The sequence below is a fragment of the Apium graveolens genome, chromosome 7 (assembly GCF_009905375.1).
Source record: "Apium graveolens cultivar Ventura chromosome 7, ASM990537v1, whole genome shotgun sequence".
Lineage (NCBI taxonomy): Eukaryota > Viridiplantae > Streptophyta > Magnoliopsida > Apiales > Apiaceae > Apium > Apium graveolens.
In genome coordinates, this window is record NC_133653.1 from 219,016,590 (window position 1) to 219,160,768 (window position 144,179).

At 35.8% G+C, this 144,179-nt stretch overlaps 1 non-coding gene across 1 annotated transcript; it reads left to right on the plus strand.

Annotated features, from left to right (window-relative positions):
- The first annotated feature begins 100,501 nt into the window (after positions 1-100,501).
- LOC141676407 (small nucleolar RNA R71) lies at positions 100,502-100,608 on the plus strand. The gene has a single exon (XR_012556999.1). It is a non-coding gene; the product is annotated as a small nucleolar RNA R71 (small nucleolar RNA).
- The last annotated feature ends 43,571 nt before the right edge of the window (positions 100,609-144,179 follow it).

The window sequence follows — 144,179 nt, forward strand, 5'->3', positions numbered from 1 at the left end:
AGACATTGAACTCTATCTGGATGAGCTGGAAGAAGTAAGGGGAATAGATGCCTACAGAAAGCTTCCAGAAAGACTAGTGTTCAAATATAAAGGAAGTGGGGAAAGGACTTGGCCTCTCTACAGGATTCTGAATGAAGGCTATTCTACATTGGTTAGAGTCTACTCAGCCATAAAAAGGGATTCTGGCTTTACCAGGACTGCCAAAACTGAGATTCTCAACAAGATTGCCAACATAAGGAAAACTTGGTGGGAGCCCAATGCCTTGCCTAGAACATTACTCATCCAAGAGAGAGGAATTACAATTCATAAATCACCTCATTGGTTGATGGAGTTCAGAGACAATAAAGGAGTCAGAAGATTTTTCAGACTTGAAGATCAGCTCAAGATTGCCAGTAATGAAACTCTCAAGGATATGCAATCTAAGTTGGACATCAATGAAGAAGATGAAGCTGAATTCTACAGACAATTCCAACTCCAAATAGAGGAGAATGACAGGAGGCTAGGGAAGAAAATAAGGGATCAAAGGAAGAGAAAGTAATCTGCTCAGACTAAAGGAGCACCCTTGGAAACAATGTAATTCTTCAATTCTATCTCAGTATACACACTTTTGCAGCACTTTTGCATTTTTACTTTATTTCAGTTTATATGTTTGTTAAGTGTTTTGTTATCATCAAGTTGAACCCAAATTTATGCCTACAGTTCTAGTAGACATAAATAGGGGGAGATTGTTAGGAATATGTGTATCAGTTTGATGATAAGTTAAACAAAATACTTAAGTAGAAATCTAGTGTTTGTAGCCTCAACGGATAAGACCATATTGGCTATCCGTTGAAGGAGTAGCTTTACTTAGAAATAAGTTTAGTATTGTAGCACATTTCATTATTCTCTGTATTTAAGTTGTAATTCTTAGATGTTGTGGGAAATTATCAGTCATGTTGGCTACTAGTGGATATGCAAATAGGAGGGCTAATTATAAATATTTCATGCCTTGTAATTTTGTATAAGTGAAGTAGTATCAACTGATATTAATGGCCTTCAATGGATGAGAAACAAAGCTTCAATGGATGTCTCTAAAGCTTCAATGGATAACATCCATCAACGGATGAGTGCTTCAACGGATAAAGCTTCAACTGCTAAATACATCAACGGATAAAGCTTCAACGGATAAAGCATCAACGAATGAAAGCTTCAACGGATGCTTAGTTCAATAGCAGTTGATAGTGATAATTCATAAGCTGACAGAGGCACATGGGTTAACAGAGACAAACTGGAATGTGGCAGCCTCTAGGAGGAATCAATAAAATGCAGCATTTCCATTCTGGTGCAAACAAGGAAGTATTCAAAGATTCATAGCTAAACCTAAATTGCATTGGATAGAGAAATGAAGAAGAAACATGTGAAGAATCTTTTAATTGTATTTTACAGTTTTGTCTTCACTTGTAAACTTGGTGTTATATAAACCAAGTAGCAGCTAGTAATTAGATGTGAATTTTCCAAAGCTGTTTAGAAAAATCCAGAGAGAAAATCATCTAGTTTGTACTAGGACGTAGCTGTGATTTAATTCTTTGAATCACAGATTTTCTGAAATAACACATCTCTGGTGGAACAACAAATCCACCAGAAAATTTTTTAAGTCTGTTGTGTTCTTTACATTTGTGTTTGAATATATATCTGTCTGCACTAGCTGAAAGCAATTCACACACACTTGTTCATCAAAACACAATAGCCTAGAAACTGCTCAAAACTTGAAAAAGTTTTGAGATTTACATTTAACCCCCCTTCTATAAATCTCATTGTTAGTTCACTGGGAATAACACAAGTAAAACGATTTAAAGCAAAACAGTTATAGGAACAGAATTCATAACTTGTTAGAAATATGTAAAACAAGTATAACTGGATATCAAAACTAGCATGCTCTGTAAAATAAAATCAACTGTCGTGTGCTGTGCATAAATACCAGAGTTCAATTTTTAGCATGCTATTTTCATTTTCAAACCTTCCGTTCCATTACAGGAACCATAAAACCATTTGTCCCATTACGGGGACCTAAAACCATTTGTTCCGTTACTGGAACCTCAATCACTTATTCCGTTACTGGAACCATAAAATCATATGTTCCGTCACGGGAACCACTAAATCACAATCAGATATGTATTGGATGTTATCTAGGGACGGCTGATCAGGCCTCCACACAAATTATCTAGGATAGTTGGCCGGGCTATCACACAAAATGTCTAGAAAAGCTGCTCGGGCTTTTGCACAAAATCACCGGATCCGCAGAGACTAGCTAGGTGTAACGCCCTAAAATCCGGGGTCAGGAATCTGGGTCGTCACGCCATCCTTCACTCATGTGTAACCTGGTATTGATTCAATAATCCAACAGACCCCAATCTCATACTCACACACACAAGTTATAGTCTTAGAAACGACATACAAAATGTAGTCTTCTTTTATTACACTCAAATGTACTTTACAAGATCTCAAACAATTATTTATAACCTTTACATGAAGTATAATAATTATGACTGATATCTTATATCTATCTGATACTCTTGCACACCTAAGACAAAGCTGCCAGGGATCCTCCCCATGACTGCAAGCGACTAAGTCCCACACCGGTATACTGGTTATCTGTTATGTTGTGTCATTTAAAAGAAAGCAAGAGTGAGCTATAATGCCCAGCATAATAATGTACAGTATGAAAATGACTGTATGATAAACTCACGTAAAACATCATATTTGATAGTTACATTTTATTCAAAAATAGTTTCCCTTGGTGATACACACCTTTTACAAAAATAATCCTTTGGTGGATTTTATTAACCTGCGAATACCTTAATAGTAAACCCATCACCTAGGCTTGGGTTACGGTATTGTATCACAATTCCAATTGGAAGAATAGGACATTTGTTGGAGCCACCGCATACGATGATCAGTCGTACTACGATAAAAGTAATCTTTTCTACTAGTAGAAGGACGACACCTTCATATCCCGGTTATCACCCTTGCCGCATACGGGCTATGTGTCCTCATTTCGGGTATACACACACTTCGCAGGTCCGTAGGTACATATTGTACCGTCTCCTACGGTACAATAGTCTATCCAATATACGAAGTACTTGGATCCTACCCCTCCCTTGTCCTTTAGGAAATCCTATCATATCTCGAGAACTCGAACCACATCGAAGTTCCCCCAAGCATTTTGCTTGTTGATAGGCATAGCTTTACTTTATATATATATGTACTTTCGAAAGTTTTCAGAGGAAGTACTAAGCATGTGAGTTGACCGTTGTCAACAGATAATTAAATAAGGGGGAAAAGTTTCTCCTTGAAACTATATTCAAAATATTAAATAAGTCGGGGTAATATTCTTCGACGATCTGAAATTACTCGAATGATTTTCCCGAAATCAGAATGTATGTTTTAAATCAGGATCTATGATTTTTAAATCAATAATAAACCCTTTAATGAATAATAAATAATTAAACGATATTCGATAAATAATTAGACCTTGAATGAGTTTACTCTTTAAAATAATATTTGAAATAATATTCCTCAACTAATTTATGTCTACGTAATTAATAATCCTTAATGATTAATCATGTTTGAAATAAATAAGCGTTGGAGAATACTTCTCCTATAATAAATGATTAGTAGATAAATAATTCTTGTTCGAACGATAAAGTATAGTTGAGGGAATACGATCTTTGGAAATCGTTTTAATAAAAGTTCGAGGTATTTTAATGTTTCGTAAGTGGACGTTGAGTCCCTTTAAAACGTACTACTATGGACTTATAATCGTCCTATAATATCACCAGAATGATTCCCGGATTTTTATTTTATAAAAACAAAACTGACCGACTCTCGGTCTTACAACTTATACATCACGCTGTATTATAGCGCTAATATTCTTAAATAAAGCACCTCCGGAATACTTCCGGGTTTTCATCAATTTTTACTGACCGATCCTCGGTCTAAAATATACACACACCACGCTACTCGCTAGGATTAACGTTCTCAATTATAAACTCCTCCGGGATACCTCCGGGTTTTTATAAGCTTACACCGACCGACTTTCGGTCTAAATATAACATTTCGAACTCGGTATGAACATATACTAGAAATTATCAACAATTGAGTAATATAATACATCTCAAACTTCGTAAAATAGTTAAAAACAATCTCATGCATATATCACAGTTTTGTAAAATATTCACAACACAACAGTTCTTAAAAGGTAGGGTTTGAAAACTTTCCTGGGTATCTCGAGGTAGAGGATGCTCTAGGTTCTGCTCGGAAATCTATAATCATAAACACAATTCATTTTGTTAGGTCCCGTCCTAATTTACGGCGACTCACACTCAGGTGCTACTTATTATGCACCCTCTCAACTTATACTACCCTTATTATTCTTTTAAGTTCTTATTCACATTACGGTCGCTTCATTTTTCTAAGTATCTTAGGTTCATTTTCATTTCCGCCGTTGGTTCCGCTTATGGATTCTACAGTTTCTAATCGCGCGGTCTCGGCTCCGATATTTTTATAAAACTGAAAAATCATTTTTTTCACTTGATATTTTTATGGAAGTTATAAAACTCAAAATACTACTCTCTGTAAAAATTTCATGATTTATGAACATTCTTAAGTCGATTCTTTATATTTTCAAAGTTTGTAATTCGTAGCAGTTTTTGTCGCGTAAATCACTTTTAGTAAAACAGACATAACTTTTGATCCGTAAATCAGAATCAAGCGATTCAAGCACCTAATCGATCCTTATAACATTCTATATCATAATCAAGGTTATTTTTCAAGAAACTATAGTTTACATGTTCGAGAATTTCTGCAGAAACTTAAAGTTAGGATTTGTTGGTTTTAACGGAGTTACGTTTATGATCGGGGTTTTGTTTACGCCCTAACTCTTAACACAACCACCAAAAATCATCTCACCATTAACACACAAACTACTCTCAAGAACAACATGTTCTTGAGGCAACAACAATCAACCTTAAATCTACTTAACTTAAACATCAAGATTTCAACAATACCACTTCTAAAACTAGGTTTACAACTACATACTAAATGGATCTTAAAATGAATCTTAAATAAAGTTGGGCCAAAGATTTTTACCTTTATTGAAATCTTGATATGTGTTATTGAGGATGGTGGAGTCTTGGAAGTGCTTGGTATGATTTTTGGAACCTAAAACCATAATTGAAATCAAGAAACCAAAGAGGAGTTACTATTCATATTATTCACTAGTGACTTTCTTGATTTTATTTCACCACCTTGATAAAAAGAGATGAAAGAATTTTCTTACCTTAGTTTGATTTTTAGGAAGCTTGAGAATTAATGGGATGATTTTACCATGGCTAGAACTTGAGATTTTGAATTGGATTTCTTGGTTTTGGAGATGAAGGCCGAATGGAAGCAAGTGGGGAGAGAAGGAGGATTTTATGCTTGCTTCCTTGGGTGCGTCTAGGAAAGTATGTTGGTTGCTTCTTGGAAATGAGGTTGTGATAGCTTGTAGTTGATTTTTAGTCCTTAGCATATATCCTAGGATTTGATCTTGGTTGCCAATCTTGGAGACAAAACTAGCTAACCTTTGTAGTTTACAAGCTAAGCTACTTAACTTAGCTCTTCAGCTTACTATTTGCTAGCCCTTGGTTGATCATCCTATACCTTAGCTCACTATTTGATAACGTAACTATGGTTACTTTCTTACCATGGTTAGTTAGTGCGTTATATTTATTTAATCGTCTACGCGTTCGCTCGGTCGCTTAAACTTTTCGAAATACTTTCTCGTAAATGGTTCGCGACGTAATTCCTTTCGTATTTATTCTTTATGTTTTGAATTATCATACTTGGATATAAATCCGTAGGATTTTAAATTCATAATTATATAATGATTCCCGTAATCTTCGATGATTCGTAAATATGGTCGTTTTTTTCAAAGTTCGTTTTCTTCGAAAACTAATAACTTTTACATACACTCATTTGGTACGTATTATCATGTTATCAATTCCGAAACTCATCTTCTCATGCACAACATGGTGTGGGCTAAAAAGTTCTTCCCCGTCTGTCAGGGTTACTATTCATTAAACGTTTTACAAGGTCTCAAAAATTCAAGTTATTATATTACTATTCATAAAGGTCTTTTACCGATGTCAAAAAAATTGGGTTCTTACACTAGGTCTCTGATTAACTATGCTGGACTAATCGGTTATGTAATGCGCGTAACCGAATTAGTCACTTACGCAACGTTATCTAATATCTGATTCATTTTATCCAGTTTCCAAATCACTTTTACCTATCTCTGGTTAAAATCAATTCTGTCACAACACACTATTCAAAACCTCTTTTCCATTTTTAATCACACTTTAGAGATAGGTATTTTCATAAGTTACTTTTCCCCAAAAGCACATATTTAACAACATTTTCAAATAAAGGGGATACGTAACTTAAAATGTTTGTGTTCCATTACGAGAATAAAATATTTAGCTATTCATATGTACCGAACCATAAAAGAATGGTCAGGGGTACTTGCCTTGCAGAGCTTTACAACTAATACCGATTGACCTTGGACTGACTTGGACACTCGGCTTTACCGCCTTACTAACAGACTATCCTGGATCCGACTTCCACGCTTAGGTCCTTCGTTCGGAACCTCATTGCGCTTATCGACTGATCACTGGGTTATCTTTATTTCAATACCAATTCCTGAGTTCTTCGACTAGAACCTGCAGAGTCGAAATACCCTACGTTAGACGTTTAAGTATGCTTGACATATCCTCAATAACATATCTACCCTTCGATAACAATCCCGACTCGTACTTATATACATTATTATAATACACACATCAATTTAGGGTTCACGTTCTCGAAAGTTGGTTCGGTGTTCGTTTCCAGAAAATACGTATACTAGTTATTTTATGAAATTAGGCTTATTGGTTTTGGCAAAACAATTTACCGCTACATACAATCAGGTTTCACACAAAATATATGTATATACTTATTTATACTCGCTCGACGTTCCGATAATTACAGGGTATGTCCCGCATTTTCGAATTTAATTTTCAAAAGTTCGGGCAGCACCTCCTCTGTTTATCGGCCTACCCATCGAACAACTCGACATCAAATCACAAACACAACCAATCAATCACACAATCCAAAATTCCACAAATTCCAACCGCCGACTTATATCAACTAATTATTATTATTCGCGTTTTTATATTTATTTATTTTAAAATATTAGGACTCAGAATAATTTATCACGGTCCACCGTCGGCTCGCCGAGGCTCATCGCCCACGGCGGCGAAATTTTGCGGGTAACCGATTAAATCCTGAGTTTCCAACGCAAAAATTCCACCAATTATTATTACCAATCCCCGCTCGAAATTATTTTATTTCACGAATACTCGATCAATAATTTTCTGCAAAAAGAATTAAAAATTTCAAATTCGTCAGGCTCAAACATACTGTAAACGAACAATAAAGCAACCAAAACAATACCCGCACACGCGCGCAACTCGCGCGTGTGACCCACACACTGCCATACACACACAGAAGTCACACACATACACATGCGTATATACACGAATATGTATACATATATTTGTATCAACAGAAGTAAGATCGAATTTACTCAGGCCAGCCACCGAAATTACAGCCGGAAACTCACCGGAGAAAAAGGGAAATAGCCGAAAAACAGGGGAAATCGGAGAAGAAAAGGGGCTGCGGCGACGGGTCAAAGAAACGGGTAGAGAGAGAGATGAGGTGAGGGAGAGATTAAAATAAAAGAGTAAAAGATTGAGAGAACAGGAGAGTGCGAGAGATTGATATTAAGGGGGGGGCATAAAGAACAGGGACGAGTGGGGGGGAACAGGGGTAAGTCGGTTGTGTGTTTTTCATTTAATTTTTTTTTCCCATAACCAAATTTGCAACACGTAGCAATAGGATTCTGTAAAACTGACATGTAGATGCACGGATAAACACAAACCTTCTAAAGCCCGGTTTGCCCCGCAATTCAATTTTTAACGAGTAAATTTGCAGCGATAGTAACCCTAAAATTCACCAAAATAGTTTTAAAATCATATAAATTTCCTCAAATTAATAAAACACGAGTTTCGTAATTTTTAGATAAATTTTGAAACGCGACTTATACCCGCAATTTACAGTTAACGAACCGAGCTGTACTTAAAATAAATTCAGAAAATCACGGAAACAGTCTTAAAATGTTAAAAAATATCCCGAAGTTTATAAAAACATAAATTCCAAAATTTTAAAACAATTTTTGAAACGAACTTTATACCCGCTTTTAACAGTTAAGCGAATCAACGTGCGGGTGAAATTAATCTCAAAAATTTTCAAAAAATTTTAAAATTCTCGGAATATTCCAAACTTAAATATATATGGGTTTCATAATATTTGAAGAATTCTGGAATTAAATACAGATTTTACAAATAAATGAAATCAGAAAATCATACAGGGTTAAATTATTGGTGAAATATTGATTTCTAAATTTTGTAAAATCCCAAAAATAATTATTATAATTATAACACCATAAAAACAATTCTAGAGACATTCCAAATATTTATGCAAATAAATTTGCATTAAATCCACTTTTAAAAGTGAAAACAATTCAATACAACTCCATAATTAATTACGCGGACAACCCGGTACACCATAAATCATACATAGATAATAATCAAACACATAGCGGTCGAAACCAATACACATATTTTATTTATTTAATAATTTCCATAATTACATATTTAAATAATACAAAAATATGCGAGTCGTTATAAAAGTGGTTCTAAAAGGTTATAGGCATGGTAACATTTATGAAGCCAGACTTTCAACAACTTCTAATGGTTCTGCAATCTGTCTGTTGAGTGGAGCATCAATTGAAGAAAGCTGGAATTGGCACAAAAGACTCTCTCATTTAAACTTGAACAATATAAATGAGCTTGTAAAGAAAGATCTTGTGAGAGGATTGCCAAAATCATTATTTGCTCCTGATGGCCTTTGTGATTCATGTCAAAAGGCAAAACAAAGAAAATCTTCTTTCAAGAGCAAAACTGAGTCATCAATTCTTGAGCCTTATCATCTACTGCATGTTGATCTATTTAGTCCAGTCAACGTCATGTCTATTACAAAGAAGAAATATGCTATGGTTATAGTGGATGAGTTCACAAGGTACATTTGGGTGTACTTCTTGCACAAGAAGAATGAAACTACATTTACTCTAACTGATCATGTCAGACAGCTGGATAAGTTGGTCAAAGATTCTGTTAAAATTATAAGAAGTGACAATGGTACAGAGTTCAAGAATTCAATAATGGAAGAGTTCTGCAAAGAGCATGGAATCAAACAGGAATTTTCTGCACCTGGAACTCCGCATCAAAATGGAGTTGTAGAAAGAAAGAACAAGACTCTCATTGAAGCTGCACGAACTATGCTTGATGAAGCAAAGCTGTCAACCTACTTTTAGGCTGAAGCTATGCAGACTGCTTGTTTTACACAGAATGCAACACTCATAAACAAGCATGGAAAAACACCATATAAGATGGTGAAGAAAAAGAAGCCAAATATGAAATACTTTCATGTATTTGGATGTAAGTGTTTTGTTCTTAAGACTCATCCTGAACAGCTGTCAAAATTTGATCTAAAAGCTGATGAAGGAATTTTTGTTGGATATCCACTTTTCACAAAAGCCTTCAGAGTCTACAATTTAAGAACAGGAAGCTGTTGTGCACAGATTCTTTGGATGAAGAATCAGTTACTGGATTATGGGTTAGAATTTTCTAAAATCCCTATTTATTGTGATAATCAAAGTGCTATTACTATTAAAGGTAATCCAGTTCAACACTCAATAACAAAGCATATCAGCATTAGGTACCATTTCATAAGGGAACATGTGATGGAAGGTACAGTGGAATTGCATTTTGTTCCAATAGATCGACAACTAGCAGATATCTTCACAAAACCATTATGTGAAGCTACTTTTACAAGACTGGTAAATGAACTTGGAATGGTTTCAGGTTCTTTCTCTAAATCTGCTTAGTTTTTGTTCTCATGCATCGAAATTTATGATCAGTGTGAACAGATTGTCTTATCTTCATGAAATCTGTTCTTTAATTGAAATTCATTAAATATTGATTGTTATCTGATGTGGATCTTTAAACTCTGATATTGTTTTGAATGTTCTGTGACTATTCAATCCAATGAGGATAACTGTGCTAGATGCTGACCTAGTAGTCTTTAACATACTAGAAATTCCATGTTTGAATTAGTTGTTTATGTGGAAACTCATTAACACAAGCAAATTCTGATTTTGAGCTTAGTCAAGTTTACTTTGTGTATCTTGTTACTAAGTCACAAACTAGATTCTTGCTTCTTATCTGTCAAATTCTGATGTCAGTAAATCTTAAGAATGAATTAAGTGCTGATAAGCCTCACTTATCAAAAGAAAAGAAAAGAAAAGAAAAGAATAAAAGTCAGGTACTCCTTTGAGATCTAGAGTAAATATGTGGAAGGAAGACCCAAGTGCATTGCTGGTATTAAGTAATATGCATTATAAAAGCAAATAAATTTTCTTGGTGACTTTTCACATTCTCTGATTACTTGAGAAATACTCTGACAACAGCATAAATTCTGATAAGCAGTCGTGACTCACTTACTTTGAGAAGCCACTGTAAAAAGAAATTTTAAAAGATGCATAAAATAAGCACAAACAGTTGAGGTGGACTCTTGCATAAATTTATTCTATAGTAGACTTCATGATTGATGACAGATTTTAAGCACTTTTCTTAGTTATGCCTTATTTCTAAGATGTACTGAAGTTTATCATACTTTAATCTTTATCTGATATTTTGCTGAATGTACACACTTTCACTCCATGTGAATGATGAAAATTACTGTGGTTGTAACGCCCTCCAGACCCGGGGTATAAGTCTGGGGGTTACTCTCTAATCACCAAACCTACACAATCTGATTAACAAATAATAAAGAAATGATTCTAAACCTCTTTAATACTAACCATGATCTTTTTAGGTTGAAGTATGAAAACAAGAACCACTAACTACTTTATTACAAACCAAATTTAAAATCTTATAAACTCTCTTTATTACAAACCATTGTCTAGCCAGTTTTAAACTAAGTTCATTCTTTATTCAAACACATACACTAACTATTTACACTCCACCTGTTCGGGCAACTCGAAGCTTTTTTCCTGGATTGGGATCAACACCTTGGGTATGAGAGGATCCCGAGGCTTGACCCTCTTCTTTACCACTCGAGTCCTGATGAGTTTCATATTCCTTCTTAACTGAAAATAATAAGGTGAATAACAACAAAAAGGGTGAGCCAAAAATTGCTCAACAAGTCCGCAAAATATAAATAGTGTTTAAGCAGTTTAAGTGAAACGATAACCTGGGTATATCTCCAAAGATATAACCCCCGCGAGAGTAGAAATAAGGCCATTACTGGCGAATACAAACGAACTAAACTGGACATAAGTTCACATCTATATCCTGCTGATTAGCCAGGATATAGTGCATATCTATATCCCACTATATAGATCCCGTCGGGCACCCAGGCACTACGATCCATCTCAAGGATCCGGTTATATCCTGGTCCTTAGGATTAAGTAAACTTAATCCCCAAAGTATCATTATCCAGTCCATGGAATAGCAACCGGAACAATCGGTATGCTTTGACATATTCTAATCTCCAGAATACACCAATATTTGTGAGTAAAAATTGGAATATGAACAATGAATTGAAATGAAAAGGAGAAATCAAGAATCGAAATGAAATATGAATAAGAGAATCAAAAGAGTGCAAGCGTGATAAGAATCTGAAGAAATATCACTATTCTGAAAGTAGAATAGGGGAAAAACTTGCCTTCTGCGTGACTCACTGCAAATATGTCACCTTCGTCTATCACCGTCTCAACCTGCCTTGTTGGCTTAGCTTCTGTTAGAGAAATAGACTGGTTTAGTCATTTCGTACTTCAATTGCATCTTGAATTGACTTCACATCGTTCCTATCGTCTACCCATGCGCTTATGACTGACTCGTATATTATATATTAACAAGTAGGACTCGATTACCACATAATACATATAAGCACATAAGCACATAATCATTTTTATAGTTACAAATAATTTTTAGAATCAAAATCGACCCGCTGATCGCTCAACTGATCATTATCTGACTCGTTTCCTATTTTTCGGATTTTTTCGGACTCGTCTCGGCACTCAACTCAACTGATAATCAAACAAATAACAAAGTCAACTAATTTCTAGAAGAAATTAAGCTTTAATATTATTTTTAATGAAATTATTTCATTTTCCTGAGTCAAAGGGCTTTCATTTCGTTTGAATCGAACTAACGGTTTAATTATTATGAATTAAACAAGATTTAATTATTAATAATTAATTATAAATAATTAATTATAATTAAATAATCCTTAATTATATTTTTAAATAATTATTTAATAATTATTGTATTTTAAAATAATTAATCCTTAATTATTAGGATTAATTACACTTTATTACGATTATTTACAAATTATTATCACTTACTCGATTAGATCGATTATTTATAAATAAATAATCGATACAACTAACTGTTACGTTATTTATCGAATAAGTAATTATTATTCGCATCATAATTTAACTCAACGATCAACTACTCGTATAAATACGAGCTACTCGCATTATCTAACTAATTATCGAATCTTTAATCATATTATTCGATTATTTTTAATCCTATTTATTAATTAATTACTTAATTGTTAAATAATAAATAAATAATTAAGTTATTAAATAAATAGTTAAATAATTAAATAAATAATAATTTTCGAATTTCTAAATTAAGGAAATAATTTAGAAATTATTAATAATATTTTTTTCAGAATTTAAAACTGATTTTTATTTGATTTTTAGAATTAATAAAACTAATTTTGATTTTTATAAAATATAAATAATTAATTATAATTCAGAAACACAAAACAGGAAATGGGTTTGGGAATCAGAGGATCAAACCCGGGTCGACCACGGGTCGCCAAGAACAGGCGGCTGCCCAGAACAACGCCGACGCCGGCGGCCCGATTCCGGCGGACAATCTGGTGAGCAACCGACGTGATTCCAAGCCCGTTCTGCTGCGATTTCACCTCGCCAAAGCTCCGGGACCAAACTCCAGCCTATCTCCTCCTTCCTCTATCGCCCCCGTCGCCTGAACCTCCAACAGCAGCGGCGGAGACGCCGCTTTCCGGCGAACCCAAAAACGCAACCAAAAATCACGAAACCAACACGAATCGACTGCAAACACGATGATCTACACTTCTCTAACCACATAATCAACAAACAACAATCCAAACTCAAAAGCCGAATTCAAAAACGGGTTGAAACTCCAAATCGTAAATCACAATTCAGGGAATAGAAAAATCAATTAAAAATACGTAAAATTATCTACACAACCTGGGCAGTCTATTCATATAACTCTCAGCAACCAAAACACAACGATTTGCAAATACCCAAATTAGTTCAAGAACCCTAAAAATCGAATTGAAATTCGAAGTTATAAAATATGAAATTGATTATACGAATAGAAAGTAGAGATCAAGAGGATCGTTTTGAGTACTCGCATGAAATATTTGGTGCACAGAATCACTATGAAATCGCTGCTTGAATCCACGAACTCAAGAACCCTAATTCTGGAAATTTGGGGAAATTTATGAATTTTTCTGATTTTAATTAATTAATAATAATTAGGCTATTTTTAGTAGTAAAATTAATACTCCTAATTAAAACTAAGGCCCTAAATCTACACTTTTTAAAATTAATAAGCCCCTAATTTTATAATTTTTGAATATTTAAATTTAATTTATAAATATTTTATATATGCAATATATATGCCAAAATTTACCAAAAATTAATGCAAAAATACAAAGAAATGGTATAAATAAAAGTCCAATAATTTTATAAAAATAAAAATGTGATTTTTGTGGGGTTTTTAACACCCAATGGGGCCTAGAAAAGTCATTTTTCGCAAAACGAGAAAATTTATAAAATACCTAGATGTTCAGAATAATGCGATGGTAAAAGCCGTTTGATGAAAAATAAGGCCCATTATTTTATTTAAAATACCAGCTTTAAAATCATAGTTCGGGTCGTAATCCCATTTGAAATGAAAGCTATGAAAGCAAAATAAAATATCTGGAAAATATGTTAAAATACCGGAACGACACAGAATGCACGTAACACCTAGCAATTAGGGTTTGACAAATAATTCCACATAAATGACACATTAACACACATAGTTTATTATAAATATGATATAATACAGACGTAAATTTCCTAGACGCTACAGTGGTGATTAAGTTGTTTTTGACAAACAGTTAAGTGTCATTTGCATAAATTCTGAGGACAAGTTCTGATGGAAGTTCTGATGATTAAACTCTGAAGGAAACAAGTCAGTATTTATATGAAGAATCATAGAAAAAGATATTTACTTTTTGAGTTCAGAAGCCATATTCTGATGACTGTTAAAATCTGATATAAGTTAAGTTCTGATATTAAATCCTGATGGAATCCTTGATGCTTACGTGGCATTATTCTTTACTTGACTTATTTGTGATAAAAATTGAAATAGTCATATTTAAATCAGAATATATTTGGGTAAGATAAAAACAGTCATAATCATTATGGGTTAGTGATAAACGTGTTTGTCCTGAAAAACTGCATGTGCACGGTAATTATTGCTTATTTTCCGTGCCCATTAACTCTTGCTTTAACTGTTTACTGACTGTTCACACGTTGCCAGGTCTAAAGTATACCCGATGCTTCAAAAATATAACTGCCGAGTGGAGAGAGTATATATATGAAAGTTAAAATATTTTCTAATCTTTTACTTACTTTTCTATTCTTAATCTCTTTTATTCTCTCTCTCTCTCTCTCTTTAATATTCTCTGAAGCGTTTTCTTTCAGGACTTTTATCAAATGTAATAACCCCAAATTTTTTGAACTTTTAGTAACCCTTATGAATAGTGTTTTGCTGATTATGTTGAATAAGAAAACTTTCCATGCCACACTATGTAGGGGTTCTTTTATTGATCTTCTGAGATATTATTAGTACTCTATGTGGTATATAAGTGTATGTAAAGATCGTCAGAATCCAAATCCGAACACTTTGATTTTTCCTGAAAATCCACCAGATATTGAAAGAATTGAGTATAAGGTAACATGATCAAAGGGATTTAAATTCAAGGATTATAAGAGAGGATCATAATAGGAATATAATGTATTGAGAAAGGTTTAGGGGAACCCAAGTAATAAGATCCCGGGTATGATCCCTCAAACGATAAACGAAAACGAAAGTTAAGCGAATCGTATAACAGATCAGCGGTCATTAGCCAAGTGATTAGGAGTTAATCAAAGGGTTATTGGGGAGTGATGTCATCTCACCAACAAGAAGAGGACAAGTGTGGGAGGATGACATATCATGATGACCTAAGCATGACCAAAAGAGAAGTGTGTTGTTGGTTGATTGTGAACCACACAAAATTCACCATGGTTAAAAGGTAATAAATCAAAACAAAAGCAAAACAACCAAGCCAAGGCAAAACAAATCACAAAAACACAATTTGACTCTCATTTTTCTTCATGTAGCTCTCGGCTCCTTTCTTAAGAAATGGGAAGTCCAAGCTCCTCCACTTGCTAATTTACAAGGTAATTATCCTAGCTTCTCCTAGTTAAGTTACATACTTCCTAGGAATCTTAGCTTCAAAATCCTTTCCTAGCATTTCCTATAAATCATTCAAGAAGATGGTGAATAGTACTTTCTTGAAATTAATTTTTGTGTTCTTGATTTCTTTGAAAGATGAAGCTTGTAGGAGGTTAGATCAAGGCTCCTTAAGGCTTCCTAGCTACTTATCACTCACCAAGGAAGGTAAAACCTCATACCCTAGCTTTACTTTTGAGTATTTAGGAGTGGTTTTGATTGTTATAGTTTATGAGAAGCATGATTCTTGGTTGTTTAAAGTTGGTTGAGTTTGTAGAGATTTTGATGATTGAATCTTGGTTATTAGTTAATGAACTTAAGAATAGTTTTAGTTCATATTTGAGAATAATATTAATTGGAGAACTTGAGGTGTTGGGGCTGTTTTAGTAATGTATGGATGGAGTTTGGTTGTATGGTTGAATTGTGGTTGATTATGGATTGTTTTGGAGTAGGATAAAATTTGGTAATCGCGTAAACATAGCCGTCGTAATGACCGATTTACTTTAGACTGTTTTTGTTCTTAACATCAGGACCCATGAACTCACTGTTAGGTTCTGACCATAACCATGATTAGATAGTTCATGTTACGAGCTTTGTTTTGATATGTGGTTCGTTTGAATACGATGTACGGTTTAGGAGAAACGACCGTTTTAAGTAACGGCGCTTCGCGACAAAACCATTACCCCTCGCCTAACTTTGAAACCTTAATTAAGGACTTTAAATGGCTAATTGGGATATGAAACAATTATTTTAAGTGGATTATGCAGTTGGTAAGGTACTCGCGAAAGAATCGCCTTAAAACTCTTAATTGTTAATTTATTAAAAATGGTGGAGCCGAGGGTACTCGAGCGACTTAAGTGAATCGTTAAGCGCGAAAGCGAACGTTAGGGCTCTAAATGGTTAAAGTCTAGTTTCTTAAGCGATCGTGGTTTAATTCCAGCTTAGTTGTTGTTCATAGGTTACCGGACCCACTCTAAGCTTAAGTCTACCCCGGAACACTCAGGCAAGTTTTCTACACGTTATACTGTTGTTGTGATGTAAATATATGTATATGCATTATCTCGTGATCAGTGCATGATTGTTATTAGCAAATCTTGCGATATATTGGAGCATGTGATATGGTATATATGCATGTCTGTTTCGTAATCTTGATATCTAATTGTTGATTCAATTGCTTATAAGTTGCATAATACCTATGCTAGAGATAAACAGTAGTTGCGTATACCCTTAGTATAGGGGACCCAAAGGTGAATATTTTTCTACACCGGGAGTCGATGTTCCCGAGTATAATATATATATATATATATATATATATATATTGATATAGTTTTCAAAACTATTAATCGAATAAGGTTTATTCGATAACTTTATTTTATTTAATGAATATTATTCTGAATATTCATTCGAGGACTTATGACTCCGCTTACTTTATTTAATGAATATTATTTTGAATATTCATTCGAGGACTTAAGACTCCGTTTATTTTATTTAATGAATATTATTTTGAATATTCATTTGAGGACTTATGACTCCGCTTATTTATTAAATATTATTCTTTATTTTATTAAAGAATAATATTTTGATAATCAAACTTATATTCGATTATTCAAATAAAGATCGTACTTTCGTATAAGTATATCTTTGGTTATTTATTATTAATTTCAAGTATAAGTTTTAAAACTTTTACTTCAATTATTTTTATAAGGATTATCCTTATGGGAATATTATTTAAATAATAATATTCAGATATTTTCTAATATATCGGGACTGATTTATTTCATTAAATCAGCTTTACTCCAAACATTCCTAAAAATGTTTTCGAGTCTTCAAAATGATTTTAAAAGTTAGAGTGGATCCCAAAACTCGTTTTCAGATTTAAGATCTTCCTTTCGAAGGAGACTTGAATATTCACTCAAAAATCTTGGGGATCCGACTCTGTGGTGTATTTTATATTCGCAACGAGGTTGTTGTTTTGAGAAAACAATTTGATTACTTGCCCAACGTTCGGGAAGTAAGTCCATCTAATTGAGTCGGCATAAGCGACAGGCCGGGGTACGGTCTATGAAGGTGTGAGAGGCTGGGTGACAGTCCATCCACGCGTGAGTGGCCGGTAACGGTCTAGCGTGAGGTCCTAATGCGGCCAGGGTGATGACCGGCGAGGAATTCATCCATCTACAGTAGAAAAGGTTACTTATTGGTATCTTTGCCTGATCAACAAGATATCGGGTTTATGCCAAAATTCTTTCTTTCCAAATTCATTGGATATTGCAAATCTGTTCATACTTTACATGACAGAGGTTTTCAGGAAATGTATGAGAGATATATATGATATATATATATATATATCGGGACTTAATGAAGTATCTCGTAACTTCATTTCATTCAATAATATTTCAAAGATTGAATCTATTCAAGTATTATCTTGTAGTCTCATCTGTGTGATGAACTTTTGAAACTAATTATAACTTGAACGGTGGTAGTTCAAGTTGTATTCGGAAAAGATATAAGTATATGGGGGTATCTTGTAACTTCATCTTTTCAACTTATATCTAGTAAATGATTATCTTATGCATGACAAAGATTTTCAGAAAAACGTTGAGACAAGGTTAGATATATGAGATTACCTTGCAACGATATTTTATACAATTATAAACTGGAACTCTGTGTATATTATGTCTGGCAGAGTATTTCAAAGATTTTGAAAAGTATATATGTATATACTGAATATTTTGCGACTTGGTCGCGTTAAGATATCAAACTTGGTTCATTTCTTCTTGACCAAGAATTTCATGAGTACTATGAGAATGCTCATATATTGTTAATTATAATACATATTATTTCGGTGGGCTTGTTGCTCACCCTTGCTTTCTTCTTTCATCACACAACAACAGATAAACAAGATGAACATGATCAAGCTCCCAATTCGCGAGCGGATATGAAACGTTCCGCAGTTTCCTGTAGGCGTTGATGCCGTTGTAGCTGAGGTAGGGTCTACCAATAGGCTAGGCTTTCAACTTTTGATGTACCAGACTTATGTATATTTATGAATTGTAATAATGGCAAAGAATATGTAAATTTATTCAGAAACCCTTTTGAGGTGTAATGACTTATAATTGTGGATTAAAATGACTTGTGTTATTGTTTGGTATTCATCTCTGAGACTATAACTTGTGGTGTGTGTGTATATTGTGGGGTCACAGTACGCAGTAGTTGGTTGATTATTAAGATTAAGTATTATTAAGGGAAATGGAACTCGTGACAACCCGGATCCCCGACCCGGATTTGGGGGTGTTACAGAAATGGTATCAGAGCCAAGCGTTATAAACCTCAGAGATGATGTGGCGTTAAGATAATAAGTTCACTAAGATAATAAGAACTCTTGCCAAAACCCTTATGGGAACCTTTATAAATATCGTGATAGAAGCGTAGTTCATTATCGTATATGGTAGCGGGACTCCGTACTGTGAGGTTGAGGAGCAACAATGCGATGATGTTTTATTACTTATTGGAGATCAGATTGTGGATCCGATAGAGCGTCCTAACAAGGGACCGGATGATGTTCATATTGAGGATGTAGCGGTTAAGGATGTTGTCCTAGAAGGGATTGTTGCTGAGGAGGATCCCGTGGAGGATCATGACAAGAATAAATAAAGGACCATTGAGGAATTGATAACCATGGTTAGGGAAACTACTAGAGGTAGGATTGGTCGGTCAATACCGGAGGTTCGTTCAAGTTTGTAAAGATAGTAGCCCCTTTAACGCGGCTTACTCGTAAGAGTGAGAAGTTCGAATGGACAGAAAAATACGAGATCAGCTTTTAAGAACTAAAGCAAAGATTGGTGACGACCCCTATTTTGGCATTGCCGGATGGAAAAGGAGATTTTGTGATGTGTAGTGACGTTTCACATAAGGAATTAGGGTGCTTCTTATACAGCACAGCAAGGTAATCGCGTACGCCCATCAAGAAAATTAAGGGAATATAAAATTCGATATCCCCACCCATGAGTTTGGGCTCGTGGCAATTGTTTTGCCCTAAAGATTGGAGGTACTACTTGTATGGAGAGAAGTGCGAGATTTACACAAGCCATAAGTGCTCTAGTGCATTTTCACACAGAAAGAGCTCAACATGCGCCAGAGGAGGTGGTTAGAGCTAATCAAGGATTACAATTATGAGATTCTTTATCATCCACGGAAAGCCAAAATGGTGGCTAATGCCCTTAGTATAAAGGAGAGACTCAAGATGAAAATTTCTTTGGGAGAGTTGATAAGAGATTTTGAAAAAAAGGAAAGAGAAGTGAAGGTAACCGGAGCCGGTACCAAAACGTTGTTTGAGATTGCGATACAGCCCGAATTATTGGAGAAGATCATATTGTGCCAAGAAAAAGTGATGAATAGAGGCAGAGAACCCATGACCGGAGAAGAGATTAATACCTAGAAAGATGATGAGGGAATAATGAGGTATCCCTACAGAATTTTGGTTCCAAACATTCAAGAGCTTAAGGACGAGATCTTAGATGAAAGCCATAGTTCGAGGAATAAGATTTAGGGTAAACCCTGAATGTGATAGTCAGGGAGGTCGCCATCAAGAAAGAAGGAACCCATAACATAATGGAAAACAAGGATTTTAACGTATAAGATAACCCTGATTAGGGGAGAAGGATGAAACATTTCATACTAAGGAAACAGAAAGTCGAGTAAGGAAAGGAGACCCGAGACGGTACTCCTATACGACAATTCATGGACCTGTCTAAAGAGAACTTAGACTTTTATTCCCAAACACCACCCTGAGGAAACAATGCGGTGGGAAATTTTTTCAGGACCTTTAAGTCACTAAGCTCTCAGAGTTCCAAGGAACAAGCTGACCTAGCCAAGGCAAGAGCCTGGCCAAAGGAAATAGAGGACTGATTTTATATTCTAAATGATTGATAAAGCGCAAACTACTGTTTTTGTCACTTACCCTCCTAAGAGAGAGGCCACCCGCTGGTGAAAGGCCAAGGAAGGCACGGAGCAAGAGATTATAATAAACTGATTTAAGTTTAGTAAATTGTTTTCAAGAAAGTACTTCCCAAGGTTATGGAGATAGTGTAAAAGCTTTAGAGCCAGAACAAAGGCAAACGAGTATGATGAATTATGAATCTAAGTTGTAAAAGTTGTCAAGATTCGTTCTGAGGACACGAATCCGGAATGACGGGATGTTTGAAATCAATGCTTATGTTGTGCTGGTTCATGAAATAATGATAAGAGAAAGGAAAATAAAAAGAAACTGAAGTGGAAAGGAAAATAAAGGCAATAGAGTTTGAGGAATGATAAGGGAGTTGGGTATGAGGAAACCCTAAAGACTCGTAGCAATAGAAATAGAAAAGTATGTAATCGTCAGGATGAGGATGATTCACCATGAGTTAAAATTAATGGTTGAAGACATAAGAGATACATATATTTTATCCCCTGTAAGTTGGGAGGATTCGAGGAAACCTTGAGATAGTTCGAAGGATAAATAATGAGATGCGGATAGACTGAGGAGACTAGGAAGTAAGAAATTAGGAAAATTGGATGAAGGAAGTGACCTTCAAGAATGTGAAGTGTAAGACCGGGGGCATGATACCCAGAAAGGGAGACACCAGGTATGAAAGATATCCCAACATTGAGATGACTGTTGAGATAAACAACAAAAGTAAATAAGGATTTATTAAGAAGAAGTTCACGTTGAACACGACCAATATCTTCCAGAACATCCATGTGATCATTACCAAATCAGGAAAGAAAAGTGGTAGGCGTTGATGCCGTTGTAGCTGAGGTAGGGTCTATCAATAGGCTAGGCTTTCAATTTTTGATGTACCAGACTTATGTATATTTATGAATTGTAATAATGGCAAAGAATATGTAAATTTATTTAGAAACCCTTTTGAGGTGTAATGACTTATAATTGTGGATTAAAATGACTTGTGTTATTATTTGGTATTCATCTATGAGACTATAACTTGTGGTGTGTGTGTATATTGAGGGGTCACAGTACGCAGTAGTTGGTTGATTATTAAGATTAAGTATTATTAAGGGAAATGGAACTCGTGACAACCCGGATCCCCGACCCCGGATTTGGGGGTGTTACATAAAACACCTTGCAAACACTATCTTTCTCACTTAATTTCTACAGAGATGGCACCAAAAGACTTGATTTTCAATGGATCTAAGTTTGTTCCCAACAACTACTCGTCTATTCTTAGCAAGGCTGAAGCTCTATCAGAACTTCACTTTATTCAGGACTTCCTTGCTAATTCTAATATTGGGTATGCTTTGACCCAACCTGAAGCAAGTGCTGGAGTTTTGGAGAAGTGGAATCTCTGATGATGGTGGTGCTCAAGGGTCCCCAAGTATTATCTTTATAACAAGGGAGGATGAGCATGTCGTGATGTTGGCTACGGTTCGTTAAGCACTGTAGCTGCCTGAGAACTGCGTTTATACAACTGTTGAGGAACCAGTTCTTCAAAATATGATGGCCAGTCTGGGGTATGAAAAGACATTGGCAAAGCTGGGTCAATTGAAGAGATCCAACATAAGGAGGGAATGGAGTTTCTTATTTGACTGTATTACAAAGACCTTTGCCAACAAATGTTCTAATTTCGATGCATTCCCCATACTCAGTCAATAAATCGGGTATGCTCTCATTAATCAAACTGATTTTGATTATGCAAGTGCTGTTTTAGGCTTTATTGGGGATAGGATGATATAAGATAGGAATACTGTCTATTTTGCTAGATTCTGTCAGCTTATCTATAGTATTTGTTGTTCTGATAAGCCCCAATTAGCTTGTGAATCACTTTCACTATTCAGACTAGCTAAAAGAGCTTTTAATGACTTATTATCTACTGATAATAAGAAGGCTGTGTTAAGACCCCTCTGAATTCCTTTATCTGCCAAACAGGCCTTAATAACCTATGATTCAGTTACATACCCTGCACTATATCCTGATATCCAACCATCTGAACCTCAACCATCAGCACCTACCACCACTACCCAAACACCTCAAACTTCTCAGCCACAACCAAAATCTACTATCAGGACATCTGTCAAACCATCAACTCAATCATCTCAACCTAAATCATTAGCACATACTATCAGATCTTCATCTTACAGGTCAAAGAGGACAAAGTCTGTTCCTCAACCTCCACAAAAGAGAAGGAAGATGATTCTCATAGATGAATCTGATAGTGATGAGGAAACAGTTGTATCACGGGTTCATGCATCAGAACCTATGATAATTGGAGCTGAGAATGTTACTTCTCAGAAAGAAACTGCAGCTCAAAGTTATGATACTTTGAAGAAGAAATTTGTAAGTTCTGAAGCTGCTAAAGCAACTCCTTTATTGGCAAGGAGATTGAAGAAAATGAAGGTTATGAGGTATTTGGCTAAGGCTCCATAGAAGATACTGAAGAAGCTGAGGAAGGGGATCAGGAATCTCTGATCTCACAAGAACCGATTATCATTGAAGCCCTTCCAGCTCAAGCCAAAGACACTGCTACTGATACAGTTGTAACCCCTCATGTCTCTCCTATTAAAGCTACAGATGATGCTAAAGAACAAACTAAAAACTCTGAGATAGATATTCACAATTTAAATATACAAAATGTTCTTTATCTGGAAGCTCTATCTACAGAAGCTCAGCAATCTCCAACTTATTTTCCAATTTTAAATACTTAGATACCATCTACATCAACCACACCAGCTCTGGAGATAAATTCTGATGTTCAGAATTTAAATGAAGCTGTTCCTGAATCTGCAGTTGCTTCACATACTGTTGTGCTTTCAGAATATAATGAGTCTTCCTCAAGTTCTGAAGACAATGTTTCCGTTGAGACTCCAGTTCCTATTCTGGGAAAGGAAGAATTGGTGAAGAAATTTGTTGAAAAGGAAGCACCTATTCCTTGGGAGGATACTCAAAGAGGTGTAGAGTGGACCAAGAAGTGGAATGACACTGATTTTATTCCAAGTTCTAATGTTTTGACAAAGCATATTGCTAAAGCTAATGAGTTGCTCACAAATGCTGATTTAAAGACACAACTCAAGATCACTGCTCTATCTACCAAACATCTTCAAGGTCTACATTCTTCTACTCATGAGAAGGTTGATACACTTAAGGAACATGCTGATAAGCTAGATCTACAGCTTAAGCATGACAAGAATAGATATATCAGACCTACTCGTGAGAAAATTGAAGCCATTGAGAAAATTCAAGAGAAGCAACAGGCACAAATTGATGAGGTCCTGGCTAACCAAGTTTCTCAGAAAGCTCAATTGGAAGAAATCCAATCTTTAGTTGAACTTCTTCTTTCTCTCTTACTTCCTGATGATGCCAAAAAGGGGAAGAAGGTAGTTAAGTCCAAATGCTCACCTACTGAAATACTGAAGAAAAAGGATGATAAAGGTGATGACCAGGGAAACTCTGATAAGAGTAGAGGTCAAGGAAAAGTTCAAGGAAAATCTTCTACACAGAACAAGTCAAGTTCTGATGCTGTGAATGCTAAAAGTATGAAGTCAAGTTCTGATAAACAAAGTCTGATGTTAAGTTTTGAAATTTTGATTCAGTCAGGATCTAAAGACTCTCAGAAGTTTTTACAAACTCTGAAGCTAAAGGGGAAGCAGACTACTGTTTATTACAAAAATCCTAAAATCCAGACACTTGATGAGGATATAGCTAGAAGATTATTTCTGAAACAAAATCCAGGAATGGATTTGGAAACTCTCAAGGAGGAAGAAGCTAGATTTGCTGCTGAGAAGACAAATCTTAAGTATAAAGCTTCTGGTGCAAAGAAACCTTCAAGGACTAAGGAAAAAAGGCATTGTGATCAGGGAAAACTCAAATTCTGAGACTTCAAAGTCCAAGACTAGATCACAAAATGAGATTGATCCTAAGTCAAAAGGAAAAGAAAAGGTTGGTGAACCTTTAAAGATTGAGAAAAAGATAAATTCTTCCATTCCAGTCTATCAAACTACAGTGCATGATGATGATTTGATGAAAGATGAAACTGTTCAAATTCGGAAGAGAAGAAAAATAATTGAAGAATCTAAAACAACCTCTCATACTGCTCAAGTTGTTCAGAATAAAGAACAACAAGTTACAGAAGAAACAACAAATTCTGATCAAGTTAATTTGGAAAAGATGACAATTGTTGATAAGAAGAAACTGTTATGGAAGAAAGCTACTCCAGTTGAACCAAAATTCAATCTTATGATGAGTCAACTCACAACATTTGGGTTGAGATCCAAGCAACCGAGAGATAAAGCTGGATTAGGTTCTGATGAAGAGAAGATACAAATAGGAGTAGAAGTTACTCTAAGAGATCCTTTCATGTTGACAGACAAACCATATGAACAAATCAAACAAAAGCACCTTGACAAAGTGTTGTCTGCTCAAATCGTGATAGATGCTCATGATAAGGAAAATCTAAAGGAGAAATTGATTTTATTTCTCTATGATGGATTAACTTATAGACTAGCTGATACTGATATGCTAAAGAAATCTATCAGAGAACTTCAACATATTCACTATCTTTTGGAAGTAAAATATGATGTTACAAGAAGATGGTCAGAATACATTTTGAAGGCTATAAGAGATCTATTCAGAATCTCTGGAACAAAGACTTCTCAGTATATACCAATGATTACTGAAGATGATGGAAGAAAAATTCTTATGCTGAAGAATTCTGCTAAGGTGGAAGTTATTCTGAAAGGAAAATGCTTATGTTATAATGAAAACTCTTCACATCCTAGGGTTATCAGACTTGGTGATGGACTTGAAAGAACATCAATTCAAGCTCTCAGAACAGCCATTTATCAAATTGGTGATAGTAAAGATAAAGAACTGATGCAGGTCAAAGCACAATTAGTTGAATTTCTGAGGAAAGCTGAAGACAAGCTGGTAAGAGATTTTGTTAAGAATCATTATGGATTCAGATTGATCCAGTGAAGTTGGTAAAACTATAAGGACTGTAAGTTGTAGTTAATAGTCTTATTAAACTCTTATTACATTTGAACTTAAATGTTTTTGACATCATCAAATCTATTAACTTGTATATTTTTGCATAATTTACAAGTTGGGGGAGATTGTTAGATATATTTGAGATGTCATGTCTAATATGTTTCATGTTTAGTTTTCAGATCTTAACAAACAGGAAATATCAGTACTTACTGAAATCAGTACTTACTGGAAGTCAGAACTTAAGGATATCAGAACTTAAATTATCAGAAGATAAATATCAGAAGATGGATATCAGAACTTAAGTACGGGAGGACTAACAGTTAAGGAAACTGATTTACAGGAAAGAAGATCGAGACTAATACAAAAAAAAGATATGCATGGAAAGAGTTAGAGGACTTAAAAAATTGTATAAGATATTTGATTGATATATTTTAGGAGACAGAATTATATTCCATATCAATTAGAAGTTAACTTGTAACTGTGTACTATATAAACACAAACATAGGTTTGCACTATATGTGTTATCATTATCGAGAAGATCATACATTATAACCTAGCAGCTCTCGTGATATTTATTCATCATTGAGATAGAACAGTTCCATTGTTACAGAGTTTATTATATCAAATATATCTGTTTACTGTTACTTGTGTTCGAAATCGATTTGATTGTATTCTACACTGTATTCAACCCCCATCTACAGTGTTGTGTGACCTAACAAGACAAACATGGGATTCTAACTTCATTAAATACTTCATTCAATAGCCCAATTATTCTTAACCTTAGCATGCAATGGTGATGGCACTAATCAGACAACACGAAACTGATAAACGCCAACTTTCGTTGCACGAGTACCATACTACCAGACATCCACAAAAGAGATAGAAGCTGAATAGACAACATTTATATTGAGACCCTATATGTCTATAGAACTTTAAAAATATAACGGTTTAAGCACAAGTTATCTATCTTGATTACACAGGGCAAGTAAGATGGTTAAAATTACCTACGAATCATGCATAACAAATACATGAACCTATGCTAGCATGGCAAGTTCTAAATCCTTAAATACACTTTCGTTTCATTAAGAATTAACACACTATCTTACAAGTTTGCGACTCTTATAAGACGAATAAGCACAACCAATACTAGATTATCATACAATCACCACATACTAAGGCATCAAAATAATTTAGCTAAAGAAATCCATAAATAAATCCTCTAGAACCCCACGATAACGATTAGCCCATAATCGGACTCATCATCAACGTGGGTATAACACCCTCCAAATCCGGGGTATAGATTTGGGGCATTATTAACATTAACTACTCACTAAACCTGTACAAGCATAATATATATAAAATAATTACCCCGAACTACTACTGCTCAGTATCTTTTCAAGGTTAAGGATTGAAAACAAGAACTATAACCCAACTTTATTACAAACCAGTCTAATCAACCTGTCTCAAGAACTCTCTTTATTATAAAATATTATCATATTCGCATTTTAAACTAAATATCTTTTATTCAAACTACCACTATTACTCTTCCTTCTACACCTTATCTGGTAACTTAAAGCTCTCTTCTGTGATAGGGACAAACACCCTTGGTATTAGAGGGTCCCGCTGCTTGACTCACTTCTTGACTACTCGGGTTCTAATGGGTTTCATTCTCAACCTTAACTGAAAAACAATGTGAATAACAATAAAAGAGGGTGAGCCAAAATTGCTCAACAAGCCTGCAACAATATATATATAGTGTAAAGAGAGAAGAATAAGTGAACCGTAATCCGCTGATTTGAACAACCATCTATTTTTGTATAGAATAATAACTTGCCATTACTGGCGAGTGCCAAATGAACGAGACTGGAAACAAGAACCAACATATACACTATAACCTGCTGATCAGTCAGGATACAGTGCGAATCTATACCCAACTGCATAGACCCAACCAATATAAGGGGTACCCAGGAAACTATAGCCTAATAATCTAGGGTCTGATTAATATCCGGCCCGCATCGTAACCATCCAGTCCATAGCTTAACATCCGGAATAATCGGTATACTTTTGATGTATCCTAACATCAGGATATATCATAGTATATGTAAGTAAGGGTATCAAAATTGGAATATGAATAAAGGATTCAATAAATTGGGAGAAATCAGTAATCGAAATAAAATAGAAACAAGAATCAATAATTGTGTATCAGTGTATGTGAACAAGATTATCAAGGTGTAATTGATATAGAAAGTTGGATATATTTCACTATTCTGAACTTAGAATAGGGGAAAAACTTGCCTGACGCGCACTTCACCTCGTATGATTCACTGCCTTCTGTTTCTTGCTTGATTCGCCTTGTTAGTACTGAATCTATTATGGAAAGATATTCTTTTAGATAACTTATCTCATATGCGTATCTCGAATTGATACCACGTAACCCTAATAGTCTACCCATACGTATCTATCAGACTCACATATATAATATAACATATAAGGTTCACATAATCACGTAAAACACATAACACATAAAGCACATAATTAATTCTAGACTCATAATTATTTTTAGAATCGATACTAGGCTTATACTCACATTAACTAACACTATCTGGTTCGCTTCATAATTTTTCAGGATTTACTGGACTCGATTCTACCCCTAATAGGGCCTATAACAATTAATCACCATAAGCCAACTCACTTCCGAAAGAAATTATGATTTATAAATATTTTTAATGGAATCGGGTCATTTTTCTGAGTCTAAGGGTCTTCAATCACTCAAATCGGACTAACGGTTAATTTGCTACGCAATAAACAAGATTTAATTAATTATAAATCAAATATAATTAATTAATCACAATTAATTAAACCTTAATTATATTTTTAAATAATTATTTAAGAATTATTGTATTTTAAAAAAATTAATCCCTAAATTTTAGAATTAATTACAAATTATTACAATTTATTTACAATTTATTTGATTAAATCGATTATTAATAACTAATTATTCGATACGAATAATTATTACAATTCTGATCATATAAATAAATGAATGTTCGAACACTAATTCCAACTTATCGAACTACTACTTGTATAATTACGAGTTACTCATATTATTCACTCAACTATCAAATTATTAATCAAATTATTCAATTCATTTAATCTTATTTATTAATTAATTACTTAATTATTATATAATAGATAATTAAATAAATAATTGGAACCGGGTCGAACTCGGGTCGTCCAAGAACAGCCACCGGCAACGACGCCGGTGGATTTTCCGGCGATTCAAATCGACGACCAAACACAGGTCCTTCTGACTTGTTTCCTCGGGGTTTTCATTCCACAACTTCCCAGACTACTCCTCCTTCGTCCTCGTCGTAGTTGCAACCAAAGAAACCAAGAAACGCCGCCGACAGCGGCGGTTTCCGGCGACCTCAAAACCAACACCGAACTCGACGAAACCGGTGACGTTCGATTCTAAATTTAACGATCTCCACGCTCGTATCAACCACAACATCTAACAATCAACAATATTCAGAACCCGAATTCGAAATTAAACCCGAAATTACAACTTAAAAATCGACTAATTAAATGAAGAAATTGATAACATAAATCGATAGAGAATTGAAAGAGCTTCAAAACGACTACTTACATGATCAAATCGGTGCACAAAATCACGTTCAAAATCCGGTTTGATTCCAAGAACTCCAAACCCTAATTTCAGAGAATTGAGAATTTTCTTGAATTTTCTGATTTTTTATGATTAATTAACTAATTAATTATCAATAAATTAGCTATTTATATTTATGAAAATAATACCCCTAAATAAAATTAAGGGTCCAATTACACATCTAATAAAAATAGTTGGCCCCAATTTTTATAATTTTTGGGTATTAATTATGAATTTTTCAATATCAAATAAATACAAAATATATGCCAAAAATTATCAAAAATTGTGAATATTACAAAAATGCAAAAAAAAAATGATGTTTGATAATTTCATGATCATAGAAAAATAAAAATGTGATTTTTGTGGTGGTTTTTGACACACGAAGGGGTCCGGAAAAGTCATTTTTCGCAAAAGAGGTAAATTTGTAAAACGTCTAGATGTTCAGAATATCGATGTGGTATAGGCCATACTTGGCAAAATAGGGCCAATGATTTTGTTTGAAATACGGGATTTTAAAACACTGTTTGAGCTGTATGTATTTTGATATAAAAACTATAACTTATAATAAAACACTCAATAAATACCTGAAATACATTCCGATCAAGACAGACAACACGTAGCACCTAACAGTAGGGTTTTACGACTCAACACACTTAATCACATAATAATACACATAAATTATCTTTATTAGAATATAATACAAACGTAATTTCTCGGTCGTTACATTCTCCCCCCTTAATAGGATTCTGTCCTCAGAATCACGTTATGAAATAACTAAGGGTACTTTTCTAACATATCACTCTCAAGCTCCCAGGTTGATTCTTCAACCACGGGATTCCTCTACAAAACTCTCACTAATGGTACAGACTTATTTCTTAAGACTTTCTCTTGTCGATCTAAAATTCTTACCGGCTGCTCTACATACGATAAATCTGCCTGAAGCTCTATCGGCTCATACTCTATTACATGCCTTGTATCAGGGTTATATTTCTTTAGCATTAATACATGGAATATATTATGAATATGCTGCATATGGGGTGGTAAAGCTAATTCGTATGCAACTTTTCCGACTCTCTTCAGAATTTTAAATGGACCAACATAACGCGGCTTTAACTTGCCTTTATTTCCAAACCTAGTCAATCCCTTCTATGGTGATACTTTTAGCAGTACATGTTACCCTTCTTGATAGTCCACATCCCTTCTGGCTGGATCTGCATATTTATGTTGTCGATTTTGCGCTGCTTCGAGTTACTTTTGAATAAGTTCTACTTTTTCCTTGGTTTGCTGAATCAGTTCTGGACCTAGAATTTTGCGCCATCCAACTTCATCCCAACATGTAGGTGATCTGCATTTTCTTCCATATAAAGCTTCATAAGGTGGCATTCTGATACTCACATGATAGCTATTGTTGTAAGAGAATTCCACTAGCGATAAGTGCTCGTCCCAGTTACCTTCAAAATCTATTACGCAAACACGTAACATATCCTCAATTGTCTGAATAGTCCTTTCACTTTGCTCGTCCGTCTGTGGATGATAAGCAGTGCTCATGTTTAATTTAGTTCCTATACATTCCTGGAATTGTCTCCAAAATATCGAATTAAAACGGGGATCTCGATCCGATACAATGGACACAGGTACTCCATGACGCATCACAATTTCCTTGAGATATAAATGTACTAACTTGTCAAGCGAAAAGCTTTCGTTGATTGGAAAGAAATGTGCTAACTTCGTTAATCTGTCGATGATAACCCAAATCGCATCGTGATTTGCCCTAGTCCTTGGTAGTCCCACTACGAAATCCATTGCTAGGTGCTCCCATTTCCATTCTGGAATATCTAGTGGTTGTAGTAATCCGCTCGGGCATTGATGTTTAGCTTTGACTCGTTGGCACGTGTAACACTTACTGTTGGTGAGACTGCGTAGCTGAATGAACAATTACGTGATAACTCAACACGATAACAACACTAGAACATGACAGGTTAATAATACTACGTCTACACAAGAAATCAGGAAGAATGAAGATAAGGCAAATACAAAGAATCAGAAGATTAGAAGAAGGCCTGAAGTCTGTCTACAGGTCACTGAAAGAAGTTCATTAATATGATCATGCCTCAGTGAAGAACAAAGGTTAAAGACTTTCAGGGTTTCAGAAATATTGAAGATTCAGTATACAAGTGCTACCGGAAGATTTCAGTGTATTGGTATTGATTGAAGATAGACAGTGTTCGAAGCATAGGAATCTGAAGAATTGAAGACAGGGTATAGACATAGGTTAATGAAGATGTTGTCTAGAGTACCAGAAAGGATTCCAGTGAAAGTACATTTATTTATTGACAGTCAGTGTCTGAAGCAATAAAGTTGAGGCAAGCTTAACAATTTAATCAAGGCTATAATATGAAGACCTGAATCGATGTTAGTCGTCTGTGAACCAGACCAGTTGCACTAGGCGTCAACAACTCGTGAAAGGAATCTGGGTATTATTTATAGAAGAATTATTAAGTTGAGGAACGTACTTGGATTGAACATTTATCTGTTAAAGTACGAGAAGAGGTGCGCGGGGTATACAGCTAAACAGCTCAGGGGATTGGTAAAGCTCAAAGTTTAATTGTTAAATTAAATAAATTATTCAATGGACTTTAATATAATTTATTTAATAAAATTAAAATGATTTATCTTATAAACTTTAAATAAGTTTATTTTATAAATCTAAATTAGTTTATTTATATAAGTTATATTTTAGTTTATTTTATAAATTAATTTAATTACAATTTAAACTTAAAAAGAAAAAGAAAGAAAAGAAAAAGAAAAAAGGAAAATAAAAAACAAAAAAATAAAAAGGAAAAGAAAAAAACAAAAACAAAATAAAAGAATAAAAGGAAACAAAAAATGTGTACATTTTTTTGTTACTAAGTACATGTACATGTACTTGATATATGTAGTAAAACTTGTCACCACACAACAAAACAATCCCCCCTGTCACCACGGTGCATGTCTACTCCCTCCTGTGCTTCCTTGTCGCCACAGAAATGAACTTGTCGCCACAGAGTCTTCAATCCTCAGCCACACATTTTATTGGATAAAAAGCCTACACAGCAGCAGATCAAAAACGAGTTCTATTTATCTTCTTCTCCAACAAAAAAGAGAGCTGAAAAAACAAGAAGCAGAGATTTATAGAGAAGCTCCGGCACCTTGAATATCCATTTAATTTCTCACCGAAGTAACGTTATAATGCCCGATTTAACTCTTGTATATTCTTAGGGGCATTATAATCGTTACCCGGTAATTAAATCCTAGTACAAACAAAAGCTAGATTATTGTATAGGATTTGACTTGTAAATCTTTGTAGAAGCTAGGAACTTTCTTGTTCTTAGATTGTAGCCGGTTAATTTATTTACCGGAGTGTAGCAACACCCTCAAGGATTTATATACGAATATATATTTCCCCGAATATCTTGTGTTCCTCGTTTTATTGTTCCAAACACCATTCCTCTCAAGAACACGAAACCACTAACCGAGCACTAAATATTTTATCCGCTAAAGATTTGAAAGAATTTTTAATTTAATGATTATCGTATTCAACGCCCCTTCTACGATAATTCGGGACCTAACAATTGGTATCAGAGCTGACTGATTGATACACAAATCATGATCCTTAAAATTAATTTATTTTATTAATTTTTCATTTACATAAATTTATTTTATAAATTTGATTTAGAAAATTTATTTTATAAATTTAATTTAAATAAGTTTATTATGAACTTAATTTAAATAAATTTATTTTATAAATTTAATCAAATTAATTTACTACTTAAATTTTAGTAAGTAAAAGTTTTCAATTTAAATTAATTTTCGGTCCATTTTGTTGTTGAGATTGGCTGCCATTTCATGTTTTAATTGTTAGTTCAACTTCATATTGGCACCTCAGGTTCGTGATTTGTAATTAACAAATTAAGGGCTGCCATTTTATTAGAAATAGGGAGTTGGCTGTGTTTTGCAAGTCTCGCGGGTAAACAAATATATAACTTGTTTGTTTAAAACAAAAGAAACCAAATGCACTGGCCTCGATTGCTATAAAATGGTAGTGGAAGGAAACTCGCGTCTGGAGTGCATGCGCAAGGAGTGGTTGTCAGTGGTGGTCACGCGCGAGAAAAGCTGGTGTCTCACGCGCGGGTAAATTAGTTGTAGTCGCCATAGACACAAATTCAAGCCCTTTTTACTAAGGCAAAAAGGTATCGCCACAGACGAGTTCAGGCAATCTCTTTAAGGCATAATTCAGCCTGTCCTCCTGATCGCCAAAGAACAGAGTCGCAATAGAAGAGTTCTCCTGTACCCTCCTTTCTAGTTGCCACAGAAACTTATAGTCGCCACAGAGATATAGTAAGGAAATTCTAAGTCGCCATAGAACACTTAGTAGTTTTTGTTACCCCAAATGAATTATTTCTGATTTATTTATTTTTCCATAAAAATTTAAAATTCTTAAATTTAAATTTTTCTTAGATAATAATTTATGTTTTATTTAATTTTTAAGAAAATTCGAAATTCTTCAAAATTAGATTTTACGTAAATATTTATTTTTGATTAATTTATTTTCTAAGAAAATTAAAAATATTGAAAATTTATTTTTTTCTTAAATATTAAATTAAGGGTAATCAAGTATTGGTAAACTCAGAATTCCTCCGGGCTTTTAAAGTGGATTTTAATCTTTTGAAGAAAACGAAGACCATGTGCTATTCAGACGGAAAATTCCCGAACACGGAAATTATAGATAATGGTTTTCTTACTCCAATGGAACTGATTTCTACTGATTTCAAGACCTACAGATGAGAATTGTGGATCTTTCTCAAAGGCTTACTCCATAGGATACCACTGGGTTTTCAGATGCAGGGAATGAATGAAATTTCTACGGGTACAATTTTTCTCGGAGATTTTAAGACAACTCTATGATTCCAGATAATACAGTCACACAGTGGTTTGTACCAATGCTATATTTATCTGGGAATCAATGAGATCATACAGGCAGGAATTGTGGATGTCAAAGAGAATAGTGGGGACAAACAAACATCTCAGTTATATGCAATATAGTTGGAGCCTCGGGACAAAATGTAGGAATCACTGATAGTTGAATCAGAAGAAGCTCAGGTAGAAGTACTTGAGGGACTGGACGTTAGGGAAATGTTTCACTTGTCAGGGAAGTTTAGTCGCATCAGATTCACAAGGAGTACATAAGCTACATCCAATGATCAAGCCTATCCATTCCGAAGCAGAGATTCTTATAAATTAAGTTCAAGGGGTGATTACAAGACTGAGAATGGGACATAAACAAGATTTGATAGCTACAGTTATGACAAGCAATATGTGTCAAGTAACTATCAGGGGTTTTGCTACAACTGAACAAGAAGCTTCATAAGCAATATGACAAGCAATTCTGTCAAGGGTATTAAAATCGAGAAAATGGTCAGTCAAAGATAAGAATTAGCATGATAAGGTTGCAGCTGTTGTTATCTCTGTTTATAATAAAATCTCTAATCCAACTGGACCCAAACTGATAAGTTGGGTACCAAGAACTGTTAATCCATTTGTGAGTGCAGAACATAACAGGTCAATTGATTCATATGTATTCTTGGTAATTCATACTCAAGGCATATGATCAATGAAAGAGTCTCACAATCAAATGTGATCAACAAAAGCTATTCTTTTAGTAATCTTTGGAGATGACAACAAAGATTTTCATTACGGGATAAGCTATACAGATAAAGGGATGTCATCATGAATTGAACAATTGGTATCACTATTAATAATTAATTATTGGTGTCACTGATAACAATTGAAGCAACTTCCTTGCTGGAGAATCAAGGCACAAATTCTCTTATCAGACAGTTCTTTATCAAAGGATAAATTGTCAATTCAAAGAAATATTAGTGTCTCATCTGAAGCAGGAAGGTTGAGAAGCTTGCTCTTCTTAGAGTAAGGAAAGGATATGCTCGTGGCTAGACTGGAATGTCAGGTAAGGTGAAGTCAACGGTTTCTACTGTAAAGCTTCATCCGACAAAAGTTTAGCTATGGCATCAGAAGCTCTCACCCTTGAACATCAACTCAAGGAACTCTTTTGTGAAAAGGGGTTAGTGAGGGGACTGCCTCATCTGGAATTCAGAAGGATGATAAATGTGAGGCATGTCAAGAAGAGAAGTCAAAGACAACATCACATCAAAGTAAAGATATACCTCAGTGATGGTGGTTGACTACTCTTATTAAACAAAGTTGTTCGTGCATTCTCAAGACAAGACATTACAGATGCTGATTGATCACATCAAAGAAGATCAAGCTGGAAGCAACTGTAAAAGAAATGATCTTGCGATCAGATAATGGGACTGAATTCAAGAAGCAGTTCTGATTAATATCTGTAATATCAAGAATATTCTGAAACTTATTCAGCACTGGGAACTCCGTGTTAGAATGCAGTGGTACCAGGGAAGAACCAAAACTTGATTAAAGTTATAAGGGAAATATCAAGCTAATCAAGACTTTCTAAATACCAAAGGGCGGGAGCAGTAAATACCGTTTGCTATAAGTAAGATTAAGCCTTGATCGGGATGTATACATGAAGACCACTAATGAGTTAATGGCCAACAGAAGCAAACACTGGATAACCTGAAAGCGTTTGGAGAGAATGTTCTACAAAAACAAACAATTAAAGGTATTCAGTTTTTTGAAGATCTTGGAATTTAGAGCTAAAACTAGTTATGATATTTTCCATGGCTACTCAGTGGAGTCTACAACCTACAGGACGTTTGTGGTTGATCAACAAAAGATGATTGAAATGTCTAAGGGCACAGTTCAACAACTCAATGCTTCAAGCTGTTAAAGGAGAAATTTATGGTATTGATGATTCATATCCAAGCAGTGGAATGGCTGTGTATAATATAACTCATTAGTTCAATGAATCCAGTCAGCAAGGATAAGGATTTTCAGGAAATCCCAGCAACAGCTTAGGGGGAACAATAGAAGGATCAACTAGTCATACACTACACCACATTAAATATCAAGAGGACACTACAAGAACATATCTGCTGAGACAAAAGGTTTGATGTCAAGTCTATTCCCAGAGTCTAGTTCTTAAGTGATCCAGATGGTGGAGTAATGATTAGCAGGGCTACTGAGTGTGAATGATTATTTCTCTAGTTTTCTATCTGAAAAAGAAACTGAGAAAGTTACAGAAGCTCTGATATATCCGGATTGATTGGGTGATTGAAAAGCAAGATGAACTCAATCAGTCAGCAAGCAGATTGAAGGGAAGCTGGTATCCAAACCAAATTACAGCTTTATAATTGGTACTAGGATAACCAGAAGTCAAGCTGGATGACAATGGCATTGTTACGAGGGACAAGGCCAAACTGGATGCTAGGTTATTATCAGGAAGCAATATCTAACAGTTAGCACCAGTGATGAGACTTGAGAATATTACGACATATCAGGCACCTGATGCACATTACACTTGGAATTGGACTCTAGTAGATGTGTACAAGTGCACTCCTGGTTGGTGAGTCAAAAGAGGAAGTCAATGCACAACAGTTCATGGACTTTGTAGTTGCAGATCTATTGGACTATACATATCTCTTCTTCACAATCTCACTTCAGGTTGGCATGAACTAGTGTACTACTCAAGCAATCGTCAAGGACATGGTATGACACTCTAACTGAAGTTAAAATTTAATATGAACTAGTAGAGTTGTCATATTAATAACTCTCTTATCACTAGGCACAAACATATTATTTTATATGTGCAGTGATATAATGATAATGTTATATGTTGGTCTACTAACAAAGACTTGTACAAGATTATTTGCTAAGTAATTGCAGAGTAGGTATGGAGGAGCGTGTTGGAAAGGTTGCAATTTTATTTGGAATTACTTTAAGCAAGGCATTAGAATAACTCTATAGGAGCTCAAGAAAGCCAAAAGAACAATTCTTTTAGGAGCACAAGTAAACCAAAAGAATGATGGCAATACAAGTAAGTTAAGGATCTTTTGAAGATGCAAAATTTAGAAGATTATGAACATGCCAAGACTACTTACCAACAGAAACCACTAAAGCTTGATCAGTGCAACTCAGGTATAATGACAAGTTATAGAGGTATGACGAGCTCACTCTTTTACTCAAATGCTAATGGATAACATGTAATGTTCTCAAGATGCCAATGTGCAAGGTTCCAAGTGGATCCTAGAGAATCCAATTGTATAGCTATTAACAAGATTATTAGATATCTTAAGGGACTACCAACTCTTGGAGTAAAGTACCCTAAAGATATTGTGCTTAACATGTTTGACTATATAGATACAGATTATGTAGGTTGTAAGAAAGACAGGAGAAGCATCTCTGAAGCTAACCTAAGTGACAAGAGAAGCATCTCAGGAAGCTGTCAACTTCGTGGAAGAAGATTGATTTCTTGTTATGATGAGAAACAACTTCAAATCCAACAATTCTGTGGAACACTCTATGACAAGGCACCTTCATACCTGGTATCATTTATTTCGAGAGCATGTCTTTTAGTTAAAGAGTTACTGACAGAAACATTTATTAAATCACTTGATAAAGTTAATTTTTCAAGACTGGTTTGTAAGTGTCGGATATCATTCATTACATATTAGTTGGAAATCCTATTTGTAAGGAATTCTTAATATAATTTCACAAGTATTAAATCTTCAATATTTAAATGACTTGTGAATTTATCAGTAATCCAGTACCTCGTACTTAGTGCTACTATCTTGATTATCATAATTATAATGTCATATACATTTGTCTTAATTAAGTATTATAGCATTAAGTTTGAATACTATTTTAATTGATTTAAATTATGACTGTAGACAATTTCATTCTATATCAGTCTCATAATTTGAATTGTATTAAAATAATATGCAACATAGTTATTTGTATCATGTACGAATAATTGTGGTACTTTGAGTATTAGTGGTATTATTTAGAATTTTTATTCCAAGTAATCAATGCTTATTTCTAAAATCACTAATATTGAAAGTTGAAGTATTTTTTAAGTCATGTGTATAAAACTCTCAGTATTTTATATGCTTGGAAAGTATTTCCAAAATTACTAATTATCCAAAGAGTGATTGCCATGTATATAAGTCATATATCCTATTGGTGCTTACTTAAGGATAATTATAAATATTTAAGTGCTAGTATCTAACTCATAGATATTTAGTATTTATTTAGTTAATATTTATTTTGGGTTGTTTGAATTATGGAATTTGAAGCAATTCAATGATTTTATTTGCTCCATAATTCAAACTAACTTAAAATAAACAAGCAGCATGATTGATTATAACTAAATCTGTCAACAATTGATATCTAGTATATTGATTGTAAGTTATGTGTTATAAGTTAATTATGAGATTTTGGTTTAGTGAATTTAGAAAAGTTCACATCTTAAGAATTCACTGAAATCAGAATCATGATTGTAGCATGATTAGTTGTATGCAAATTTTTGACTTATATCAGTTAATGATATTTAGTTAAGAGTTCAAGTATGAACTAATTGTGAAGTATTAGTATTTGTGACATTACTTAGAACTCCTCTAAGTAATCAATGCTTATCTTTAGTCACATATACTAATATAGAAAGTGTGGAAATTTTTCTTAAGTACAATTATGGTTAAAATGTTTGATTGCTTTATTAGAAGTAACCATATGTTGTCAAGTTAGAATAATTTTTATACTTATTTGCAAATGCCTAAACACTTTGATAATAGATGCAATACTCAATGGATCAAAATATATGGAACTTAGAATATTTTTCTAAGATTGCAAACAAGTCAATGTTGGTTAATGTTGCTTTATTTATCGAACCAATATTGTTTGAGATATTACAGTTGTTAGGAGTTAACAATTGTATGATATATGAAATTGAATGCTGATGTCTTTTTGATAGATAATTGGTATTTAATTCATTGATATCTTATTTTAATTTATTAAAATAGGATGCAACATAATTATTGGCATCTAAAGTACTTGACAAATATCATTCAATGATAAATTATTAATATTTTGTTACAGATAATTGTGAGATTTTAAGTTCTAGTGGATTTATATGAGTTGCTATATCTGACAAATTCATTACGATTTAAAATTAGCAGCATAGTCGGTCTTATTAAGATTATTTATCAATAAACAATGTTGTTGGTAATAATTTTATAAAGATAGATTTGATATGAATGAGAATTGCTTAGACTTTACCCTAAGTGATCAATGCTTTTACAAAACTCATTCATATTGAAAGATAAAATCTTTTTTTCTCTTCTTAATACTGCTAGGTCATCAGTCTGTGTCTTATCAAATCATTTATGTTTTTAGGCATAAAAACATACTTGTGCACTCGAACAGTTTTAGGAGAAAATCAAACTTCTTTCTACATTGGTGATTTCTTATTTCATTAAAATCTTTTGGAAATCACTCTTGTACATCAAGATTAAATGCATAATTTTCATTCATTATAGATCTTAAGTGCATTTTATCTCTATATTTCCATATGTTCTGTGATACAGGTTCAGTCTCCAATGGCCTTCTTTCATTTGATAGTCATGAGGTTGAAAACCCACAACTTCTATCCCAGACTGTAAGGACAAACACAAAAACAGAACCAACCAACACTCTTTTACCACTAAAATGAAGTATAAATGAGCGTGAGGGAGAAAGTGCCTTAGTGCACCACATAAGGAAGGTTCTGAAGTCAACCCAGCAGCTCTGTCTCCTACAAAGATGAGTAGTATTTAAACTGAGGCAACTGCTAGCCCCCATACATCTTCTCAAAAAGATGTAATGGATGAAAAGGCACAAAATAGTTACTAGATTCATCCTCTCAACATGGTGCATCTATTGAAATTCGCCTGTCGGCCAAGGCATCCGATGTAGTGTAACCATCTTAAACATAAACAATTCTTGATGCACAAGGATAGGTTACACACACAAAGGATGAGTTGACGGAATCAAGAGTTTCGACCATTTTAAGATCAGATTCGATTGTTCAATGTGACACCCTCAATCTCGGTGTTAGGAAATGAGGACCCACACACCTTTAATCTCATAATTATATAAACTTAAACCCCGATTAACTACCAATAGGATCAAACAAGATAAAGTATGAGACAAGATTACAACTACCAACCATAAAATATAACTTACAACCCCAAAATAATATAAAATATACATAGTCGATCCCGACTTGGAACCGACAGGTAACCCATTGTATCTTTACAACCTTCTGGCTAAGCGCTTTCTCACTCAAAAACATCTCTACCTGCTCTGGAAACTGGAAGCCCTCAACATGATAGGGACCACCAGGTACGCTCTTACGAGCAGTGCGCCTAAGCCTGACCATCTTCTTGCTTAACTGTCAAGGTTAGATTAAAATAAAACATATGAGTATAAAACTCAGCAAATAACTATAAAGCAGTTCTATGATATGAAATCCACAATTTACTTTACCAAACTTAGGGTATTCTACTTTATCAGTTCTAGGTGGCAGATTTCCATCTTTCGGGTTAAGGAAGGGTTATGAAGGAAAAGTGTGGGGCTTTCATGGAACAAGGCTCAAAGCAGGGTGAAAGCCGACATTCACCACAAATCATTAAAGGATCAAAACAGATCTTTCAGAAAGGAAAGTGACAATATTTTCATTATCTGGAATCAATTATATGATCAATAGATTAAAATCAGGGTTCACGAGCTTTAAGCTTTACAATAGCACAATCAACTATTTTCAACGCAATATAAACCATTTTCATTTTCAAAGAATTCATTACTGAGTAGGAAGTTTCCATTCCTTTTTTAAAATCAATATAGAACCCTTGATTGGACCACTTTATCTTTCATTTCATTATAATACGGGTGATCAGCCCGTACCGACCTCTATCCGGTCATTAAGGTACGATACGACATAATTTCAGCCTTAAACTGGACTATCCCCGCTAGCCTCTTACAATGACTGGACTAGTCCCACTAGCCTCTTACGTCCAATCCAATCCATCAGGAATTCGTTTGGAAAACCTTGAGTTGGAAAAATTAGGTTTTCTAAATTCATTTTATCATTACCAAAAATATGAAATCATTCGGACTCTTTCAAGTCGAAACTCATTCTTAGATTCAATTTCAAGAAATCAAAGTTAAGGAAATGAATCAAGGATAGGAAAGAGCAATTCTAGGGATCTTGAATCAATGATATCAAGGTACTTAAGTTAGAAGAATCAATATTGTTTCAAGGATCAATAGGAAATATGGTGATCAAGGAATATGGTATCATTACAAGGGGTTCGTAAAGGTAATTATAGGGTTTATAACAGTTCATAGTATGACAATTAATTTGAATAGGAAAGACAGGTTACCAAAGGGTTGAATCAATAAGCTTGTCAATAATAGTTTAACAAGATCAAGACAGGGTATCTCGAATCATTAACATGGGTTCATTATTTTAACAGTTCAATATTCTACATGGTATGAATAATAATCTCGCTATAACCATTTTCACAATGAGAATTACTTGCCTGAATTCGCTTTCCTGAAGGTTGAACTACTGCCACCTAGTATACCCTTCCCTTTCCTAGCCTGAATGCCCTCACGCTCCGAATCTATAATAAAAACCAAAACCTTAATCAGTTTCTCAACTCTCGTTCCCGGAACGATCACTCAATACGATAGCTCGATTATACTTTTGACTCAAATATACGAGTATAGCTTATACACATATGTACATAGCACATAACACATTCCTTTCTCATAGCCTTTATATCTTTATATACTCATCAATCAACTCATGCTTGCTCAACCTTAACTATTCTTCAAATCACACCAATATAACTCTTACGAGTACATGATTTATTCACAACTAAATCTTTTGCGACCATAACTGTCACTTATAGTTCTTTAATATCAAACCACTTAATTCCCTTTTTCTTTTATTCCTTAATTTGAACCATAACATCATTTAATCAAACAAATGAATCACATATCTCCTAGAATTTTACATGCAATCACTTAGCAAGGTAATGGAACCAAATCAATCGCTTTTCTACTTATATACCATTTGGCTATAAACCTAAAACACAACCAAATGTACTCAATTTCAATCTCATATAATTAAACACAATAAACCTCTTTGGTATGCAAATTACAAGGGTCTTTTACGCAATTAAGCTTCTTTCTTTTTAATCCAAAAACTGAATCATAATCACATCAAGAATCGAAAATCAACACCCTCTTTTAATTATCAAATTCGAACACAAGCATCATCCAATCAATGATGTGCAACCAAGTTCTTATTAGTAACTAAGATAATTAGCATATAATCTCACAAAAATCCACTTAATTCTATTTTTAACCATAAGACCCATTCGGGTTTTTCAAGAAATCACACATGCAAGGTTTTAAATAACAATTTCAACTTGTTTTATACCTTATCTTAGACATTCAACTCATTTTCATCACGATTTTCAATTCACAAACAAAGCATCACAGTGACTCAAGCCTTAATCACATTATCCAATTAAACATGCATGCATTCACTAGTTCTTCTTTTAAACCAACATGCAATCACATTTCTCACTAAATAAGCCTAGTTTATACTAAGATCAAGTCACCAAATCCAATTCCACTTTTCATTAGTACAAAGCCAAACCAAAATCCCCAACATGAAACCCTCAAATTCGATTCCTTAAGCATCAAATCAATTACACAAATCCAAATTCTTTTAACATATTCATAGCAATCCATTTATCAATCACTCACTTAAATTTCAAAGGAAGTACAAAACCCTTTTTGAACTTTTCAAGAAACCAAGACATGCAATAGCTACATAAAATTTTTAAAGAGCATAAAACTCAAAAATCACATTAACATATCATTTTCTTAAAATTCCACCGAATCTCCTTGGATCATGGCCGGTGGTGGTCGAACTTAAGAGTGCCCATAACGGGTCTCCTCTTGAGTTTTAAACCACAAAATCTCTTGAATCTTCTCTTGTGATCATGTATCAAGAAATCGTATTTCCTTGAACACAACCATAGAGATGGAACCATAAACACTTACATAAACACTTACATGCAAGTGGTGTTTGAGTAGTATACCGAAAATAGAAGCTATAGATGGTAATATCTTTGAATTTGAGTGAGTATTCGGTGTTGCATGCAAGAGAGAGAAGAGAGATGGGGAGAGAGCCGAGAGAGAGAGAGAGTGTTCGAGAGAGAGGAAGAAAGAAAGTGAGGGAGAGGGGGAGGATGCTCACGGGATAAGAAAGAAGAAAGAAGGGGGGGGGGAGAGTGAGTTTATATTTGTATTAGGGCCAAGGGTATTTTAGTAATCTACTAAATCGCTTTTTGTTTGATTAATCCTTTCTTTTTACTCAAATAAGATAGAAATCGAATATTGAATATATCCCTCTCGGAAAGTCGAAAATTATTTCAAAGGACAATTTTAAGACGTAGATTTCAAAATTAGCTTTCCAACCATTACTCATAATAAACTTTTGAGCGAACGGTTGATTTTATATGATTTTCACAAATTTGTGCTAATAATAGCATTTTATCACATAAAAATCAATTTATAATGCAACGATCACCAAATAAATCCGTCCATCATTTTTAGAAATTCTCTAGGACTATTACGAAGATAACAGAACAAATCTCATGCCTTTATCTTTCTCAAATAATTTTATAAAAATGTGCGAAGGTTAATAAACCTTATTCAAATCAAATAATTCCCTTAAATCCATAAAAATGTCAACAGATCACGTAATCATGCATACAGACAATCAAGCACACATACGAACACATCACAACTCATGTCTGATCATAAAATTTGTCCTTCTTTAATTTTATTCCTTTCTACGCGTACCGGGTCACGTTCAGCCTGACGGCCCGACGCTCAGCGTTTTAATTACGCTTCACAATATCGTTATCGACCGACACGTCATTAGAACGCATTACTTTACTCAAGCATTTCATTTCATATAATAGCACATAGTTCACATTTTAAATACCTTAATCCCTTTTAGGACGGGTTCCGTTCTACTTGACGGCCCGACAACACAACTTAACTCCTAAGCTGACTCTTTAAATTGGAACGCTTCTATTTACGCTCCTAGATTCTAATATACAGTAAAGACAATTAACCAACATTTAATCACATAATTATAATCACATCACATAAAGCATACTTTATTGACTTAATTACGTCACAAAATTCTCAGTCGTCACAATCTACCCTCCTTAAAAGGATTCTGTCCCCAGAATCTAGTCTAAGCAAATAGATGGGGATACTTTTCTTGCTTTTCACTTTCTAATTCCCAAGTTGATTCTTCCACTAGTGGATTTCTCCACAACACTCTAACTAGAGGTACAACTTTATTTCTAAGTGTCCTCTCCTTTCGGTCTAAGATTCGAACTGGTTATTCCACATAAGACAAATCCGGTTGAATTTCCACTGGTTCCAATTTGATCACATGGCTCGCATCAGCATTATACTTCTTCAGAAGAGAAACATGAAATACATTGTGTAGATGTTGCATTTTAGGAGGTAGCGCTAATTCATATGCCACCTTCCCAAATCGTTGCAGTACTTCAAATGGTCCAATATACCTAGGACTCAACTTCCCTTTCTTTCCGAATCGGGTTAAACCTTTCCAAGGAGATATCTTTAACAAGACTTTATCTCCAGATTCGAATTGCACATCTCTGCGTTCTTGATTTGCGTACTTTGCTTGTTGATCTTGAGCTGCAATTAATCTTTTTTGAATCATTTCTACCTTTTCCTTCGTTTGTTGAACTAGCTCTGGGCCAATTAATTTGCGCTCACCAACCTCGTCCCAATATGTAGGGGACTGACATTTTCTTCCATACAACGCTTCATAAGGCGGCATGCCAATACTCGCGTGATAACTGTTGTTGTAGGAAAACTCAATTAACGGCAAATGATCGTCCCAATTTCCTTTGAAATCTACTGCGCAGGTTCGCAACATATCTTCAATTGTCTGAATTTTCCTTTCACTTTGTCCGTCAGTCTGCGGATGATTTGTCGTACTCATTTTCAGCTTAGTTCCCAAATGATCATGGAATTGTCTCCAAAATCTTGAGTTAAACCTTGGATCTCTATCAGACACGATAGATACAGTAACTCTGTGACGCATCACAATCTCATCCAAATATAATTTGACCAACCTTTCCAATGAAAACCTTTCATTTATCGGCAAGAAATGTGTTGACTTTGTCAATCGATCGATTACCACCCAAATCGCATCATGATTAGACTTGGTTATAGGTAATCCTACCACGAAATCCATCGCGAAATGTTCACATTTCCATTATGGTATATCTAGTGGTTGAAGCAATCCGCTTGGCCTCTGATGTTCCGCTTTGACTCTTTGACACGTATAACACTTACTTATCCATTCCACAATTTCCTTTTTCATGTTTGGCCACCAATAGCTTTCTTTTAAATCCTGGTACATTTTCGTACTTCCAGGGTGAATTGAAAATCTCGAGTTACGCGCTTCTTACAAAATCTCGTGCTTTAGTTCCACGACATTAGGTATCCAAATATGTGAGTTAACACGATATATTCCTTTTTCATCTTTTTGAGCTTTGACTTCTTCTCCTGACAACTTATCCTTTTCGCGATTCATCACTTGCTCTTGACAACATCGAATCTTTTCCAAAATTTCGGGTTGAAATGACATCGCACATATAGCTTCACCTCCAAATTCTGGAGTCTGTACTTCTATTTCAATCTTTTCAAAATCCTTGACCAAATCTTCCGACGACGTTAACATATTCAACTTTTCCTTGCGACTTAGAGCGTCTGCTACCACATTTGCCTTTCCAGGATGATAGTTTATCGCACAATCATAATCTTTGATCAACTCTAACCATCTTCTCTGTCTCATATTCAATTCCTTTTTGAGTGAAGATATACTTTAAACTTTTATGGTCTGTAAAAATCTCGGACTTTTCCCCTTATAAATAATGTCTCCAAATCTTAAGGGAAAACACAATTGCTGCCAATTTCAAGTCATGTGTTGGATACTTTTGCTCGTGCGACTTGAGTTGTCTTGACGCATATGCTATTACCTTCCCGTATTGTATTAACACACATCCAAGTCCTTTATACGAACCATCACTGAATATCACAAATTCTCCTTTTTCATCCGGTAACACCAACACTGGGGCGGTTACCGGCCTCTTCTTTAACTCTTGAAAGCTTTCCTCATCCATATAAACTTCTCGTTCTTTCTTGTCAACTTCGTTAATGGGACAACAATCTTAGAGAAATCTTGCACAAACCTTCTGTAGTATCCGGCTAATCCCAGAAAACTTCTGACTTCCGTAGGAGTCTTGGGTCTTTCCCAATTTATTACAACTTCTATCCTGGATGGGTCTACTTTGATTCCTTCTTTATTAACTACATGACCAAGAAATTGCACTTCCTTTAGCCAAAATTCACACTTTGAAAACTTAGCGTACAACCTCTCTTTCCTCAGAATTTTCAAGGAAATCCTCAAATGCTCCTTATGATCTTCTTCCGTCTTGGAGTAAATCAGTATATCATCAATAAACACAATAACAAACTTATCCAAATATTGCTTGAACATTTTGTTCATAAGATCCATAAATGCGGTTGGCGCGTTCGTCAAGCCAAGCGCCATTACCAAAAACTCGTAGTGTCCATATCTCGTTCGAAACGCTTTCTTAGGTATATCTTCTGCTTTAATCTTTAATTGATGATACCTAGATCTTAAATCAATCTTGGAGAAACACGATGCTCCTTTTAACTGATCAAATAAGTCATCGATTCGCGGTAGAGGGTACTTATTCTTAATCGTCAACTTATTCAATTCGCGATAATCAATGCTCAATCTCATACTTCCATCCTTTTTCTTTACAAACAACACCGGTGCGCCCTACGGGGATATACTCGGCCAAATTACTCCTTTATCCAACAATTCTTGCAACTGTACTGTCATTCCTTCATCTCGACTGGTGCCATATGATAGGGAGCTTTCGATACTGGTTCCGTTCCAGGAGCCAAATCAATCGTAAACTCGATCTCTCTATCTGGAGGTAGTCCAGGAAATTCATTAGGAAATACATCTGGAAAATCTCTTACTATTGGGATATCTTCGATCCTCACGGATTCTTTCTCCACATCCATAACATGAGCCAAATAAACTTCGCATCCTTGACGTAATAATCTCCTTGTCTCGATTGCCGTTAGGAATTTCTTCTCTTGCCTCTTTCCTTTGAATATCACTTCCTCACCATCCTTGGTCCTTAACTTCACCTTTTTACTCTTATATTCTATTTGCGCCTCATGGTTTGACAACCAATCCATTCCTAGTATAACCTCAAATTCTCCTAACTTAAAGGGAATTAAGTCAGCATAAAAGTGCCGACCTTTTATTACCACATCACAATCGGGACAAATCTTATTAACAATAACTTTCTCTTGATTTGCTACCTCTATAATCAAATTAGGTTCCAGAGGGTACGCAACACAATTTAATGTATCAAGAATACTTTCAGAGATAAAAGATCTAGTTGCTCCAGAATCCATCAATACTTTTACTTCTACTAAGTTAATAACAAGCATACCTGCTACCACGTCCACATCTTGCACCGCATCTTTCATTGTCATATTAAAAGTCCTAGCTCTGGGTTGAGCTGACGGTGCTGGGAGAGACGGCAGTCCAGCAATCCTAAGAACATTGGCCTTTTGAACAGGTTCCTTGCAATTCCTGGCCACATGGCCCACCTTTCCACACTTGAAACAAGCCAAGTCAGGCTTCCTTGCTCCATTTGGACACTCTGAAGAATAATGCCCTTTCTGGTTGCACTTGAAACATGTCACGTCCAACCTATTACACCTTCCCGGGTGTCTCTTCCCACAATTCTTGTATTCTTGAATCTGAGGTCTGTTACCCTTCCCCGGTTGTCCTGCTTTCTAGAAATGGTTTTTCTGAGCTCTGTTACCGGGTTTAAACTTCTGAAACTTTTGGTGCTGACCTCCACCATTCCTTCCAAACTTTCCTCTAAACTTTGAGCTTCCTTGCTCTTGCTCCGAGCTTTCAAATTTCCTTTTCCTTCCTTCATTTTCTCTCCCCGCAGCTTCACGTTCTCCTTCTACTATCATTGCCTTTTGTACCAAGGCAACATAATTCTTGATCTCCAACAACGCTACTTGACTCCTAATCCATGGCTTAAGTTCCTGTTGGAACCTCTTAGCCTTCTTTGCCTCTGTATTTACATACTCAAGTACAAACATAGACAGCTCCAAAAATTTCACTTCATACTCCGCTACCGACATATCTTCTTGCCTAAGGTCCAAAAATTTCATCTCCAACTGATCTTGAATATAGCTCGGCAAATATTTTTCCAGAAACATCTCAGTGAACTTCTCCCATGTTAAGTCCTTTCCTTCCAACAACGCTTTGAAGACTCCCACCAGAAACTCACTTCATCTTTAAGGTAATAACTCGCATACTGAGCTTTCTTGTCATTCTTAACTTCTGCTAACTCAAAAGCTTTTTCCATTTCTCTTAACCATGACTGTGCTTTAATTGGGCCTGGAAAACCTAAGAATACTAGGGGATGAACAGATTGAAAGTGTTTGAAGTTTCCAACTTTAGGAGCCACAGGTTGTTGCAAAAGCTGAGCAAGTCTGCTCATCATGGTGGTTTCTGGGTTTACTTCTGGGTCTTAGGTTGAAATTTCTTCTTCTTGGTGATCTGGTGAGTTGGCCATTTCTTACAAACCTGATTGAGCAATTATTTAGCAATACGATAGCATGACATATATAACAACATTTTACTATAAAATCTCCTTTTGCGGGTTTTAAGCTTTACCCAATTTTGCACATGCAATCCTATTACTACATAATTCTCATATCAGTGTTGTTTTATCATGGCACAGAATAGGGTATTACGAGTTTTAAACATGGTTATACGAAAACATGGTATTTGGAACAGTTTATGCAGATATTTAGGGTGCACAATGGAAAATAAGATAATGGATTTATTTAAACAAAGGGGTACATAAAGAAAAGTCTGGTTACCACAAGTTCTGAAATAAGGTACAATAATATAGCAGGGTTAAACAGAGGAAAAACTGGAAAATAACCCCCTATCTACCCCTAACTTTTAACAACTACTACTACCACAAAGTTCCAAAATACAACATAACAAATGAAAAAGGGATCCCGGCATCTGACCAAGTATCTCAAAGCCTACTGGTGCTGAAAAAAAACAACTACGGGCTCAACCAACAGTCCCTCCTAACAGCTAGTCATCCAGAATCTCTCTCAACACAACCAACATCCAGCGAATGATCTTATACAGCCTCCGGGCCTCAGCATCAGGATCACTAGTGGATGGTCCCTCATCCAATCTCCTCCGGGCAACCTGCTCCACCAACTGAATCCTAGCTCTGCCCTCCTCCATCACTACTGAAGTCCTTTGCCTAGAGTCTCGAATCAACCTATCCACCAAAGCTCTCAACTCAGGAATACAGGAGTAAATAAAGTCTCGGTCCTGGGCTAACTTACCACCAATATTGACAGGTATAGTCTTAGGCATCTTAGACTCTGGCTCAGGGGCTGGGGTCTCTGAATCTGGCCTCAAGGGTGAAATCTGCATAGGGATCTCACTACTCTCAGAGGGATCCTCCTCTGGGTCTGAACTAACATACACAGGCTCCTCTGGAGAGGGTGGAATGGGGTCTACTGGGGTACAAGTCAAACTAATCTCGGAATCTGAATCACTACCACTATTGGGATCCTGAGAGAAAACACAAAACAACAACCAAGAAATAACGTTAGGGTTAAATAAAGCTTCCATCTAACTCACACCTTAATTCTAGTTTCCACTTTAACTAATACACATTTTCCTTAGACTATACCTAATAGTCTAACTCAACTCTACATGAGTCGAACTCTCTCGTGATATAAATATATACCCACAATACCCTTTTTTATTCCTAACTTGTCTCAGGGACTAGATCCCGTGGCTCTGATACCAACTTTGTGACGCCCTCAATCTCGGGGTTAGGAAATGAGGACCCACACACCTTTAATCTAATAATTATATAAATATAAACCTCGATTAACTACCAACATGATCAAACATGATAAAGTATGAGACAAGATTACAACTACCAACCATAAAATATAACTTACAACCCCAAAATAATATAAAATATACATAGTCGATCCCGACTTGGAACCGACAGGTAACCCATTGTATCTTTACAACCTTCTGGCTAAGCGCTTTCTCACTCAAAAACATCTTTACCTGCTCTGGCATCTGGAAGCCTTCAACACGATAGGGACCACCAGGTACGCTCTTACGAGCAGTGCGCCTAAGCCTGGCCTTATTCTTGCTTAACTGTCAAGGTTAGATTAAAACAAAACATATGAGTATAAAACTCAGCAAGTAACTATAAAGCAGTTCTATGATATGAAATCCACAATTTACTTTACCAAACTCAGGGCATTCTACTTTATCAGTTCTAGGTGGCAGATTTCCATCTTTCGGGTTAATGAAGGGTTATGAAGGAAAAGTGTGGGGCTTTCATGGAACAAGGCTCAAAGGAGGGTGAAAGCCAACATTCACCAAAAATCATTAAAGGATCAAAACAGATCTTTCAGAAAGGAAAGCGACAATATTTTCATTATATGGAATCAATTATATGATCAATAGATTAAAATCAGGGTTCACGAGCTTTAAGCTTTACAATATCACAATCAACTCTTTTTAACGCAATATAAACTATTTTCATTTTCAAAGAATTCATTACTAAGTAGAAAGTTTCCATTCCTTTTTAAAATCAATATAGAACCCTTGATCTAACCACTTTATTTTTCATTTTATTATAATACGGGTGATCAGCCCGTACCGACCTCCATCCGGTCATTAAGGTACCATACGACATAATTTCAGCCTTAAACTGGACTAGCCTCGCTAGCCTCTTATAATGATTGGACTAGTCCCACTAGCCTCTTACGTCCAATCCAATCCATCAGGAATTCGTTTGGAAAACCTTGAGTTGGAAAAAGTAGGTTTTCTAAATTCATTTTATCATTACCAAGAATATGAAATCATTCGGACTCTTTCAAGTCGAAACTCATTCTTAGATTCAATTTCAAGAAATCAAAGTTAAGGAAATGAATTAAGGATAGGAAAGAGCAATTCTAGGGATCTTGAATCAATGATATCAAGGTACTTAAGTTAGAAGAATCAATATATGTTTCAGGGATCAATAGGAAATATGGTGATCAAGGAATATAGTACGGTTGGTTAATAACCTTTTATATGATTTTATATGAGCGAACGGTTGATTTTATATGATTTTCACAAGTTTGTGCTAATAATAGCATTTTATCACATAAAAATCAATTTATAATGCAACGATCACCAAATAAATCCGTCCATCATTTTTCAAAAAGTCTCTAGGACTAATATGAAGATAACAGAACAAATCTCATGCCTTTATCTTACTCAGATAATTTTATAAAAATGTACGAAGTTTAAATAAACCTTATTTAAATCAAATAATTCCCTTAAATCCATAAAAATGTCAACGGATCACGTAATCAGGTATATAGACAAGCAAGCACACATACGAACACATCACAACTCATGTCTGATCATAAAATTTGTCCTTCTTTAATTTATTACTTTCTACGCGTACCAGACACGTTCAGATTGACGGCCCGACGCTCAGCGTTTCAATTACGCTTCACAATATCGTTATCGACTGACACGTCATTAGAACACATTACTTTACTCAAGCATTTCATTTCATATAATAATACATAGTTCACATTTTAAATACCTTAATCCCTTTTTAGGACGGGTTCTGTTCTACTTGACGGCCCGACAACACAGCTTAACTCCTAAGCTGACTCTTTAAATTGGAACGCTTCTATTTACGCTCCTAGATTCTAATATACAGTAAAGAAAATTAACCAACACTTAATCACATAATTATAATCACATCACATAAAGCATACTTTATTGACTTAATTACGTCACAAAATTCTCAGTCGTCACATTCATGGTTCTTTAATGGACTAATTGCCTTTACAAGTGTTAGGAGAGGATACTGATCCAATAGCCATATGTCAGTGGTCAGTTTCTACCTCCCCAGGACTAATAAACCTGGATGCATCTGTGGATAGTAGATCTGATGTAGGTGCAGATCGCCAACTTGTTGACAATGATTCAGATATTACCTGATGAGTCACAAGGAAATGTCTTCACAGACATTAGAAGGAAACTTTGATCTTTATGCTAAATTCTTTGGATCATTGTTTACCTTCCCAGAGTTCGAATCTAGAACCCAAAAAGGGAAACTAGCAACTTGTAGATTATGACTCAGATTCACTGACGAGTCTAACAAGGATGGGGATTTGCGAACTCCCATTGCACCATCTGTGACCTCCTTAAGGATGGCTAAGGTGATTTTCCTTGCAGGTACAACTGGATTTTGGAGCTATGAGAGGAGTGATACACTTATGAGAATGAGTTTAAACATGAGTGGAGAGAAGAGTGAAACACTTATGAGGCACACGAAATAGAATCATACACTCACAGTGAGGAAGAAAGACAAAAACTATATCCCATTCCCTCTCCCTAAACATGGTTCTTGATACTTCGGATCTCGAATCTGTTTATGATTGGAACCTAACTCTTAGGGACCTAACATTTACAGATTGGATTAGAATACTTTGGGGCCTTTGGGAGCTAACAATTGGTAATAATTGGTGATCTCACAGTTGGGAGGTATAAGGAGTTGGGAAGATTGGTGAACATGATGATCAACAGTGAAGTCATTCTTGCAGCATTTAAAGGGACATGGTTGATTAAACTATGACTTGTTATTTCTTTTCCAACCAAGTAACATATGAGAACTCCTTCAGACAACAGCATACATTCTTTCTCTAAGGGGGAGATAAAAGCTTCTATAATAGTTTGGAGGATTCCTCAACTAAGGGGGAGAAATAGGAGGGAGGAAGAAAAAGGTAAAGCACGTGTACACTACACCACACCATTATTATTTGTAACTACGGATCCTATTGTATGGGAGAGGTGGTAAACACAAGGTGATTTCCTAGTGATCAGAAGAAGTGGTTTGGTTCATCACTATTCTTCATAAGGGGGAAGCTATTTTCCAAAAGGGGAGTACAATTAGTTCTTATCTGTAGATCCTATTATACAGGAGAGGTGGTAGACGAAGGTGATCTCCTTTAAGCAGTTAATTCTTATAGGGGGAGAAGCAAGAGAAATATGCGCTTCTCAACAGGAAATGTGGTTGTACAAGAGAAGCTGCTGATGATTACTTCAAGAATGAGAAGTATGATCTGGCAGAGATTTGAAGAACCAAGGAAATGAAGATGAAACTACTTTAAGATCAGTTCAGTGCAAGAGGAACAAGCATCTTTCATTTCAGTTACTCAAGAAATCTGGAAATGCAGTATTTGATCCAGAAAACCAGTAGCATTATTTACAAGTCTTGGTATATTACTTTTTCTAGTTGTTAGTTGAGTTATCCTCTCTATTTAATTTGTTTATTAAGTTTAAAAATCAAATAGGGGGAGATTGTTGGTGAGACTGCGTACCTGTATGAACAGTTACGTGATAACTCAACACGATAACAATTTAATCAAGGCTATAATACGAAGACCTGAATTGGTATTAGTCGTCTGTGAACCAGACCAGTTGCACTAGGCGTCAACAACTCGTGAAAGGAATCTGGATATTATTTATAGAAGAATTGTTAAGTTGAGGAACGTACTTGGATTGAACATTTATCTGTTAAAGTACGAGAAGAGGTGCGCGGGGTATACAGCTAAACAACTCAGGGGATTGGCGAAGCTCAAAGTTTAATTATTAAATTAAATAAATTATTTAATGGACTTGAATATAATTTATTTAATAAACTTAAAATGATTTATCTTATAAACTTTAAATAAGTTTATTTTATAAATCTAAATTAGTTAATTTATATAAGTTATATTTTAGTTTATTTTATAAATTAATTTAATTACAATTTAAACTTAAAAAGAAAAAGAAAGAACACAAAAAGAAAAATAGAAAATAGAAAACAAAAAGAAAACAAAAAAACAAAAAGGAAAAGAAAAAAAAAACAAAAACAAAATAAAAGAATAAAAGGAAACAAAAAACGTGTACATTTTTTTTGTTATTAAGTACATGTACATGTACTTGATATATGTAGTAAAACCTGTCGCCACACAGCAAAACAATCCCCCCTTGTCGCCACAGAGCATGTCTACTCCCTCATATGCTTCCTTGTCGCCACAGATATGAACTTGTCGCCACAGAGTCTTCAATCCTCAGCCACACATTTTATTGGATAAAAAGCCTACACAGTAGTAGATCAAAAACGAGTTCTGTTTATCTTCTTCTCCAACAAAAAGGAGAGTTGAAAAAATAAGAAGCAGAGATTTATAGAGAAGCTCCGGCACCTTGAATATCCGTTTAACTTCTCACCGGAGTAACGTTGTAATGGCCGATTTAACTCTTGTATATTCTTAGGGGCATTATAATCGTTACCCGGTAATTAAATCCTAGTACAAACAAAAGCTAGATTATTGTATAGGATTTGACTTGTAAATCTTTGTAGAAGCTAGGAACTTTGTTATTCTTAGATTGTAGCCTGTTAATTTATTTACCGGAGTGTAGCAACACCCTCGAGGATTTATATAAGAATATATATTTCCCCGAATATCTTGTGTTCCTCATTTTATCGTTCCAAACACCATTCCTCTAAAGAACACGAAACCACTAACCGAACACGATTGTGTTAAGGAATTTAGTTGGTTTACTTGATGAAAATGAAGTGTTTGATATAATGATGAGTTGAAATTGAATTGCATGCAAGCATGTATGTATGATTTGGTTCGAATTATTGTTGATAAAATGAGATGTTAGTTTAATTGTTGGATTATGCTATGATTAAGGATGCATGGTGTAATTTTGAGAAATTTGATTGTATATATATATATATATAATCATGGTTCAAATTTTTATGATTTAAAGAAAGGGGAATGATTCTTTAATGGTTTTTGAATGAGTTATGTGGTTATATGATTTAAAGTACGTATTTGATTGATTTTGTGTGATAGGCCGAATAGGCCATAGGGATTAAGAGTCAAAAACTTGATTTTGATGATCACAAGGATGATTGAAAGTGTATAAATGAATATCTATGAATTTGTTTGCTTAATTGTAGTATGTGGTTCGAATCAAGGAACAAAGGAAAAAGGGAACTAAGTTGAATGATTTTAAAAGATATAAGTGATAGTTATGGACGTAAATGTTTGGTTGCGAATAAATCTTGTACTCGTACGAGTTATATTAGTGTGATTTGAGAAATAGCCAAGGTTAAGCGAGTACGCTTTGATTGTTAAGTATATAAGGGTATAAAAGCTACGAGAAAGGGATATGCTATATGCTATGTGCTATGTGCTTATATGTATAAGCTATATTCGTATACTCGAGTCAAAGATATAATCGAGTTATCGTATAGAGTGATCGTTCCAGGAACGAGAGTTGAGAATCTGATTAAGATTTTGGTTTTATTGTAGATTCGGAGCGTGAGGACATTTAAGCTAGGAAAGGAAAGGATTTACTAGGTGGCAGTAGTTCAAACTTCAGGAAAGCAAATTCAGGCAAGTAACTCTGATTACTTATGTAATTGGTTATAAAGAGAATGTTGTTCATACCATGTAGAGTATTGAACTGTTTAAGTATGAAACCCTCGTTTTATGAAACCCTGATATTGATTTGAAGTACCCTTGTTCTTGATAACCTGTTATTGATAAGCCTATTGATTTCACCCTTTGATAATCTGTCTTTTCTGTTCAAGTTACCTATTAAGCCATGAATTATATTGAACCTTTTAATTATCTTTGTTAACCCTGTTTAATGATATCATGTTTCTCTTGATCACCCTATTGATCCCTAAATCAATGCTGATCCTTCTAATTTAGTGCTTTGTTATCCTTGATACAGAATTCTTATGAATTGTTCCTTGCGTATCTTTGAATCACTCCCTGAACTTTGTTTCCTTAAAATCTGAATTAAGAATGGGTTTTGACTTGAAAAAGTCCGAATGATTTCAAATGCTTGATAATGATAAAATGAATTTTAGAAAACCTAATTGTTTTTCCAACTCAAGGTTTTCCAAATGAATTCCTGATGGATTGGATTGGGACGTAAGAAGCTAGTATGACTAGTCCAGTCATGGTAAGAGGCTAGCGGGGCTAGTCCAACCTAAGGCTGAAATTATGCCGATTGGTACCTTAAAGACCGGAATGGAGGTCGATATGGGCTGATCACCCGTATATAATGAAATGGAAAGATAAAGTGATCCAATCAAGGGTTCCAATTGATTATTTAAAAGGGAACTGAAACTTTTGTTCAGTAAATTGATTTTGAAAATGAAAATGGTTTATATTGCCTTGAAAATAGTTGATGATGTTATTGTGGAGCTTAAAGCTCGAGAACCCTGATTCTTGAAATTGTTGATCATATGATTGATTCTATATCTTGAAATACTGTTGCTTTCCTTTATCAAAATATCTATTTTGATCCTATAATGATTTGTGATGAATGTCGGCTTTCGTCCTGCTTTGAGCCTTGTTCCTTGAAAGCCCCATACTATTCTTCAAAAACCTTTCCTTAACCCAAAAAGATGGAAATATGCCACCTAGATTAAATAAAGTAGAATGCCCTAGTTTGTTAAAGCATATTGTGATTTGATATTGTAGAACTACTATATAGTTACTTGCTGAGTTTTATACTCATTTGTTTTGTCTTAATCTAACCATGGCAGTTAAGCAAGAAGATGGTCAGGCTTAGGCGCACTGCTCGTAAGAGCGTACCTGGTGGTCCCTACCATGTTGAGGGCTTCCGGTTGCCAGAGCAGGTAGTGGTAATCATGAGTGAGCTCGCGCCTAGAAAGAAGTGTATAAAGATACAATGGGTTATCTGTCGGTTCCCAGCCGGAATCGACGTTGGTTATCTAATAATATTTTGGGTTTGTAAGTTATATTTTATGATTGGTAGTTGTGATCTTGTCTCATACTTTATCCTGTTGATCCTGTTAGTAGATAATCTGGGTTTATGCATATTTAATTATTAGATTAGAGGTGTGTGAGTCCTCATTTCCTAACCCTGAGATTGAGGGCGTCACAAGTTAGTATCAGAGCTACAGGATCTAGTCCCTGAGACAAGTTAGGATTTAAAAAGGGGTATTTTAGGAATATATCTATATCGCGAGAGAGTTCGACTCATATAAAGCTGAGTTAGACTATTAGGTATAGTCTAAGGAAAGTGTTTATTGGTAAAGCGGAAACTAGAGTTAGGGTGTAAGTTAGCTGCAAGCTTTATTTAACCCTAATATTGTTTTTTGGTTGCTGTTTTGTGTTTTCTCTCAGGTTCCTAGTAGTGGTAGTGACTCAGACTCAGAGATTAGTTTGACTGGTAACCCTGTGGACCCCGTTCCACCCTCTCCAGAGGAGCCTGTGTATGTTAGTTCAGACCCAAATGAGGAACCTTCTGAGAGTAGTGAGATTCCCATGCAGATTTCACCCTTGAGGCCTGATTCAGAGACCCTTGCCCCTGAGCTAGAGTCCGAGATGCCTAAGACTGTTCCTGTCAGTGTTGGTGGCAAGTTAGCCCAGGACCGAGACTTTGTGTACTCCCGCATTCCTGAGTTGGGAGCTTTGGTGGATAGACTAGCCAGAGAGTCTAGGCAGAGTGCTTCTGTTATGGATGATGAGTGGCGAGTTCGGATGAAGATGGTGGAGCAGGTTGCCAGGAGGAGATTGGATGAGGGACCATCCACTAGTGATGCTGATGCTGAGGCCCGGAGGCTGCATAAGATCATTCGCTAGATGTTGGTTGTGTTGAGAGAGATTCTAGATGATTAGACGGGACTGTTGGTGTAACACCCCCAAATTCGGGGTCGGGGATCCGGGTTGTCACGAGTTCCATTTCCCTTAGTAACACCCAATCTTAATAAATAATCAACTACTCTGTACTGTGACCCCACAATAAACACACACACCACTAGTTATAGTCTCAGAGATGAATATCCAAAAACAATCACAAGTCGTTTTATTCCACAATTATATACGAATACACCTTAAAAAGGTTTCTGAATAAATTTACATTTCTTTGCCATTATTACAATTCATAAATATACATAATCTGGTACATCAAAAGTTGAAAGCCTAGCCTATTGGTAGTTCCTACCTCAGCTACTGCGACATCAACGCCTATAGGAAACTGCGGAACGTTTCCTATCCGCTCGCGAATCGGGAGCTTGGTCCTATTCATCTTTTCTATTTGTTGTTGTGTGATGAAAGAAGAAAGCAAGGGTGAGCAGCAAGCCCACCAAAATAATATGTATAATGATTAACAATATATGAGCCTTCTCATAGTACTCATGAAAGTTTTGGTCAAAAGAAATGAACCAAGTTTGATATCTTAATGCGATAAAGTCGCAAAATATTCAGTATATATACATATATACTTTTCAAAATCTTGGAAGTCCTCTTCCATGTATAATATACACAAAGTTCCAGTTTATAACTGTATAAAAAAATATCGTTGCAAGGTGATCTCATATATCTAACCTTGTCTCAACGTTTTTCTGAAAGTCTTTGATATGCATAAGATAATCATTTACTAGATATAAGTTTAAAAGATGAAGTTACAAGATACTCCAATATACTTATATCTTTTCCGAATACTACTTGAACTACCACCGTTCAAGTTATAATTAGTTTCAAAAGTTCATCACACTGATGAGACTACAAGATAAGACTTGAATAGATTCAATCTTTGAAATATTTTGAAGGAAATGAAGTTATGATATACTTCATTAAGTCCCGATATATATATACACCTATATATATACATACGTTTCCTGAAAACCTATGTCATGTAAAGTATGAACAGAATTGCAATATCCAATAAATTTGGAAAGGAAAGAATTTTTTTGGCCTAAACCTAATATCTTGCTGATCAGGCAAAGATACCAATAAGTAACCTTTTCTACTAGTAGATGGACGAATTCCCCACTGGTCATCACCCTGGTCGCAATAGGACCTTATGCTGGACTGCCATTCAGCCACTTATGCATTTGATGGACTCCCACTGAGCCACTTACACTATCATGGACGCCCACTGAGCCCATGTTGCTTATGCCGACTCAAATAGATGGACTTACTTCCCGAACGTTGGGTAAGTAATCAATTCATTTACCACCGCAACCTTGTTGCGAATATAAAATACACCACAGAGCCGGATCCCTTAGGTTTTGAGCGAGTATTTAAATCCCCTTAAAAAGGAAGATCTTAAATATAAAAATGAGTTTTGGGATCCGCTCTAACTTTTAAAAATCATTTTGAAACTCGAAAACACTTTAAAGAGTGTTTGGAGTAATGCTGATTTAATGAAGTAAATCAGTCCCAATATTTTTAGAAAATGTATGAATATTTTTATTTAAATAATATTCCCATAAAGAATAATCTTTATACAAATAATTGAAGTAGAAGTTGTAAGACTTATACTTGAAATGAGTATTAAATAACCAAAGATATACTTATACGAAAGTACTATCTTTATTTGAATAATCAAAAATAAGTTTGATTATCGAAATATTATTCTTTAATAAAATAAAGAATATTATTAAATAATAAGCGGAGTCATAATACCTCGAATGAATATTATAAATAATATTCATTAAATACAATAAATGAGTCAATACATCCTCAAATGACTATCCAATTAATAATTATTAAATAATATAAACTGAGTCATAAGCCCTCGAATGAATATTCGAAATAATATTCAATAATAAAATAAAGGAGTCATAAGTCCTCGGATGAATATTCGAAATAATATTCAATAATAAAATAAAATAATATTCAATAATAAAATAAAGGAGTCATAAGTCCTCAGATGAATATTCGAAATAATATTCAATAATAAAATAAAGTTAAAGTTATCGAATAAACCTTATTCGATTAATAGTTTTGAAAACTATAACCATATATATATAAAAATATATATATTATACTCGGGAACATCGACTCCCGGTTTAGAAATATGTTCAACTTTTGATCCCCTATACTAAGGGTAAACTCAATACCGCTTATCTCTAGCATATGTATTATGAAACTGTAAGCATTTTAACCAACATATATATAATCCAAGAATATGAAACAGGCATGCATATATACCATATCACATGCTACAATATATCGCAAGAATTTTCTAATAACAAATATGCATTTATCGCAGGATCATGCATATACACATATACATCACAACAACAGTATAACGGGTAGAAAACTTGCCTGAGTGCTCCCGGATAGACTTAAGCTTAGAGTGGATCCGATAACCTATGAACAACAACATAAGTCGGAATTAAACCCCGGTCGCTTAAGAAACTAGACTTTAACCATTTAGAGTCCTAACGTTCGCTTTTGCGCTTAACGATTCACTTAAGTCGCTCAAGTACTCTTGGCTCCACCATTTTTAATAAATTAACCATTAAGGGTTTTAAGGCGATTCTTTCGCGAGTGTCTTACCAACTGCCTAGCACACTTAACATAATTGTTTCATACTTCAATTAGTCTTTTAAGGTCTCTAACCTATGTTTCGAAGTAAGGCGAGGGATAATGAATCGTTCGCGAAACGTCGTTACTTAAAACGGCCGTTTCTCCTAAACCGTACATCGGAATCAAACGAACCACATATCAAAACGAAGCTCGTAACATGAACTATCTAAACCTGGCAATGGTAAAAACCTAACAGTGATTTCAAGGGTTCTGATCTTAAGAACAAAAACAGTCTACGGTAAATCGGGCATTACGACGGCTATGTTTACGCGATTACCTAATTTTAAACCACTCCAAATCATCTCACAATCAACCCACAATCACAACCCAATCAAAACTCCATCCATACTTTATCATAACAGCCCCAACAACTCAACATTAACAATTTATACTATTCTTTATCATGAATTTAAACTTCACTTAAGTTCATTAATCAACAACCAAGATTTACAACTCCAAAAACATCCCAAAACTAACTAATCTCTACATACACAACCATCAAGCCTCTCATGAACTATAATACTCATATTATGCTCTTAAAATTCAATAACAAAGCTTGGTTAAGAGATTATACCTTCCTTGAAGCTTCTTAACACAACACAAGAGCTTTGAATGCCTAAAGAACCTTGATCCTTGCTTGTATAACCTTACACTTTCATAAAAATTCAAGAAAACTAAAGTTATTTTTTTGAAAGTTACTATTCACCATCTTCTTCCTTGAATTAATGGAAGAGATTGTGAAGGAATTGGAAGCTTAAACTTATAGGACATCCATATCTATGTACAAGGAACCTTAGATAATTACCTTGTGATTTAACAATGCTTGGAACTTGATTTTTGATTTTTCTTCCTTTGAAAAGAAGAAAAAGCCGAGAGCAATGTTGAAGGAATGAAAAATTTTGTGTTTGCTTTGATTTGTTTTGGCTAGCTAGGTTGTTTTGGTTTTGTTTTTAGTTAATTACCTTTCTAACCTTGAACTTTGTGTGGTTTACAATCATCCAACAATTCCTTCCCTTTTGTCATGCTTATGTCACCTTGCACATGTCATAATGCTTCCACTTGTCCACACCTTGTGATTTGATGATGTCACAATCCTTGGCTTCTTGTACAAGCTTGTCTCTTGGTCACTTATTTGTTTTACGGTTCACTTATCTTTCGTTCTCGTTTATCGTTTGAGAGATCATACCCGGGATCTTATTACTTAGGTTCCCTTAACCTTTCTCAATACATTATATTCCTTTTTATGATCCTCTCTTATAATCCTTTAATTTAAATCCTTCTTATCCTGTTACCTTATACTCAATTCTTTCCGTATCTAGTGGATTTCCGGGAAAAATCAAAGTGTTCGGAATTGGATTCTGACGATCTTTACATACAATTATATACCATATAGAGTACTAATAAAATCTCAGAATATCCATAACAGAATCCCTACATAGTGGGGCATGAAAAGTTTTCTCATTCAGCAAAAACACTATTCATAAGGGTTTCAAAAATTTCCAAAAATTGGGGTTATTACAGTTAGTTGAGCCCGTAGATTGTTGTTGTTTTTCAGCGCCGGGCTGATTCTATTATGGATGATATGTTTAAAGTTCTTGCTCTGGGCTGATTCTGTGGTGGTGGAGGAGGTAATGCTAAAACCCTTGGAATGCTGGCGGCCATTGCTACTCCTCTACAGTCTTTGGCAATGTGTCCTTTTCTTCCGCATTGGAAACAAGTGACTTCTGCCTTCCCTATCGGACATTCTCCAGAGTAGTGTTCCTTCTGTTTGCACTTGAAGCACGTGATATTTGGCTTGTTACAAATCCCGGTATGCTTCTTCCCACATATTCTGCAATCAGGTATAGGTGGTCGGATAAGTCTCTGCTGGTTTGGGGCTGGGAGTCGGTTACCCGTCCTCTGGTTGCCCTGCTCTGTCCTTCTAAAATTCACATTTCCCCGGGCTTGGAATCCCGGCCTAACATAAGGGAGATCGACATTGTCTTCCCTCAAGGATCTCATAAGGCGATATCTCAAAACTGACATATGATCTATTATCGTAAGAAAACTCAATCCGTGTTAAGTGATCATTCCAAATTCTTTCAAGTCTATTGCACAGACTCTTATTATAGCTTTTAACATTAGAGCTTTCGCTTCTCAATACCCATTCTTTTCCAGTTCGTAATCACTACTACCTTCCGTTCCTAATATTATACTGGTTATACTTTTGCTCGTTAGCATTCTATAACCTTTTAATAACCACGTCAACCTTAGTATCACTAACGCGTTAGAATCGGAATACCACCATACTTGGTACCACTTCCTTTCTAGCTGCCTCCATCTTCGAAAGCTTGATCCATCATATAGAAGTAAAAGAATTCATTGAGAGATTACTATGATCATGAACACTTGTTACATTGCATAGTTAGTACAGAAGGTGGCCAGCCTTTAGTACTTGACAAGCAATTAAACAATAGCTGGTATCCTACTCGGCTTTTATCACACAGATAGATAGTCATTCGGCAATACCTCCCCTTCTGGAAGGGTTGTTCTTCTCAGTTTAAATGAAATGAAAAGAAGAGAAAAGAACGAATTAAAGAGAATTGTATATATGAAAAAAAATATACTGCCACAAAATATCTGGCTTGGAACCTACCTCTGAACTATAGAGGTTTGTCATAGGAGAATAAAACATATGTGTATTTATATCAACATCAAGTATTATAGCATCGTATTTCACATGCCTAAATATTTTTGCTATTCCATTCATCATTCTATGGACCCATGCTCTTCCTCGAGCTTATACACAATCACCTTTGAAACTCCCTCGATATCGAAAATCGAATCTGGGATCTCATTCTAGACTTCATCGTTACTAGAATTCTATGCTTACACCGCAACCTTCCTCATATAGTAATACGACTCTCTTTTCATAAGAGGGAATAAATATTCAATAGGTAGATACTCTACTTAATTAGTCTATCAATGATAACTTATACACTACCACGACCAGATTAGTGGTACTCAATCTCAACATCCATTCCAATACAACTCTCACGGTTGTAATCAACTCATTACTCGCAGAATCATTGCTGCATTACTATGGTCCACCATTGACCTACTGTCGTCATTCACTTTCCATGAAATCTTAATATCTAACCATACGGAGTCCATACATGTCGTATAGAATACTTCTAAGGAGTTAACATAATCACCAATCATGATTCATGAAGAACACTCCTGATCCTGACATACATACATGACATGAAGCAGATAAAATTGCAGAAGAGTTTCAATCAAAAAAATGATAGCAGGTTAATACCATTCTTAATCGTATGCCTTAAATAGAAGACTTAACTCAAGGTTTCGTCTAGTCCTTTTTGAAACATGGTCCTGGCTTATCTCAAGATAGTATCTTCTGAGATAGATAGCCCGCTCATGGCGATTACACGAATTAAACCTCTACCAACTACTATTACGATTGGGTATTGCACAGTCATCAGAAGGAATGCCAATCTTCCAAACCATAATACAACCTTCACGGCTTTAATCCTTATTACTGTATTCCTCTGGCACAAGCTCCTATAATTATCCTCTTACCTTTAAAGTGTCGGCCACCTCTTTGGTCTTTCCTGATAGTAAAATTTCCTTACAGTCAATGTCATTTTAACCACCTCCAAATAAATTTTCTACTTCATTTCAATCACAGCTTATGTGAAGATGTTTTCCTTAAAATCTGATGAGTAAAAAAAATCACCATTTTTCCATAAGTTATTGCCTCAGTCTTTAGAGGTTAATCACTGTCACGACTGACTCTCAATCATACTTAGAACATCTTTAATCTTAGGTCCTAATTGCCTGGAACAAATTCGACCTTTACTGGTTCGATCCATACTTTCTCGTGGTTTAACACGTGCCCACCTGACATTATTATAATTACGCCATATTTCCTTCATCAAAATTTCTATTCTTGAGAACTTTGAATATTACCTTTCTCCTTGTAAAACCTCTTAAGGTTATCCTTAAATCCTTCATCAGGTACACCCTAGGCACAGGGCATATCAAGACACCATTTATTAATACCAGAATCATTGTCTATATACTTCTAAAAAATTTCTCCACTGATCCTTAAAGGTTGTTATTACCTTAATCCTTCCCAATTCATACTGTCAAAACTCATACTATCCCTATTAAGGGTGAAATGCCAACCTTTATGCATTCCCCTAGGATTTGTTTTAAGTTACCGATGTTCTATCCTTAAGTCCACCTTTAAAAAGGTACATGCATCCTTCCATGGATAATTCAAGTCATATATCCCTGATAAGGGTGTCTTATTCAATCATTCCCACCTCGATAGTATATGCCTAATTTTACAATAACATCTGTATTCCAAATGAGGTCAATCAATTATGGCCTCCAAAAGATAACGGCGGTTATCCGTTTTTCTTTCCTAATTTGGTAACGATAACAAGGATGTTCTGGAAGATATTGGTCGTGTTCAACGCGAACTTCTTCTTAATAATTCCTTATTTACTTTTGTTGTTTATCTCAACAGTCATCTCAATGTTGGGATATCTTTCATACCTGGCGTCTCCCTTTCTGGGTATCAAGCCACCGGTCTTACACTTCACATTCTTGAAGGTCACTTCCTTCATCCAATTTTTCCTAATTTCTTACTTTCTTGTCTCCTCAGTCTATCCGTGTCTCAATATTTATCCTTCGAACTATCTCAAGGTTTCCTCAAATCCTCCCAACTTACAGGGGATAAAATATATGTATCTCTTATTCCTTCAACCATCAATTTAACTCATGATGAATCACCCTCATCCTGACGATTACATACTTTTCTATTACTATTGCTATGAGTCTTTAGGGTTTCCTCATACCCAACTTCCTTATCATTCCTCAAACTCTATTGCCTTTATATTACTTTCCACTTCAGTTTCTTTTTTTTCCTTTCTCTTATCATTATTTCATGAACCAACCCAACATAAACATCGATTTCAAACATCCCGTCATTCTGGATTCGTGTCCTCAGAACGAATCTTGACAACTTTTACAACTTAGATTCATAATTCATCATACTCGTCTGCCTTTGTTCTGGCTCTAAAGCTTTTACACTATCTCCATAACCTTGGGAAGTACTTTCCTGAAAATAATTGACTGAACTTAAATCAGTTTATTATAATCTCTTGCTCCGTGCCTTCCTTGGTCTTTCACCAGTGGGTGGTCTCCCTCTTAGGAGGGTAAGTGACAAAAACAGTCTTTTGTGGTTCGTCAATCATTTAGAATCTCAAATGATTCCTATATTTCCTTTAGCTAGGCTCTGGCCTCAACTGGGTCAACTTGTTCCTTGGAACACTGAGAGCTTAGCGATTTAAAGGTCCTGAAAGAATTTCCTACCGCATTGTTTCCTCAAGGTGGTGGTTGGGGATAATAGTCTAAGTTCTGTCTAGACATGTCCATAAATTGCCGTATAGGAGTACCGTCTCGGGTCTCCTTTCCTTACTCGACTTTCTGTTTCCTTAGTATGAAATGTTTCAACCTTCTCCCATAATCGGGGTTATCTTATACATTAAAAACCTTGTTTTCCACTATATTATGTTATGGGTTCTTTCGATCTTGATGGCGACCTCCCTGACTATCACGTTCAGGGTTTGCTCTAAATCTTATTCCTCAAACTAGCTTTCATCTAAGATCTCATCTTTAAGCTCTTGAACATTTGGAACTCAAATTCTGTAAGAATACCTCATTATTCCCTTATCATTTTTCTCGATATTTATCTTTTATCTAATTATTGGCTCTCTGCCTTCATTCATCGCTTTTTCTGGCACAATATGTTCTTTTCCAAAAATTCGGTCTGTATTGCAATCTCAAACAGCTTTTCGGTACCGGCTCCGGTTACCTTCACTTCTATTTCCATTTTCTCAAAATCTCTTATAAACTCTCCCAAAGACATTATTATCTTGAGTCTCTCCTTTTTACTAAGGGCATCAGCCACCACATTGGCTTTCCCTGAATGATAAAGAATCTCCCAATCATAATTCTTGATTAGCTCTAACCACCTCATTTGGCGCATGTTGAGCTCTTTCTGCGTGAAAATGTACTAGAGCTCCTATGGTTTGTGTAAATCTTGCACTTCTCTCCGTACAAGTAGTGCCTCTAATGTTTAGGGCAAAACTATTGCCACGAGCCCAAGCTCATGGGTGGGGATATCGAATTTTATATTCCCTTAATTGTCTTGACGCGTACGCGATTACCTTGCTGTGCTGTATGAGAAGCACCCTAATTCCTTATGCGAAGCGTCACTACACTTCACAAAATCTCATTTTCCATCCGGCAATGCCAACATAGGGAATGTCACCAACCTTTGCTTCGGTTCTTAAAAGTTGTTCTCGCATTTCTCTGTCCATTCGAACTTCTCAGTCTTACGAGTAAGTCGCATTAAAGGGGCTACTATCTTTACAAACTTGAACGAACCTCTGGTAGTGACCGGCCAATCCTACCTCTGGTAGTTCCCTAACCATGGTCATCAATTCCTCAGTGGTCCTTTATTCATTCTTGTCAGGATCCTTCACAGGATCCTCCTCAGCAACAATCCCTTCTAGGACAACATCCTCAACCGTTACATCCTCAATATCAACATCATCCGGTCCTGCCTTAGGACGCTCTATCGGATCCACAATCCGATCTCCAATTAGTAATAAAACATCATCGCGCTGTTACTCCTCAACCTCAGGGTTCGGTGTCCCGCTACCATATACGATAACGAACTACGCTTCTATCACGATATTTATAAGGGTTCCCATAAGGGTTTTAACTGTCAGTACTATGTTAGGTAGTCCGACTATGAACTTGGCAAGAGTTCTTATTATCTTAGTTATTATCTTAACGTCACATCATCTCTGAGGTTTATAACGCTTAGCTCTGATACCATTTCTGTAACACCCCCAAATCCGGGGTCGGGGATCCGGGTTGTCACGAGTTCCATTTCCCTTAGTAATACCCAATCTTAATAAATAATCAACTACTCTGTACTGTGACCCCACAATAAACACACACACCACTAGTTATAGTCTCAGAGATGAATATCCAAAAACAATCACAAGTCGTTTTATTCCACAATTATATGCGAATACACCTTAAAAAGGTTTCTGAATAAATTTACATTTCTTTGCCATTATTACAATTCATAAATATACATAATCTGGTACATCAAAAGTTGAAAGCCTAGCCTATTGGTAGTTCCTACCTCAGCAACTGCGACATCAACGCCTATAGGAAACTGCGGAACGTTTCCTATCCGCTCGCGAATCGGGAGCTTGGTCCTGTTCATCTTTTCTATCAGTTGTTGTGTGATGAAAGAAGAAAGCAAGGGTGAGCAGCAAGCCCACCAAAATAATATGTATAATGATTAACAATATATGAGCCTTCTCATAGTACTCATGAAAGTCTTGGTCAAAAGAAGTGAACCAAGTTTGATATCTTAATGCGATGAAGTCGCAATATATTCAGTATATATACATATATACTTTTCAAAATCTTGGAAGTCCTCTTCCATGTATAATATACACAAAGTTCCAGTTTATAACTGTATAAAAAAATATCGTTGCAAGGTGATCTCATATATCTAACCTTGTCTCAACGTTTTTCTGAAAGTCTTTGATATGCATAAGATAATCATTTACTAGATATAAGTTTAAAAGATGAAGTTACAAGATACTCCAATATACTTATATCTTTTCCGAATACTACTTGAACTACCACCGTTCAAGTTATAATTAGTTTCAAAAGTTCATCACACTGATGAGACTACAAGATAAGACTTGAATAGATTCAATCTTTGAAATATTTTGAAGGAAATGAAGTTATGATATACTTCATTAAGTCCCGATATATATATACACCTATATATATACATACGTTTCCTGAAAACCTCTGTCATGTAAAGTATGAACAGAATTGCAATATCCAATAAATTTGGAAAGGAAATAATTTTTTTGGCATAAACATGATATCTTGCTGATCAGGCAAAGATACCAATAAGTAACATTTTCTACTAGTAGATGGACGAATTCCTTACTGGTCATCACCCTGGTCGCAATAGGACCTTATGCTGGACTGCCACCCAGCCACTTATGCATTTGATGGACTCCCACTGAGCCACTTACACTATCATGGACGCCCACTGAGCCCATGTTGCTTATGCCGACTCAAATAGATGGACTTACTTCCCGAACGTTGGGTAAGTAATTAATTCATTTACCAAAACCGCAACCTTGTTGCGAATATAAAATACACCACATAGCCGGATCCCTCAGGTTTTGAGCGAGTATTTAAATCCCCTTAAAAAGGAAGATCTTAAATATAAAAATGAGTTTTGGGATCCGCTCTAACTTTTAAAAATCATTTTGAAGACTCGAAAATACTTTAAAGAGTGTTTGGAGTAATGCTGATTTAATGAAGTAAATCAGTCCCAATATTTTTAGAAAATGTCTGAATATTATTATTTAAATAATATTACCATAAAGAATAATCTTTATACAAATAATTGAAGTAGAAGTTGTAAGACTTATACTTGAAATGAGTATTAAATAACCAAAGATATACTTATACGAAAGTACTATCTTTTTTTGAATAATCGAAAATAAGTTTGATTATCGAAACATTATTCTTTAATAAAATAAAGAATATTATTAAATAATAAGCGGTGTCATAATACCTCGAATGAATATTATAAATAATATTCATTAAATATAATAAAGGAGTCAATACATCCTCAAATGACTATCCAATTAATAATCATTAAATAATATAAACTGAGTCATAAGCCCTCGAATGAATATTCGAAATAATATTCAATAATGAAATAAAGGAGTCATAAGTCCTCAGATGAATATTCGAAATAATATTCAATAATAAAATAAAGGAGTCATAAGTCCTCGGATGAATATTCGAAATAATATTCAATAATAAAATAAAGGAGTCATAAGTCCTCGGATGAATATTCGAAATAATATTCAATAATAAAATAAAGTTAAAGTTATCGAATAAACCTTATTCGATTAATAGTTTTGAAAACTATAACCATATATATATAAAAATATATATTATACTCGGGAACATCGACTCCCGGTTTAGAAATATGTTCACCTTTTGATCCCCTATACTAAGGGTAAACTCAATACCGCTTATCTCTAGCATAGGTATTATGCAACTGTAAGCATCTTAACCAACAGATATATAATCTAAGAATATGAAACAGGCATGCATATATACCATATCACATGCTACAATATATCGCAAGAATTTGCTAATAACAAATATGCATTTATCGCAGGATCATGCATATACACATATACATCACAACAACAGTATAACGGGTAGAAAACTTGCCTGAGTGCTCCCGGATAGACTTAAGCTTAGAGTGGGTCCGATAACCTATGAACAACAACATAAGTCGGAATTAAACCCCGGTCGCTTAAGAAACTAGACTTTAACCATTTAGAGTCCTAACGTTCGCTTTCGCGCTTAACGATTCACTTAAGTCGCTCGAGTACTCTTGGCTCCACCATTTTTAATAAATTAACCATTAAGGGTTTTAAGGCGATTCTTTCGCGAGTGTCTTATCAACTGCCTAGCACACTTAACATAATTGTTTCATACTTCAATTAGTCTTTTAAGATCTCTAACCTATGTTTCGAAGTAAGGCGAGGGGTAATGATTCGTTCCCGAAACGTCGTTACTTAAAACGGCCGTTTCTCCTAAACCGTACATCGGAATCAAACGAACCACATATCAAAATGAAGCTCGTAACATGAACTATCTAAATATGGCAATGGTCAACACCTAACAGTGATTTAAAGGGTTCTGATCTTAAGAATAAAAACAGTCTACGGTAAATCGGGCATTACGACGGCTATGTTTACGCGATTACCTAATTTTAAACCACTCCAAATCATCTCACAATCAACCCACAATCACAACCCAATCAAAACTCCATACATACTTTATCATAACAGCCCCAACAACTCAACATTAACAATTTATACTATTCTTTATCATGAATTTAAACTACACTTAAGTTCATTAATCAACAACCAAGATTTACAACTCCAAAAACATCCCAAAACCAACTAATCTCTACATACACAACCATCAAGCCTCTCATGAACTATAATACTCATATTATGCTCTTAACATTCAATAACAAAGCTTGGTTAAGAGATTATACCTTCCTTGAAGCTTCTTAACACAACACAAGAGCTTTGAATGCCTAAAGAACCTTGATTCTTGCTTGTATAACCTTAAACTTTCATAAAAATTCAAGAAAACTAAAGTTATTTTTTGAAAGTTACTATTCACCATCTTCTTCCTTGAATTAATGGAAGAGATTGTGAAGGAATTGGAAGCTTAAACTTATAGGACATCCATATCTATGTACAAGGAACCTTAGATAATTACCTTGTGATTTAACAATGCTTGGAACTTGATTTTTGATTTTTCTTCCTTTGAAAAGAAGAAAAAGCCGAGAGCAATGTTGAAGGAATGAAAAATTTTGTGTTTGCTTTGATTTGTTTTGGCTAGCTAGGTTGTTTTGGTTTTGTTTTCGGTTAATTACCTTTCTAACCTTGAACTTTGTGTGGTTTACAATCATCCAACAATTCCTTCCCTTTTGTCATGCTTATGTCACCTTGCACATGTCATAATGCTTCCACTTGTCCACACCTTGTGATTTGATGATGTCACAATCCTTGGCTTCTTGTACAAGCTTGTCTCTTGGTCACTTATTTGTTTTACGGTTCACTTATCTTTCGTTCTCGTTTATCGTTTGAGAGATCATACCCAGGATCTTATTACTTAGGTTCCCTTAACCTTTCTCAATACATTATATTCCTTTTTATGATCCTCTCTTATAATCCTTTAATTTAAATCCTTCTTATCCTGTTACCTTATACTCAATTCTTTCCGTATCTAGTGGATTTCCGGGAAAAATCAAAGTGTTCGGAATTGGATTCTGACGATCTTTACATACACTTATATACCATATAGAGTACTAATAAAATCTCAGAATATCCATAACAGAATCCCTACATAGTGGGGCATGAAAAGTTTTCTCATTCAGCAAAAACACTATTCATAAGGGTTTCAAAAATTTCCAAAAATTGGGGTTATTACAGTTGGTTGAGCCCGTAGATTGTTGTTGTTTTTCAGCGCCGGGCTGATTCTGTTATGGATGATATGTTTAAAGTTCTTGCTCTGGGCTGATTCTGTGGTGGTGGAGGAGGTAATGCTAAAACCCTTGGAATGCTGGCGGCCATTGCTACTCCTCTACAGTCTTTGGCGATGTGTCCTTTTCTTCCGCATTGGAAATAAGTGACTTCTGCCTTCCCTATCGGACATTCTCCAGAGTAGTGTTCCTTCTGTTTGCACTTGAAGCACGTGATATTTGGCTTGTTACAAATCCCGGTATGCTTCTTCCCACATATTCTGCAATCAGGTATAGGTGGTCGGATAAGTCTCTGCTGGTTTGGGGCTGGGAGTCGGTTACCCGTCCTCTGGTTGCCCTGCTCTGTCCTTCTAAAATTCACATTTCCCCGGGTTTGGAATCCCGGCCTTCTATTGGAACAGTTCTGGAAACTTCATAGTCCCTTTTCTTTCTGAGACGCTTCACTCTCTCCTTCAATAATTATGGCCTTTTGAACAACGGCTGTATAAGTTGTCAGCTCGAACACTGCTACCCTGCTACAGATCCACGGCTTCAATCCCCGCTGAAACCTCTTGGCTCGCTTTTCATCAGTATCTACCTGCTCAGGAACAAATCTGTCTAATTCAGTGAACTTGGCTTCATAATCTGTGACCGACAAATTACCCTGTTTCAACTCCAGTAACTTAATCTCCATCTGATTCTTCATGTAACGAGGAAAATACTTTTCCAGAAAAAGATCAGTAAATCTATCCCAAGTCACTACAGCTTCGCACTCCAAAGCCTTCTTCGATTCCCACCAGTAATTGGCCTAACCTTTCAAAAAGTAACTAGCGAAATCCATTTTCTGATCTTCCTCAACTTTAACCAACGCAAAGGCCTTCTCCATTTCTTTTAACCAAGCTCCCGCCTTTGTAGGATCTGCGGAACCTTCGAATTCCGGAGGCTTCACCGACTGGAATTGCTTAAAAGTAACTACCGGTGCTGCCGGTGGTGCTTGTTGCTCTGGACGAATGGCTTGTTATAACATTTATTGTTGAAATTGCTGTTGTTGCTGCTGCATCTGTTGCTGCATCATCATCATCTGTTTTTGCATAAGGTGGAACATCTGGTCCATAGGGTTATTATTATTGTCCTGACCCTCGGTATTTCCATTAGACGAGTCAGTTCTTTTTTTTCTTTTGGGTGCCATAGTTCTGATAATAAAACAATTTGTTCTTTTAATAACAGTTTACTAAACATGTGATATGAATAAAGAAACAATTTATATGGTATTAAAACAAAATTTAAACAACTGATATTGGAAAGAAAAACAATTTGCAAAGTATCTAAAACAAGTAGTTAAAAATAGTTTAATGTTTAAGTAAATCATTTTGAAATAATTGAAAATTTTGGAAAAGTAAATGATACAACATGGTTGTAAATAAAAACAACATTTTAAAATATGGAATGGTAAAACAGTAAAATAACTGTAAATGCTTAAAAGAATGGAAAATAAAAGAAAACGTGAAAAGGTTCATTATATATATAAGTATAACACCAGCTACATGTGTCAGTGCTTGATACAAAAAAGGTCAACATCAGGTCAGTCCTCCTGCTAGTACTACCAGTCAACACTAGCATCAACACACATACAAACTAGTCATACTATACTTTGTTGCATCTATCTACATATAATACATATGGTACAACATCCTACTATCAGCTGAGATCAGAATCCGGGTGGCACTCGGCCCAACTCATGCTATAACGCCTCTAGTACGGCCTTAGTCAGTCTCATCGCTCTACGGTATACGGCATCGGTGCGCACATCCTGCTGTCTCAAATCAACCATCTCCTGAGATCCTGCCCTAAGTATCTGACGAAGTCTCTCCCTCAATATATAATCCGGCTGGAGCACTCTTACTGGTCCATCCTCTCTAGTCTCGAACAACCCAAGTATCTCTCGACACTAGTCCTGCCATCTCAGCCTCTCCTCTCTCTCTCTCTGGAACTGCTGGTAAGATACCATATGGGGCTCACGAAGATCAGTCTGGGAACCTCGGGTAGGTAATGGTTGGTTAACAACTACCTCATCCATGAACTCCTGCTGAGGAAACTGGTATATCCCAAGCACAGGTGCATAAATAGCCAACGGTGCGGGAAATAATATAGGTTGCTCTGGGGGTGCAAACATCGGTGGCTCTGGCTGTAACTGTGGAATCTCTGGCTGTGGTGCTGGGATTTACGGCTCTAACTCCTCCCACCGAGGGATGTCAATCATATCAGGAATGTCAAATATCGGAAACTCCAACGACGAAAAATCAGGTACCTCGAGCTCAAAATAAGGAAAATAATCAATAAACTCAGGTACCTCTGGTACAGGGGGTATTGACAACTGCTCTGGTGGTGGTCCCTGAGGTAATGGTGGTGGTGGTGGCTATGGTGGAAATGCTTAAACCGATGCTGGTGGAACCACTAGGTCTGAAGCTGTCCGCTCTGAGGATGATGCTGAGGAAGCCATCTAATAGAATAACCATAATACAAGAAAAGATCAGATCACATGCCTAAAACTCACAAACTCCTAATCTAATAAACAAACAATCCTAATACCAATATTCCTATCTTATGTGATCTTCCTATCTTATCTTAACTCTAATGTTCTTATTTTTAAAGGCCAAAACCTAAGCTCTGATGCCAACTATAACACTCTCCAAATCTGGGGTATAGATTTGGGGCATTATTAACACTAACTACTCACTAAACCTATACAAGCATAATATAAATAAAATAATTACCCTGAACTACTACTGCTCAAGATCTTTTCAAGGTTAAGGATGGAAAACAAGAACTACAAACCAACTTTATTACAAACCAGTCTAAACTATCTGTCTCAAGAACTCTCTTTATTACAAAAAATTATTCAATTCACATTTTAAACTAAACATCTTTTTATTCAAACTATCACTATTACTCTCCCTTCTACACCTGATCTGGTAACTCAAAACTCTCTTCTGGGATAGGGACAAACACTCTTGGTATTAGAGGGTCCCGCTGCTTGACTCGCTTCTTGACTACTCGGGTTCAGATGGGTTTCATTCTCAACCTTAACTAAAAAACAATGTGAATAACAATAAAAGAGGGTGAGCCAAAATTGCTCAACAAGCCTGCAACAATATATATAGTGTAAAGAGAGAAGAATAAGTGAACCGTAATCTGCTGGTTTGAACAACCATCTATTTTTGTATAGAATAATAACTTGCCATTACTGGCGAGTGCCAAATGAACGAGACTGGAAACAAGAACCAACATATGCACTATAACCTGCTGATCAGTCAGGATACACTGCAGATCTATACCCAACTGCATAGACCCAACCAACATAAGGGGTACCCAGGCAACTATGGCCTAATAATCAAGGGTCCGGTTAATACCCCACCCACATCGTAACCATCCAGTCTATAGCTTAGCATCCGGAATAATCGGTATGCTTTTGATGTATCCCAACATCAGGATATATCATAGTATATGTAAGTAAGGGTATCAATATTGGAATATGAATAGAGGATTCAATAAATTGGGAGAAATCAATAATCAAAATAAAATAGAAACAAGAATCAATAATTGTGTATCAGTGTATGTGAACAAGATTATCAAGGTGTAATTGATATGGAAAGTTGGATATTTTTCACTATTCTGAACTTAGAATAGGGGAAAAACATGTCTGACGCGCACTTCACCTCGTATGATTCACTGCCTTCTATTTCTTGCTTGATTCGGCTTGTTGGTACTAAATCTATTATGGAAAGATATTCGTTTAGATAACTTATCTCATATGTGTATCTCGAGTTGATACCACGTAACCCTAATAGTCTACCCATACGATTCTATCAGACTCGCATATATAATATAACACATAAGGTTCACATAATCACGTAAAGCACATAACACATCAAGCATATAATTAATTCTAGACTCATAATTATTTTTAGAATCAATACTAGGCTTATACTCACATTAACTAACACTATCTGGTTCGCTTCATAATTTTTCAGGATTTACTGGACTCGATTCTACCCCTAATAGGGCCTATAACAGTTAATCACCATAAGCTGACTCACTTCCAAAAGAAATTATGATTTATAATTATTTTTAATGGAATCGGGTCATTTTTCTGAGTCTAAGGGTCTTCGTTTCACTCAAATCGGACTAACAGTTCAATTGCTACGCAATAAACAAAATTTAATTAATTATAAATCAATTATAATTAAATAATCACAATTAATTAAACCATAATTATATTTTTTAAATAATTATTTAAGAATTATTGTATTTTAAAATAATTAATCCCTAAAATTAATTACAAATTATTACAATTTATTTACAAATTATTTGGTTAAATCGATTATTAATAACTAATTATTCGATACGAATAATTATTACAATTCTGATCGCATAAATAAATGAATGCTCGTACACTAATTCCAACTTATCGAACTACTACTCGTATAATTACGAGTTACTCATATTATTCACTCAACTATCAAATTATTAATCAAATTATTAAATACATTTAATCTTATTTATTAATTAATCACTTAAATATTAAATAATAGATAAATAATTGGATAAATAAATAAATAAATAATTTCGAATTTCTAAATTACTAAAATAATTTAAAAATTAATTATAATATTTTTCAGATTTTAAATCTGATTTTTATTAGATTTTTAGAATTATTAAAACTGATTTTTGATTTTATAAAAATAAATTAAATAATTGATTATTCAGAAACAGATATCAGAAAAACAGGTCAGGGGTTTTTGGATCGAAACCGGGTCGAACACCGGGTTGGAACCGGGTCGAACCCGGGTCATCCAAAAACAGCCACCGGCAACGACGCCGGTGGATTTTACGGCAATTCAAATCGACGACCAAACACAGGTCCTTCTGACTTGTTTCCTCGGGGTTTTCGTTCCACAACTTCCCAGACTACTCCTCCTTCGTCCTCGTCGCAGTTGCAACCAAAGAAACCAAGAAATGCTGCCGACAACGGCGGTTTCCGGCGACCTCAAAATCAAGGCCGAACTCGACGAAACCGGTGACCTTCGATTCTAAATTTAACTATCTCCACGCTCGTATCAACCACAACATCTAACAATCAACAATATTCAGAACCCGAATTCGAAATTAAACCCGAAATTACAACTTAAAAATCGACTAATTAAATGAAGAAATTGATAACATAAATCGATAGAGAATTGAAAGAGCTTCAAAATGACTACTTACATGATCAAATCGGTGCACAAAATCACATTCAAAATCCGGTTTGATTCCAAGAACTCCAAACCCTAATTTCAGAGAATTGGGAATTTTCTTGAATTTTCTGATTTTTTATGATTAATTAACTAATTAATTATCAATAAATCAGCTATTTATATTTATGAAAATAATACCCCTAAATAAAATTAAGGGTCCAATTACACATCGAATAAAAATAGTTGGCCCCAATTTTTATAATTTTTGGGTATTAATTATGAATTTTTTAATATCAAATAAATACAAAATATATGCAAAAAATTCCCAAAAATTGTGAATATTACAAAAATGCAAAGAAAAATGATGTTTGATAATTTCATGATTATAGAAAAATAAAAATGTGATTTTTATGGGGTTTTTGACACCGAAGGGGTCCGGAAAAGTTATTTTTCGCAAAAGAGGTAAATGTGTAAAACGTCTAGATGATCAGAATATCGATGTGGTATAGGCCATACTTGGCAAAATAGGGCCAATGATTTTGTTTGAAATACGGGCTTTTAAAACACTGTTTGAGCTGTACGGATTTTGATATAAAACCTATAACGTATAATAAAACACTCAATAAATACCTGTAACACATTCCGATCAAAACAGACAACACGTAGCATCTAGCAGTTAGGATTTTACGACTCAAAACACTTAATCACATAATAATACACATAAATTATCTTTATTAGAATATAATACAAACATAATTTCTCGGTCGTTACAGTGAGTTCCGATGAAAGCATGGTATAACAAACGTAGTCTTTATAACGAATAAATAAAACCAAGTACAAAACAAGATTAAGGTTCACAAATAAGAAAACTAGCATCCAAGTTACAACTTAAAATAAAGATTCACAAGTAAAAACAAGATCTTCTTTGTCTTCGTTGAATCCGTGCTAATACGGTCTTTTTATGGCTTTCCTTGATATGTCTCTGGCTTGTTGCCTTATTAAAAACGACCTAAAGTTGCTTATATAGCAGCCCCATACAGTGTAGAATTCATTCTCTCAGAAACCAAGTAGAAACAGGATTCTTCCATCCGACACGGCGCGGCCGCGCTTGATCAGCGCGGCCGCGCTGGGTTTCTGCCAGAACTTGACTTGTTCATTTTTCTTACATATTTGAGTCGGCTTTCAACGAGCTTTTATTTCAACACCACCTTGACACCGAATTAGCACCAAAACAATGCTAATTTACCTGATTACCTAGATAATGCCTGAAATGCAAAAATACTCGAAAACACGTTAAAACACTTAACAACTTGAGTACAAACGCATTAATTTAAAGCTTTTTAGAGCGTTATAAAGTGTCATAAATACCACTCAACATACCTCAAAACTTGAATCGATGCTTGTCCTCAAGCATAAATAGACTCAAAGAACAAGAAATAAAAATGCATGAATGCAACTAAATGAATGCAACGATCCCCATAGAATAACTAAACCAATCAATAAGCAACACCTCAGCAAATGCAATTATTCGCATAAAGATCAATCAAATCTCACAAATTAAGCTACAAACCAGAGACGTGCATGTGTGTAGATGCTTACAGATATACTATCGCAACTAGATCGATAATCATGACTCACTACTTATCAAAAAAATCGCAAGTTTATAAATAGAATAAAAGCTAGACTCAAAATAACTTCTAACACTTCAATTCTTATATCGGAGTTTAACATGGATTCATGCTTTTATTTATAATAAAACAACACAAGTATGCTTATTTGATCGTGTAATGAGTGAGGTCCACAGAAGACTTATACAATAGTACCCATGTAGCGAGTTTTAGGTTAGCGGATCCCAGACTATAAAAGCCTTAGGTCACTAGGCACAAAGTTCCCTAAGAACTTAATAACTCGAATACTAAAGAGCCCACTCGTGATCAATTATACATAACACTTATTCTCTTTTTTTCTTCTTTTTTATTTTTTCTTTTCCAATGAATTTCTGAACTAGTGCGTCTCGCTCCATCTCGCTAAACCCTAGACTACTCATAAAAATATGAGCCGGCTACTAGCCATTTGACACCTAGTTACACAACTAGCAATGAAATCCAATTTTCTCCAATTTCTAAATGTCCATGTCTTTTATTATTAAGAGAAAATCCTAAATTCTAAATATAAACAAGCGATTACACCTCAATAAATAAATAAATCATGATCATGATCTAGCACTCTAGCAACCTATAAGACTTAGTGAAATACAAGTGTCTCTAGTATGTAAATTAATTCGACAAGACTCAATATCACTAAATACGACCTCACTACACTAGCATCAATATCACCCATTAATCGGAAAAATCATCTAAGGGATCATGTTATAATGCAAATGCATGAAAATTATATGAACAATATATCCTAAAAACTACCAAAAATAAAAATATAAAAAAAACTACATGGAAAAATATGCAAACTATATGAACTAAACTATCATGAACATGCAACTTTATGTGACTCACACAAAAACATATTCCTTCAACTACCACCCCCAAACTTAAAGTATTCACTGTCCTCAGTGAAGGTAATAGTAAGGAATTCAGGCATACCTACTGTGAATCAGAATTATCACCCTCAACGGGTGGAGTGTCAGGTATATCAGGAGGCGGATACACGGAATCCTTACCAAATACTGGCCACTGGATATTAACACCGGTGGCTCTAAATGCAGTCCCAAGTGCCTGGGTGAGATCGTGTGCAAACCGACTATGGATGTCGTGCATCGCATCCATCCTCCTAGCTAGATGCCTGCGTCAAACTCAAACTAGCTCCAATATCTGCTCATGATGCCTCCTACTGCTGCTGCTGTGATGAACTAGCCTTCTCTCCTAACTGAGCTCTCCAAGCTGCTCTACTTGCTTGTTGGGTACCACCATCATATATCTGATCGCGGGGCACACCTCCTGCCAGATGATCAAATGTGTAACCAAGCCCCTTAGGATCGGGCTTACCTCCTCCCCACTCAACCATGCTGTGCAGCGTAGAATTGTCAATAGGAGCACTGGGAAGCTAAAGCTGCTCATGTACGGGCCCATGAACACCAACAGCCACGCACAACTTCCTCACGACAGACGCATACGGAATAGCACATGTAGTACCTCCTCTCAAGAATCTCAAAATCCCCTGATAAATCATCATCCCCAAATTAATGTAATGACCCTGAAGATTACCCCACAGCAGACGAGCACGCTCCACAGTAATCTCATGCACATGCGAAGATGGCATGATGTTAGCATAAATAAACAAATTCCAAGCCCGTACAAATCTGTTCATGCAGGACGCAAGGAACATGGAGTAATCAATAGTGCCCCTCTTGAACTTCCAATGAGTCTCAGGCACACACAAAGTCGCAATGATCAGATCCAAGTTGAAGTCCTCGGGAGTCTTATCATTCCAAGTGTCCTGACCCACATTCCTTGCAGGCTGCTCAATCACCGTCCTCATAGCCTCTGCAGTATACTCCATAGTCCTCCCTCGAACAACCGTGAAGCCATTCTTCTCCGCCTTGGCATTAGCATAGAACTCCCACAAAACACTCATGGGTACAGCAGCGGGAGCCTCACAAAAAGTAACCCAACCCATCTCAAGAATCATCTCCAACAACTTACCATCCTTCCCAGATGGCAGAAAACCTCCCTCCTTAGCAATAGGCTTCGAGAGAAGCCTCGTGTACTCTTCTTCAGCCTCAGGAGTAGAAAACCTTGGCCTCACACCACCCGCAGATGAAGAATCGGTGGTGCTGCTGTTTACTTGCGTTCTTTGCCTCTTCGGTGCCATTGGGATTGAATAAGAGAGAATAAAAGTTAAGTGTTTGAGAGAGATTTGTATTTGAGAGTTTGTGATGTGGTGGAGAAGTTTGTGTATAAGTGTATATATTTATAGGTGGGGAGGTTAGAATTTGATAAGGAATAGAAGTGGGAATTGTTTGTGGGGATCGTGGGAATAATGGATTTGATTAGGAGAGGGAATTATGGGATGTGAAAAAGTAAAAATCGGGTTGGAATTGATTTTATAACAAAAGTCCCAACATTACCTTGTAAACTGCTATTTTTTTCCGCACAGGGACACGGCGCGGGCGCGTGCTAGGACAGCGCGGGCACGCTTTCTCTCTGGAAAATCGGCACGGTCGCGCGCTAGGACAGCGCGGGCGCGCTTGACTGCTGGAAAAACGGCGCGGCCGCGCGCTTGGTCAGCGCGGGCGCGCCCAGCTTCTGTAGTTGCCTCGATTTTTTTTTCTTTTTTTTTTCTTGTGTTTTTCTCCTTCTTGCTTCCTCTACCTACTAATGTAAAACATACTTGGGTTGCCTCTTAAGAAGCGCTTATTTCACGTCGCTAGCTCGACGTGGTACCCTGAGCTCAAACGGAGAATAAAACGGCACAAACCACCTCGTGGTTTGCCCTTTCACCATAGTAATACTTCAACCTCTGACCATTTACCTTGAATGCTTGGCCCGGATCATTCTAAAAAATTTCCACCGCTCCATGTGGAAACACAGTCTTGACAATAAACAGCCCTGACCATCTTGACTTCAACTTCCCCGAAAAAAGATGGAGACGAGAGTTGAACAAAAGAACTTGTTACCCCGGCACAGATGTTGAGCACTAGACCTCGATCGTGCCACTTCTTGACTTTCTCCATATATATTTTGTTGTTCTCATAAGCTTGAAGTCGAAATTCGTCGAGTTCATTCAATTGAAGCATCCCCTTCTTTCCGGCCGCATCCAAATCAAGATTCAACTTCTTCAAAGCCCAATATGCCTTATGCTCGAGCTCCACACGTAAATGATACCCCTTACCATAAACCAACTGAAACGACGATATTTTCAATGCAGTCTTATATGCTGTTCTATATGCCCAAACAGCTTCATCAAGCTTCAAAGACCAATCTTTCCTTGATGGACACACGACTTTCTCCAAAATGCGCTTGATCTCTCTGTTAGACACCTCAGCTTGACCATTTGTCTGAGGATGATAAGCCGTGACAATGCGATGATTTACATTATACCTTTTCAATATAGCAGTGAACTTGCGATTGCAAAAATGCGACCCCTCATCACTGATTATGATTCTTGGAGTTCCAAACCTTATCAATATCTGCTTGTGAAGAAAATTAAGCACCACTTTCGCATCGTCATTGGAAATGCCTTAACTTCAACCCATTTCGACACATAATCAACTGCCAACAAGATATACTGATTGTTACAAGATGAGACAAATGGCCCCATAAATTCAAATCCCCAAACATCGAAGACTTCGACCTCGAGAAGCACATTAAAAGGCATCTCATCCCTTTTGGACATATTACCCACACGTTGACATCGATCACATTTCAAAACAAACTGGTGAGCATCTTTAAACAATGTCGGCCAAAAGAATCCTGCTTGAAGTACACGAGCTGTTGTATTTTCTCCCCCATAATGTCCTCCATAAGACGTTGAATGGAAATCTCGCAAGATCCCCCCCATTTCGCTGTAAGGAATACATCTCCTAATGATTTGGTCAGCTCTTTGACGAAAAAGAAACGGCTCATCCCACATATACCACTTCACTTCATGTAGAAACTTCTTCCTTTGATCAGAAGATAAATCGGGAGGCATGATATTACTCACCAGGTAGTTCACAATGTCTGCAAACCACGGTTCTTCTTCTTGCACTCCAAACAGCTACTCACCGGGAAAAGACTCATTTATCAATGTCTTATCCAATGAAGTAGCATTAGGATTTTTTAAGCGCGAGAGATGATCATCAACTTGATTTTTAGTCCCCTTTCTGTCCTTGATCTCTAGTTCAAATTCTTGAAGCAAAAGAACCCATCTAATCAATCTAGGCTTCAAGTCCTTCTTTGAGACGAGATATCAAATTGCAGTGTGATCAGTGAAAACTGTCACCTTAGTCCCAAGTAGATAAGATCGAAATTTCTTAAAACCATAGACAATAGCCAAAAGTTCTTTCTCCGTAGTAGTTTAATTCAGTTGAGCGCCATTTAGGGTCTTACTAGCATAGTAAACCACATGAAATATGTTGTTCTTCCTCTATCCAAGAACTGCTCCAACTGCATAGTCACTCGCATCACACATCATCTCAAAAGGTTCATTCTAATCAGGTGCAGTTATGACCAGTGCCATTATTAAACTCTTTTTTATGTCTCAAAATCTGCAAGGCACTCGTCATCAAACTTGAAAGGAACATCTTTCTCTAGAAAACTACACAATGGCTTTGAAATTTTCGAGAAGTCTTTTGATAAAATGCCTATAGAAACCGGCATGACCAAGAAAACTGCGAATTCCCTTAATAGAAATAGGTGGAGGCAGATTCTCAATGACCCCCACCTTGGCTTTGTCCACCTCAAGACCCTTATTAGAAACTTTATGCCCAAGAATAATGCTTTGTCACACCATAAAGTGGCATTTCTCCCAATTGAGAACCAGATTGGTCTCCACACACCTTTTGAGAATGTGTCCAAGATTTTGCAAGCATTCATCAAAAGAATCGCCAAATACAGAGAAGTCATCCATGAACACCTCCACATTCTGGCCAATCATATCAGAAAAGATGGCCATCATATATCTCTGAAATGTGGTTGGCGCACCACACAGACCAAAAAAAACTCGTCTGAAGGCGAAAGTACCAAATGGACAAGTGAAGATAGTTTTTTCCTGATCTTCTGGAGCGATACAAATCTGATTGTAACCCGAATAGCCATCCAGCAAACAGTAGTACACATGACCATCCAATCTATCAAGCATCTGGTCAATACAGGGCAAAGGGAAGTGATCCTTCCTAGTGGCTTTGTTCATCTTTCTATAGTCTATGCAATCTCCACCCCATGACTGTTCGTGTAGGAATAAGCTCATTCTTCTCATTTTCTACCACAGTAATACCACCTTTCTTTGGCACACGTTGAACCGGGCTTACCCCTGAACTGTCAGATATAGGATAGATGATTCCTACATCTAGCCACTTAAGAATTTCCTTCTTCACTACTTCCTTCATGATTAGATTAAGGCGTCTTTGCTACTCGACCGTAGGCTTGCTACCTTCCTGTAGTAAAATTTTATGCATGCAATAAGAAGGGTTGATTCCCTTTATATCTGTTATAGTCCAGCCAATTGCTGATTTGAACTCTCTCAGAATCCTCAGAAGCTTTTCCTCATTACTACCTGAAAGGTCAGATACAATAATAACATGCAAAGAAGACGCATCACCTAAAAATGCATACCTCAAATGCTCAGGTAAAGGCTTAAGCTCAAGAGTGGGAACTTCCTCAATAGATGGATTGAGGTGTTTAGGATCTTTGTTCAATTCCTCCAGTCCAAGAGATTCAAAAGGCATATCTGTAACACCCCCAAATCCGGGGTCGGGGATCCGGGTTGTCACGAGTTCCATTTCCCTTAATAACACCCAATCTTAATACACAATCAACTACTCTGAACTGTGACCCCACAATAAACACACACACCACAAGTTATAGTCTCAGAGATGAATATCTAAAAATAATCACAAGTCATTTTATTCCACAATTATATGTCAATACACCTTAAAAAGGTTTCTGAATAAATTTACATTTCTTTGCCATTATTACAATTCATAAATATACATAATCTGGTACGTCAAAAGTTGAAAGCCTAGCCTATTGGTAATTTCTACCTCAGCTACAGCGGCCTCAAAGCTTCCCGAAAGCTGCGGAACATTTCCTATCCGCTTGCGAATTGGGAGTTTGGTCCTGTTCATCTTGTCTATCTGATGTTGTGTGATGAAAGAAGAAAGCAAGGGTGAGCAGCAAGCCCACCAAAATAATATGTATAATGATTAACAATATATGAGCCTTCTCATAGTACTCATGAAAATCTTGGTCAAAAGAAATGAACCAAGTTTGATATCTTAATACGATGAAGTCGCAAAATATTCAGTATATATATATACATATATACTTTTCAAAATATTGGAAGTCCTCTTCCATGCATAATACACACAGAGTTCCAGTGTATAACTGTATAAAAAATACCGTTGCAAGGTGATCTCATATATCTAACCTTGTCTCAACGTTTTTCTGAAAATCTTTGTCATGCATAAGATAATCATTTACTAGATATAAGTTTAAAAGATGAAGTTACAAGATACTCCAATATACTTATGTCTTTTCCAAATACTACTTGAACTACCACCGTTCAAGTTATAATTAGTTTCAAAAGTTCATCACACTGATGAGACTACAAGATAAGACTTGAATAGATTCAATCTTTGAAATATTTTGAAGGAAATGAAGTTATGATATACTTCATTAAGTCCCGATATATATATACACCTATATATATACATACGTTTCCTGAAAACCTCTGTCATGTAAAGTATGAACATAATTGCAATATCCAATAAATTTGGAAAGGAAAGAATTTTGGCAAAAACCAGATATCTTGCTGATCAGGCAAAGATACCAATAACTAACCTTTTCTACTAGTAGATGGACGAATTCCCCACTGGTCATCACCCTGGTCGCAATAGGACCTTATGCTGGACTGCCACTCAGCCACTTATGCATTTGATGGACTCCCACTGAGCCACTTACACTATCATGGACGCCCACTGAGCCCATGTTGCTTATGCCAACTCAATAGATGGACTTACTTCCCGAACGTTGGGTAAGTAATCAATTCATTTACCAAAACTGCAACCTTGTTGCGAATATAAAATACACCATAGAGCCGGATCCCTCAGGTTTTGAGCGAGTATTTAAATCCCCTTTTTAAAAGGAAGATCTTAAATATAAAAAAACTGAGTTTTGGGATCCGCTCTAACTTTTAAAAATCATTTTGAAGACTCGAAAACACTTTAAAGAGTGTTTGGAGTAATGCTGATTTAATGAAGTAAATCAGTCCCAATATATTTAGAAAATGTCTGAATATTATTATTTAAATAATATTCCCATAAAGAATAATCTTTATACAAATAATTGAAGTAGAAATTGTAAGACTTATACTTGAAATGAGTATTAAATAACCAAAGATATACTTATACGAAAGTACTATCTTTATTTGAATAATCAAAAATAAGTTTGATAATCGACACCTTATTCTTTAATAAAATAAAGAATATAACTCAGCAATAATCGGAGTCATAGATCCTCAAATGAATATTCAAATAATATTCAATAAATATAATAAGCTGAGTCATAAGCCCTCGAATGGATATTCGAAATAATATTCAATAATAAAATAAAGGAGTCATAAGTCCTCGGATGAATATTCGAAATAATATTCAATAATAAAATAAAGGAGTCATAAGTCCTCGGATGAATATTCGAAATAATATTCAATAATAAAATAACGTTATCGAATAAACCTTATTCGATTAATAGTTTTGAAAACTATAACCATATATATATATATAAATATATATATATATATAAAATCTACTCGGGATCCTCGACTCCCGGTTTTAGAAAATGTTTTCACCTTTGGGTCCCTATACTAAGGGTATATGCAAATTACCGCTATCCTCTAGCATAGGTATTATCAACTGAACCAACAGATATATATATGGCAAGAATACGAAACAGGCATGCATATGTACCATATAACATGCTACAATATATCGCAACATTTGCTAATTAACCAACATGCATCTACCGCAAGATAATGCATATACATATATACATCACAACAACAGTATAACGGGTAGAAAACTTGCCTGAGCGACTGGGGGTTACGAATGGCTCGGGACGAGTCTGGTAACCTATAAGCAACAAGTAAGTTGGAATTAAACCAAAGTCACTTGTAAACCTATACTTTAACTAACTTAGACTCTAACGCTTGTTTTGCGCTTACTGATTCTCTTAAGTCACTCGAGTACCCTCGGTTCCACCATTTTTAATAAATTAACCATTACGAGTTTTAAAGCGATTCCTTCGCGGGTGTCTTACCAACTGCCTAACACACTTACCACAAATGTTTCATACATTAATTAACCCTTTTTGGTCTTTAACCTATGTTTCAAAGTAAGGCGAGGGGAAATGTTTCGTTCGCGAAACGCCGTTACTTGAAACGGTTGTTTATCCTAAACCGTGCATCGGAATCGAACAAACTACATATCAAAATGAAGCTCATAACACGAGCTATCTAGACATGGCAATGGTCATAATCTAGCAGGGGGTTCTCGGGTCCTAATGTTATGCACAAAAACAGTCTAAAGAAAACCGGACGTTACGACGGCTATGTTTACGTGATTTCCCAAATTTAAACCAATTCAAAACAACCACAATTCAACCACAAATCCTTCATACAACCAACATCCATCCATACCATACTACAACAGCCCCAACAATTCAATATTTCCAATTCATACTTATTTCTCAATTATGAACTAAGAGTTTACTTAAGTTCATTAACTAATAACCAAGATTTCCAACTCCAAAAATATCACAAAATCAACCAATCTCTAAACACACAATAATCATGCCTCTCTCACCAACTAAACTACTCATAACAAGCTCTAAACATGATTACACACCCATTACACTAACCCATCATCTAAACATTAGGAAATCTAAACAACAAAACTTAAAACTAAGACCATGAAGAGTTATACCTTCCTTGAAGATTTTAATCCATGAAAGGTCCTTGGAATGCCCATGGAAGCCTTAATCTAACCTCCTACAAGCTTGTTCTTTCAAAGAAATCAAGAACACAAAAATTAATTTCAAGAAAGTACTATTCACCATCTTCTTGAATGATTTATAGGAAATGCTAGGAAAGGATTTTGAAGCTAAGATTTCTAGGAAGTATGTAACTTAACTAGGAGAAGCTAGGATAATTACCTTGTAAAATAGCAAGTGGAGGAGCTTGGACTTCCCAATTCTTAAGAAAGAAGCCGAGAGCTTCATGAAGAAATGGAGGGTTTGGTGTTTTGTGATTTGTTTTGCTTGGTTGCTAGGTTTTTTTTTGTTTTGTTTTAGGTCAATTACCCATTTACCCTTGATTTTGTGTGGTTAATATTCCACCACATTTCCTTCCCTCTTATGTCATGCTTGCATCACTTTGTGATGTCATCACCCCTCCTTTGTCCTCTTTCTATTGGTTGGATGACACCATCCTCTCTAATCCCTTTGATTAACTTCCTAATTGTTTGCCTAATGACCGCTGATCTATTATACTGTTCGCTTAACTTTCGTTTTCGTTTATCGTTTGAGGGATCATACCCGGGATCTTATTACTTGGGTTCCCTTAACCTTTCTCCATACATTATATTCCTTTTATGATCCTCTCTTATAATCCTTGAATTTAAATCCTTTTAATCATGTTACCTTATACTCAATTCTTTCCGTATCTAGTGGATTTCCGGGAAAATCAAAGTGTTCGGAAATTGGATTCTGACGATCTTTACATACACTTATATACCACATAGAGTACTAATAACATCTCAGAATATCCATAACAGAACCCCTACATAATGTGGCATGAAAAGTTTTCTCATTCAGCAAAAATACTATTCATAAGGGTTTCAAAAATTTTCCAAAAATTGGGGTTATTACAGTCTCCCCTCCTTAAAAGGATTCCGTCCCGGAATCAGATAGAAAATGAATAGGGATACTTTTTTAACATTGCACTTTCTAACTCTCGAGTAAATTTTCCCACATTGTGGTCCTACCACCAAACTCTGCCTAGTTTGATAACCCTTCTCCTAAGCACTTGTTCCTTTTAACTCTATAACCCTTCCTGGTTGCTTCATATAGGTTACGTCGGGTTGCATGTCTATGCGCTCATATGCCCCTATTTATCTGGCACCCGAATTACACTTTCTTAACATTGATACGTGGAACACGTTATGAACTTGTTGCAGGTTCGGGGGTAAGGCTAGCTCGTAAGCCAACTTCCCAATCCGTCTTAGTATCTCAAAAGGTCCAATGCATCTTGGGCTTAGTTTTCCTTTCTTTCCAAATCTCCTTAACCCCTTCCAAGGGAATACCTATAACAACACTAGGTCCCCTACTTCCTATTCCTTGTCCTTTCATGTCAAATCGACATACTTCTTATGTCCATCTTGGGCTACTACCAGCCGTCCTCTGATTAGATCTATTATATCCTTGGTCCTTTGGACTACTGCGGGTCCGAGCATCTTGCGCTCTACAACTTCATCCTAACATAAGGGAGATCGACATTATCTTCCCTCAAGGATCTCATAAGGCGACATCTCGATAATGACATATGATCTATTGTCGTAAGAAAACTCAATCCGTGTTAAGTGATCATTCCAATTTCTTTCAAGTCTATTGCACAGACTCTCATTATAGCTTTTAACATTAGAGCTTTTGCTTCTCAATACCCATTCTTTTCCAGTTTGTAATCGCTACTGCCCTCCGTTCCTAATATTATACTGGTTACACTTTTGCTCGCTAACGTTCTATAACCTTTTAATAACCTCGTCAACCTTAGTATCACGAATGTGTTTCCATTCCGAATACCACCACAACTTTACTACTCCTTTTTCAGCTGCTTCCATCTTCGAAAGCTTAATCCTTCATATAGAAGTAAAAGAATTTATTGAGAGATCACTATGATCATGAACACTTGTTATATCACATAGTTAGTACAGAAGGTGGCCAACCTTTAGTACTTGACAAGCAATTAAATAATAGCTGGTATCCTACTCGGCTTCTATCACATAGATAAATAGTCATTCGGCAATACCTCCCCTTCTGGAAGGGTTGTTCTTCTCAGTTTACATGAAATGAAAAGAAGAGAAAAGAACGAACTGAAGAGAATTGTATATATGTAAAAAAAAAATTATTGCCATAAAATATCTGGCTTGGAATCTACCTCTGAACTATAGAGGTCTGTCATAGGAGAACAAAACATATATGTATATATATCAACATCAAGTATTATCGCATCGCATTTCACATGCTTAAATATTTTTGTTATTCCGTCCATCATTCTATGGACCCATGCTCTTCCTCGAGCTTATACACAATCACCTTTGAAACTCCCTCGACATTGAAAATCGAATCTGGGATCTTATTCTAGACATCATCATTACTAGAATTCTATGCTTGCACCGCAACCTTCCTCATATAATAATACGACTCTCTATTGATAAGAAAGAATAAATATTCAATAGGTAGATACTCTACTTAATTAGTCTATCAATGATAACTTATACCCTACCACGACCCGATTAGTGGTCCTCAATCTCAACATCCATTCCAATACAACTCTCACGGTTGTAATCAGCTCATTACTCGCAGAATCATTGCTACATTACTATGGCCCACCACTGACCTACTGTCGTCATTCACGTTCCATGAAATCTTAATATCTAACCATACGGAGTCCATACATGTCGTATCAAATCCTTCTAAGGAGGTAACATAATCACCATTCATGATTCATGAAGAACACTCCTGATCCTGACATACATACATGACATGAAGCAGATAAAAGTGCAGAAGAGTTTCAGTCAAAGCAACGATAGCAGGTTAATACCATTCTTAATCATATGCCTTCAATAGAAGACTTAACTCAAAGGTTCGTTTAGTCCTTTTTGAAATATGGTCCTGGATTATTCTCAAGATAGGACCTTCTAAGATAGATAGCCCGTTAATGGCGATTACACGAATTAAACCTTTACCCAACTACTATTACGGTTGAGTATTGCACAGTCATCAGAAGGAATGTCAATCTTCCGAACCGTAATACAACCTTCCCGGCTTCAACCATCATCACTGTATTCCTTTGGCACACGCGCCTATAATTATCCTCTTACTTTTAAAGTGTCGGCCACCTCTTTGGCCTTTCCTGATAGTAAAATTTTCTTACAGTCAATGTCATTTTAACCACCTCCAAATAAATTTCTACCTCATTTCAATCACAGCTTATGTGAAGATGTTTTCCTTAAAATATAATGAGTAAAAAAAATATCACCATCTTTTTCCATAAGTTATTGCCTCAGTCTTTAGAGGCTAATCACTGCCAAGACTGACTCTCAATCATACTTAGAACATCTTTTATCCTAGGCCCTACCTGAACAATTTCGACCTTTACTGGTTCGATTCATACTTTCTCGTGGTTTAACACGTGCCCCACTTGGCATCATTATAATTACGTCATATTTCCTTTATCAACATTTCTATTCTTGAGAATTTTGAATATTACGTTTCTCCTTGTAAAACCTCTAAGGTTATCCTTAAATCCTTCATCTGGTACACCCTAGGCACATGGCATATCAAGATACCATTTACTAATACCAAAATCATGGTCTATATACTCGTGAAAAAAATTTCTCCACTGATCCTTAAAGGTTGTTGTTACCTTAATCCTTTCCAATTCATACTGTCAAAACTCCTACTATCCCTATTAAGGGTGAAATGCCAACCTTTATGCATTCGCCTAGGATTCGTTTTAAGTTACCGATGTTCTATCCTTAATTCCACCTTTAAAAAGGTACATGCATCCTTCCATGGATAAATCAAGTCATATATCCCAGATAAGGGTGTCTTATTCAATCATTCCCACCTCGATAGTATATGCCTAATTTCACAATAACATCTGTATACAAAATGAGGTTAATCAAAATGGCCTCCAAAAGATAACAACGGTCATCCGCTTTTCTTGCCTAATCTGGTAACGATAACAAGGATGTTCTGGAAGATATTGGTCGTGTTCAACGTGAACTTCTTCTTAATAATTCCTTATTTACTTTTGTTGTTTATCTCAACAGTCACCTCAATGTTGGGATATCTTTCATATCTGGCGTCTCCCTTTCTGGGTATCATGCCACCGATCTTACAGTTCACCTTCTTGAAGGTCACTTCCTTCATCCAATTTTCTTAATTTCTTACTTTCTTGTCTCCTCAGTCTATCCGCGTCTCATTATTTATCCTTCGAATTATCTCAAGGTTTCCTCGAATCCTCCCAACTTACAGGGGATAAAATATATGTATCTCTTATACCTTCAACCATCAATTTAACTCATGGTGAATCACCCTCATCCTGACGATTACATACTTTTCTATTTCTATTACTACGAGTCTTTAGGGTTTCCTCATACCCAACTCCCTTATCATTCCTCAAACTCTATTGCCTTTATATTCTTTTCCACTTCAGTTTCTTTTTATTTTCCTTTCTATTACCATTATTTCATGAACCAACACAACATAAGCATTGATTTCAAACATCACATCGTTCTGGGATTCTTGTCATCAGAACGAATCTTGACAACTTTTACAACTTAGCTTCATATTTCATCATACTCATCCGCCTTTGTTCTGACTCTAAAGCTTTTACACTATCTCCATAACCTTGGGAATTACTTTCCCGAAAACAATTGACTGAACTTTAATCAGTTTATTATAATCTCTTGCTTCGTGCCTTCCTTGGCCTTTCACCAGCGGGTGGTCTCTCTCTTAGGAGGGTAAGTGACAAAAACAGTATTTTGTGGTTCGTGAATCATTCAAAATCTCAAATGATTCCTCTATTTCCTTTAGCCAGGCTCTTGCCTCGACTAGGTCAACCTGTTCCTTGGAACTCTGAGAGCTTAGAGACTTAAAGGTCCTGAAAGAATTTCCTATCGCATTGTTTCCTCAAGGTGGTGGTTGGGGATAATAGTCTAAGTTCTATCTAGACAGGTCCATAAATTGCCGTATAGGAGTACCGTCTCGGGTCTCCTTTCCTTACTCGACTTTCTGTTTCCTTAGTATAAAATGTTTCAACCTTCTCCCATAATCGGGATTATCTTATACATTAAAAACCTTGTTTTCTACTCTATTATGTTATGGGTTCTTTCTTTCTTGATGGCAACCTCCCTGACTATCACATTCTGGGTTTGCCCTAAATCTTATTCCTCGAACTATGGATTTCATCTAAGATCCAGTCCTTAAGCTCTTAAACGTTTGGAACCCAAATTATGTAGGAATACCTCCTTATTCCCTTATCATCTTGCTTGGTATTAATCTCTTCTCCATTTGTTGGCTCTCTGCCTTCATTCATCGCTTTTTCTTGGCACAATATGATCTTCTCCAATAATTCGGGCTGTATTGCAATCTCAAACAGCTTTTCGGTACCGGCTCCGGTTACCTTCACTTCTATTTCCATTTTCTCAAAATCTCTTATTAACTCTCCCAAAGACAGTTTCATCTTGAGTCTCTCTTTTATACTAAGGGCATTAGCCACCATTTTGGCTTTCCCCAGATGATAAAGAATCTCATAATCGTTATCCTCGATTAGCTCTATCCACCTCCTCTGGCGCATGTTGAGCTCTTTCTGCGTAAAAATGCACTAGAGCACTTATGGCTTGTGTAAATCCCGCACTTCTCTCCATACAAGTAGTGCCTCAAATCTTTAGGGCAAAACTATTACCATGAGCCCAAGCTCATGGGTGGGGATATCGAATTTTATATTCCCTTAATTGTCTTGACGCGTACGCGATTACCTTGTTGTGCTGTATAAGAAGCACCCTAATTCTTTATGCGAAGCGTCATTACACATCACAAAATCTCATTTTTCATCCGGCAACGCCAACATAGTAGTTGTCACCAACCTTTGCTTTAGTTCTTAAAAGCTGTTCTCGCATTTCTCTGTTCATTCGAACTTCTGAGTCTTACGAGTAAGCCGTGTTAAAGGGGCTACTATCTTTACAAACTTGAACGAACCTCCGGTAGTGACCGGCCAATCCTACCTCTAGTAGTCGCCCAGACCATGGTCATCAATTCCTCAGTGGTCCTTTATTCATTCTTGTCAGGATCCTGCACGGAATCCTTCTCAGCAATAATCCCTTCTAGGACAACATCTTTAACCGCTACATCCTCAATATGAACATCATCCGGTCCCGTGGTAGGACGCTCTATCGAATCCACATTCTGATCTCCTAATAAGTAATAAAACATCATCGCATTGTTGCTCCTCAACCTCAGGGTTCGGAGTCCCGCTACCATATACGATAATGAACTACGCTTTTATCATGATATTTATAAGGGTTCCCGTAAGGGTTTTAACTGTCAGTACTACGTTAGGTAGTCCGACTATGAACTTGGCAAGAGTTCTTATTTATCATAGTGAACTTATTATTTTAACGTCACTTCATCTCTGAGGTTTATAACGCTTGGCTCTGATACCATTTCTGTAACACCCCCAAATCCGGGGTCGGGGATCCGGGTTGTCACGAGTTCCATTTCCCTTAATAACACCCAATCTTAATACACAATCAACTACTCTGAACTGTGACCCCACAATAAACACACACACCACAAGTTATAGTCTCAGAGATGAATATCCAAAAATAATCACAAGTCGTTTTATTCCACAATTATATGTCAATACACCTTAAAAAGGTTTCTGAATAAATTTACATTTCTTTGCCATTATTACAATTCATAAATATACATAATCTGGTACGTCAAAAGTTGAAAGCCTAGCCTATTAGTAATTTCTACCTCAGCTACAGCGGCCTCAACGCTTCCCGAAAGCTGCAGAACATTTCCTATCCGCTTGCGAATTGGGAGCTTGGTCCTGTTCATCTTGTCTATCTGATGTTGTGTGATGAAAGAAGAAAGCAAGGGTGAGCAGCAAGCCCACCAAAATAATATGTATAATGATTAACAATATATGAGCCTTTTCATAGTACTCATGAAAATCTTGGTCAAAAGAAATGAACCAAGTTTGATATCTTAATGCGATGAAGTCGCAAAATATTCAGTATATATATATACATATATACTTTTCAAAATATTGGAAGTCCTCTTCCATGCATAATACACACAGAGTTCCAGTGTATAACTGTATAAAAAATATCGTTGCAAGGTGATCTCATATATCTAACCTTGTCTCAACGTTTTTCTGAAAATCTTTGTCATGCATAAGATAATCATTTACTAGATATAAGTTTAAAAGATGAAGTTACAAGATACTCCAATATACTTATATCTTTTCCAAATACTACTTGAACTACCACCGTTCAAGTTATAATTAGTTTCAAAAGTTCATCACACTGATGAGACTACAAGATAAGACTTGAATAGATTCAATCTTTGAAATATTTTGAAGGAATGAGGTTATGATATACTTCATTAAGTCCCGATATATATATACACCTATATATATACATACGTTTCCTGAAAACCTCTGTCATGTAAAGTATGAACAGAATTGCAATATCCAATAAATTTGGAAAGGAAAGAATTTTGGCATAAACCAGATATCTTGCTGATCAGGCAAAGATACCAATAAGTAACCTTTTCTACTAGTAGATGGACGAATTCCCCACTGGTCATCACCCTGGTCGCAATAGGACCTTATGCTGGACTGCCACATTGCCACTTATGCATTTGATGGACTCCCACTGAGCCACTTACACTATCATGGACGCCCACTGAGCCCATGTTGCTTATGCCGACTTAATAGATGGACTTACTTCCCGAACGTTGGGTAAGTAATCAATTCATTTACCAAAACTGCAACTTTGTTGCGAATATAAAATACACCATAGAGCCGGATCCCTCAGGTTTTGAGCGAGTATTTAAATCCCTTTTTTAAAAGGAAGATCTAAATATAAAAAAAATGAGTTTTGGGATCCGCTCTAACTTTTAAAAATCATTTTGAAGACTCGAAAACACTTTAAAGAGTGTTTGGAGTAATGCTGATTTAATGAAGTAAATCAGTCCCAATATATTTAGAAAATGTCTAAATATTATTATTTAAATAATATTCCCATAAAGAATAATCTTTATACAAATAATTGAAGTAGAAATTGTAAGACTTATACTTGAAATGAGTATTAAATAACCAAAGATATATTTATACGAAAGTACTATCTTTATTTGAATAATCAAAAATAAGTTTGATTATCGACACCTTATTCTTTAATAAAATAAAGAATATAACTCAGCAATAATCGGAGTCATAGATCCTCAAATGAATATTCAAATAATATTCAATAAATATAATAAGCTGAGTCATAAGCCCTCGACTGGATATTCGAAATAATATTCAATAATATTCGAAATAATATTCAATAATAAAATAAGGAGTCATAAGTCCTCGGATGAATATTCGAAATAATATTCAATAATAAAATAAAGGAGTCATAAGTCCTCGGATGAATATTCGAAATAATATTCAATAATAAAATAAAGTTATCGAATAAACCTTATTCGATTAATAGTTTTGAAAACTATAACCATATATATATAAATATATATATATAATCTACTCGGGATCCTCGACTCCCGGTTTTAGAAAATGTTTTCACCTTTGGGTCCCTATACTAAGGGTATATGCAAATTACCGCTATCCTCTAGCATAGGTATTATCAACTGAACCAACAGATATATATATGGCAAGAATACGAAACAGGCATGCATATGTACCATATAACATGCTACAATATATCACAACATTTGCTAATTAACCAACATGCATCTATCGCAAGATAATGCATATACATATATACATCACAACAACAGTATAACGGGTAGAAAACTTGCCTGAGCGACTGGGGGTTACGAATGGCTCGGGACGAGTCTGGTAACCTATAAGCAACAAGTAAGTTGGAATTAAACCAAAGTCACTTGTAAACCTATACTTTAACTAACTTAGACTCTAATGCTTGTTTTGCGCTTACTGATTCTCTTAAGTCACTCGAGTACCCTCGGCTCCACCATTTTTAATAAATTAACCATTACGAGTTTTAAAGCGATTCCTTCGCGGGTGTCTTACCAACTACCTAACACACTTACCACAAATGTTTCATACATTAATTAACCCTTTTTGGTCTTTAACCTATGTTTCAAAGTAAGGCGAGGGGAAATGTTTCGTTCGCGAAACGCCGTTACTTGAAACGGTCGTTTCTCCTAAACCGTGCATCAGAATCGAACGAACTACATATCAAAACGAAGCTCGTAACACGAGCTATCTAGACATGGCAATGGTCATAATATAGAAGGGGGTTCTCGGGTCCTAATGTTATGCACAAAAAAAGTCTAAAGAAAACCGGACGTTACGACGGCTATGTTTACGTGATTTCCCAAATTTAAACCAATTCAAAACAACCACAATTCAACCACAAATCCTTCATACAACCAACATCCATCCATACCATACTACAACAGCCCCAACAATTCAATATTTCCAATTCATACTTATTTCTCAATTATGAACTAAGAGTTTACTTAAGTTCATTAACTAATAACCAAGATTTCCAACTCCAAAAATATCACAAAATCAACCAATCTCTAAACACACAATAATCATGCCTCTCACCAACTAAACTACTCATAACAAGCTCTAAACATGATTACACACCCATTACACTAACCCATCATCTAAACATTAGGAAATCTAAACAACAAAACTTAAAACTCAGACCATGAAGATTTATACCTTCCTTGAAGCTTTTAATCCATGAAAGGTCCTTGGAATGCCCATGGAAGCCTTAATCTAACCTCCTACAAGCTTGTTCTTTCAAAGAAATCAAGAACACAAAAATTAATTTCAAGAAAGTGCTATTCACCATCTTCTTGAATAATTTATAGGAAATGCTAGGAAAGGATTTTGAAGCTAAGATTTCTAGGAAGTATGTAACTTAACTAGGAGGAGCTATGATAATTACCTTGTAAAATAGCAAGTGGAGGAGCTTGGACTTCCCAATTCTTAAGAAAGAAGCCGAGAGCTTCATGAAGAAATGGAGGGTTTGGTGTTTTGTGATTTGTTTTGCTTGGTTGCTAGGTTTTTTTTTGTTTTATTTTAGGTCAATTACCCATTTACCCTTGATTTTGTGTGGTTAATATTCCACCACATTTCCTTCCCTCTTATGTCATGCTTGCATCACTTTGTGATGTCATCACCCCTCCTTTGTCCTCTTTCTATTGGTTGGATGACACCATCCTCTCTAATCCCTTTGATTAACTTCCGAATTGTTTGCCTAATGACCGCTGATCTGTTATACAGTTCGCTTAACTTTCGTTTTCGTTTATCGTTTGAGGGATCAAACCCGGGATCTTATTACTTGGGTTCCCTTAACCTTTCTCCATACATTATACTCCTTTTATGATCCTCTCTTATAATCCTTGAATTTAAATCCTTTTAATCATGTTACCTTATACTCAATTCTTTCCGTATCTAGTGGATTTCCGGGAAAATCAAAGTGTTCGGAAATTGGATTCTGACGATCTTTACATACAATTATATACCACATAGAGTACTAATAACATCTCAGAATATCCATAACAGAACCCCTACATAGTGTGGCATGAAAAGTTTTCTCATTCAGCAAAAACACTATTCATAAGGGTTTCAAAAATTTTCCACTAATTGGGGTTATTACAATATCTATCTTCCTCTTCCAGGGAGAAGCATTCAAATACTGCAATTATTCTTCGCCTTCGTCATCTTCACTGTCTGAATTTCCCAATAAGGCTTTCCCTAAGGCATCAGACCTTAGCAATTGATCAAGTTCTGAAGTAACTACAGAATCAACCAACTCCACCTTTAAGCACTCCTCATTTTTCGTAGGAAATTTCAGAGCATTGAACACATTAAAAGTTACATCCTGATCCAGTACTCGCATCGTGAGCTCACCCTTATGCACATCTATCAAGGTTCGACCAGTTGCCAAGAAAGGTCTTCCCAAGATTATGGGAATCTTCTTATCCTCCATGAAATCAAGAATTATGAAATTATCAGGGAAGATGAGTTTATCAACCTTTACCAAGACATCCTCAACAATACCTCACGGATATGTAATAGAACGATCGGCCAACAATACCTCACGGATATCTTCAGAGGCAACTTCTGTTATAGCATAACACTGCATTCCTCCATAAGAGCGACTGTCTCTAAATCATCTAGCTTTACTTTTTGAGAGAGAATACCTTTCATAAACTTTGCATAACTAGGCATCTGCTCAAGAGCCTCAGCGAAAGGTATGTTGATATGAAGTTTCTTGAACACCTCCAGAAACTTCTCAAATTGCTTGTCCAGCTTTTTCTTCTGCAGCCGCTTAGGAATAGGTGGTGGAGGAAGATCTGTTTCTCCCCTGTATTACCCTCAGGAAGAGTGTGCTCAACAGTAGTCTTCCTTGGTTCCACTTCTACTTCCTGCCCCTCTACTTCTTTCTCAGCCTCTGCTTCTTCAGTCAACACTTGAGTTTGATTGGAATTCGCAATCTTTCCAGACCTTAAAGTGATTGCCTTTACCTGCTCCTTAGCTTCCCTCTTTCCTGGAACTTCAGTATCACTAGGTAGTGTACCAGCCTGACGATTAAGCAAGGCATTGGCAATTTGCTCAATTTGATTTTCCAAGGTCTTGATAGATACGGCTTGACTCTTGCACATAAGCTTCAACTCCTCTAATTCAGATTTTTTATTAGCTTGTTGCAGCTGGAGTTGTCTTGGTTCATATTGCGGTTGCTGAAAACCAGGAGGATTGTACTGCTTAGCTGAATACTGCTGATAAGGTTATTGAACCGCATTCTGAGTGTTGCTCTAACTGAAATTAGGATGATTGCGGTTGTTGGGGTGATAAGTGGCTGGCACAGGTTGCTGCGAACGCTGAAAGTTGCTCACAAACTAAGCTGATTCACTAGAAATTGCGCACTAATCAGTCTCATGGGCACCAGCACAAAGCTCACAGACACTAGCGATTTGATTAACTCCATAATTAGTCAAAGTGTCCACCTTTATCGTCAGAGCCTTAAGTTGGGCAGCTATAGCAGTTGCTGCATCCAACTCCAGAATTCCTGCTACCTTTCCCTGAGTCAGTCTCTGGGAAGGATTCTGGTACTCATTAGCAGTCATCAGTTCAATCAGTTCATAAGCTTCATCATAGCTTTTAGCCCACAAGGCTCCTCCTGATGCTGTATTAAGCATGGGTCTAGAAGTAGCACCCAATCCATTCTAGAAGCAGTTAATAATCATCCAACATGCATGGTATGGGCACTTTCTTAGCATCTCCTTATATCGATCCCAAGCCTCACACAGAGATTCCCAAGTTTGCTGAGCAAACTGAGTAAAAGCATTCCTGATTACAGCAGTCTTCGCCATAGGGAAGAATTTAGTGAGAAACTTTTGAGCCAGATCTTCCAAAGTGGTGATAGACCCTGCTGGTAGAGAATATAACCAACACTTAGCTTTGTCCCTCATAGAGAATGGGAAGAGTCGAAGCTTGAGAGCATTTTCAGTCACATCGTTAAATTTGAACGTGTCGCAGATCTCGATGAAATCCCTGATATGCATGTTGGGGTCTTCAGGTTGAGAACCCCCAAACTGAACTGAGTTATGTATCATCTAAATCGTGCTTGACTTGATCTCAAAAGTATTAGCCCTAATGGCTGGCCTGATGATGCTTGACTGAATTTTATTAATCTTAGGCTGAAAATAGTCCATCAAAGCCTTAGGATTTCCTGCTTGATCACCCATCTCTACTAAAGCTGGTTCCTCGACTTTCTCTTCTTCTTCTACCTTCTTTTCTTCCTCAAAAACTTCCCTTCGAACCACCACAAGTTCTTCCTCGGCTTTATCCAGTGTTCTCTTACGAGTACGCGAACGCGTATGCATACACCCTCACTAGAGTACCTGAAACAATAAGTGTAGCTCTTGGAAGCACCCTCACGATGTCTGGAGGTACTATGACAGATAGCTAGAAGTTCTAAATGGAAACAATCAATTTTAAAGATTTCGAACAACCATTTTCAAGCCCTAGGGATCCGCTTCGTCCTTTTGATCAGATCGATATGTCAGGTGGCTCTTCGATCTTCTTTAGTAACTCAAATAGTCCTGAAAATGTTATTGTAGGGTTTTGTGGGGCAACTGGTGATAGTTTTATAGGTAATTTGGATCATCAACATCAGGAGATTAAGAAATCTAATAATCATTCATCAAAATTGCTTCAGATCTTGCACGTTAATGCAAGTTTATCACCCGGCGATTCTCAGAGTTTTTTTACCTCACCAAGGTTACCAATGGTTCCTTCATCATCTACCTTAATTTTGTCTAACAAACGTATGGTTAGTTCTAATAGCTTCAAATCTGCTAATAGTTTGATCAAAAGCACCGGTCTTTAGATCTCTGCTCAGCAGAGTACGGGTATCAAACAAAGGTATTTTAGAAATTTTACACATGTATTGATAAATTTCATAATATTTATCTGTTGGTTTTACCAATTCAGAAAAGATAGTCAATTATATATAGTTGTACATGTTGCATTATATCTTTATTTGATTAATTAGCTACAAGTCAGTATATTTATTTAATGATGTTTGTTTTAAACAATCTTAAGATTATCTTGAATAAATGGATTGCAGGAAGCTTACATGCACATCTTGCATGTAGTTAAATTAACTAGTTTTTCTCCTATATCGATCAGGGCAAGTGTTAACATGTCTAACAGTAGGGTTTGTTATTATTTTATATATATATATATTATATTGGTATTTGAATCTAAGTTTTGTTATTTTTTATTTTAAATAAATACTAGTTGGGATACGGAATTATGGTTATGGAATCAATCAGCTAGGGGTAGATGTTAGTCGCTAAATACGCGCTAATAATTCACGCAAGTATACGCATTCACAAGTAGTATAGAATCTTTTCTAGTTCGTTCCCACAGAGACTGACTTGGTTAACTAATTAATTCATGAACTTAAACAACAATGTATGGTTATTATTCAATGCTAAGATGATAACAATTTGGGTTGTTTATAACTAAGAATTAAGCTAACAATTATAATTAAGAGAGTAAAGAGAGTTGTATATTATATGAGACAAACATGGGATTCTAACTTCATTAAATACTTCATTCAATAGCCCTATTGTTCTTAACCTTAGCATACAATGGTGATGGCACTAATCAGACAACACGAAACTGATAAACGCCAACTTTCGTTGCACAAGTACTATACTACCAAACATCCACAAAAGAGATGGAAGCTGAATAGACACCAATTATATTGAGACCCTATATGTCTATATAATTTGACAACATAACGGTTTAAGCACAAGTTATCTATATTGATTACACAGGGCAAGTAAGATGGTTAAAATTACGTACGAATCATGCATAACAAATACAAGAACCTATGCTAGCATGGCAAGTTCTAAATCCTTAAATTCACTTTCGCTTCATTAAGAATTAACACACTATCTTTCAAGTTCGCGACTCTTATAAGACGAATAAGCACAATCAATACTAGGTTATCATACAATCACCACATACTAAGGCATCGAAACAATTTAGCTAAAGAAATCCATAAATAAATCCGCTAGAACCCCACGATAACGATTAGCCCATAATCAGACTCATCATCAACGTGGTTTCCGATGAAAGCATGGTATAACAAACATAGTCTTTATAATGAATAAATAAAACCAAGTACAAAACAAGATTAAGGTTCATAAATATGAAAACTAGCATCCAAGTTACAACTTAAAACAAAGATTCATAAGTTAAAACAAGATCTTCTTCGTCTTCGTTGAATCCGTGCTAATACGGTCCTCTTACGGCTCTCCTTGATATGTCTCTGGCTTGTTGTCTTATTAAAAATGACCTAAAGTTGCTTATATAGCAGCCCCATACAGTGTAGAATTCTTTCTCTCAGAAACCAAGTAGAAACAGGATTCTTCCATCCCGACACGGCGCGACCGCGCGCTTGATCAGCGCAGGCGCGCTGGCTTTCTGTACTTTGGGCGCAGGCGCGCTGGGCTTCTACCAGAACTTGACTTCTTCATTTTTCTTGCAGATTTGAGATGGCTTTCAACGAGCTTTTATTTCAACACCACCTTGACACCAAATTAACACCAAAACAATGTTAATTCACCTGATTACCTAGATAATGCCTGAAATGCAAAAACACTCGAAAACACGTTAAAACACTTAACAACTTGAGTACAAGCGCATCAATTTAAAGCTTATTAGAGCGTTATAACGTATAGTAGAACCTCGATAAATGAATGTTCGATAAATGAATAACCTCGTCTAATGAATAAATTTCTTCAGTCCCATCTTGGTCCAATGGGATTAACGAATAATTTCGCTTAATGCATTAACGAATAAATACAAATGAAGTCTTTATAGGCCCTATGTAAATATAAATGAATAATCATTATATTTCAAATAATATATTTTTATTTATATAATATATCATGAATATATTTCATTCAATGACTAATTTTCAAACACATTAATAAGTCATATTTTTTCGAAAAATGCCTCCAAAGTTGATTGTTTCTTTCCTCCCCCAAAATACATCTGATCCTTGATTTTGTGTAAAGCATGCACCACTTCTGGAATATTTTGATCATGTTGCAGAGGTAGTTTTTTATAGTGACAATAGCTTGAAAAGCTTCTCTTGAGGATACTTGTGGTATAGCGATGTTATCATCGGGTTCGGGATCATTTGCCTCATCATGCATGCATATACAACTAATCTAGAATTCTAAAAATATGAATGTAATTAAAGTTTGCATAAAAGTTATAACTACCAGGTACATTTGAACTTAATATATACAAAATGATATAATTAAAAAAAGTCTAAAAATATCATTTAAATGAATTATTATTCATTTATCGATAAATAAATATTATATTCATTAATCGATAAATAAATAATCTCGCCAAATGAATAGTTTTTTTTGGTCCCAAAGGTATTCATTTATCGAGGTTCTACTGTATCATAAATGACAGTCAATAATAGACATAGTAGATTGAGTGATTGTAGGAGAGTCATGGGCAAGTTGGAGGAATGGAGTAATTTTAGAAGTTTTATTAGCAGTCCAGTTAGCACTAGTTATATACTGTAATTTTCTATAATCTTTTTCTCTCAACTGAATAAGAAAAATCAGTGCTTTGACTTATCTTTGTTTCTCTAGACATATGATATATATGTGTGTGTTCTTGGATTAAAACTACAACTAGCTCTATAGCCCGTGCAATGCACGGACATGCTCTAAATTGGACGAATCGATATTATTTTAGTTATATTTTATGATAATATTTCATGTTATCCCCCTCCGAATGTTGATGGATTTATTTGTGTATATGAGTAGATTTTTATTATAATGACATTAGTGCAATAGTGTTTATGTACAATTGACGTAGAGACCAGTGGCATTTCTTGTTTTCCACCGTTAAGGACGATCTATGGAAGTTTTTTAGAAATTTTAGTAATTGCCTAAACTACTGCACAATATAGTTGTTTGTTTACATAAAATTTTATTTTATAATTGTTATTTGAATTTTAATATTCTTCAATTTTAATTTTCGACCTTAGTAACTCTTTCTCCTCTCTCGAAAAATATTAATAAATTCACATCTCTCGACATACTAGGCGCTTCTTGGTTGTATTTCATATGTAAATTTTACCAAGATTATTTATTTTAGTTAATATTATTCGTTCACGTCATGATGACGCCGTAAAATACCAATGTAAACCAACATAATCATATATTTTCATATATTTTATGAATTATGAAGACCATAAGTTAAAGGTTTTTTTCATAAATTAACACGTAGATATACATATATATATATATTATATACATATATATGTGTGTGTGTCTATATATATATATGAAAGTCCTGAATTTATTTTTTTTGTGTAAATATAAGAATATATATATATATGTATATTATATATATATATATGTGTGTGTGTGTGTGTGTCTATATATATGAAAGTCCTGAATATAATTTTTTTGTGTAAATATAAGAATATATATATATATATGTGTATATATATTATATATACATATATATGTGTGTGTCTATATATATATATGAAAGTCCTGAATTTTTTTTTGTGTGTAAATATAAGAATATAACACTTAAAGTATGACATGATTAAATATAAATATTTATTCAGTTAGAGGTATAAATGGTAGCGATGCACATAATCATATTTAATATATAAGTTTCTCTAGTTGATTTATTTTTAATATTTAATTCACAAATATTTATAGTAGACTATAATGTGATAAATATGGTATATGACAAGTCAACTGTGTCATTAAAGGTGGGTGTGAAGTGGGAGAGGAGGGATGTCATAATTGGGGTGCGAATCGAATGGGCGCTGTGCTGTTTTTCGGGGCGGGGGCGAAGACAGACGAAGTATTCTTTACTCAAGTTTGACCAATTAATATAAATAAATAATTTTTATTTTAATAGTAAGATTTTTTACGATTTTCACATATCTCTTTATTTATATATATTTTTTTGTCATTAAGATTAACGACGAACAATAATATTTTGTAAAAATAAATTTTATTATAATTTAAATATACTACCACTTTTTTTTATAAATAACATGATTTTGTACTCAAGTTTCTCATGTATTAATATTGTTTATGTTTTTTATAATAATAATATTAATAATAATAATTATTATTATTATTATTATTACTATAATAATAATAATTATTATTATCATTATTAGAATTTTTAAGATATATGTTTTATAGACCTACTATTCAAATTAAATATTTTTTATTTTTTAATGAAATTTAAAATTATTACTATTACTATTAATAATTATTTTTACTTTATATTTAAAATTTACTTATTTATATTATTAATTTGATAATTAATAATTTATGTATTCTAGTCTTTAGAATTTAACTTACGTTAAAAATAAGTACAATTTTATTTTTTGTAGACAAAAAAAATTGAATCATTAACTAAAAGAGAAATTTCATTTGAATATTAGGTTTTTAATTTTCGAAGCAAATAAAAAGAATAAGACATGACTGCCACATGCCAAATAGAAAAACAAACTCAGGATAATATAATATTTTTATTATTTTGCTCTGATAATTAAGAACCTGCTCTGAAAATATAACATTTCTAACTAAATTGTTATATATATACACATGTACGTACATACGTACATATGTTTGTATGGATATATGTATGTATGTAGATATGGATACCTGTATGCGTGCATGTATTTATATAATAATTAGTTATAAATAAATAAATAAATAAATATATATATATATATTAAGTATGCAATAATTAATCGATATTAATAAGTCACTTATGGGATAACTTATGTATTATATGATGCATGCATGTATCTCTATAATAATTAGTTATAAATAAATTTATATACTAAGTATGCAACAACTAATCGATATTAGTAAGTCAATATTATATGAATTCTTATGCAAGGGTTATCATTTAATTTTTTTATACTAATTTTTTTTTAATTGAGTATGTAAATTTTATAAAGAAATTATTTTTAATGACTTGCATATTAATGATGTTTTAATTGAGGATGTAAAAATTACATGAATACATCCGTATTAAATATATAATAATGAATGAGTTGCATATTAATGATATTTTAATTGAGGTAATAAAAATTACATGAATGAATCGGTATTAATTATATAATAATAAATGAGCATTAATGGTTAAAACAAATCATATATGGATATTAATTACTATATTTATGATTAAATTTACTCAGGGAACCCCCATGTTGCTGTATTAGATATATAATAGATTTATACACTTCAATTTTTACATTATATTTTTTTCTTCTGTCAACATTTTTCAACAAGACACATGCACAATATCTACAAATGATGTCACAATAATGATCTCCCACACATGAGAACTCATCTTTTCCACCCAGTACCCACAATAAGAGGGCTTTGTGTAGTCATCGGGAATATATGACCAGATCATCAATTTCCCATCATTCTCAGAAAGTAGAATCATGAACATTCTTCTACTGGCTATTATAAAGATGAATATTAATGAATAAATTAGACACTTAATTTTCATAGTTATTTTAAAAGTATGGTTGAGCTTATTTAGAAAATGGTCATATATGTTGGGTGTTAATTTAAACTTATAGTTTTTTGGTTGTCTGAGTCGTGCTGCTATGTAATGTCTCAGTATGCCGTGGCTTTGAGAGTTTATAGGAGTAGTCTTTGAATAAGTATGTGGTTAACGTTAGTGGTTGATATAGTCTGAGTAGTTTGTTATGCAGTTCCTACTTTGTAGGACTCTTTCTATCTGTAGTTTGTTTAAGTATTGTAGTGAGTATCAATAAAATAATAAGCTGTTCAAAAGCTTACACTCTCTGTTCTACAAACATATTTTCTGGATATTGATTGTGTTTAAATCGCTGTGCCAATAATCTGGTATCAGAGCAAGGCAACGTAGTGGATGACCAAGTTCATGCCAAAGGCACAAACGATGGAAACAGGGAAGATTAAGAGTGGAACGATCAGCTTGAGTTATCCCATGCTGTCACGAGCGAATTACACAGCATGGGCCATGAAGATGAAGGTTAATCTGCAGGCCCATGGAGTTTGGGAAGCAGTTTCACCAAAGGATCTGAAATCAACAGAGGTTGAAGAAAAAGTTGATAAGTTAGCACTGGCAGCGATATACCAGGCTATACCTGTAATAACCCCAATTTTTGGAAATTTTTGAAACCCTTATGACCCTTATGAATAGTGATTTTGCAGATTATGCTGAATGAGAAAACTTTTCATGCCACACTATGTAGGGGTTCTGTTATTGATCTTCTGGGATTTTATTAGTACTCTATATGGTATATAAGTGTATGTAAAGATTGTCAGAATCCAATTCCGAACACTTTGATTTTTCCCGGAAATCCACTAGATACGGAAAGAATTGAGTATAAGATAACAGGATAAAAAGGATTTAAATTAAAGGATTATAAGAGAGGATCATAAAAGGAATATAATGTATTGAGAAAGGTTAAGGAAACCCAAGTAATAAGATCCCGGGTATGATCCCTCAAACGATAAATGAAAACGAAAGTTAAGCGAACCATATAACAGATCAGCGGTCATTAGGCAAACAATTAGGAAGCTAATCAAAGAGATTAGAGGGGATGATGTTACCCAACCAATGAGAAGAGGGCAAGTAAGGGATGATGACATAACAAATATGACATAAGCATGACATGAGGGGGAAGGAGGTGTGGTTGATTTAGAACCACACAAAGTTGATGGTTAAAAAGGTAATTAACCAAAAGCAAGCTAAAAACAACCAACCAAAACAAATCAAAGCAAAACACAAAAGTTTTTTTCATCTTCATCATCTTGCTCTCGGCTTTTGAAAGAAAAACAAGGAGGAGTTTTTCAAAAACTCAAGCTACACACCTTCAAAAATTATAAGGTTTGTTTCTTTAGCTTCCATAATTCATAACTTAGTTATGCTATAAGTTTGGATCCAAGAATCCAAGGTTTACCTAGTTAATCAATTCCTAAAAGTTTAGGGTGAATAGTAACTTCAAGAACAAATTTTTTGATTCTTGATTTTAATTGTAAGGACAAGGTAGCTTAAGCATAGATCAAGGCTTCCATGGGCATTCCAATGATCTTTCATGGATTAAAAGCTTCAAGGAAGGTATAATCTCTTAACCAAGCTTTGTTATTGAATGTTAAGAGCATAATATGAGTGTTATAGTTCATGAGAGGCTTGATGGTTGTGTATGTAGAGATTAGTTGGTTTTGGGATATTTTTGGAGTTGTAAATCTTGGTTATTGATTAATGAACTTAAGTGTAGTTTAAATTCATGATAAAGAATAGTATAGATTGTTAATGTTGAGTTGTTGGGGCTGTTATGATAAAGTATGGATGGAGTTTTGACTGGGTTGTGATTGTGGGTTGATTGGTGATGGTTTGGTGTTGAATTGGTTGGTAAAATTTTGGGAAATCGCGTAAACATAGCCGTCGTAATGTCCGATTTACTTTAGGCTGTTTTTGTTCTTAACATCAGAACCCTTGAACTCACTGCTAGGTTTTGACCATTGCCATGTTTAGATAGTTCATGTTACGAGCTTCGTTTTGATATGTGGTTCGTTTGATTCCGATGAACGGTTTTGGAGAAACGGCCGTTTTAAGTAACGACGTTTCGCGAACGAAACATTACCCCTCGCCTTACTTTGAAACATTGGTTAAAGACCTTAAAGGACTAATTGAAGTATGAAACATTTATGTAAGGTGTAATAGGCAGTTGGTAAGACACCCGCGAAGGAATCGCCTTAAAACTCGTAATGGTTAAATTATTAAAAATGGTGGAGCCGAGGGTACTCGAGTGACTTAAGAGAATCAGTAAGCGCAAAACAAGCGTTAGAGTCTAAGTTAGTTAAAGTATAGATTTACAAGTGACTTTGGTTTAATTCTAACTTACTTGTTGTTTATAGGTTACCAGACTCGTCCCGAGCCTTTTATCACCCCCAGCGCTCAGGCAAGTTTTCTACCCGTTATACTGTTGTTGTGATGTATATGTGTATATGCATGATCCTGCGATAAATGCATATTTGTTATTAGCAAATTCTTGCGATATATTGTAGCATGTGATATGGTATATATGCATGTCGGTTTCATATTCTTGGATTATATATTTGTTGGTTAAAATGCTTACAGTTGCATAATACCTATGCTAGAGATAAGCGGTATTTGAATTTACCCTTAGTATAGGGGATCAAAAGGTGAACATATTTCTAAACCGGGAGTCGATGTTCCCGAGTATAATATATATATTTATATATATATATGGTTATAGTTTTCAAAACTATTAATCGAATAAGGTTTATTCGATAACTTTAACTTTATTTTATTACTGAATATTATTTCGAATATTCATCCGAGGACTTATGACTCCTTTATTTTATTATTGAATATTATTTCGAATATTCATCCGAGGACTTATGACTCCTTTATTTTATTATTGAATATTATTTCGAATATTCATCTGAGGACTTATGACTCCTTTATGTTATTATTGAATATTATTTCGAATATTCATCCGAGGACTTATGACTCCTTTATTTTATTATTGAATATTATTTCGAATATTCATCCGAGGACTTATGACTCCTTTATTTTATTATTGAATATTATTTCGAATATTCATTCGAGGGCTTATGACTCAGTTTATATTATTTAATGATTATTAATTGGATAGTCATTTGAGGATGTATTTAATGAATATTATTTATAATATTCATTCGAGGTATTATGACTCCGCTTATTATTTAATAATATTCTTTATTTTATTTAAGAATAATGTTCGATAATCAAACTTACTTTTGATATTCAAATAAAGATATTACTTTCGTATAAGTATATCTTTGGTTATTTAATACTCATTTCAAGTATAAGTCTTACAACTTCTACTTCAATTATTTGTATAAAGATTATTCTTTATGGGAATATTATTTAAATAATAATATTCAGACATTTTCTAAATATATTGGGACTGATTTACTTCATTAAATCAGCATTACTCCAAACACTCTTTAAAGTGTTTTCGAGTCTTCAAAATGATTTTTAAAAGTTAGAGCGGATCCCAAAACTCATTTTTATATTTAAGATCTTCCTTTTAAAGGGGATTTAAATACTCGCTCAAAACCTGAGTGATTCGGCTCTGTGGTGTATTTTATATTCGCAACGAGGTTGCTGTTTTGATAAATGAATTGATTACTTACCCAACGTTCGGGAAGTAAGTCCATCTATCGAGTCGGCATAAGCAACATGGGCTGAGTGGGCGTCCATGATAGCGTAAGTGGCTCAGTGGGAGTCCATCAAATGCGTAAGTGGTTGAGTGGCAGTCCAGCATAAGGTCCTATTGTGACCAGGGTGATGACCAGTGGGGAATTCGTCCATCTACTAGTAGAAAAGGTTACTTATTGGTATCTTTGCCTGATCAGCAAGATATCAGGTTTATGCCAAAAAATTCTTTCCTTTCCAAATTTATTGGATATTGCAATTCTGTTCATACTTTACATGACAGAGGTTTTCAGGAAACGTATGTATATATATAGGTGTATATATATATATCGGGACTTAATGAAGTATATAATAACTTCATTTCCTTCAAAATATTTCAAAGATTGAATCTATTCAAGTCTTATCTTGTAGTCTCATCAGTGTGATGAACTTTTGAAACTAATTATAACTTGAACGGTGGTAGTTCAAGTAGTATTTGGAAAAGATATAAGTATATTGGAGTATCTTGTAACTTCATCTTTTAAACTTATATCTAGTAAATGATTATCTTATGCATGACAAAGATTTTCAGAAAAACGTTGAGACAAGGTTAGATATATGAGATCACCTTGCAACGATATTTTTATACAGTTATACACTGGAACTCTGTATGTATTATACATGGAAGAGGACTTCCCATATTTTGAAAAGTATATATGTATATATATATACTGAATATTTTGCGACTTCATCGCATTAAGATATCAACTTGGTTCATTTCTTTTGACCAAGACTTTCATGAGTACTATGAGAAGGCTCATATATTGTTAATCATTATACATATTATTTTAGTGGGCTTGCTGCTCACCCTTGCTTCTTCTTTCATCACACAACATCAGATAGATAAGATGAACAGGACCAAGCTCCCAATTCGCAAGCGGATATGAAACGTTTCGCAGCTTTCTGGAAGCGTTGAGGCCGCTGTAGCTGAGGTAGAAATTACCAATAGGCTAAGTTTTCAACTAATAATGTACCAGACTTATGTATATTATGAATTGTAATAATGGTAAAGAAATATAAATTTATTCAGAAACCTGTTTAAGGTGCATTGGCATATAATTGTGGAATAAAATGACTTATGATTATTTTTGGATATTCATCTCTGAGGCTATAACTTGTGGTGTGTGTGTTTAATGGTGGGGTCACAGTACAGAGTAGCTGATTATTTATTAAGATTGGGTGTTGTTAAATGAAATGGAACTCATGACAACCCGGATCCCCGACCACGGATTTGGGGGTGTTACAATACTCGAGGACATACTGTTGTCCCTAGCTGATAAAGAGACAGCCAAAGAAGCATGGGAGGCCATCAAAGTGACGTGTCAAGGAGCTGAGCGCGTTAAAACTGCAAAAGTGCAGACGTTGAAGACTGAATTCGAGTCTTTGGTCATGAAGGAAACAGATACCATTGATGATTTCAGTATGAAATTGGCTGGATTAGTGACGAACATACGAGCTTTGGGAGAGGACGTTACTGAAAGTTATGTGGTAAAGAAGCTTTTGCGAGCGGTGCCCACCAAGTTTTTGCAAATTGCCTCTACCATAGAGCAATTTGGAAAGCTGGACAGTATGACGATGGAAGAGACGGTAGGGTCGTTGAAGGCACACGAAGAACGTCTTAAGGGATCGACAGATACTGGTGGTAATCAACTTCTTCTGACTAGAGAACAGTGGATTGAGAGGGAGAAAGATGAGTCCAGGTTGCTATTGACAAGGGAAGAGTGGCTTAAGCGAAGCAACAGGGGTTTTGGTGAAGCTAACACACAGAAAACTCAGAGGAAAGAAGTCGTTCGAAGCAGTCATGACAAGAGCAAAGTACGCTGTTTCAATTGTCTTGCTTATGGTCATTTTGCTTTCGAGTGTAAGAAGCCAAATTGTGACAAGGATGTAAAGGAGGAGGCTCACATGGCACAGATTCCTGACGAGGAACCTGCACTACTTCTGGCGGAACTCAAGGAAAACGAGAAGGTGGTATACTTGATTAATGAAGAACATGTGAACCCAAGATTAAGTCAAGGTGATGCTGGAGGCCAAATTGAATCCAATGTGTGGTACTTGGACAATGGAGCTAGTAATCACATGACAGGACAAATATCTAAGTTTGATGAATTGGACAAAAATGTTGTGGGACAAGTTAAATTTGGAGATGGATCGGTTGTGAAAATTGAAGGAAAGGGCTGCATCTCTTTGAAGAGCAAGAACGGTGAAATTAGAACGTTGAATGAGGTATACTTTATTCCCTCCTTACGCAGTAACATTATTAGTCTTGGGCAACTTGCAGAGGAGGGGTATGATGTCACCATTAGAGGTGAGTATCTCTGGGTTAGAGAACTACAAGGTAATTTGCTCATGAAAGTTAAACATTCCGCGAATAGATTGTACAAAATTATAATCTATAGCAGGGACATAAAATGTTTGATGTCACGGTGTGAAGAAGAGAGCTGGCTGTGGCATTCTCGCCTCGGACATGTAAACTTCAATGCCATGAGACTTATGACTACAGATAATATGGTGTTAGGAATGCCTGTTATTAACCAACCGAAAGAGGTGTGTACTGGTTGTCTCATGTCAAAGCAATGCAGAAAATCTTTTCCCAGAAAATCGAAGTTCACAGCAATGAGACCTCTTGAACTGGTGCATAGTGATCTTTGTGGTCCAATATCTCCAAGCACACCTGGAGGTAAGAGATATATATTTGTTCTAATTGATGATTATAGTAGTATAATGTGGACTTATTTTCTGAAAAATAAGAACGATGCGTTTGATGCTTTTAAGAAATTTCGTGTGTTAGTCGAAAATAGTCCAGGGAAAAAGATTGGTACATTCAGAACAAACAATGGTGGGGAATTTACCTCAAAAGAGTTCACTCAATATTGTGAAGAAGCTGGAATCACACGCCATTTTTCTGCACCTTACTCGCCAAAGCAGAATGACGTGGTCGAAAGACGCAACCGGACTTTGATTGAGATGTCACGGAGCTTATTAAAGGAGATGAAGATGCCAAACTACTTGTGGGGGGAAGCCGTTCGACACACAACATATTTGTTGAATCGACTTCCAACCCGTGCTGTAACTGGTGTTACCCCATACGAGGCGTGGTCCAAGAAAAAACCGAGTGTAGATCACCTACGTGTTTTTGGGTATGTGGCACACATGAAGGAGCAGAATGTGAACTTGAAAAAAATTGACAGTAAAAGCAGGCCAGTAGTGAATCTTGGTAAAGAACCGGGTACAAAAGCCTACCGGTTGCTGGACCCTGAATCTCGAAGGATACATGTAAGTCGAGATGTAATCTTCGAAAAGAAAAAATTGTGGAATTGGCCTGAAACTGAAGATGCAGATGAGATAAATAATGGAAACTTTGTTGTGATATCAACTGTTCAAAACCAGATTACAGAGGGTGAAGAAAGGAGGCAAGAGGCACATGAAATTAATGATAACTCTGAAACTGAAGGCAGTACAGATGCACAAAATCTGAGTGCATCAAAGTATGGATCTGAGACAGACGAGCCACCTGTGAAATTCAAGCCACTTGGTGAAATTTATGCTGCTACTGAACCCATAGAACTGGACGAGGACGAATTGTATCTTATGGGTGTAGATGAACCAGTTAACTACACGCAAGCTGCTAAAGAAGATGAATGGAGGAAGGCAATGCAAGTTGAAATTGAAGCTGTTGATAAGAACAGAACATGGGAGCTAACTGAATTACCAAAGGGGCGAAAAGCAATTGATTTGAAGTGGATATATAAGATTAAACGAGATGCAAATGGAAGCATAACAAAGTATAAGGCCAGAATTGTCGCAAAGGGCTATGTGCAAAAGAAAGGTGTAGACTTTGATGACGTTTTTGCACCGGTTACGCGTTTCGAAACAATACGACTGTTACTGGCACTTGCAGCTAAGAGTAATTGGCAGGTACACCATCTCGATGTTAAAACAGCTTTTCTTAATGGAGAAATTAGCGAGGAAGTCTTTGTTAAGCAACCTGAAGGATTCGTAAAGCGTGGAAAAGAACATATGGTGTACAGGTTATTTAAAGCTTTATACGGACTAAGACAGGCCCCAAGAGCCTGGTATTCGAAGCTCAACAAATGCTTAAAGGGGCTGGGTTTCACAAGGTGTGCATACGAACAAGCAGTGTATACCAGGCATGTGGGAGGTGAAATTCTAATTGTTGGAGTCTATGTGGATGACCTCCTAGTTACTGGTACGAGTATTGAAGCCATTGTGGAGTTCAAAACGCAGATGATAAAGAGTTTTGACATGAGTGATTTTGGCAAGCTCACGTACTACCTGGGTATTGAAGTGGTACAAGGGGATGGATATATTTGTCTGAAACAATCGGGATATGCAAAGAAGATACTTCTCAAGGCTGGAATGTTTGAGTGTAACCCTACAAAAATTCCAATGCACCCTAAAGAAATCATCAGTAAGGATGAAGGAGGCAAACTGGTGGACTCGACCGATTTTAAAAGTATAATCGGGGGGCTGAGATATTTGATTCATACTAGGCCTGACTTGACCTATTCTGTTGGTGTTATAAGAAGATTTATGGAAAAGCCTACGGTGATGCATTTGAATGCAGCAAATCGTGTATTACGTTATGTGAAAGGAACGCTGGAGTTTGGCTTAATCTATACCAACGATGAAGAGAACGATGTTGTTATTGGGTACTCTGACAGTGACCTGGCAGGAAACGTAGAAGATAGGAAGAGCACCAACGGTATGGTCTTCTACCTAAATAAAAGTTTGATAACATGGAATTCGCAGAAGCAAAGGTGCGTGGCACTCTCCTCTTGTGAGGCAGAGTTCATGGCAGCAACAGCTGCCTCGTGTCAAGCGATATGGTTGAGGAAACTGTTGGCACAAGTTACTGGGCAATATATCCCACCTGTGACGCTATTTATCCACAACAAGTCGGCTATTAACTTGGCGAAGAACCCAGTCTTCCATGGCAGGAGCAAGCATATTGACGTTAAGTTTCACTTTATTAGAGAATGCATTGAGAATGGAGACATCATTGTTAAACATGTTTGCTCAGAAGAACAGCGAGCTGACTCTCTCACGAAGGCGTTGAGCGTAGTGAATTTCGAGAAGATGAGGAGCATACTTGGAGTTAAAAGATGTGTTCAGACAAGTTCGAATTAAGGGGGAGACTATTGGGGTGTTAATTCAAACTTATAGTTTTTTGGTTGTCTGAGTCGTGCTGCTATGTAATGTCTCAGTATGCCGTGGCTTTGAGAGTTTAGAGGAGTAGTCTTTGAATAAGTATGTGGTTAACGTTAGTGGTTGATATAGTCTGAGTAGTTTGTTATGTAGTTCCTACTTTGTAGGACTCTTTCTATCTGTAGTTTGTTTAAGTATTGTAGTGAGTATCAATAAAATATTAAGCTGTTCAAAAGCTTACACTCTCTGTTCTACAAACATATTTTCTGGATATTGATTGTGTTTAAATCGCTGTGCCAATAATATACGTACCATTAAAAGCCACTTAAAGATGAGAAGGGAACCGAAAATGAAAACTGAACCAAAACTGCATGTTAAATATCTTTTCATTGTGGGGTGTATACATATAAATTACAGGAAAATCCAAGAAAAGAAGGTGGTGTGTGTACCAGCTCATGCACCCGCAAGTAGCAGGCCTACTGGAGAAATAGTTCCATATGATCTCTGGGCTTGGCGAAAGTACGGTCAAAAGCCTATAAGGATCTCCATATCCAGGGTATTTATAGATTTTAGCTTTATTGAACATCACATGCTTAAATTATTTGCCTTAAAAATTAAACAAGAATTTTGTTATATATATGCAGTAATTTTATGTTTTTAAAATTGTTAATTAAATTTTGATGGTATCTTCTTGAATTAAAATTTATTGTAGGGGATATTACAGATGCAGCAGCTCAAAAGGTTGCTCAGCAAGAAAGCAAGTGGAGAGAAGCCAAACTGATTCTAATATGTTGGTAATCACGTACACTTCTGAACATAATCATCAGTGGCCAACTCAAAGAAACGCTCTAGCAGGATCAACTAAAAATCAACATGCATCCAAGACCACCAATCCAACTTCAGAGACTTTGCCAATGGCAGATAGCCGGTCACAAAAATCCCTTCCATTGTCGATATTTAAAAAAGGAACACAAGGCGGACAATGATGTAATCGACAAGTCTGCAGCAACTGTGGAAATTGAGGAAGAAATGAGTTGTGAAGATAAAAGATTAACATAAGTGGAAGATTGTGATCAATTTAGCAAATGGTTAACGCCTTTTGAGAGCTGTAGACCAATATTGCCAAGAGAATCCATCAAACATATTACCAGTCAAGATCTTCTCAATCTCTTGTTCCTACAAGGTTTTTGATAAGGAATTTAGACAGTGAAAAAACCGTGAAACCATTCACTTTCATTGTTTCAAATAGGAAACAACAACAACAAATCATTTGGTTATCAAGCGAATAATGGTTTATAACAAGACCTACTATATTAAAATGGACTACATTAAAATGCTTTGGAGTAAATTATATTTTCTGTATTGATAGTTCTTTTATATGTAAAGCAATTTTATTCTGTCCTTCACTACAAGACCCTGTTTACTCTTGTAGTGCTTGTTATAAACTTTTGTGTTTCTTGCTAGTGAACACCTTAATATTATTCTTTATGAGAAATAAAAGAAGATGAAAGTGTAGGTTATTTAGAAATAGGAGAGCCATGAGTCCCCCATATTTAGTTATGTGAATATTGATGGATAAGACAGAAAATTGGGTAAAAGAAGGCTTTAACAGGGAAATACGTCCATGTACATGTTTTTACTTGACAAGAAAACTTAGTGTTAATGATTGATGTATTGGATACTTCTCTTCCCATCTCTTGGAGTGGAGAGAATCGTTATTCCATTTAGGCAGCAGGAGAATCCCTTCTGTAATAATTGTTTGAATTGTGTGTTAATTCACATCATTTATACATAATGATGGTAAACAAATTGCGTTATCTTTAATAAGTAAAAATGATTTGCATAATTTTCAAAGTTAGGCCTTATTACCTGTTACCTATATTATGCATGCACTTCTGAAAAAGTGTTTAAACCGAAAATATGTTTAGACTGACCGCCTTAAATGATTGATTTTATTGAAAATTGGTCTATTTAATTATTAAAATAGATCACTATCATACTCGATAGTCATTTGCATGAAAAAATACTCAAAACATAATCGAATACACAAACCTTATCATAGTCTAGTATTTTACTTGATTCGTTAACATTTTCCTTACGCCTAAAATTTTGAAAAATAAAAATGTAAGAAGCAAGCAAATTGTTAGAACCAATTTTCAGCCTCAACCGTTATCGTCTAGTAGCTCCTTGATCGGCCTACAAAGATGAGAATGTGAGGGATTTCCACTCCCGATTCACCTCCGTTGTGAGACTAAATTAACTGGGTTGGTGAGTATATTGAACATAAGATATTGATGAGAGTATGCGTGAGTGTGTGATTCTGCGGTAGGTTTGGACAATTCATGGAAGTGGATGTTGTGGATGGGAAGACCACATCCTCCCTCTATCTTCGGTTGGGCTAACCTCCAGGTGATTTAACGTCCATATTTTGGACAAGACCATAAATGGAACTGGGCCGACTTGTCTTCGTCCCAGTCATATTATCCACTCTGTTCGGCCCACTGCATATAACGGGCCTAATCTCAATAGGGCTCCAACGTGTCCCTGTGCTTCGACCGAGTGATGTCTCTTAGACAAAGTCCAATTTCTTCAGCCCATCAATTGGATAGTTATTCTTCGGTGTAGCAAAGTGAGGTAATCTCGACCTGTATTACTTGGGGAGCCGTGTCTCACCAATGATAAAAGTTTTCTTGCCTCGAAATTAACTCTCATCATAGCCGTTGAATCCCAAACCTTTCAATCTCAACCGTCGAGTTTAAATTCAATGTCACTTGGACCAAGAAACGTAAATGTCGCATTTCAAAATCTATATATATATATATATACTTAAAACCCTCTTTCACTTTCTCATTAAAAAAAATCCAATACTATAAACTCCCTCTTTCCAGCGCTAGCATTTTCTGCCAATAATTTACAACAGGTAACTTAAGATCTCGATTTCTAAGGAATCCCTACAATGCTTCCAAGTTCCTCCACGAGAGTACGTCATTTAATTTCAAATATAATTTGTCATTTATTTTTGGTAATTTTTCCTGCTTTCCCCCATAACCGTTGTAGTCTACAAAGTATGGATATCGTTTGTTTTGAGGATAAGGGTGTTTCAAGAGGTTCTGCTATGTAATATATGTCCATGTTCTTTAGATTCTTCCTTTATTTATTTCTTTTCTTCCTTTTGATCGTTTGGAGGGACTTAAATATGGGTGTGTTCCTAAGGTTGAACATTCTTCGAAATATTCAAGCACTTGAACACACTTCGGGAACCGATCCTCAAACATTTTTTCAGAACTTCTTATTCCTTGTGTTCAGAAACTGGACCGACCCGACCTGTTGTACTCGACCCTTCTTTTCTAATTTTTAAAATTTTATTTCCGAGTACACGACTAGCCTTTCCTCATTTTCGGATGTAGGAACATGGATCGGTCAAATCAGGATGTGGGACCTTCGAATCAAATTCAAATACCCTTAGGCCCAACCCATTTCAGCAATATTGCTTCCTTTTCAGCCGCAAATAACCTCACACAACTCAAGAAGAAAAAAATATAAAAGTTTTAATTGGAGTATCATATTCCCAGGATTGATTATCATTTGTACTGATAGAATCTACCAAACCCCTCATGTCCCTTTTGGTTTCAGCGATTGTGTAGTGGGGATTTCTGAAGTTGCCTTCAAATGTGACTTTCGTGTTTCCTTGCTCAAACTTCTTAAAAGGCATTTTTGCCAGATTAAGATAGCCTTCGGCTAGATGAATGTACGGGTTCATATATATCAATAACTTTCACTTTATATGCCAGGAGGCAAAGATACACCCATCGACCAGGTAATTCTGGTTCCACCATGACTTTCGTAAGAACGAGAAGAGCTTCACCATCGGCCACAGGACGGACCTAGGAGATTGGTGTGCGACCAACTCTAGCAACAAAAAGATCCATACTCATTGATGTTATATGGTTGGCTCAAAGTTGGCCGAATTTGGGGTATGGCGTGATGCCGACCCTACTATGTTGCTGATGCCAACTTTCGATATCGATGAGGCCGCGGATTACCACAGGATTATAGGTTTAAAACTTCCAAAATTATCTTTAGCCAGTAGCCGAGACTTATTGTTCTCCTTATGAGATAATGGTAACGTTTCTTGTTTATTTTTTCTCGTAGATAAAAATAACATATCATGCTTTTTTCCATATTGTTGCTTTGGCTAGTTGATAATGTCCTTTTGTTTTTTATTGATTCAATGTCCACTAGTCAGGATATCCTAGAAAGGAAGAGAAAGAAGGCCGATGAGAGGCTTCTAACCGAACAATAGAAAACAGTCGATGAATTTTATCAACCCACGAGCGTCGATGTTAGGGCTCCTTTGACTTTTCCTCATTCTTCGCCCACAAACTCCTTTAAGTTCACTAGCTAGCATAGGTTGATTCCTTCGGACCAGTTAGCTGATCATCAGAAGAGGAAACGTGTTGTTGATGGAGCTGTCATCAAGACTTATGCCCCAAAGTGGGCAATTCTCTCTTCAAATTCGTTATCTCCCAAGCTTCCACTGCCGTCGGGGAGGTCAGCTTGGACCTTTGCCGCAACCTTATGCTTCTAAAGGATCATGCGATCTACGTAGAAGTTGATCTTTCAGATGCTTGCACCGAGCTCATGGCTTATCTTTTCTCTAGTATGCTTCTCTTTTATCCTTTTATACCCTCTCTTTTCTTTAGTTTATTATTTTTTTATAATATTTTTTCCTTGCGACTACTTTCAGTTTGTTCCTTGGACAATTGTCGTGGCCAACTAGGTCAAGGATATGCAAGCCATGATGAAAGCGGTGCACCATGTGGAGGTCAGGGGAGATCCGGAAATAAGAGGAGCTAGTTCGTGAACAGAAAGCTCGGGAGGTGTCTGAAGGGAAAGCTTCTGCGTTGGCCAAGGACAAGAGAATTCGGAAAAAGACATATCCAGGCTTCAAAAGAAGATGGATCGGAGGACGAGTCAACCGAAGGCATCTTGGAGGCAGTTGCGCAAAGATAAGAAGAAACTAAAGCTTACTGAGGAGCGCTGCTTCCAGATGGGGTACGATGATGTGTTCGTCCGTGCCCACAAGCTCAGTTAGGATTATAAGCTTTTGCTAGACCCAAGTATTGATGAGCCCATCGGCCAAGCTGACACAGATGAGCCTCTGTTCATCTCCTCCAGTCATGATGGAGAACTTTCTAATTAGCTTTATTGATTAACTTGGAAATTTGGTTGCCTTAAGGCGTTGACTTTGTTGCCTTCAGAGCTAAATTCATATTGCCTTCAGGCTTAAATTTATATTGTTTTCAGGCTTCTGTCATTTTATTTTATATTTTGTTATGCATCTTCAATTTTCGTTTACCTTGGCATAATTTTTGATTTAGCATAATGGTTAAGTACTTAAAAGATTACTAACTCTTTGCCCAAATTCGGGCCTAGTCAATTTTTTTAAATAATTACATCTTCGACCAAATTTAGGCTTTAGTAAAATTTATTTACTTGTTTCACATCTTCGGGAAAAATTTAGGCCTTAGTGAGTTACTAGGTTTACACCTTATCCTTTTCCCCCCAAGTATTAAAGGGTTGAGGTAGGGTACTTTTGAAAATTTGAATTATATGCTAATTCGTCGCCCCATATCCGAAGGTACCACCCTCGTGCCTTTAAGATTTATGTTGCAGATGCAAAAGGGAATATATGAGAATAAATTTTTATCTTATTAAATCAGGTCCTTTAGATAAATATTTCATTCACATATATTAGTTACCATTAAAATTGAGAAAAGACATGTTTTATGCTTAGTTTTTTTTCAAAATTAACATTTACTATGTAATGCTGATTGAAAATAAAGTCGGGGAAACCATATATATATATTTCATTGATAATGGTAACTCATACAAAGGCATATATGCTACGTCCTTTAGGTAATTCAAGTACATTATTGGAGTAAATGACTAAAATAAATATATAAAATAAGTGACTGAAATAAATGACTAGAGGGGCTTTGGACAAGCTTACTAGAAGAATTGCCTGAGTCTGAAGGCATGCCAAGTGTTTTTGATTAGTTCTCCTTCCAGAGTTTTTAGTTTGTAGGTCCCTGGCTGAGGGACCTCGATTATTGAGTAAGGCCCTACCCAGTTTGTTTGGAGTTTTCCTTTCTTGGTCATAATAGAAGTTGCCAATTCTCTCAGTACCAAGTCACCGATAAAGAATGTCCTTTTTTTATGACCAAATCATAATACTGGGCCGCTTGGAGTTGGTACATAAGGTTCCTCTAATGTGTTGATTCCCTTTCCTCCTCGAAAAAACATTCGCTCATAGTTCGTTAGTTTCCATATTAAACACTTTCGTGTGATAAGAGTCTAGGCCAACTTCTATAAGGAGAAGGGCATCAGTTCTAGAAGCTAACCGGAAAGGTATTTCTCTAGTGGATGACCTTGGTATGGTCCAATAATCCCATAGAACCCATCAGAGCTCTTCAGCCTATAGGCATTTAGCTTCACCCAGCATCTCGTTTATTACAACAAAGATTATCTTATTGGTAGCTTTTATCGCCCAGTTGCCTTGGGATGGTCCATTGAGCTAAACTTCTGCTGGATTCTGAAGTGTTGTCAGAAAGTTCTGAACTTGTTCCCGATGAATTGGTATCATTATCAGAGACGCACACCATGAGGATTCTGAACCTCAGTATTATCAGCTCTAGAATGAACTTCTTTGCTGCTTCTTTGTTGATGGTGGTCAATGAGCATGCTAAAAACTATTTGGTCATGTAGTCGACAGCCATAATGCAGTACTTCGCCTGTTTAGTGCTAGTTGGTAGAATTCATACAATGTCAAACACCCACATGGTGAAGGGAATGGGACTGAGGACTGATGCCATTTTTTCAGGGGTCTACTTCGGGACCGTACTGAATATTTGGAACTACTTGCTTCAGTGTATAGGCATCGAAGTAAAGGTGATGTGGTGGATCTTTGGTAAAGTTTATCGCTAATAATGGTGTAGCTTGCAGCTCTGTATCTCAGTTTGTGCTTTCTTCTTGCTTAAGGATTGGTTCCCTTTACCAGGAAAGCTCGGATGGGAGTCATTCACGTTATTACTTAGTAGATCTCCAGACATTGTTTCTTGTTGATGGAAGGGGCTTTGACTTCGGTAAGGTAGATCGAACTAGTGAGGCTCTGTGTTTCGGCCGAAGCTAGATGGGATGAGGCATCTGCCCGACTATTACCTTCCCTGCCTATCTGACTAAATTCAAAATATTGGAAGAACAATGAAACTTCTTGTACCTTAGTGGCATATGCACGAGTTCGAGGATCCCTCTGCTCATATTTCTCGGAAAAATGTTTTACTACCAACATAGAGTCATTAAACACTCTTAGGTGCTTTACTTCCAAGTTCTTTTCCAAGTCCATTTCAACTAATAAGGCTTTGTATTCGGCCTCATTATTGGTGAAGGGAAAATGAATCGGATAGCCCTGATCCGCACTTCGAACCAGCTACTGATCGATCTACAAAGAGTTTCCATTTTCCCCATGATCGACCAGTTGCTCTTTGGGTGTCAAATCTTTGGGTCTCGAGAATGTGCATTTCACCATGAAATCAGTTTGGGCTTGGGATTTGATTGCCATCCTTGAAATGTATTCAAGATCTAATCGTCCAACTCGATTGACCAGGCAACAATCCTGCTCGAAGCCTATGGCCTTATAATATTTTTCTTGAGTGGCCGATCAGTTACAACATGTATTGTTCATCCTTGAAAATAGTGTCGCAATTTTCGGGTGGCTGTAACCAACCCATATGCAAACTTCTCAGCATTGGGGTACACTATTACAAAAAGTGCCATATGCGTCTCCCTTTTTACGTCTGTTATAAGAGTAACAGACATATAAAGTAATTATATACGTCTGTTGTATATTCCACAGACGCATATGTTGATAAGGGAGATGAATTTACTTCTGTTGGGGATGAATATACATCTGTTATATGACACCAGACGCAAAAAACTACTTAATACGTTTGTTGTCACATTATATACGTCTGTGTATGACATCAGACGCAAAAAAATTATTTAATACGTCTGTTGTCATATTATATACGTCTGTGTATTTGTAACAGACATACAAAATATTTATTTTTAAAATTAAAAAATAAATAAAGAAAATAAGACAATTATTTTATATGTCTCTTAAATAATTATATACATACATCTTTTTACATCAGACACAAAAGTTTCATAATAAAAATTAAATAAAACAACCATGACCTTAAACAAAAACATCAAACCCCCAATCTTATACCAGCTCCTCATCCCCATCTCTGGTCCATTCCAATCGCTGTTGCCGCAGCCACGAATTCCAAGTCTTGAGTCATTATTTCGGTGGTCCGTTGCTTATGGGTATTGTGGGTATGTTCATAACTCTCTCCCTCTTCCTCCTCTCTCTCTCAACCAAACGCAGGCATATACGTAGACATATGTGTACACTTATGTTTATGTGTTTTAATTTCCTAAGTTTGTTTATGTATATGTGTATATATATATGTGTTTTTATGTATTTGATGATTGATTTGCTCTGTGCTTCGCTTCATCTCCTCTCCAGTTCCCTCTTTCTTTGTGTTTTATATAATTTAGCACTTAATTCTTAATTTTAATTGTTCTCTCTGTGTTTTTGTGTTCACTGTTGTAGACATTTGTGTAAAAACTATATCTTTTGTCCTCTATATACACCTAATTTTAGCTATTTTAATTACATAATTCATTCGATAGACATATGTGTATAAAATATATCATTTGTCCTACGTATACACCTGACTACACTAATTTTAGCTGTTTTGATTATGTAATTCATTTAGTAGATGAAGATGAGGTGATTTTTTTTTGCTGGTTCTTTTAATTTGAAATACAAAATAATTTAGCAAAATACCAACTTGACTCTATTTTATTATTCAATATAATTTTAGCCAAAAATGAGTAGATTGTTCATACTTTTAATTTATATAGTTATTTTATTTTTTACCTACTGTTAGTGGCGGAGCTAACATTTTTGTTTAGGGTAAGCCAAATTTTTAGGAGCTAGATATGATACTAAGTAAAAAATTGTGAAAAACATTTAATAATATAAATAACTATAACATTGTAGGAAGAGGAAAAAATGACTTCAAATTCATTTGGCAGAAAATATGACTTCAAATTTGAACTAATATTTTCTTATGAACAAACCTTAAGTTAGTACTTACTTTTTTATTAAAACAAATTAGTAAATTAACAAAGGCTAAGACTAAAAACTAAGTACATATTCCATGAAACTATGAACAAAAAAAATAAGAGGGAAATATATTATTCTAATCAATTTCTCTAAAATTATATATGTTTATGTGATAACAAATAAATGATATATTTTAATTTTAATTTTATCATTTTATGCCACGTAGGAAACTAGTTCATGGATCGCCAAACTTGGATGTACAAGATCTCCCATGTTGATGAGAATTATATTAAGGGTGTTAATGAGTTTATTTCATGCGCATTGAAACACCATGATATGAAAGAGAAGGAACTTGGTTACAAAAACTTGATTTCTTGTCCGTGTCATATATGTGGTAACTTGAAATTTTTTTCAGACATTTACATAGTGGAAGACCATCTATTTCGTAATGGTTTTAAAAGGAATTATACGAAGGGGATTTGGCATGGTGAGGTCGTGGATTCTAGAGGGACTTCCCATTAAAATTATGAAGATGACGGAGATAGCATGACCAACAATGAGGAAGATGATTTGGTAAATGATAGAGTAGAGGAGATGATACAAGATGTAAAAGACCAATTTATTCACCAACCAGATATTCTTGAGAACTTAGTCCGCGATTCGAAGAAACTTTTATATCCCGGGTGTAACAATGAATATGATAGGTTGTCAACAACATTGAAGTTGTGTAAAATGAAAGTGAAGAACGGGTGGACTGATAGAAGTTTTACAGAGTTGTTAAAACTTTTGCGAGACATACTTCCTCCAAATAATGAGCTTCCTACTGTTAGAAAATGGAAAGTTTGAGGCATATTTTATATATGTTCTTGATATGATTTCCGGAAACTAACACTTGGAGGTTGTTCCTTCACATGAGGACTTAAACTTGTATATTTGGATCTAAGATATTTTCTTAGTGGAATCCATGAATATATTGAGACAAAGTTGATTGTTTGAAATGGGTTATGGGGATTTTGTCCCACATTGGTATTGTAAAAGAAAGATATTGAGTTTATATAGCATCTTGTGTTAGTGTTGTTTACAACTACTATGTTAGATATATTTGATAATGTCATGGCTAATATGTTTTATGTTTAGATTTCAGATCTTATTTGAACAGAACAAATCAGTACTTAACTGATCAGTACTTATACTGGAAGTCAGAACTTAAGGGATATCAGTACTTATGTTATCAGGAGATAGATATCAGAACTTAAGTGCTGAAGGACGATCAGATAAGGACAGTAGCTGATTAAAGTTAAGAAGATCAAGATAAACATAAGAAGAGATATGCATGAAGAAGGAATTCCGTGAAGAATGGAATACTTGGAATAGAAGATATCTGATTGATATATTTTAGGAAGCAGAATTATATTCCATATCAATTAGCGATTATCTTGTAACTGTGTAGTATATAAACACAGACATAGGGTTTACACTAAAAGTGTTATCGTTATCGAGAATATTATTTATTATAACCCTAGTAGCTCTCGTGATATTTTGTTCATCACTGAGAGATAACAGTTCCAGATTGTAACAGAGTTTATTGTTTAAATAAAGTTTGTTTTCTGTTACATAAGTTCTTGAAGTTTGATTTGATTGTAATAAACACTGTATTCACCCCCTCTACAGTGAAAGTGTGACCTAACAAGTGGTATCAGAGCATACTGTTAACACACATACAGTTAAAGATCCAAACACAATCATGTCTGACACAGAAACTCCAACTAAGCCTACCAAAACTGAGGAATCATCAAAGACATCAACTCAGAGTCGATATGAGACTATCAGAGTTCCCATATTGAGACCATCTGAATATCCCATATGGAAGGTAAGGATGACCATGTTTCTGGAAGCAACAGATCCAGAATACCTTGATAGAATCAAGGAAGGGCCTCACAAACCTACCAAGCTCGCTGTTGTAGTTGCAGGTGAAGCAGCAATGACCGTACCAAAGGAAAAGAATGATTACACTGCTGAAGATATAGCATCTATTGCTAAGGATGCAAAGGTACGTCACTTATTGCATAGTGCTATTGATAATGTAATGTCAAACAGGGTGATCAACTACAAGACTGCTAAGGAGATATGGGATGCACTGGAGACAAGGTGTCAAGGAACTGAAACAGTTAAGAAGAACAGGAAGACAATACTCACTCAAGAGTATGAACACTTTGACTCTAGGACTAATGAGTCATTGACTGATGTATATGATAGATTTGTCAAACTCTTGAATGACTTGTCATTAGTAAATAAGGAGTATGATCTTGAAGATACAAACCTCAAATTCCTGTTAGCTCTTCCTGAATGTTGGGATTTGAAGGCAACAACAATAAGAGACAACTACAATCTTGATGAAACAACTCTTGATGAAATCTATGGAATGCTCAAGACTCATGAACTTGAGATGGAACAAAGAAGCAAGAGGAAAGGAGGAAAGTCAAGGACAGTTGCTCTCAAGGTTGAAGAGGAATCCCCCAAACCACCTTCCTCAAAGAAAGATAAGGGTAAAGCTCTTAACATAAAATCTGATACTGAGTCATCAAGTTCTGAGAGTGATGATGACTCAGATTCTGAAAGCTTGCCTGAAACTGATGCTGATGAGGAGATGAAGAAGCTGTGTGCTCTTATGGTGAAAGGAATCACAAAGATTGCATACAGGAAGTTCAGGAAGGGAAAGAAGTTTTCCAGGAAAGGCATAAGTTCTGATAAGAAGAATTTCAGAAGATCTGAAGGAAAAGGAGGAAAGTCTGACAGAGGAGATTACGCTAATGTTAAATGTTATAATTGTGGTGAGAAAGGCCACATATCTCCTGATTGCAAGAAGACCAAGAATGACAAAGGCAAAGCTCTTGTCACAAAGCAGAAAAGCTGGACAGACACCTCAGACTCTGAAAGTGAGGAGAACTATGCATTGATGGCAAATGCTGATAAATCAAGTTCTGAGAGCAGTTCTGAAGCTGCTGAAACAAAGGTACCTCAGACTACTTATGCTTTTCATACTGATGATATTAATGAGTTGAGAAGATATCTTAAAACCATGTTTGTTAGTTATAGAGACCAAACTTTAACATGTGAAAGATTAACTCCTGAAAATCTTGCTTTTAGGAAAAGAAATGATTTCTTAGAAAAAGAGTTAGTCATGTTTCATCAAACTCAGCAAGATAGAGATGATGCTTTTTATGTTAGGGATGAAGTGCTAAAAATGAATGAATCTCTAAAAACTGAGTTAGAAAAGGAGAGAGAGATTATCAGAACTTGGACTAACTCTGGCAAAACAACTCAAAATTTGCTAAGCAGTGAAAACTGGAAAGAGGGCTTAGGCTATGGAGAAAATAAAAAAGGAACTGTAGAAATTAAGCCTGTTGATAAGCAAAAGCCGAAGTTAAAACCTGTTAAGTTTGTAACTGAAAAATCCGAAAATGAGAAATCAGAAGTTAAAAAGGAATTAGCTTCTGACAAACTAAAACAGGAAAAGACAGCTGAAGTTAACATAGGCTTGATGACAAAGAAGCAGCTTAAGCATAAGCTGAAAGATGTTAAGAATGCAAACAAGGTAAAATCACCTAGGAAAAACAGGAATGGAAAGGAAGGTGTGAATAAAAGCAATAACTATAAATCTGTTCCTGATGCTCCTAGGAAAGCATGTCATAACTGTGGAAGTTCTAACCATCTGGCTTCTTTTTGCAGGAAGAATAAGAATATTAACTCCTTATCTACAAAGTCAGGAGTTAAGAGTCAGTCTGTTAGATACAAACCACAAAATCCTTGTTTTCATTGTGGTAGTTTATGGCATTCCATTTATACTTGTAAGGAATATCATAGTTTGTACTATGATTATTATCAAATAAAACCTTCTTTAAAGAAAGTTTCTGTTGTTCCTTCTAGTATAAGTTCTGATAAGAAAACTGTTAACATAAAATCTGATGTTAAATCCGCTGCAAATGTTAACAAACCTAAAAAGGCCAAAGGATCCAAGCAAGTCTGGGTCCTTAAAACTAATAATTAGTGGTCTTTTTGATTGCAGGGCAACAGGAAAAATATTTTAGTTCTGGACAGTGGATGTTCAGGACATATGACTGGAAATAAGGCCCTGCTATCAGACTTTGTGGAGAAAGCTGGCCCAAGTGTTTCTTATGGAGATGGCAACATTGGAAAAACTTTGGGATATGGCAATATCAATCTTGGGAATGTCATTATTAAAGATGTAGCTCTGGTCTCAGGACTTAAACACAACTTACTGAGTATAAGTCAAATTTGTGACAGAGGTTATCATGTTGATTTCTTTGCAGAACATTATGAAATAGTTAGTAAATCTAAAGGAAAAATTGTTCTGAAGGGATTCAGGCGTGGTAACATTTATGAAGCTAAGCTTTCAACAAGTTCTGATGGTTCTGCAATCTGTCTAGTGAGTAGAGCCTCAACTGAAGAAAGCTGGAATTGGCACAAGAAACTCTCTCATTTAAACTTCAACAAGATAAATGAACTGATCAAGAAAGATCTTGTGAGAGGACTGCCAAAATCAGTGTTTGTTCCTGATGGTCTTTGTGACTCATGTCAGAAGGCTAAACAAAGAAAATCTTCGTTCAAGAGCAAGACTGAATCATCAATTCTTGAGCCTTATTATCTACTTCATGTAGATCTATTTGGTCGAGTGAATGTCATGTCTATTGCAAAGAAGAAATATGCGTTGGTCATAGTAGATGAGTTCACCAGATACACATGGGTGTATTTCTTGCACACAAAAAGTGAAACTGCATCTATCCTGATTGATCATGTCAAACATCTGGATAAATTGATCAAAGATTCTGTGAAAATTTTGAGGAGTGATAATGGCACTGAATTCAAGAATTTGATAATGGAAGAGTTCTGCAAAAAATCATGGAATAAAGCAGGAATTTTCTGCTCCTGGAACTCCACAGCAAAATGGAGTTGTTGAAAGGAAGAATAGAACTCTGATTGAAGCTGCACGAACAATGCTTGAAGAAGCAAAGCTTCCAACCTATTTCTGGGCTGAAGCAGTGCAGACTGCTTGTTTTACTCAAAATGCAACACTCATTAACAAGCATGGAAAAACACCATATGAGATGGTGAAGAATAAAAAGCCAAATCTCAAATACTTTCATGTATTTGGATGTAAGTGTTTTGTTCTCAAGACTCATCCTGAACAGCTATCTAAGTTTGATCTAAAAGCTGATGAGGGAATCTTTGTAGGATATCCACTTTCTACAAAAGCTTTCAGAGTCTATAATTTGAGAACAAAAGTGGTCATGGAATCTATCAATGTCACTTTTGATGACAAGAAGATCACTGGACTTGAAGATTGCATTGATCATGATAAGCTGAGATTTGAAAATGAAGATTCATATTCTGATACCTCAAGTCCTGACAGTCTAAGTCCTGATACTGTAAATTCTGATGGATTAAACTCTGATGTTATTGAAACTGTGGTGACTACGTCAAAGGAAGATGCACCAATACAGGGGGAGCATACTCAAGATATTATCACATCTCAAGAAGCATCAGAACATACATCTGGCTCTTCAAATTCTGATTCGTCAAGTTCTGATAAGCCAAGTACTGACAGTGCTGAAAATCTAAATACTGAAGGATCCAACTCAGAGAGCATAGTTTCAGGGGGAGCATCAGAAAATGAAACCGAAGACAGCATGAATCATGGGGGAGCATCCAGTTCTAGAGAAAATCTTCCATCTGCAAGGAAGTGGACAAAATCACATACACCTGATTTAATAATTGGAAATCCTGAGGTAGGTGTCAGAACTAGAACAGGTACTTCAAATGAATGTCTTTACAATTCTTTTCTCTCTCAGTTTGAGCCAAAGAAAGTGGAAGAAGCTCTTCAAGATGCTGATTGGGTGCAAGCAATGCAGGAAGAGTTGAATGAATTTGAAAGAAACAAAGTCTGGACCTTAGTGCCAAGACCCAAGAATAGATCGGTTGTTGGTACAAAGTGGGTATTCAGAAACAAAACTGACAGTGATGGCATAATTGTAAGGAACAAGGCAAGGCTGGTTGCAAAAAGATATTCTCAACAGGAGGGAATTGACTATGATGAAACATTTGCTCCAGTTGCTAGGTTAGAAGCCATAAGGATATTCATGGCTTATGCTGCTCACAAAAAGTTTACTGTCTTTCAAATGGATGTGAAAAGTGCTTTTCTCAATGGAGAATTGGAAGAGGAAGTATATGTTGAACAACCTCCAGGCTTTGTAGATTTCAAACATCCTGATTATGTCTACAGGCTTGATAAAGCACTTTATGGACTTAAGCAAGCTCCTAGAGCATGGTATGAGACTTTAGCTCAGTTTCTTCTGGAAAGTGGATTCAACAGAAGAACTATTGACAAAACATTGTTCTATCTCAACCATGGCAAAGACTTACTTTTGATCCAGATTTATGTCGATGATATTATTTTTGGGTCTCCAAATGACAAACTTTGCAAAAAGTTTGCCAACCTAATGCAGTCAAGATATCAGATGAGTATGATGGGAGAACTTAGTTATTTTCTGGGCCTTCAAGTCAAGCAGAGTGAAGAAGGAACTTTTATTTGTCAATCTAAGTACACCAGAAACTTGCTGAAAAAATTTGGAATGCAAGACTGTTCAAGTGCATCCACTCCCATGGCCACTGCAACAAAACTGGATAAGGATACTGGTAATTCAGTAGATATTACTGATTACAGAGGTATGATTGGCTCACTTCTCTATCTAACTGCTAGTAGACCAGATATCATGTTTGCTACCTGTCTTTGTGCAAGATTTCAAGCAGATCCAAGAGAACCTCACTTAACAGCTGTAAAAAGAATCTTTAAGTATCTTAAAGGAATAGCTGATCTAGGATTATGGTATCCTAGAGAATCAGATTTTAAATTAATAGGTTACTCAGATGCAGATTTTGCAGGTTGCAAAATTGACAGGAAAAGCACAAGTGGTAGCTGCCAATTTCTTGGAGGCAGGTTGGTTTCTTGGTATAGCAAGAAACAAAAGTCAATTTCCACATCAACTGCAGAAGCAGAGTATATTGTTGCAGGAAGCTGCTGTGCACAGATTCTCTGGATGAAGAATCAGTTACTAGATTATGGGTTAACGTATTTCAAAATCCCTATTTACTGTGATAATCAAAGTGCTATTGCTATGACAGGTAATCCAGTTCAACACTCTATGACAAAGCACATCAGCATCAGGTACCATTTCATCAGGGAACATGTGGATGAAGGTACAGTGGAATTGCATTTTGTTCCCACAGATCAACAAGTAGCAGATATCTTCACAAAACCACTGTGTGAAGCTACCTTTTCAAAATTGGTAAATGAACTTGGAATGATTTCAGGTTCTTTCTCTAAATCTGCTTAAACTTGTTCTAAGTTATCAGACCTTATGATCAGTATTTACAGAATTAATCTCTTTGTATATTCTGTGCATTAATTGATAAATGTCTTTAAGTACTGACTGTTGTCTGATATATGTTTCTAAACTCTGGTAAGTGATATGTCTGTTTAAGTAACTATTCAATCCTATGAGGATAACTGTGCTAGATACTGACCTACTAGTCTTCAATAAACTAATGATCCCATGAAGGAAGTAATTATTTCTGTGGAAATCTTATGACACAAGCAAATTCTGATAACTGAGCTTAGTTAAGTTTACTTTGTATATCTTATTACTAAGTCACAAATTAGAATAATGCTACTCATCTGTTTAAGTTCTGATTCTAGTAAAACTGCTGAATGTACTAAGTGCTGATAAACCTCACTTATCAAAAGAAGAAGAACAATAATCAAAGAATAATATCAGGTACTCCTTTGAGATCTAGAGTAAAAATGTGAAAGGGACGACCCAAGTGCATTGCTGGTATTAAGTAAATATGCATTAGAAAAGCATAATATTTTCTTGGTGACTTTTCACACTCTATGATTACTGGAGAAATACTCTGAAAATAGCATAAATTCTGATAAACAGTCGTGACTCACTTACACTGAGAAGCCTCTGTAAAATAGAATTTCAAAAGATGCATAAAATTAGCACAAAAACAGTAGAGGTGAACTCATGCATGAACTCATTTATCAGTAGGTTTCAGGATAATGACAGCTCTTTAGCAAAATTTTAATTATGACTTATTTCTAAGATGTCCTGAAGCATATCAGACTTTACTCTTTGTCTGTTATTTAGCTTAATGCACACACACATCACTCCATATGAATGATGAAATTTCTGTGGTGGTCTATGTTATTTTAGATCAACAGTCATTGTGTCACTTTTGCACAAATTCTGAGGACAAGTTCTAGTTACACGTTCTGATGATTAAGTTCTGATGTTCATAATTACGAACTTGAATGAGTATTTACTAAGATAGATATTCCTTGTTCGAGTTAAGACATTATGTTCTGATGACTGTTAAGTTCTGTTATAGGTCTAAGTTCTGATTTTTCAGTCTAACCCTTTACTTGACTTATCTGTAAGTAAAATTTGGTAACAGTCTCAGATTAATTTCGAAATGTTGAAGTGGAAGATTAATAGTCTATGGTTAAAACATAATGGCACTCGTCCTTGAACAGATCACTCTTGTTACATGTGCACATTCCTTTTCCAATGACTGTTATTCTTTTTCAAGGTCTAGGGAGACGAGGTAGAATTAATTCTACCTGTCTGCATTCAATATCTTTCTGTCTCTTGGCATTCTCTTGCCTATATATGCAACCACTTCACATCAGTCTTTCCATCACATTCTTCTCACACACTTATCCTCCTTCTTCTGTCAAAAACACAATGGTTCGATACAACATGTTTTTGAACACACAAACCTTCACAATGGAGCTCAGTTGTGTCGAGTGGCAGCAGGAGTGGCATATAACAGCCATTCCTGAGGAGATCTGGGACTTTGTCCCACAGGAGGTGCTGGCTCACCTTCTATTCTTCGAGATGGATTACCATCGCCATCTGGAGCGCCTGGAGGAGGAAAGGCGGGAAGCTATCCGTCAGCAAGAGTGAATCATTCGACTCGCTATCTTGTTTGTCGAAGATAGGAAGAGGAGGATGACTTAATCTCGTCTTCTTCCTGTTCTTCCTCATCCTCAGCTTTGTCAGGCTTCTTAGCCAGGACTAAAGCTGTTGACGTTAGGATTAGAAGCTTAGGGAAAATCTTGTATTGATGTAATTTCTATTTCATATATGTATTGACTTGATATATTAATGAAAACTGTTTTTACTTCAAGATTTTGTCTCTGAGTTATTTTCTCTGTGTTGTTAAATCCTGCTTGATATTCTGATGATCATTTAAATTTTGTCTTTATTTAAGTTCTGATTCATTGTCAGCACTTATTCATCGAAATTATCTCGGTCACTTTTAACATGATTCATTTTCAGAATATTAATGTTGCAGTGAAAAACAATTCAATCAGTGCTAACGGTTTCAATTTTGAATTAAACCTGTGTCTCTTGATAAATGGAACGGTTTTTCTTTATACAAGGCAACTGGGTAAGTAATCATTCCTGTTTTCTCGAGCTCAGTAACTATCCGTTATTACTGCATGTCTGACAGGTGTCCAACGGTAACATTTTTCTTCGAGTATAAGAACAACAGAGAGAAGATTTTTTTTAATCTTTTACTTTCTTTATACTTTATCTCTCTTCTTACTTTTACTCTCTCTCATTCTTTCTCACGTTGGTTTTTCATACAGACATTATCTCACACACCTAACCGGCATACTTGAATTTCAATATTTTTTCACATGGCACCAAAGGATTTAATCATTGATGGAGCAAAGTTTGTTCCAAACAACTATGCTACAATTCTTGATCATGCTGAAGCTCCATCTGAATTGCATTTTGTGCAAGATCTTCTTGCACATAGTGAGGTTGGGTACGCCTTAACTCAGCCTGAATTATTTTCAAGTCAACAAGTTCTGCGGTTCTGGAGGACTGGAGTTTTTGATGATGGTGGTAAACGAGGAACTCCCAGTATTATCTTCCAAGTGGGTGATTCTTCCTATGTAGTCACTCCTGGTACAGTACGAAGAGCATTACATCTTCCAGAAGATTGTACCTTCTCTATACCAGAGGAATCAGACCTTCGGGGGTTAATGACTGATTTGGGATATGAAAAGAGTCTGACGAAACTTGGACAGTTGAAACGGGCTAATATCAGAAGAGAATGTAGTTTCTTCTTCGATTGCATCACCAAGGCTTTTGGCAACAAGTGTTCAAATTTTGATGCCATCCCAATTCTGAGTCAGCACATCGGGTATGCTATTATCCATCAAACTCATTTTGATTTTGCAACTGGAATAATTGGTTTTCTTGGGGATAGGATGACAGAGGATCGAGATGTTGTTTATTTTGCTAGATTCTGTCAACTTATTTATACGTATTGTACTGCTGAACCCCAGTTAGTCAGCACTAAAACCTCACCTTTTAAGGTTGCAAAAAGGTACTTTAACGACCTGATAAATGCTGACACAAAGAAATCAATGGTGAGACAATTACAAATTCCTCAGTCTGTGAAACAGATTCTGGTAAATGCTGATCCTGCTACTTACAAATCTGTTTACTCAAATGTTCAACCAACTCACCATAACCAGAAACCATCAACCTCAGTCCCTACCTCTCATTCTACTCAACCTACCCTCAGAACTTATCTCAAATCCTATCTCTCCACTTCACCGACTGCTCAACCTTCTTCTTCAGCACCTACTGTGAAGCCTACATCCTCTAAGCCAAAGAGAACAAAGACTGTTCCTCAAACATCTCAGAAGAAGAGGAGGATTACTTTGAGAGATACTGATGAAGCTGAGAAGGCAACTTCTCAGAAGGATTCTGAAATTGGGGGTTCTAGGCTTCTCAAGAGGCTTAGACGTATGACGGTTCCTGAAACTCCCAAGGAATCCAAATCAACAAGGAAGTACAAGAAACAGAGGGCACAGAGGCCAGTTTCAGATGATGAGGAGGAAGCAGCTACGGAAGGGGATCAGGAATCTCTGATCTCACAAGACAAGGAATTTGCTCCAGTCACTTCTTCTCCATCAACTCCATCTCCGGAACGTGTATCTGACAAGGCTAATTCACCTTCTATATCTCTTGTTGCTTCAGGCACAAGTGCTGAAATCGATATTCAGAACTTGGTTGTGCCTGAAATCCTTTTCTTAGAAGCTCCAACAGCAACTAATCCTTCCACAACACCTGTTACTGATGCTGTTCAAACTCCTGAGTTATCACTAACACCTTCTCTGCATCAAGATGATGATCAGATTTTAGGTGAGCATCAGGATATGGCTGTTGATCAGAACTTAGTATCAGATCAGCAATTAGAGGATGTTGAAGCCTCCATTGCTACTCATACAGTTGTCTTATCAGAAGATACTGATTCTTTAAGTTCTGATGCTGCAAATGTTGGAGATACTGGTGAAGCTGCTACAACTGTAGATGCTGAAGCAGGCCCTTCAGGACATACTCCTCCTAAGTCTGAACTGCTAAAGGAGTTTGTTATCAGGGATGAACCAGTACCTTGGAGTGAAACTCCTGCAGGTCAGGAGTGGACTAAGGCATGGAACTCAGTTTCATGTGTTCCAAATGCTTTACATCTTGCTGAGCACTTGACTAAAGCTGATGAAATGTTACATTCTGATGATTTTAAAATCCAGCTTAGAGTCACTACATTGAGTACTAAACATCTACAAGGTCTTCATTCCAACACTCATGCAGAGCTACACAAGATTCAGGAGAACCTTATTAAACAGGAACAAGTTTGGAAACTTGATAAGAAAAAGTTCTTCCAACCTACCATTGACAGGGTTGCTTATATTGAGAAAACTCAAGAGAAGCAACAAGCTCAGATTGATCAAATTCTGACAAATCAAGCTTCTCAGCAATCGCAACTTACTGAAATCCAGACCTCAGTGGAACTACTTATCTCTCTTTTATTACCTGCTGATGCCAAAAAGGGGGAGAAGGTAATTAAGTCCAAATGCAAAACCAATAAGTCACTGCAAGGAAAGGATGATGGAAAAGATGACCAAGGAAACTCTGGAATGGGTGGTGGTCATAGTCAAGGTAGAAGGTTTACATCAAGACAAGCTAGTCACAGAACAAGTTCTGATACTGGGAAAAGAATAAGTTCAGCTGCTGGTAAAAGGATAAGTTCTGATGAACTTCTAGATCTTGATGAGGAAATGTCAAGACAGTTATTTCTTCAAGAAAATCCAGGGATGGACTTGGAAAGTTTAAAGGAAGAAGAAGCAAGACTTAAATCAGAGAAAGTCACATCTAAATCTGAAGCTTCTGGTAAAAAGTTACTTCCAAAACCTAAAGGCATTGTGATCAAAGAAAGGATACATACTGAAGAAATTTTGGCTAGATCACAACCACAGATAGATCCAAGATCCAAGGGTAAAGAAAAGGTTGGTGAACCTATCAAGCCTTATGTACCTCCTGAGGAAGAAGAAATTACTGATGGAAAAGATAATCTTGCTCTGACTTCAAGAAAAGTTCTTAAAATAACCTCTGACATGGCTCAAGTTGTTCAGAGTCAAGAAATTGTAAGTTCTGATATTCAGAAGAAGCAAGTAACCTCTGACAGTGCTCAAGTTAACTTGATATCAGAAAATAAATCTAAAACACTCCTACCAGGATTCACTAAAGCAAAACAGACTCAATCTTTGAAGACTACTTCGAGTTGTTTTGAAGCAAGAGTAGTTACTGGAAAGGAAGCTAGAGATAAAACTGGATTGGGAAGTGCTGATGAAAGAAGAGTACACAACACTACCGATGATCCAACTTCCTTGAGTGAACCAGGTATTGGAGCAACTCCTGAGAGATTGAATCAACTAGAATCTGTACAGATGGTTTACCATACTTTCTTGAAAGAATACATCATGTTGTATTTCATGACAGATGGTAGGGTTTATCATATAAGACAAAATGTCATTTCATTGAAGTATTTTGAAGAATTGGAGCATGTATTATTCTTACTTCAAGTGGATGACAGAATAACAGAGACTGCTGCAAACTACTTAAAGGAACAGATTCAGAGACAGAAAAGACTTTATTCTGTTAAGTCTGACAGCAGATATGTTCCAAAGTACAGAAGTCACAATGGTGATATTGTTGATATGAAGCCTAATACTGCACAGATCAGAACATATCTTGGTATTAAGGGGCTTGAATTCAATCTAGAGTCTAATAAAGCTTATGTCATAAGACTAGATCGGGAGTTGAGAAAAGCAAAGATTAATGATCTCAGAGCTGCAATATTTCAAACTGGTGAAGATACTGCAGAGCTTAAGGATGTCAAACAGAGAATGATTGATGAACTCAGATATGCTGAGAAATGTTTGTTGAAGAATTATCTCAGAACAACTCCTGACATCAGAGAGATCAGAAAATGATGAAGCCAAGTCGAAGATCTACAACTGCTTGAATTCTGATATTTATACAGATTGAAGTTGTTACCAGAAGTTGAATTGGTAAAAACTTTAAGGACTGTAAGTTGTAGTTATCTTGTCTATTTCTCATGCATTTGTACTTAATGTTTTTGACATCATCAAATATCTGTTAAACTTGTATATTTTGTTAATTTACAAGTTGGGGGAGATTGTTAGATATATTTGATAATGTCATGGCTAATATGTTTTATGTTTAGATTTCAGATCTTATTTGAACAGAACAAATCAGTACTTAACTGATCAGTACTTATACTGGAAGTCAGAACTTAAGGGATATCAGTACTTATGTTATCAGGAGATAGATATCAGAACTTAAGTGCTGAAGGACGATCAGATAAGGACAGTAGCTGATTAAAGTTAAGAAGATCAAGATAAACATAAGAAGAGATATGCATGAAGAAGGAATTCCGTGAAGAATGGAATACTTGGAATAGAAGATATCTGATTGATATATTTTAGGAAGCAGAATTATATTCCATATCAATTAGCGATTATCTTGTAACTGTGTAGTATATAAACACAGACATAGGGTTTACACTAAAAGTGTTATCGTTATCGAGAATATTATTTATTATAACCCTAGTAGCTCTCGTGATATTTTGTTCATCACTGAGAGATAACAGTTCCAGATTGTAACAGAGTTTATTGTTTAAATAAAGTTTGTTTTCTGTTACATAAGTTCTTGAAGTTTGATTTGATTGTAATAAACACTGTATTCACCCCCTCTACAGTGAAAGTGTGACCTAACATACTAGCATAAGTGGAATACTTGTGTGGCCTAGAGCTAGTGGGAACTCTTATATTTTTCTTTTCTATTACAAGTTTAATTATTTATATTGATTATTTAATTATTAATATAAAATATATTGAGTAAGGATTATTTTAATCATACTCTGAATATATTTTGTAATATTAATATTAATTTATCAGGATATAATATAAATAATAAGGAAAACCCATTTTGTTTATTTTTTCTGTTTTGTTACTTGGTGTACCACATCGAGTAAAATAGAAGAAGAGCAACTTGAGATGCCTATATATTGAGAGGTATACTTGAGATTAAAATGACACAAGTCTCGGTGCCTACCTCGCAAACATATATGAGTTGCATAGGTTTTTTGGGAAAACTGAGGTGCGAGTCGCCATTGATCATTGTTGGTTCTGTGGCCAGATTGATCTATTGTTGTTTTATTCTGGAAACGATATTGCTGCATTCCATCACAGCTTAAGTGGGGGGCAATAATCTCTTCAAGAACAGTCAAGTCCTCTTGAAGGGTTTGGCGACTCAGCAGTTGTGTTCTTCTTCTTATTAGAATTTGGAAAGCGATAAGAGATAAGTTTTCTTTACTTTCTTTGTCAATTACAGTCTTTATAGTTTGTTATTGCCTTCGTGTTTTATTTCGTTAGCTGTTTATTTGCCATGTTCTTGTTATTATATATATAACTGCCCATTGTTGCTGTGTAGTTAGAATTATACCCAACAATCTTGAAGAGATTATAGTTATATATAGTTAATTAGCAAGATGGTTAACGAAACTGCTGATGTTCCTCAAATTGTTGAGACTGGTTCTGGTTCTAATGGTACTACTACCATTGACTGGACCACATATCGTTTTCCCCATCCAATTGATTTATCAGGTATGCCTAATAAATTCAGTGGTGGAGCTTCTTTTTCTCGTTGGCAGAAAAAAAATGAAGCTCTGATTAACGGTTAAGGGTCTATGGTTAGTGGTATAGTATGATCTTCCTGGGTTGGATCAAGAGAAAGCTGAATCCGTTAAGGTTTATGCTTTATGGGCTGAGAAGGATGGGGTGGCTAGGGCAGCCAATTTTGGCATCCTTGGAGAACACCTTGTTCGATGTTTATTCATCAGATGCCTATACTGCTAAAGTCTTATGGGAAAAGCTGGACCAAACCCATAATACTGATTCTCAAGGATTTGAGAAGTATTATGTGGCTAGGTTTCTTGATTTTAAGCTGGTGGATGAAAAATCCATGACTGAACAGGTTCATGAGTTTGAGATGTTAGTTCATGATTTGGGTGAGTCCGGTATGGTCTTGCTTGAGAAGTTTCGAGTGATGTATGTGATTGAAAAGCTCCCTAAGTCTTGGGAAGAGTTTGCTCTCTCCCTGAAAAGACAGAAAGGAGAGATCACATGGACTAACTTGATGTTGCTTGTGGAACATGGGAGCTCGAAGGTAAATGTAGTGACTGTAGGACAGAAAAGAAAGGTAGTCACTAAGAAGGCTAACACTAAACCTGACAAGAACAAGGCTAAGAAACCAAAGGCGAACAAACTGTGTTGGTCTTGTGGACATGTTGGTCATTGGAGCAAGAACTGTCCAAGTAAGAAAGCTAAGAAAGCTGGAGTGGTAGTTCAAGCAAATACTGTGCTTGGACTTGGAACCACGAATGGGCCAGTAGCTAACATGGTCATTGGTGAGGTTGTTGCCTCTGGAACCGATGACGGGTATGTTATTTACAACCCTGTACTACTTTTCACTTATCTGTCACATGAGTGGTTGATTGATACTGGAGCTAATGTACATATTTGTGCTGATATTAGCTTGTTTGTATCTTATCAACAGAGTCATGGAGTGACAGTGACGATGGGGAATGCTAGTGTTGCACAAGTGCTTGGAATAGGAAACGTGGACCTGAAGTTTGCTTCTGGGTGGATTATATCTCTCACTAGAGTGTATCATGTTCCCTCTATTCGTAGAAATATTATAAGTGGAAGTTGTTTAGTTAAAAACGGATTTGAACTTTCTTTGAAGTGTAATAAAGTAGTTATTACTCATACTGGTACATTTTTTGGCAAGGGTTACTTGTCTGATGGTTTGTTTTTAATAAATGTTTAACCCGTTTTGGGTGGTTTTATTAATGATAGTGTTGCACCTTCTGTTAATTGTGTAGAATCATCTGATTTGTTGCACTTACGACTTGGTCATTTAAATTTTGGGGCTCTAAAGATTATGATGAATTTACAGTTGATTCCAAAGTACGCCATTGATAAGAAATCTAAGTGTCAAGTGTGTGTAACTGCTAAACAAACAAGGAAACCTTTTCATAATGTTGTTAGGGATTCAGACTTGTTAGATTTAGTACACTCAGACATATGTGAATTTGGTGGTGTGTTGACTAAGGATCACTGTAGATGATTGTAGTAGATAGTGTTATGTTTGTTTGCTTAAACATAAGAATGAAGCACTAGATAAATTCATTATGTATAAAAATGAAGCTGAAACACAAACTGGCAAAGTACTTAAATGTTTGAGGTCTGATAGAGGTGGTGAGTATACGAGTACCTTGTTTAATGAATTTTGCGCAAACAATGGTATAGGTCATGAGGTTACTCCACCATACACACCTGAGTCTAATGGGTGGCAGAACGAAAGAACATAACTTTTAAAGACATGATTAACAGATGCTAATTAATTATGGGTTGCCTAAGTACATGTGGGCAGAGGTTCTGAATACGGCTTGCCATATTCTGAATAGAGTCCCTCTAAAACATATGGACAAGACACCATATGAATTATGGAGAAAGCGTAGGACAAGTTTGAGTTATCTTTGTGTGTGGGGGTGCCTTGCTAAGGTGCTTGTCCCTGAACACAAGAGAAAGAAACCGGGTCCGAAAACTGTTGATTGTATCTTTCTAGGCTATCTTGAAACCACAACTGCTATGAGATTTTTAGTATTAAAATCTGACATAGATGGTATTGTGGCGAATACGATAGTTGAGTTTCGTGATGCAACTTTCTTTGAGGAAGCATTCCCAATGAAGACTGGTATATCTTTGGGTAGTTCTGAGGATGATCCCACTCACACATCAAGTTCTATTCCTGATCATGTGGAAAAGATGACAAATGTGGGGGTGGATCCTGATAGTAGCTCTACTCCTAACAAAGTAGAGGAACCTAGAAGGAGTAAGCGTGCAAAGGTAGTCAAGGACTTTGGAAGTGACTTTATCACTTACAATGTCGAGGATGAGCCTTTAACTTTCCGTCAAGCCAAGGATTCTTCGGAGTCAAGGAATTGGAAAGGCGCTGTAAAGAGTGAAATTGACTCAATTATTTCAAATGGAACATGGGAGTTAGTTGATCTCCCTCCAGGGTGTTCTACTATTGGATGTAAATGGATCTTCAAGAGGAAGCTAAACCCTGATGGCTCAATAAATAAGTACAAGGCTAGGCTAGTTGCTAAGGGCTTTAGGCAAAGGGAAGGCATTGATTATTTTGATACATATTCTCCAGTTGGCCGAATGACAACAATCAGAATGCTTATTGCATTGGCTTCTGGACATGGTCTTATCATCCATCAAATGGATGTAAAGATAGCTTTTCTTCATGGTGACCTTGAAGAAGAGATTTATATGGATCAGCCTGAGGGATTTGTTGCTTCTGGTAATGAGAGGAAGGTATGTAGACTAGTCAAGTCCATCTATGGCCTTAAACAAGCACCTATAGACTGGCATAAAAAGTTTGATGAAACTATTTTAGACTTCGAATTTTTTAGTTAATGAAAGTGACAAGTGTGTCTACTATAAGGTTAGAGGTAATGATTGTGTGATCGTGTGCTTGTATGTAGATGATATTTTGTTGTTTGGAACCAATATTGAGATTATTAACGAGAGAAAGAGTTTCTTAAAAAGGCACTTTGAGATAAAGGATATGGGTGAGGCTAGTGTGATTCTTGGGATCAAGTTGACTCAGTTAACTGATGGAATAACTTTGTCACAGTCTCATTATATAGAGAAATCTATACTTGAGAAGTATGGTTATTCAAATTGTAGAATCGCTAGTACACCATATGATTCAAAAGTTGCCTTAGTCAAGACTAGTTCAGGAGTTCCTGTGTCTCAGTTAAGGTATTCTTAGATTATTGGGAGTTTGCAATATCTTGCTAATGTGATTATGCCAGATATTTCTTATTCTATGTCTAAGTTGGCTAGATATACAAGTTGTCCAAACAAGACTCATTGGGAGGCACTGGATAGAGTTCTTTGATATCTGAAGGGAACTATTTCCCTTGGCTTGCATTATCGGAGATTTCCGGGGGTACTCAAGGGGTACAGTGATGCAAGTTGGATAGCTAAGAAATCTGGTTCCAATGGAGTGACTGGATATGTGTTTACCCTTGCGGGTGGAGCAGTGTCCTGAAAGTCTTCTAGACAGACTTTAATTACTCGATCTACTTTTGAGG